This window comes from Idiotropiscis lumnitzeri, chromosome 11 (genome assembly GCF_059441095.1).
Source record: "Idiotropiscis lumnitzeri isolate Australia: NSW breed Sydney's pygmy pipehorse chromosome 11, RoL_Ilum_1.0, whole genome shotgun sequence".
Classification (NCBI taxonomy): Eukaryota; Metazoa; Chordata; class Actinopteri; order Syngnathiformes; family Syngnathidae; genus Idiotropiscis; species Idiotropiscis lumnitzeri.
The window spans coordinates 7385558-7529736 of NC_142401.1; the positions used below are offsets into that span (position 1 = coordinate 7385558).

The following is a 144179-nucleotide window of genomic DNA, read 5'->3' on the forward strand; positions in this document are numbered from 1 at the left end:
TCGTGGAATCTTTCGGACTCACCTCGTATTCAAGTGTGGAATGTTTGTTAGCGGGTGCAATTTTTCATTAAACATGGTGCTCATGAATTCATGTAGCATTTCATGCTAATTCAAACGACCCGATATTGTTTGTTATTAGCACTTAAACACGTTAGACACGGTGATGGTGTGCCCTAGTGTGAATGATTTGTGCTTCATCTTTTGGTCTATTTCTGAGGTGAACAAGGCCGAGCCATGCAGCGGCCGAGCGCACCAAGCAGGCAAATATGACAGTGTTGTTCCACATTCCTCACCTCTAACACTACAATAAAATCAGTCTCCAAATATGAATCAGCCGCGGCTACTATCGCAACAAGCATTATTTTAGTATTTACACGAGCTAAACTACATATGCAGTACATACGCATAATTAGGAAAGAGGTAGGGAATACACATTAAAACACATATATCTTAGTAGGCTAACATAAAGATTCTAGCTAGTAGCTAGCTTGTAAGAAGCTATAAAATCTAGTTTACTCTGGACATAACTAATGTTTTTCTCTTATTGTATAAAATTTGTTATTACCTTGACCTGGTGCTGGCAGATTGCTTTGAGGGCTTTAAACGTTAGGCTAGCATTTCAATGATAAGCTAAGTGGCTCCTAGCTAACCCATTGCTTAGGGAGGTCGAAGTAACATGAAGTAGCTAGCTTGTAAAAAGTTAGAACATGTTGTTTTCCATACACATAACTAATGTGTTTTCCCTTATTGTATAAAATTAGTTATTACCTCAACCTGGTACTGGCAAAATTCTTTTAGTGCTTTAAAAGTTATGCTAACATTTGAATTGATCAGCTAAGTGTCTCAGCGCTTACCCATTGCTTAGCCAGATAGCTTAGAAAGACAATGACGCATATTTATTAATCAGAACAAAAATGATTAAGCAAGAGGCTATGATAATATGTAGAAATTAATAATAAATTGCACATTCAGGTATGAATAGTTGAATAGGGCCGAGTTGGCAACAACAACGAAAGAAGAGCAACTAAGTATGTGGTTGGCTTCATCTTTTGAGTCTTTTCTTCCCTCTCTACATTTTGCAAGGATTAAAATTTGATTAATCATTATATTTGTATGATTGTATTCGAGGCCATAGGATTTATTTTAATGCAATGAATTTTTTTTCTCCGTGACGGAACCTCATACAACCGGTCTGTCTTGAAGTCTACATACGGTGACAGTTTAGACTTAAATTAGCATTTCTCAGTGAGTCAAACCTTGCTCTCAAGCACAGATGCATATTAAAGAGACGACGGTGTGCTCCCCCACTGTGCACAAGGGCACGTTGTCCTCACAAAGAGAGCCAAGCCATCCTCGGGTATATTTCAAGCAATTCTACCGTTCTCATAGGACGCGGACATGCGCGTCGTCTGGCTTGGGCCTCTGAGGCTTCTGCTGAGGCTTTCCAATGCGCTCAGAGCCAGCCGAGCAAGAGAGTGAGAAAAAGCAAGTTCATCTCGCCAGGAGGAGGACTGAGGAAAGCGCTGCTCCACTGCCCTACTCATTCACCAGCCCGGGGACTGATACGAGAAAGTTTGTTTGTGTGCGAACAAGTCAAACTGCAGCCGCATGCTCGCACACAGAACGTTTCTAAACTTTAGTCGTGAATTGTTCGAGTCGTTCAGCGCGGTCGGTTGGGAGAGAGGAGGAGAAGGAGAAGAAGGAGGAGGAAGAGGTTGAAAATGTGGTTCCAATCACTCACAAAGATGCTTTTGTTCTGCAGCTGTGGTCTTCTCGCTCTCCCTCGCTAAAATGGTCAATGTGTATTTGCATGAATCAGTTCTCTCCATTTCTTGACCTCTCGCATTTTTTTGCTACAAACTCTTGCATCAATGAAAAGCTTTTACAAGAACCAATAAAGTGTTTGTTCGAGTTGCTTTGATTACCTGACCTCCCTTCACATCTTTCATGAAATTGTTTTAATTTCTTTCCAGTAGTCGATTATCCCCTTTTCGTAGTGTTCAACTTTTTTTTTTTTAAATTTATTTATTTATTTTTTCATGTGTTGTCAAATCAATATAATCTACCCTGGGCCTTCAGAATCACAAGTGCTGGCCCTTGACACGAGCACATCTTTTGTCGATCGTGAACTGCTCGTAATGATCTGATCGTTTCGCTTTCTGTAATGTGACACATCATTAGATTCCATTTTTTTTTTTTAAATATATGATTTTGTAGAATTGCGTTGTAATAATGGTCGAATTAAAAGGTGGATTAGGTCACTTGAGTCCTCACTGAAGGCCCAGTTGCGAAATGCACCGCCCGAGTGTCTGGAACGTATCTCTTGCAATAAACGGCAGTTTTGTATATTTGATGTCTTCCAGGCTCTCTTTGATCGTATTCACAGCAAAACTAACGTCAATCAAAATAACACCTCGGAGAAAAGACAGTATTTTCATTGTCGCTATTTTATTTCTCTTAGCACAATATTATAAAATAGATTGTGAGGTGGAGAAGTCATTGATAACGTCTGAGCTTTGTGGATGTCATTCATGCAAGGCATTGTATGAGCACAGTGGATTGGAAATGATTGTGAATCCTCAAATGATGGGCACTGGCAGGAAAGAAACAGACCTTGCCACTGAATTCAACAAAGAAGAAAACAAGAAACGCGATTATTACGAAATCCTTTCTTTGCTTTAACCCGCTTCATTCTTTCTTTTTTTCTTTTTTTTTTAAAGCTGCTTTTGTTCTCCTTCCATTCTGTCGGCTCCCCTTGCAGAACAACCAAGTACTACAAAAAAAAAATACAAACAGCTTTATTCTTAAGATAAATCAACCTTCCAGAACTGGCTTAGAGACAAATCACTTGATGAATAAAACGTGATGAACAAAAAACTACAATAAATCTTGTGAGTTCAAGCTTTCCTGATGTTGCATACAAATACAAAATCATTTTCATATGAAACACGCATGGTTTGTATGTAAATTAGCATTTTGCTACACGTTATTGATTCATGTATTAATACAAGTACTAAAGTAAACTGATTATTTTTCAAAGAATACTACTTCGATTGTAATGTCAATTCAATTTAATAGAAACACAAAATGTAAAGAACTTCGCAACGTGCCAACGCAATAACGAACAGGAAAATGACATCACAGTTGCTCAGGGCTCAGCTAACGACCAATCATAGCTCAGCTTCACAAAAAAGGTGAGTCGCGATTACCTGAGCCCTGTGATGTCATTTTTAGTTGACTGAAAGTGACAAAATGGCCAAGTGCTAGGTTATCGGGGGGAAAATAGTGAACAGGTGAATGCCGACCCTGATGTACTGTAAAATGTAATTAACAAACTGTACATATTAAATTGAACGGAGAGTGAAGTGCCCGTCGATCAAGGAGACGTGCGAACGCTTGCAGTCGTAGTTCAACTCGGCACGTTGTGTTGTTTTTAGTGAGTCAACATGCTGTTTGGAGGACGGCCCACTGTGGCAGGCCACAGACATGGAGGTGGGGGGGGGGGGGGGGGGGGGATGACAGGGTGAGTAAAAGTGGGGCGAGAAAAAATGTCAGCATGGCTCTATGTACAGTACACTAAATGTATTTAGTGACTCATAGGGTCTGCCTGGACCTCAGTGCTCAGCATGCAAGCTGATATGCGAAGAAAATAGACTTAAAAGTTTCACAAGAAGGAATGGTGAAGTCTAAACTCAGCCATACCCTCACACCTAATATTTACTCAGTCCAGATGAGCATTCCTAAAGAAAGCCAAACACCAATGTGACACGCCAAAAACAACCAATTTATGTTGCCTTGCACCCTGGCTCACCTTGCGCAAGCATATATCCACATAGTGTACCGGATACACGCCGCTGTATGTTTGCACATGCGTTTCCAACAGACTTCTCCCAAAAGTAAAAGTCACCCGCATGTGTCAGTGCCAGGAGTGAGTGAATTTCCTCCCAGATGACTTAAAGAAGTTCCCTAAAAGCGAAAGATGAAAGTTTCAACTTTCCCCCCAAAATAAAGGAGTTTCAAAAAAAATGCCACCATTTCCCCTTCTCTCCCTGTGGCAACGTATGCAGAGTTGAGGTTCAAAGATAAAGCTGCAGGGCATGCGCCAAACCTGCAGCGAGAGAAAGCGCAAGGAAAGAAAAGGAAGCAGAGCGCAAGGTGACAAGAACTACAGTAGTTTGAAACGTAAATACCTCTCGCCTGCTCGTCACTGCGACTGCATCACAATGTGCTCAGGTAGGAATGTGTTCCGAACTCTCTGGCTCACCCTGTTGGCGGGATGATGTCAGTGACTGTTTGTCGTCGCGTGCTTGTTTGTGACATGCTGCTTGTGTTGTCCGGTTTGTTTACTCCTCCTGGTGGCTGCTTTTTGTATCACAACACAACATTGGTAAATTTGACTCAGGATTTGTTATCGTCTCATCTCAACATTTGTTTGGTTTTACCTTACGCGACTCAATTTGACGATGTGGTAAATCAGTGAATTATCTTTCAGGTAATTTACATTAAGGAAGAAAATGTTTTTTGTTTTTTTTAAACTGCTGTGTGAAAATCATGAATTGAAAAGAATGATTTTATTACATATCGACACCTAGATTAAGTAAATGCAGGTCGCGTTTAAAATATTCAATTAAATTACTGCGATATCTAACATATTTATATAATATAATTTATCTCTCTTTTGTCTTTTTCTTATATTGCAGTCAATCTAACTGCGCATGCTTGTTTAAAAAAAACAATTTAGATTTTTTGGAACCCAATTTTGTCCTGTTAGTGCTGAAGAGAAATAAAACCACACACCTCATTATACAGTTCAGTAAATTTCTGATTTATAATCTGATGTTCCAGTAAATACATTTTAATTCCCATACAATAATAATTATTACAATTATTAATCCCTAAAGTAACAAGGACTCAACATGGGACAGTGTAATAAGTATTTTTATTGCATTTTATAATGCCATTGTCAATAATTAGTACAGATTACATGCAACTAGACCTACTGTACAGTTTTTTATTGTCTGCATGGACAGACACAAGAAGATTCAGGTTACAAATACACAGATATATGCATGTTTGTGTGTATGTGTGTGTGTGTGCGTGTGTGCCTGTGTGTTTTATACAGCATGAAAGAAAGGGCAGTGACTGGCATCAACATGGCTACCCGGCATGGAGGCTCCACTCTGTGTCTAAAAGCCACCTGCACCCAGCCCCCCGCCTCTAAGTCTGGTGACACTTGCAAAGAACAAGAAATAGCGACAAAATAAGCAAAGCAATAAAGTGAAATGAAGTAACAACGCACTGAAGAGTCACTGCTGAAAATGTACACACATTCCTAAGGTTTAACCAGAGGAGAGCTGAAGTGGTCATTCGGACTCGTTAAATAGCGTCGATGCTCCACTTTTGACAGTCCCTTCCCCACCCCTTGTTTGAAAGACGCCTGAAGAAGCGTCCAATCACACGTGGCGCCGTCGCCACCGAGGCCGTCCATCACACGCATGTACAAGAGAGAACAGCTATCAGTGAAGGTGATCTGTGACGTCAATGGAGACTTTTGGAAGTAGCTCGCTTTCGGTTTGGTTAAGGTTTCAGTTTGGTTACAGTTCAGGAGTTTGGACTTTGGTAGTCAGACGGAGAGCTGCATCTTCGGAGCGCCAGTCCACATTTTGGTACCGTGACCACGATGAAAAAAAAAGAAAGTAAAAAAAAAAAAAAAAAAAAAAAGAAAGGATGCAATGCAAGCATTTCATCTGCCTTTGCGGGATTAAGAGAGGAACTGTGTGACTAGTCACACCCCAATCCCGCCCGTGGATGATTGACAGCTCTGCAGGCCAGAGGTCAGCTAAGGAATGACAAGGGTCAAAGGTCAGAGGACACAATGTTGGCTCCTGAAAGGACTAACAGTAAAGCAGGAGAGAGGCTAAATATTCTTACACTCGTTTTCTTTTCAAAGGTTTTGGTCCTGTCATTGAGAAAAAAAAAAGTCCTTCTGAGGTATCAATACATAATGAAGTCAATTTTTAGTTCATCCATTTGTGTTTTTTTTTTTTCCTTAAAAACGCATAAATGCAGTACAGAGACAAAAAAAGTATCAAAATAGACCTAGCTAAGATAAATATACAAACAGATCTTACCTAAAACCACTGATCTAACTTTTATTCTTTTAACCTTTTTTTTTTTCGTTGCGATAATACACTTTAAAAAAAAAAAAAATCATCGTCCCAGACGTTTTTATGAAGAACCGAAAACATGGAAACAAAAGAAAACTATCAAAACCAAGATACCTGCAGTACTTAACATGATAAATACATATAGTTCAGCATGAGCAGTATAGTATAGGAACCAGAGCTGCAAGCTTTACAATAGCGAAACAGGTGCAGGAAACCCCCCCCCCCCCAAAAAAAAAAAAAAACAAAGAAATAAAATAAAATAAAATAAGCGGAAATGAAAGGAAAGAATGCCCCGGAGAGATAAGTCAATCATTAATATACAAGAATACATCATGTTATGCCAAGAAATGTTACGCGGCGACCTGTGAACAATCTTTATAAAAGTGCCTTGTTTACAGGTGTACCTTAAAGCACAAGATCATCTACATATTCGACTGAATGCAGCAGTTCCTCTTGTTTGGACTGAAGGAGCCATGATGAGTGTGTGTGTGGGTGTGTGTGTGTGTCCTCTCAGGGAGTGGTTACTGCTTTTGGTGGGGGGGGGTGTCTTTGGATATTTGGTCAGAGCCTCTGTTTGCACGAACCCATGTCGCCCTGCTTCAATGCTTCTGTGCCACCGGTGTGCGTGTGTGTGTGTGCGTGTGTGTGTGTGCGTGTGTGTGTGTGTGTGTGTTAAATTCTGCCTATCATCACACCTGATAACAGTTTCCCTGCAACAGCGCATCGCCCCACTCGGGGGCTTCTCCATCATGTTACACTCGAGTGACGCGTTGGGCTGCAGAGAGCGCGACAGGTCGCAGCTAAGGCGAGGTAGTCTTTACAGTCCATCATGTTTGTTTTTGGGCTGAAGCACGCGTACGTGTCAGGGAGTCCACATATTGTTATTATTGAGGAAGAATGTAAGGGGGGGGGTATTGAAGAGAGTTCCAAAAGGAGGTAGTGTTCTTTTTGGTCTGTCTTTTTTCTTCTTTTTTTTTTTTTCCTGTAAGAAATAAGTTGCTGTTTGAACGCAAAGCTTTTTTTTTTTTCCAATTAAATAAGAAAACGGTGTCAAGTGCAAAAGGTTAAGAATGACAATGTGAACTTGTTTTGTACATGACGTCCCTTGGTTGTTGTCCTCTTACGTTGGTATCGTTTGAGTTTTATTATTTGTTCCCTCTTTATGGAACGATTCCTCGCTACACATATTTGGAATGACTTAGTCCTGGGATTGTGTTTGGAACACACATTAGCCTGAACATGGCAGAGTCACGCTTTCACTTTTAAGTGCTTTTTTTTTTTTCTTGCCAAAGAGGAACTGTGCACGTTAGTACTTATTTGTACCAAGGAGTATTAGGGCCACATTGAAAATAGAGAAAAAAACAAAATTGTACGAGAAGAAATCACAATGTTGTGAGGAGAAAAGTGACAATTGAGTTATTTTGGACAAATAATGACATCATCGTCATGTCAGTATAAAGTTGATCGGAATGATTGAAATATGAAGTCATGTGACATTCAATTCATCTTCATGGTCAGATTGTGGCAAGTTTTTAGTAAACAAAAACGGGATTTTTTTTGGTTTCCTCGTACCTTTGCTTTTTAAATTTTTTTTTTTTAGTGTAGCTTTAATACTCCTTTTTTTATACATATTTGGCCTCATATCTAATAGGAGCAGTTTGTAACCAAAACAAAGCTTTCACTTCAAATTTGTTTGATTCTCACACTTTGGTTTGCGGTCATGGTCAGCACTGAAAGTCCTGTTTAACTTTTAAACAATACGTTAAAAAATAAAATAAAAAGAGCTCAAACTCCTGTTTTGTTGTCTTTTGGCCTGTTCTTTAGGAACAAAAAGGAGACTGAAATAATAATAATAATAATAATGATTAAAAAAAGTAAACGGGAGGGTGAGGGTGAAACAAACTACAGGGTTTTTGGTTTTCTAAATATTTCTTTGGTTACCTGTAACAAAAATAAGACGGGAGTGAGAGGCAGATAATAGATTTGAAAAACAACAAATGTTCAATTTGGTATGGCACTGTTGAGAAAGCAATGTTTTGTTGCTCACGGAACAAAATATATAAAAAAAAAAAAATAAAAAAAAATCTCACGTGATATTCCTTTAACACATCCTCACACATTGAATCATCGATCGCGTCGACACGGTAACGAATCACGAGCACAGAGCTTTGAACGGAGCCACGTTTTGGTATCCCACGCAAAAAAAAGTCCCCCCTTTTGTTTCTTGATGAAATTGGAACCTTGTGTGGGATGAGGTATTCTCTGACTGCATTAATATATATTTTTATATTTCTCTCTCTTTTTTTTTTTAAAGCATTACTGATATCTCTCAACTAAATAAACAACCAAAATAAATGAACGAGACAAAATTCCGAAGAAAAAAAAAAATGCTGTTAAATAGTTTGTTTGGATAATGGTAAGTTTTAAGTGCTATTTCCAAATTTCTAGCCTGCTACACTTGGGAGTGAAAGGGAGCGGGGGACAATACTGCGCGTTTTCTCTCTCTCTTTTTTTTTTTCTCATACTCTTTCGGAATGGAGTGGAAAACAAATCTAACACAAAAGCAATACAAAAATAAACCAGCATTGGCAGAAAAGATACATCAGAAACAGAAACACCACCATGGGAATAATGCTCCTCAAAAATAAAGAATAATAATAACATCAAATAAAAAAAAAAAAGAAATGATAAAGCTACCACGTTTTTTTTCCCATGTCGTTGACAGGTTCCTTTCTTTTTTTTTTTTAAAGTCACAATATTTCTATAGACACTTCCCGGCTATTTTCTTCTATGAGTGTTCCAAACTCATCTCTCCATCCCAAACAAAGGAGAAGAGACAGCACCGGATTTTCCTTTTCTTGCAGTCTTTTTGGGTGGCTGGGACAATGTCTTTTTCTTCTTCTCTTTTTTTTTTTTTGAATATCTCACAAGCAAAGAGGGGCCACACCCCCTCCCGGTCTGGGATGCGGAGACGGGAGCTCTCCGGATGTGTTGGGGCGCAGTCCGAGGTATTCTTTGAAAAGCATTTTTTCCTCTCTTCCCATCCTGAAAACGCGAACGCAACTTTGGATCTGATGAAAGATTGACTCCAAAGTTTCGAAGATGGAGAGGTGTTCTACGGCACAGCTCCCCTGGCGAATGCTCCGTATCTATATACACATGGTCACACACGTGTGTATGTGTGTGATTTCCCGTGGAAACACACACTTGATGTGGGCCTAGACGGCTAGCCGGGCAGCCTGCGTGAGGAGGAAAAGAGGTCTTCGGGTCTCCACAGAGAGGCTGAAGGAGGCTTCGACTAGTGAAGGAGTGCGCCTGCGTGTGTGTGTGCGCGTGCGTGCGTGTGTGTAGGCGTGTGTTTGTGGTAAGAGACGTGAAGTTAAAGCAGTGCTCCACAGACTTAAAGTAACGGAGGTCTTCAAACCCTGTTTGGAGTTTCTCAATGTCGTCCTTGGTTGCTTGCTCATAACAACAAATAAAAATAAAAACATTCTCGTTTTTTTTTTTTCTTCCCCCCCCTCTCCTTTCTCTCGTTTTGCTCAAGTGTTGCGATCGTTTCTTCTGACTAAGCCCCGCCCCCTCCGATCCCGACTGACGGATCCGTCTTACTCCAGGTCGTCGGCGGGGAGGTCGTCCTCCAGGTCACGGTCGTCGCTCGGCAACGGCAGGTTGTGTGTGAGCCCGGCCAGGAGGGAGACGGGCCGACAGTCCTCCTCGATCTCGGTGGGCTCCTCCTTCACGTGCACCGCGTGGCTGCAGGAGGCGGGCACGCACGTTAGCGATTGACAGCCACAATCTCCTTAAGGCTAGTTCACTTCAAATTTAATTTCAGGCCGATTTCCAAATGTCCCCAACGTTGTTCAAAGTTGCTTCAATAACGACGTGGCAAGCACAAATCTCGTCACTTTTTTGTTGGTTCCATTTTGGTGGTGGCGTGATTTTACCATCAGAGTCATTTAGTTCATTAGTTTTTTTAAGAATGTTAATTTAGTTTGAGATCTGAGACTATTTATGTCATGAAATCCTCCTTGTTATGTTTGAATTTTTTTTTTATGGGGCCTGGGAAGCCTTTTGAGACTTTTTGATTTGACTTGCCTTTTAATTGACTGTGACTTGACTTAAGACTTTTGAAAGATTCATTTAAGACAAATAAGGCCTTGAATTTCGATTCATGGATAGAATGCCTTTTCATATATTTTCAGGATCAGCGGGAATCGTGTTACTTTTAAAATGTGGAAAATTGGCTCAAGCGGAATTGGATTTCCGTTGCCCTGCAAAAATGTGAAAGGCACTTCCGATCAAGCAACAACCTGCTTCTTTCGCAAACATTTTTCAAGCAATTAAAACATGTCTGTTGAGACGGACGTTCCAGTTCTACCTGATTGTTTTGATCGTTCTTATCATGTTTAACTGTGTTTGTGAATGAACAAGCATGAACGGAAAAAAAAAAAAAAAAAAGAAAACTTCTCCCCGAGTGATAAACGGATCGCGAGGACTCACAATTAAATAAAAATTCCGGTTGATACTTCAATTGACCCTGTGAGCAACGAAGGGTTATCTCATCCTATCCGATGGCGTAAAGAAGAAAAAATGTAAACTGCATTCTGTTCAGTAGTCATTGGTTGGTTGGAATTTGCTAGAACAGCCCATCATTTCTCAGGTAGGGACCATCCCCAAAGGCCTGATATGCAATTAGTGAAAAAGGAGATTGTAGCGCGTGTGTGTGTGTGTGTGTGTGTGTGTGTGTGTGTGTGTACCTGTACTGGTGAGGGCTGAGGGTGGGACTGCAGCTGCCGTTGCTGTTGACCTGCTCCACCGTGGAGCTGACATCATCATGGCCCACGTGCAGCATGTTGAGGCTGGCTGCAGATGGAGGGGTCACCAGGGGAGGGCTGTTGAGCAGGGACAGACTGCTCTCTGCCAGGGCCGCCTGCACCCACATAAAAAAAAAAAAAAGCTTACATGTAACCCACAGAGTCATTTTTTCCAAAAAGATACATTAACTTCGTAGGAAAGCATTAAAATGCCGTGTGCTAAGAGTCCAACGATTTTTTTTTTTTTTAGCAACCCGTGACAAATACTAAAATTAAAATTTTAGTAAAAAAATTAAAATTTTAGTTAAAAAAATTGCGTCGTTTGCCTGCATTGTACAACAAAAAAAAAATCCTAAACTTCTGACTTACTCATCTAGCTGGGGACACATGGAATAAAATGTATACAAAACCCCCCAAAATAATTTCCCCTACAAAGATGGATTGATTTCACGACATTAAATGAATTCAAGGTGAAGAATGTGGACTTTGCATACTTTGATTTACCATATTCGACCCTTAGAAGTCGAAATTTGTGCTAGATCATTCTCGAAATGATGCTTTCATGCTTTGGCGGCTACGACTTAGCGAACCACTAGGGGGCACTTATACACAAGACATTCCACATCACGAGTCTTGGAGGAGGCTGTCAAAAGTCTGCGCCTTCACCTCAGAGCCTCAACAGGCATGTTGAGAGAGATGGAGGCACAACCTCAACATAAACACACGCACAAACACGTGAAGCGTCAACTTCAGGGGGAGCAAACAAGTGCCCCCAACAGAGGGCAGCGTCTGTCAGCGCTCCAAACACACTGGCATCCAGCTGCTGGTGGAGGAGACAACTTGGACACTCGCATCCACCCTGCTGCCCTTTTACACATGCAAAAACAAAAAGGACAAAAGATGTGGGGAACCCTCATCGGCTCAGGGATGGTTTTATTTATTTATTTTTGGCTGCCACGGGCCATAATTTTATGCAGTAACCTTAATTGACTACTACTTGACGCCTTGTGCAAAATGACAGTGTGTGTGTGTGTGAGTGTGGAAGTGGGGGTGGCGCCTGTGTGAGAGAGGGAGGTGGGAGGTGAGGTTCATGAGGGAGACGAGGGAGTGGTGCGAACGTCGTTAGGGAATCTGCTAATTATAAAAGGGAATTGATATTAGTGTCCTTGATTGTGATTGGCCCGTGTGTGCCGGGGTGTGTGTGTGTGTGTGTGTGTGTGTGTGTGTGTGTTTCACAGCAAGAGAAAGATGGAGTAGGAGGGCATTCCTTACCTGGTAGCTGGCGTTTAGGGATCCGAAGCCCAAGCCTGAAATCATGTTTTTCACCAGAGTGGGACTCCTACACACACACACCCGCACACGCGCACCCCCGCACACGCACGGGGGAGAAAGAGACAGCGAGGATAGGAGTGACAAGGATGCCAGATTGGGCACATATGTGGAAATGTCACGTCATCCAAAACTTCGAAGCAATCTCACAAATATGTAAGTAGAAACATACACACAGTGAAAAAACACACACACAACAGCAGATCTGATCGCTGATGTGCAGGTGTGTGTGCGCGTTTAATTAACCTCAGTTTTGCTGGCAATTGGAGGGAACATCTGTTTGCATTCACTAACAAGGTTTGTTCCTCCCGTGCATCTCACACAGCTGCTTGCTAATGGTGTTGACTAACAAGGAATACACACACGCATGCACACGCACACACACACACCGCACATACAGTAAATGAAGTTCCATTGAGGTAATTATCATGCCAGCACCCGTAAGCTCAAGCTCACGTTAATGTCGAATGTGCCAAGGAAAACTACGCGTATGGGGGGGGGGGTGTGCGTGTGTGTGCGTGAACTTACCCGGTCATCTTTGGTGGTCTCCTCTTTTGGTATTCAACTTCGTCCACAGTCCACACGGCCCCCTTCACGTTCTCAACGCGAACAAAACATTTGTGCAGACTCAGGTTGTGGCGCACAGCATTCTGGGGAAGGAGAAAAGAGGAAACAGATTTCATTTCAAATTGTTTTCCTTCATAAGAAATCATACAACCATGATTGAAATTTAATGTTTGCAGGGGTTTTTTTTTTCTCCATTTTTTTCCAAGTAGCTTGGAAATTGAATAATTATTGTATATGAAAATAGAAAAAAATGAATCTCTACCAAAAACGACTATTGGAGTATTAGGCCCACCCATAAAACAAACAAAAAAAAATAAATTTTTACTATTCTCTCCCAAACATTAAGAGAATAGTTATTATTATTATTATTACAAGAATAAAGTCACATTACTACAATAAAAAAAAATGCAATATTATTAATAAACAAATGACAACAAAACAGTTCACGACATATTTTGCACGTAAAGATTAGAACTGGTATGATTCGTCAAACATTCGAATAAAAATGTCAATATTATATCCAAGTGACGTGGGGAACATGAGGTTTTTAAAATCTGCTTTTCTACACATGCTACATCTGTGCGTGCGCCGCAGCATTTTTCATTTTATCTCACAGTTTTGTTATCCGTCATCAAGCATACACACACTCACACACGCAGACTAAGACACTCACGCAGACACACCGCTATCTTGGTCCGCCCCCCCCCCAGGGACAGGCCTCCCTTTTCATCTGCCATTTGTAGTGTGTTCATGCCCAATTTCATTACCAATTTTAATTCGTCTATAATTAAATCCTGCATATTCTCCCTGACATGCTGTTCTAAGCCGAGAGGGAGGGACAGGCCAGGCATGCATCACTCGTTGCCGTAATTACACACACATTCACACAAACACACACAATTACACGAGCCATAATCAGCGCAGGAACCCGCTCTCCCCCGCATCCCTTCAACCCCTGAGCCGCGATGCTAAGTTTTGTAAATGAGTCTGACCCCAATCTCCGCCTGCCACCCTGACGACGCACTCTCGCTCAAACATACACACACACACACACACACACGCGCGCGGGGAGACACAGACGGATGCGCGCTCACACACTCGACAGCCCGGTGCTATAAAGGCGTTATTTGCATTTGTCTGCGTGATGAAAGCCTGATTCTCCCAGTTAAAATATTAGGAGTCATTTAGAGCGGGTCACAACACTCATGTCACTCATCCATCCAGCTCAGGAGGCCTAATTAAAAAAAAGAAAAAAAAAAACATTTGATCGTGTACAATACAAAAGCAGAATCTGGGTGTTTGCTTCTCATGTATATGGCCAATACTTGTGTTTGATTAATAGGACGTATAGGTGACGATATTTTTCTTTTCTTGCTTGAGCACAGTAAAAAGCTAAATGACAGCAACTACATTTTACATAAATTTAATAGGATTTGCGGCCCAAATGTTCCAATCATTGCATTTGTTTTTGGCCAGGTCATATTGCGGATTGACTCTTCACTCACTCAGTTGCTCTCTCTCTCTCTCGTGCTCTCTTTCTCAGGCACTAACTCACTCTTTCTCTTGCGCTCTCAGTTACTCACTTTCTCATTCACACACACTCTCTAACTCTCTCATTCGCTCTATTTCCCCCACCTTCTCTTTCTGTCGTGCTGCCTTCCTCGCTTTTTCTCACTCACTCACTCAGTCACTCACTCTCTCTCACTCTCACTCACCCACTCAGTCACTCTCTTACTCTCATCTCGTGCACTTTCTCAGGTGCTGCCTTATTCTCTCTTCCTCTCTCTTGCTCTCTCACTCACGCACGCACTCACTCACTCACTCAATGGTTCTCTCTCACTCTCGCCCACTCTCTCACTCTCTCTCCCATCTCACACACTTTCTCAGGTGCTGCCTTACTCTCTCTATTGCTCTCTCACTCACGCACGCACTCACTCACTCACTCAATCGTTCTCTCTCTTTCTCTCTGTCACACTCACCCACTCACTCTCTCTCTCTCTCCCATCTCACACATTTTCTCTGGTGCTGCCTTACTCTCTCTCTCCCAACTCACTCACTCACTCACTCACTCACACTCTTTCTGCCATCTTGTGCTCTCACTGGTACTCTCTCTCTCTCTCTCTCTCTGAGTCTCTGTCTCTCTCTCTCTCTCTGGTGCTGCCTTCGCCTGATCACTGACGTCCACTCACTTGACACCGCTGCTCCCCTCATGAAATTTAACGGCTTATTAAAGGACATACATCTTCACGGCCCTGTTTGACTCACTGTGCTGCTGTATAAATACATAAGGCCAGAGAAGAGTCATATTTTAAGGTCGATATATTTATAAAGGCTATGTTTAAAGATGATATTCCAGGCTGCGTCTATCGCTTTCCCCTCATCACTTGCTCCTTCTCGCTTCACTTTTGGGACGCAGAGAAAGAAGGTCATGGTCTCTAGGTGCCCATTTCCCTCCACGTTCGCACGCTCACTCTCTCTTGAGGAGCTGCCACTCAAATAAGCGAGTGGGTTCGGCAGAAATGGGTCAGCACCTGCAATGGTGGGATGGGGCCAGTTGCGCGAGCGAGCTCTGTAATGAGGCAGTGGATGTGCAGCGTGAGGCGGAGGAGTGAGAGGACAGCTTGGAGGAAAACGAGAGTGTAAAGTGTCTCGTCAAAGACGGAAAGAGCCAATAACTGTCCAATCAGTCATGTCTTTGAGGAGCTGAGCTAAGGCCGCGTGAAAGTCCGTGTTGTATAATTTCCGACCATGAATGTAATCGATATGCGCTTTAAAGTAGGGCTTGCTATTTTTCACTATACAGTAGAAGCTGCACTCACTTAAATATTGGATTTATTCACTGTAGTTCAACATTTTCCAACGTTTGACCCGTTTATTTATTGGAGCTGATTTAACATATTTCAACCATAGTCAATTGCTTGATTATGATTACAGTGGATGTCTGAAAAAAGAGTCGAAAAATCATGACGTTTAAGTCCATCCATCCATTGAGGAGCTTATCCTCACACGGGTCGCGGGCATGCTGGAGCCTAACCCAGCCGTTTTCGGGTAGTAGGCGGGAAACACCCCGAACTGGTTGCCAGCCAATGGCAGGGCACACTTACACAAACAACCATTCACACTCTCAATAAATGCTTGGAAAATACACAAGTTAAGTGGAGTACAAAGACATCTTTTTATAAATTAAAACACTGATTTTGTGTTTTTTTAAACAATCGAAAATTAAAATTGAGATTTTAAGGCACTGGTGTGAAATTCAAAGCCTGGGGCCCAGATCTGGCCTGCCACACGTGGCCCATGAAAGCAAATCCTGTGAATTGACTTGCTAAAATACCAAAATTACAAAATGTCTCGACTTTAAAAAATCCAAGACAATCCTCCTTTCAAATTTTTACTGGCCTCTGATTTCCAAACTAATTTTTCATCAATTTGTCGTGTATAAGTAATAAGAGCCGATGGTACACTGTGCTTATACATCTCCACCCCATTTACTTCGAGAGGGTGCGATGCGCACATTTGATGTGTCCTTACCTTCCACGTGGCTGTGTTTCTCCTAAAGTAGGCAAACTTTCGTGTAAACCAGTTATAGATCTCGTTCAGAGTCAACTGTCTGTCAGGGGACTCCAGAATGGCCTGCAGGCAGAGACAAACGGTAGAAAATGAAAAGGAGAAGACGGGACGGGAGGAAGAGGAGCCGTGAAGAGACTTACATGACGTATAAGAGAAGCGTAGGTAAAGGGAGGCCTGACATCAGCGTTCTTGTAGAACTCACAGTTCTGAGCCAGCTCTGAGTTGGAATTAACACCGCAAAAAAAAAAAAACATCAGAAATTGTCTCCATAAAGAAACGCAAACAACCAGGCAGGATGTCGGCCTACCTGAGGCGATGGGGGTGCAGTATTTGTCGGAGTTGCGCCTACGGATGGGCCCGACGCCGTGCGCGTGGGAGTGGGAGTGTGTGTGAAGGCTGGAGGAGCTGATGACCGACGGTCCCTGGCGCAGTGGAGTGATGGGGGTTGCGGCTGAGGTGGGGGGGTGAGGGAGACCCTCTGGGTAGACGTCGCTGTCCCGCTTTAACAGAGAGCCACTGGAAGCCAGGTTCAACTACGTGAAGAGAACAACGGAGGTTAGGTAAAACATAATAACTTGTTCCATGCTTATTTTATGCACTCTAAGTCAGAGCATCTGCATCTAGGTCGTCTAAAATCTTCGTTAGCGTTCCCGTGCATCAGTGCACCAAGCAAAGACTTTGTTGTGAATGAACCCTGACCTCAAACCCATCATTTAGACCAACTAGAAATATGTGGGCAAACCAACTCTTAAAACTTTACACATTCAAGTTGAGTACACTGTCCTCTATTCGTTTTAAAACCCTGGCCTCCTCCACACACACACACACACACACACACACAACGTCAAATATATTTTCACACAAAACGCTCCTGCAATTAACCCTGCTTGCAAAAACAAAACCACACAGCAGCATGTTTGTAAGGAACACAAACTCTCTCACTCTGTGGTGGCCAAGTCTTCACGGAAGAATACCGTCCAATTAGGGCCTTGGATGCACACACACACACCACAACCCACAGCCACTCTGGGACAGAGGTTAGGACGACTAGTTTAGGACTAATTAAAACCTCCGTGAGGACATGTCTGTGTTTGAATTTCCTCAGCTTTACTCCTTTTTCCTCTCGCCACCATTTAAGCCGACTCGAAGGGGCGGGCCTGTTTAACAGGTACTTCATTAACGCCCCAACCCTTCCAAATCACCACGGCAACAGTCGAACCCTGTTAATTGAGGCCAAGCTTTGTTTCCATTCCCGACGCCCCGCCCTTGCCCCTCCTCCTCCAATCCCTGACCCAGAGTCTCGGCATCAGCGGTGACAGAACACGCCTCTTCCTGATTTCCCATTAGATGATAATGGCGGCTGATCCCCCCCCTGCCAACCACACATCAGCCACACACACACACACACACCCTCCACACACGCGTGCGCCACTCAGCTGCACCATTTACATCAACTCAAATTATGACACTCTTCCTCTAATTGACAATTAATTCCAACATCTTCATATTTTAATAGGAGTCTTCGTAAATCTGAATAATGAAATATTCATTAGACAGATGACTAATAACAAGCACGCCAAGCAATATGGTCAAAACCGTGCACACACACACACACACACACTTTCACAACCATCTAATTTCGAGCCCTCATCAACCTGCTTTGGTATTTCCCTCTCCGAGCAGATGAGAAATTGTTCTCTTTAAATCTTGCATAAAAATAATGAAGAACCCCATTTGGGTTAAAAAAAGAGAATAAAATTGAGAAGTAGCTGACCAAACATTAACCCTCTCTTGTCAATAGAGGGCGCAGATGGCAAACGACATACAATGCACAGCGTTTGCTCTCCCAAGAAGCTCCGGAGATAAACCTCTTCCAATTTATTTCTAAATTTGTAGATGAATGAAAAGTGTTGAAGGAACATGTCACCATGAAAATATGAGAGTGAGTGCCAGTGTGAACTTACAGGTTGGTTAAAAGGCTTTGGCTCTGAGGGGCGCATGTGCAGGTGGGTCATCATGGCTTGGAGTCGCTCGCTCTCTTTTGCCAGCTGTGAGAAACACAATGCAGGTTATGCACTTTTCTCGTTCTCGCAGATCTAATACAGTGCTATATTGAGGCGGTATTACGGCAGAGAGAAGCATGAGAGCACCCGCAGCACTCTCACACGTTCGCACTAGCCTGCAGAAACACTTGTTCCCTTTTGACATTGTTGACTGCCTTTAAATGGGTACCATTATAGCCCGTGGCTCGCCTTTCTGTGTGTGCGGGCGAGATTCCGAGTATGGCTTCTCGATGTACTTTTCGCATCATTAACGCACACGCACACTGCAACGACGTACATATTAGAAATGTAAACATTGCCGCAAAGCATGCGCGTGTGCGTGCCGTGTGTGACTGTTGAGGGACGAGGTGACATGTCAGTGAGATAAAGATGGACATTCCGATGTGACGTGACGCCGCCTGCTCCTCTGTCACTTTGTATTCCCTGGTGGAGGTCTCAGCGTCTCAAAGAAAAGAATGTTTACCACAAGCGTGGGGAGTCACCCTTTTCTTTTTGGGTAATTTGAAGTCATGTCACGAGTGAAACGTTATAACTGTGTAATAATGCATCTGTGACATGTTTTGAATGCACATTTTTGCACCAATTCAAGGTAGGCCTGTTAAAATTTGGTTTTGCCATTTTGTTGAAGTGAATTAATGTACTGTCGTGAAATTTCACAGTATAGGAAATGAGTTTCAAATGACAGCAACTGTTAAAATGTTTCACATTTTGGACTTTTTGGACAATTTTGTGCTTCCAATAAGTTATTGAATCCTGTATTTGTTCCTTAAACGGTATGCTTGGATGACTTTGCTGAGGAAGAACCACATCGAACATTTTCATGCTGAACAGGAACAGAGATCCGGCATGCTCTTAAACCGTAAACGTCTTGCCAGTTTTGTGGAAGTTGAAATATTTTCACTTCACGAAGGCCATGTGTCCCAATATTTTTGTTCATACAGCACACATATGACCATTCTAGAAAATGAATATGAATATGAGGCGGCAAAAGGCCACGCAACACGGCCCCTCTTTGCTTTCTTGCTCATGTCTCTTTTTATTTTCCTTCTTTTCCTTCCTCTCCTTCACCGCCTCGCTCGCTCTCGCCGGTGTCCAGAGCAGCTTTATAATTGGAGCGGCGATGGCAGCTTCCCCGCCGACTGCTCCTTTTAAATTACAAGCTCCGCTGCTCTCCATAAACGACGAGTTCGCGTCATCCAGGGGCTTGAAAAGAGTCGGGTGGGGCTTTTGTTTGGGAAGTGGTGACAATTAAGAGTGTGCGTGTGTGCACGCGTGCGAGCGGCCCACCTGTATCTCCAGTTGCTGGACCACCTGCATCTGGACTCGGCACTGAGCAGTGCTGCGGTCATCGAGGGCGTGTTCGTTGTTCAAGTGCCTAAAGAAGATAGGACGGGGTTAAGTCATTTCTGGAACGGAAGCAAAAGCAACTCTTCATTGGTGATGACTTTGGAGCGCTATCACACTTGATTTCGCCGAGCGTTACGAAGTGTCTCAGAAATGTACTGGTTTATTTTGTCAGGTGAAGGACGCAGCAGCTGTGTTGTGTTGTGTGTGTGTGTGTGTGTATACTTCACTGGTGCTAAGTGAGCCATGTTCCAAGACAACCACCTGGATATGAGCTCATGTGTTATGGACCAAAACCTTATCTTAAGACGCGCTTCTTGCTAAACTTCACTCGGCTTCATATGAATGTGTGTTCGGATGTGACTGAGTGCCGGTGCTGTTTGTTTCCTCCACTGTGGGAGGACCTGGGACCTTCTGATCTTTCCCACTGCACCCCTCCCTGTCTGCCTTCCTCCATCTCCTTTCTCTCCTCTGTCATCACCAAGGTTATTCACAGGTTGCTGCCGCCCGCCCACTGTGTGTTTGTGCCAGCGCGTATCCGTAAAAGTGTGTGTGCCCGCGCTCCGGAGGGACTTTTTATGATATCATGTGGTGTTAATCCAAAGGAAGCATTCTTCTCACTGTTTTCGGGCGAATGTGAGTTGCACATGATGGTGCGCGTGCGCGAGTCTTCAACTCAGACCTCGGAAAGTTAGGCAATATCGGAGTGAGGCTTGAAATGAAACAAAAACAATGATGTCATGGCATGGCTAATCCATGGCTCAACACAAGTGCACGATAATAATAACAAAAACATGATCTCACTTCACCCCCCCCCCACCCCCACCCCAACCCCTTTTTTTACTCGCCTCACTCTTCCGTCCACTCTCCCCCTCCCACATCTCCCGAAATGCCAATGATTCACTCTCATTCCAAAAAAAAAACAAAAAAAAAAAAACTCCCTTCTGTCTGTCCATGGGACATAAACAGTAGCAGGTTTTCTTTTTGGATGTGGCCCACAATGAGGCTCTGTTTACTCCTCTGAGTGCTGGCAGACAAGACTTTAACCCACATCATACCCAGGCCCATCAACCACAGGCTGAATGTTATACCAGAGGACTTTGACAAGGGGTGAGGGAGGGGGGGAAGAAAGGCCGAAATAGTTGAGCGTCTTCCTCCTCTGCTCTTGCCGCTACCCTCATGGGGCGATGACAAAGGCAGGCTGGAAAGGGGGAGCGTTGTCGGACTTACGGGCATTAGCTGTCACCGCCTCTTTTTTTTCTCATCTTCAACTCTCTCCCTCTCGCTTGCACACTTTCACTCTGCCCCCCCACCCCCACCCCTCCCTCTCCTTCCATCTGCCTGAGGCTACGTGAAATGAGACACCAAACAACAGCTTTCCTCTCCAAACTTTCCCAGCCTGCCTGCGAGCTTTGATCTGCTTGTCCGATGCCATCACGATCACCGAGAGCACTTTCATGATAAGGCCGATTTCATCACCTTGGCTAATTAATATCCCTCCCGCCTTTTCAAATAGCTTAATTGTTCCGTAAAAAATGGAATAATGACGGTGAGTTTGTTTTGGGGGCTTTGTTAAGAGATGGTGAGGCCCTCGTGAGCTGCCGCGGTGCTACGGGAAGTCCGCTGCTTGTGCGAGTGTGACGGGGCGGGGGGGGGACTAACAGGGTGTCAAGGCCAGACTCAGAATCCTCAATTGACTTCAGACTGGCTAATAACAACCAGAAAAGTTGTGGACAGGAAGGACGGGAACACAACACTGACAAAGAATGAAACTTTGGTTGGAGCTGAAATGAAACGGATTGAGATCATTCTGTTGTGGGATAAGCATCGACTGCATTTATGCATCAAAAGTTTTGCTGAGGCAGTTAATGATCCATATTGGGAGTCTAAAATAGGCTGTACAGTGTCAGGATTTTGGAATCGATCACCGATCAACAAATTGAAAAAAAAAAAAAAAAAAATCTGCCGATCAGGTCCAGTCTGCGCAAAGATATTAACTTTTTTAAAGTATTCATACAAAGGCTGCTGTGTCTTTGAATATTGAATTTTATTGCGTGACGGATGAGAGACGAGCATTCAAATCTGTGCTATTGTGCATGCAAGTATTTGCTTTTTAAACAGTTTCAAAATCACACAATGATACACATTTTTGCACAGAGAGGTATTTGTTGCAATTTTGTTTGTGTATAAACTGTGCTTATAAGGACCTGGTGATCATGAGCAAATCCAAAATATCTCGGGAACTACATTGTGGTCACCAATCACCGCACGTTTTTCTTCCCACTGCTAGTAAAGTGTTAATGACGTCAACGTATACACATGTATAAATGTGTTACGACTAACATTGAATGTGATGCAACCAACGGCAACTGAAGACTTGGAGAGGTGCTAAAATACATCAGTGGCGTGTGTGACTGACGTTCTACATTACACTGGGGTTTTACTTCATCTTCCTACAAGTGATCTCAATCAGATAAGATGTCATGTTTCTTTTAATACACGAATGAAACTGGGTCCCTGAGCCTTTTAAATGACAGGCAATGTGTTACAATTCAAGATGGAATTGAAGACTGTTTTGATGTGGTTTGAAAACAAAGTCTGTGGTTAATGAGAAAAGAAGCGAGTGACTGCCAAATGGTAGGAAAATAACCAAAAACACTTGGAGGGAGACATCAGGCCCCGCAGCTTAAATCAACACCAATAGGCACTGCAAAATATGGGCGAACAAGAACAATGTGAACACTTACTTGATGAACTGTCCCATGTCCTCACAGAGCGCTTCACAGCCAGGCCACTTACACTCTCCATGGCCATAGAGAGGATGGGAGCCGGCGTGCTCCTCGTGACTGCGAGGAGAGCGATCGGTTAGGGCTTGCGAAACAATACGCAGTCAATAAAGGCGAGAATGGAGAGCAGCAAAGTGTCAATCGACCACACAATCGCACACATGAATAACTGTTTGCAGCAGTAGCAACAACACAGCCATCTGAGTGTGGTTAGCTCGTGCCGCTCTCCAAGCCAAGTGCAGCGAAAGGATGATAGAGCAGAGTGGGGTCAGTTACAGAAGCCAGGCAAATAACGGGATCGCTCCAGCAACTTCAGAAGCACATTTTCAAGTCCATGACCTGCCTTTTCTTGTCCTTGGCGTGCATGTGGCGCACGCGTGTGAGTGTGTGTGTGTGTTCATTTTGCTGTCGGCTCTTGCCTTTCAGGTCTTGACGCAGAGTCGGCGCGGCCCCAACTCTTTCCAAGACTGATTAGCAGCGGCCGCCATCAGACCATGGTTATTCTGGTAAGCGTGTGCTTACAGTAACTGGGCCAGCTTGGCTTGTGCTCTTGGCAAAACAAACACTCTATACTGTGTGAGTAGAATGTGTACGTATATGGCAAGTCCAGTAACAGATGCAGATCCAAACTTTCTCTGGCAACTGCTGTCTCCGCATATACGTACATATGTGTGCACGTGTGTGTGTGTGTGTGTGTGTGTGTGCGCGAAGACCGGAATGAGGATCCTCCCAAATCAACATCAGAAGGTCATCTAACAAAAAACATTTGTTTTGCAGATGGAAACACGTCTCACTCCTTCTCCCTTTTTTTCTTTTTCACCTCCTCCTGATCTAATGTGCATGCAAAAGTTGGGGCAGTGGATGTGTAGGCGTGCGCGCGTGTGTGTGTGCGTGTGTGTTGGCTGTGGTTGAGTCAACTCAGAAGCTGCTCAGACAGCAGCCGTGACAAACTGCTGGCAACCACATTTTCCTCCACATCAGCCATGCATTAGCTTAGCAGGCTAACTCACTAATGCCTGCCCGCCTCCTTCGGCGTCTACTGTTTGGATACAATGAGAGCATTTCCTTGAAGCCACTCATCTTGATCACTCTTGGACCACCCTCCAAAGTCAGGGCCAGCCGAGTGTGTGTGAGTGTGTGTGTGTGTGTGCGTGCTACTCACTGGCTGGTGGGGGGTTGGCTGCCTTTGGAGTATGGGGGGGCATGGTCATCGCCACTGTCTGCCTTGGTGAAGGAGGATATCCACTCAAACAGTCTGGCTCTTAAAAATGGAGACAAGCCCATGAGCAGCTCGTACAGCCACGGGACAAAATCACCTCGGAATAATTAATATATAGTGTATATAACGTGTAGAGTGCTTATACTCCTTCCATTCAACACATCGCCAGCAGAATGACATCCATCTCAATCTTTAAACCATCCCACCTCTTTCCTTCCTCCCGTTCATCCTCTCCTATATATCATATTAGCATGTGGCTGACAGCATACTGGCAGCACATACATAACTCAAGCCACACTCTCTATCAAATGACTTAACACACTGGCGCTGCGTGGTGTGTTGCGTGCGCCTGTTGCATGTGTCGCGAGGGAAGAACGGCTAAAAAGTGAAAAGGAAGGCAGGAAATTGAAATATAGGGAGCGTGTGAATTAGAAAGACGACAGGTCACACAGTGGAAGGGCACTAACCGCCAGCCACGATTTTCGGTACACCCTTCGAATCTAATTTTGGATGGCGTCATTATAACTGCAACCGCAATAATCACGTTGTTGTGAAATGAATGCCTTCTTTGACGCTGTCAATCCAAACTGAGATGTATTACCTCGGCCAATGCAGAGCACAATAAGATAAGATTTATGCCAAGGTTACTGGCGTTACGGGAAACTAACACATTTAAAAAAAAAAAGGGAAAATAAATTAAACGGATAAAAAGAAACTGACTGTATGCAGTAACGGTTGTTTCACAAAGCCGTATAAATAAAGTTGAGTTAATAAAATTTGCCTTGTGTTCATCTTTGCCAAATTGTCTTGGCAAGGACTCCCCATGAGAAGAGTTTTTGTAATTCAATTGGACCATTCGCAGTTAAATAAAGGTTAAAAAAAATCAAATAAAAATGCTGTACATCTGCAGATACAGAGAAAGGAAGGAGAGTTGTTTGAGAATTGCACTTTACTTTATTACACTATGTACTTTTTAAAATGGATTGACGTCTTTAGCCGTCAATGGCAGTAAATGACTTGTGACTTTTTTCTTCATATATCCATTTAAAAAAAATAAAACTAAAACTAATCAAAAGTGACAAAATGAAAACTATTATAACCTTGATCTGTAAATGCTTATTTGCTCATTTGTTACCAAACTGTACTTGGTTATGTTCCCCAAAATTTTGATGGGCATTTTTTTTCTATTCGGGGAACACTAAGTTCAACTAAAATGCCCTTGTTATTATTTTGTCCAATTTTTTTTTTTTTTTAAATCGCATTAGATTGTGCCGGTGTACCTAATGTTGTGTCTGGTTAGCGTTATCCATGCACTTTCCCTGTACCTGTCTCTCTTTGGGGTGTGGCTCTGTCCATTGGGCAGGCTGTGCAGTGGCATGTGGGCGCTGGCCGCTTTGGGGAAGGCTGAGGTAGAATTAGAGCTGTTGGTACTCAAGTCCAGGCCCTCGGCTTGTTTCAAGGCCTCGTCGCTGCTCGGCACCCCCGACACCTCCTTCCACAGCTGCTGGAGGTCCGACGGACACATGGCTGCAAAACAGGGACACTGTCAGTTCACCAAGAAGTTGGATGGAGGAAAGATGATCACAATGAGGATATTTAATGTAATGTATGCTTATGAGACCTAAATTGAGAAGGACTGGGATTAATACAATATTGATGAGAGAGAGAAAGAGAGAGAGAGAGAGAGAGAACGAGAGAGACAGCCTTTTCTAATTTCTACTAATTAAAACCATACAACTGCTAGGGCCCCTGAGATTTATTGCAAGAGGACAATAGCACCAGCTGAAGCTAACCAAAAGCTAATTTATACATGCATTCCAAACACGAATGGCAATTCCGTCAGTGGAGCAGCAGTGCGGCGGCTGTCGCTGGCACTGTTTTTCTCAAGCGGGTCAGGGTACACTTTGAGCGTAGCTTTGTTATTTCTGCTCCAATTTCAAAGCAGGAAAGATGCCTAAAACGCCGCAGTCCGCTCCAATGTATCTCATTGCGCACATACTTTTGCCAGCACGCAGCCGTACGTGTGCGCACATACACACCCGGCGACCTTGCAGCAATACAAATATTATGTCTGCTTTGACTGCATTCTCCAGCGGTCCCGCCAAAACAAAAGTTCTCACTGTTGAGGAATGAGGCCTCTTGTTGGTATAAAGTTCTCTGCGTGTGCACTTATTACCCGCGAAACCTGATCAATCTATGGATACACCCCGAGTGTAAAAATGCGGAGCGTTTCCTCATGTTTAACTTATCGGGCCGGTCCAAAACTTGAAACAACCGCTTAATGAAAACACAAAACACTCCAGTGAGCAACTGATGAGTGACGAGCAAGTCAACACATTTGCAGCTGAGCCTTAAACACATTTGTAGAAATGAATAATTATAAAAAATACACACAAAAGATCAGAATACAGCTGCCTTCCATTAGGGGCGGGCACGTCACAATTATAACCTTGCATTGTTGCCGTCCCAATGAAAGAACATGTCAAAAGTTTAGTTTTTAGTTGTGTTTTTTTTCCCCATCGCCTGCATATTAGGTGAGCTGTTTTTTTTTTTTTGTTTTTTTTTCTCCAGATATCAAATTTAGTTGCTTGGCATGTTTTTGCTGACAGGAACGATCTCAGAAGATATTATTTTTATTTGATGACATTTATTTGTTTGAATAGAATGAGCATGCTCACTTTGTTACTTTTGGTGTTGTGAAGATCATGGTTGATCTGCTATTATTATTATTATTATAATTATTATATGATATTTAAAATGTAAATACTTGGCTGGATGTAGTCAGTCGGTTCAATTATTTAGCTGTGTGGCCTCTCCGTCCTTTGTGCCGTGTGAAGTCAACTGAGACAAGCACGTTGCTGGAAACAAATATCGACTGACTTTGGACTAAATATGCTTAAATATATGGAAATATTTTCTAAGAAGCCCAGTTAAAGAACACCTTGCAATTTGCACTTTTCCGTTCCTGTAACTTTTCACTGATAGTGAAAGGAAAGTGCTTTAGATCAAGTTAGCGTCACAGTAATACATTCGACTACTTGGCTGCACCAAAATGTGTTCAGCGTATTTAGTGTTCATTTGCACTGATGAGCCATCTGAGTAGCTTCTCAATCTTATTACAGCTCTCGGCGGCGCACAATTGTCCCCCCCCCCCCACCACTTGCCAGCCGGACACAACAGCCTTTTGAAACAGTCCACTAGTGTGTTCATTTGTGTTCTGTTGTGTGTGAGTGTTTAATTATGCGCATTTGTGCGCAAGTGTTTGTGTGTGTGTGTGTGCGTGCGTGTGTGTGTGTGTGTGTTTGTGTGGCATGGCTGGTCCGAGGAATGCGCCGGTTCACGCCTGGCTGAGCCGTCACAATGGGCCGGCTCTTTCACACTGCAGGGAAATTCCACTTGGATACAGAGGGAGAGCACAACAGAGGGAGATACCAAAGTCCAAATTTCCCTCTTTAGCGCAAAGTGCCTTTTATAAAATATGAATATTTTCTATAAGTCCCGTAGAAGAACACCGAGTTTTTCTTTCCCCACTGAAGTTGTAACACTTTATTTCTAGTCTATGTGATTAACCGGTGAGCAGGAACTTGAAGGTAAGGTAACCAATTTTAATTTATGAGCAATGCATGAATAAATGAATGACTGTAGCACATTAACTTGGTCAGTTTGGGCGGTGCAGTCGAAACCCGGCAGACAAATTGAGGGGACTGTGGTCGAGTATAAAAATAGGATTCTGATGATATGCTTGAGTATTTAGCAATTTTAATAACGAGTGCACACACCTCCAACAGGGGAATTAGTGGCGTATATGAGCAATTATCCCAACGAGTACCTTCCACAACGCCGCCGCTTGGCTTTTCTTTCATCTTTTACAGCCTGAGTAACATAACAGACTTCACATGTGGCATTGAGCGCAGGAGGCCTGTGCGTCTTCTGTGCGTCCCGTGCATGCGGTAAGATTGCGTACGAGTGTGCGTACCTTGCTGCAGGGACTGCATGGCGGCGGTGGGCTGCAGGGGAACCAGGCCTTGTCTCTGGAGGTTGAGGATGTGCTGCTGCTGAAGTTGCTGCATTTGGATCAGCTGCTGCTGGAAGGCCAGCTGCTTGCTGCCGAGCTGCTGCACGCCAGGGGACGGAGGGAAAGCGAGAAGAAGAAAAAAAAACGGCTTGTCAGTCTGGTTTTACTGAGATTCTGTAGCAATTGGCAACTTTAACTTGTAGCTTTTTGGACTCAATTCAAGGAAAGGAATATTAAGCCAATGTCACATTTCTAAGAGCTTCTTGGGATAAACAGTGAGATTGTACTTTTTTTTTTTTTAATAATGCCTCTAAAATTGTACAAAACGTCCCCATAAAAGCTTTGTTTATAACCAATGAAATAATTAACTCGGTGTGAGTGGTTTCGCTTTTTAAAAGACATTAACCCCCAAAAAATGGCCATTCTCCGTGAGGGAAGTTAGCAGTCAGACATCATTGTTGTTTTCTTTTTTATTTTTTTGTTAGCGTTGATTTATTGCTTCTTCAACAGTGGGCCACTTACACTGGTCAGCAGCAAATTTTAATCACAGCTTAATGTCACCCTAAACATATTTTTTAAGCTAAATGAAGATTTTTTTTTTTTGTAGCGCATCAGGCGGTGAGATATTTTCAATTTTTTTGTTTTTGAAATTTGATGTGTAAAAATCTTGCAAAATATGGATTCTCACAATATGGATTCTACTATGCGTTGTAATTTAGCGGTATGACGTTTTAGGGGAAAAAAACAATTACATCTCTGGAAAAAAAAAACAAGGGCCAGCGCAAAAATAAAAATCAACCAGAAAACTTTACTTGCAGCTGTGAATAAAAAAAGGCGGTTAAATTGTATCACAGTTTAAAACAGTAAAAGAACGTTGAACTGTTACTTATAATGGTTTGATGATATTTTTGAGGCAAATAAACACATTAAAGTTTCTATTGTAGTAGATATCTGACAAACTTTTAGCTTGACACAAAATGTAGCTATTTTTACAGAAGAAAATTAAAGCAGTTGCATTTAAAATTCATCTTACATATTCTCTTAAACGAACAAATATGCAAAGATGTTAATCGGAATTTTATTATATTTGGCACAAAGAACTGGTACTGTATGTAGCGGTACAAGCTGCCGTCTTTCATGCAGAAGGCGCGGAGTCAATTATCGGCTGGTGTCCTGGATTAAATAAAGAAGGGATGTGTTGCATCAGGAAGGGCTTCCGGAGTAAAAACTGGGCCAAACAAATCTTGAGTGACTCGCCGTGTGGACCCCCGACTCTGATTGGACGAGCAAGGTTACAACAACAACTTATATTTGGCACCGTTCACGCAAAGCTCATTTTGCAATTTGCACTTTTTTTCCTGCATTTCAGTTTGGATAGAAATGTCTCACTTGCAATACATTGGCTGTCATTTATTTTCCACCGTTTATTACTCTAGTCACACCCAATAAATCAGAGTGCAAAGTCACACATTTCCACCGCGGAATCACAGTAAAAATGTGATTTTACTGTCATCAAATTGCTGTAACGATGAAGACACGGAAGCACTGAGACAAAGGTCACGTGTCATGTGTGTGTGTGTGTGTGTGTGTGTGTGTTCCGGTGATAAATGTCCTCTTTCCTGCTCTCCCAGGCTAGACTTGAGCGGGACTGTGCTGAGCTGTTTGAAGTCCCTGCAGGCTAACCCCAGAGAGATGAGCTTTATCTCTCGCAGATAACTTGTGGGGAGAAAAAAATAAATAAATACGACTTGAGGACCTGCTTATTGTGTGTGCGTGTTGGGGCGCGGGTGGGAGGTTTGAGGGAGAGTGAGTTGGCAGCATGGAACCCTTTGAACAGAGAGCAACTCACAGGAAGGGCAGCTAGGTCACTTCCTTTCAGACTGGAGCCCGGGGAGAGAATGTGTGGTGGCCGCATTGACTGGATGTGAAGGGCCGACCAAGGTAAGTGGAAGGGCAACAGGAAACGTACGACGCTGTGTGCTCGATGGCGTTCACTACTTGAGCATTTAGCCACTAAACATTTTCGGGATAGAGGACAAAAAGTTAAAAAAAAAAAAAAAAAAACTAAGTAAGGATGGAAGTGGGTTGTCCCTAACCTGGTCATGTACCGTGGGTCTAGAATTCAAATATTTAAACTCCGAGCGGATTGAAATCTTGTTGCGTGTACTCAGAGTTCAACAAATTTGTACACTGCGCTTTGAATCCTTTCGAGTCTCTTATGGCAATGTAATTGGGGAACCCCAACATACACACAGACACACGTGTACACCCCGTCCCTCGACCCGCTGGATGCAGCTTCAAAGAGGATGTATCAAACTTGGAAAAGTTCCAAAATGTCCTGACTAAACTTCCCATGGTCATTTTTGGAAGGTTTCCAGTAATTGGCTGAATTTTACGCACCTTCGCAATCTTAACTGTGCATGACAGAGTTAATCATCATCAAAAATTACATACGATAAAGGGAATCCCCTCACCCAAAGGCATTTTCTTTCGGTTTACCTTTGCATAATATTGTACACATTTATTGTTTTGTAATAAATTATTTAGTTCTTATGGCGGCTTTTATTTATTTCCATAGACAAACTTCTTGCGCTCATTTCTTTTCTGTCCAGCCCTACTGCCCCTCTTTTTCTTTCCCAATGTCTGTCCATTTTATTTGCTCCTCTGCCCCCCTCTGTCCCTCACGCTCTCCTGAGATACGTCCTTCTTTAAAGCGCACAATGCGTGTGTGCGTGTGTGTGTGTGTGTGTGTGTGTCTGTGTTCTGTTTACATTAGCTGTGGCTGAGTGGCCAAAGCTAGCGCTGTAACAGGCTGTCAGTGTGATTTATGAGCACATCACACACTGTCTGAGCCTGCCAGTCACACAGATGCGCGCACACACACCCCGACACACACACACACACGCACACACACGAAATGGACAGTCACCGACAAACACACACGTGCACACATCTCTTGCGATGCTCAGAGTCACTTCATTAAGCTGACTCCTGACCAGTCGCAAATGTGCACGCACACAAAAACACTGACACTTTCATAGTCTTGGAATGCACCACTTCCACGCACAAAAATGATAGCAGAAAAGAGGGGAAAGGTCAACGAGTCAAAGCCACTTGAGCGCAAAACTCTCTGCAGTGATTAAAGGTTTTACCCTCCTTCCGCTCGCACGTCTCTGCCTCCTACTGTCTTCTTGTTTGCCTTTAAAAAAATATTTCCCACATATATGCCATGATCTGAAAATTACTGCAAATATATAACATGAATTGCTTCATAGAAATGAATCTCAGCACCTATGGAAACACACCCTGGCTCGCTGTCTGCAAGGAGGATCTAAAGGCTCGTTGTAGCTTGCAACAACTACCACAATATAAAGTGCACGCAGCTCTTCTGGGGGCCGTATTCCAGCGAGTGTGTGCGCTTGTGCAGTGACCCGCCACACATCAACCGCCTATGTGTAGTTGTATGACCAGTGATTGCACTTGTCTAGTTGTTACAGGACAACAAAAAACCTGAAAAGTGGGACAGTGGCAGCAGGGAGGAGGGAGGGGGGGGGATGAAAGAGCAATTCAGAGACTTCTCAAACATGGCAGGCGACCACAACTGCTTTGCTTTGGTCACGCTCGATGTGGCGGGCTGCTGCTGGAGAGGTGAGGTGTATTGGTTCGGGCCCTCTGGGAGAAGCCACGGAATGGAGGATGTGTCAGGGAGACTCGGGTTCATTTGTGTTTTTTCCTAGCAGCTTGTTTGATTCAATTAAGTAATTCATTAAGTTCGGGTTCAAATCTTGTAGTTTGCAAGCATAAATTTCCTTCTGGCACTTTTTAGTCCAAAATCCGCAAGGTCAATATAGAATTCCCTCACTACTTCACAGTTCGGTAATTGCGGCTTCACTCTGTGGCGGGGTTTTCATTCGTGAGTTCATTATATTGAGGTTTTACATCCCTATTTTGCGGCTTTTCTGGCGATTTTTCTTCCTTCGAAGTCGGACCAGTCAAAAAATACATTTTTGTTGAGGGGATATTTGTTTTAGCGATAAAAACAAAACAAAACAAAACAAAAAACAAGGCATGACTTGACCTTTAGAGCATGCCCCCCCCCCCCCAAAAAAAAAACGCTGGTTCCCTCATCGTGCGTGTGTTCAGAAATACAGTCTGAGTGCAAGACCGTTTTGAAACTCCAAACGTTGTTCAAATGTGCCACGCGGTTATTCAGAGTGCCCCAGAAAAACGAAAGAACCAGAGCTCAGTTAATTAGGCAGTACAAGGAACAGTTGAAGCACGAACTGCTGATTATAGATATTAATTTGAGCGGTGCGCTCTGCCTCCTGCGATACACTGCGACTGCGACTTATTAAAGTTTTTCTTTTTAGTTTCAAATGCCTTACCGTACCAACCTCTCAAATCAAACGGAATCAATTCAAAGATGCTGTTAAACGTGTTGATTAAAGGTGATTTTTTTTTTTTTTTTTTTTTTCATAATCCTTAAACTCCAACTATTGTAAAACATTTTTGATATACCGGTGCAATTTTAATCTAAATGTAAAAATCCACCGCCGTAAATAGTAAAAGCGGGGACCAGTAAAATGTGTTCTCTCCTTCTCTGGGGAAGTGGAGAAAGGCTTGGAAGATGTCATGACGGATGTCATGTATTTTAAAAGACGTTAACCACAGCTAGAAATATTAAAAGCATAACTTCAATGAAATATGACAACACAGAAGGAAGATTAGAGCTGGGTTGGTGAATACTTTCCGATGTGCATTCTCTTACTCGTCTGGTATTATCATTATCGACTTATTGTCAACTTAGCTTTTGATACTTAGCAGCCAGAACAAACACGAACATACCACTTTGCCATTTTCGAATAAGCTACATCTTTGGTTCTATGATCCTGATTGCATTTTTCCTCCTCGGAGTCACTGCTCCCCTTCTGGTATGTGATGAATGGAATAGGAACACAAAAAGATGAGGCAGAAGCTCAGCTGCTGCATTTTGGCTGCATTTTCTCTCGTTTTTTTTTTTTTTATGCTCAGTATTAAACTTGCAAAAACAAACAGCACAGAAGAATCAGCCCAACACAGGTCACACTAATCTTGTCCCATGCAGACGAATCCTTTTTTTTTTTTTTTTGATTGGGCTGCGACTTGAAGTGATTTGCCGCAATTGTGAAAGCCGTGCGTTTGTATTTATCTAAGAGTGAGCGAAAGCAAGAGAGGCCTCCAGCGCTTGGCGGGGTTAATTGACAATTAAAAGAGAGGAAGACCCCTCCTACGTCGAGATTTCACCTCGGGCCCACAGTTGAAGGCATGTAAATGAGGGCTTTGGCAAGGTAGCGAACGGCTTGGCACTGCACTCCCACACTGCTTTGGCATGGCGGGCTCGTGGAGAAAATGACAGGGTGCGCTCACTAATGCTTGTCTCGAGATGAGCTGACCGCAAACCACAAAGGAAGAAGAAGACGAAGCAGAAGACGGCCAACATATGTAGCCTACCGCACATTCAATACATTGGACACTTGATGGATTTTTTTTTTTCCCTTCTGCAAGCTTTCCTGTCAACCTCTTGTTTTCTGCATTTAAGGGCACTTGTATATTCCAAAGTGTACTTGAACTAAATGAGTGTGCACTTTATGTTCACCTCTTTCGCTGCTTGCTTCCCGGCCTGTTGCTGCTGCTGCTGCTGCTGCTGCTGCTGCTGCTGTTGTTGCTGTTGCTGTTGTTGCTGAGTCAGGAGCTGCAGATGCAACTGCTCCTGCTGTTTCTTGTAGTACTCCTGTAGCTGCAGGGGGAGGGGGGGTGGGGGGTGACGAGGAAACACAAGCGAATCAAAACTCGGCATCAAACAAACAACGCAAGAATCATCGGCTCGCTGAGGTCGCGTTCCTTAATTACCGTGGCATTGTGTGGTTCATTGACAAACCGCGCAAAACAAGCCGTGGCAGCCTATCGAAGAATACGACGGAGCGGCTATGAAGTAATGTGTGTTGACTTGTTGCAAGGTAATTATGTGTGTCAAAGCCGAGGCAAGCAATTAAACGCTGCATCCAAGGAGCAGGCTGTGACTGAAAATGCGTCGGCACACATGCCACCGCGGGGGCAAAATGATATGGGGGTGGCAGATGTCTTTCATTTTTTTTACATACATCCAGAGGGTCTATAACATTGAGCAGGACCACATCCCTCCGAGGGAATTACACACAGATAGTCATTATCTACACCACTTATTCATGAGATCACCGCAGGGGGCTGTAGTCGATCCCAGCTGACACCGCCGAGAGCCACGAGTAGGACTGCAACACGTTTACTTAAGCACCGCACTTCAACTTTCTATACTTCCATTCTATGGTTGCGTAGTTATTGGAGGAATATGGTGTGTCACTTCAGCTATGGCGCAAAACTAATTAAATAGAAAGTGCATTCTTCGGATTGGGAAACGATTTGGACAATCATTTCATGTGTGCGTCATTCACAACATGCAATTTTTCATACTTGCTACTGGAGTGTGAAAAAAAACGATTCTAACAACAAGTCATCAGACTCAGCAAATGACTATTATTCAATATTAACGTTGATGCCATGCAACATTTTTCCATTTGTTTTAAATTGTTGGTATGTATATCGCCAAGCCAACCTTTCCTTCAGTACCAGTATTTTATCCTTCATTATTTAAAATTACACTCCATGAATCAAATGAATAAAGCATGCAAAGAGAATAAATTGTGAGAATATACAATTTGTGGCAAAACAAATAAAGCACCTGTTAATTAAATATATATGAATGGTACATTTTCCAGTGCATGAGAAATTCCTGCTTCAGCACTAACATAACCCAGACAATGTGAAAGGACTCCATCAAACCTAAATCCATACACTTACTTTACAGGAGCAAAACGGAGTGATCGAAAAGTCACTAAAACGGAAAATCGGTTTACTATCCCAGTCGGTTGTAAACAACCAGACGACTGAGTGGAAACTGAGCTCACGCCAGCTGCGCAAAAGTCATCTCCGCCAACCACTACACCACCACAGGCCCCTCCGCTGGGACCATTCTTTAATTTAAAAAATACACATTGCAAACACCCAAGCATTGTCTCCCCTCACTGACCGCAGCCAGTCTGTGCATTTGTGTTCGTAATCAGTCATTTAGGCAGGCCGCTCCATTAAGATTACAATCTCGCACGCGGACGAGAGCAACGCAGGCAGGGAAACTCTGACCGCAGTGTGCGCTTAAGTGTGCATGTGTGCAGGGGAGGTTATCCTCTTGAGATCAGCGCCTATGTGTGTGCGCCTCCGCAGTTTGTCTTTGTTTCATGGTGCATCAAATGTTCAAAGAGGCTTCTCCGAAGAGAATGACTTCACAGAGCAGCAGTTGCTGCAGTCTCTCATCCGTCTGACCCGCCATCGAGCCGACTAGACACCAGTGAACATCCTAACTGAGCGGCGTGAATGCTCCTTTTCCCTTTTGTGCAATACGCCATTTTTACATTCGCAGCTTCAATCTTATCCCGGCCATAGCTTGAATTTTGCATAATTTACTTTTGCATTTCAACAATGACGTACGTTCTTATCTTGAATTTGTTTTAATGGAAGACGCAGTACTTTTCTTTGCTTTCTTTCTTCCCCATCTGCCTTTCCACTCTTTTATTGTTCCTTAGGCGGGGTTAATATCTCTTTTCTGCCTCACTAGTCCTGATCCCCCTCCTCGTCACACATGCAAATGCATACGCAAGCGCGCACACACACTCGGCTGCAGAGTGGCGAGTTGAGGGAATAATTAAGTGATAATTAAGGTCTTTTAATGATTTGATTCAGTGGCTCTATGCATTAAAGAGTATGGAAGTGAGGCACTCACCTCTTCAGCCTATTACCATGACCTTGCCGTCGAACAATCCAGCAAGGAAAGGCAGAGCAGTCATAGCATCAGTAAAGGTTTGAGGAAATTTAAAGATTAACCAACACACAAATATTATGTGGTAGTGGACCGTAAAACCTTCCTTACCCTTTTTTTTTTTTTTTTTAACAATGCTGTATTGCCATGGGGTTATGAAATTTAACGCTCCGCTGAGTGATATGTCAGCTGATTGTCTCTTTCTGTGTGTCTGTGTCAGTTTGTGCAAAAGTGCTTCTGTTTGTGTGTGTGTGTGTGTGTGTGTTTGGTTCTATTCAGAAGTGCTGGCTTGCAGATATAGTCTTGAAGCAAGTCCATGCTGTGGTTAATTAATGGGGAGAATGATGTTAAACTCAGTGCTTTTATTAGTCTGAGTTCTCTGTCTTAGAGGAGGTGAGAAGGTTCTTAGCCACCTTTACGTTCACAAAGCATGTGATTCGTGTATTCATTGGCTGCAAACAATGCGAATAAAACACGTTACATGAGTGACCCGTTAAGGTTTTAAAATTAAAGGTAAAGACAAAAAAAAACAGTCGTCATAAATGATGTCAGCAAAATGCAGCGATCATGTTATGTATTTATTTACGTGCGCATTTTAGTGCTTTCATTGTGACGCCGCCATAGGAATGCACAAATGATCACAAAGGGGAAAAAAATGTGATGATAACCATAGAACTAGACATTGAATTTGTAAACATGTTTATTAAACTAATGTTTAATTAATCAAAGGCTTTGACTCTGCAACCGATTTAAAACGTTTCACTGGAGGTCCAACAGTGTTGCTGTCCTTTCGTACAAATATTACTTAAATCTTTTCTCCAGGTGTATTTTCACATGTTAGCAAGAGGTCACATCTTGTGTCTGAATTATTTGTCAGATCTTTTGCAGATGAGCCGTGTTTATTTGTTTGTTGCCTGTTGACATGGCAACACGGAATACCTGAAACCTTCCTAATAAACTGTCAATGGTAAGGGCATGTGTGCGCCTGCAGGTGGGGTCAAGCTTAGTTATAATAACAATCATGCAGCGTTGTAATAATGTTAGAGGAGGAACATTTGAAAAAAATAAACATAAAAAAATCGTGTCGATGAGTCAGAATGTTTGCCTTTGTTTACCTTCAATGATCTCACATCATTAAATGAGACACAGACACACCTCGCCTGTGTCATCGCACAATGAAACATCAGACACATCGAAACACGTTGGCGTGGGAGTGCGGCCAAGCAGACACTCCACCACAACACCGCCAGTGTGTGCATGTGTGTGTGCGCTTGCTTAGGCGCATGTGTTTCACCTGCTGAAGCATGAGCGCCTGCTGTTGCTGCAGCAGGGCCTGGAGCTGAGGAGGTGACAGGATCTGTTGCATCTGCTGGGGAGTGATCATCTGGGGGCTCATCATAGCCATTGATACAGGGACCTGGAGAAAGCATAGGAACACAGACACGTAAAAAAAAAAAAATACTCGCAAAAGTAGGAAAACAAAAAGCTTTGGGAAGAGAGTCAACCTCAATTCTTATTTATTTTCCCTCCTGGGATTAATAAAGTCATTCAGTCTGGCTATCTAGCTAGCTAGCTGGTTGGCTAAGATAGCTAGCCGGCTATACAGCATGCAATATAGCTAGCTAGATAGCTAGCTAGCTAGCCTCAAAATGTATTCAAAATTTTAACTGAGTTCCAAAGACTCATTTAACGCCAGTGTTATAAATAGCACAAAAAACAAAAGCCATTCATTAAAAAACTTTAAATCTGAAATACACTTTAGACTTGTTGTTAGGCCCCAACTGCCCCAAATGCCAATGAAAACACTGGCCCATGCGAGTCAGCCAAAAACAAGAAGTTTATTTATACACAGTAATCTGACAGGTGAATCAGCACTTCATGTTAAACCTAAAATAAATATTTAAAAATGAGGAAGAAAAAAAAAAAGGGGAGTTATAGATCAACATCACACAAAGACTAATAAAGACATCACTTCGCATATATTTTGTTGGCCCATTCCTCCACTGCACTGGCATTGTTGAAAATAATTGAGGCAATTTATAGGACAGCAGCAGATATACAAGCTCTGATAGGCAATCTTCATCTAAAAAAATAAAAAATAAATACATCTTATCTCCCTCCATAAACATATGATTACGGTTGCCTGCGATTTACTTCCCGCATATTCAAGCCTGGCTAAGGAGAGACATACAACAACATCTCAGCTGTCAGCGTGAGATGTCTATCTCATCAGAGCATGCGGCAAGCAAGCAAAGACACAGCAAAGAGAAAAAAAAAAACAGTGTGCAAACGTTGTACACACAGATAGGCAGAGTTGCTAATCTGATTACAAACAACACAACGGAAAGCATACTAATCGCACAATTCACACAGTGAGACATAAGGGCTGGGCATAGATGCTCAATTAATGTGTGCAAAAACAAAACTGATTTACATATTAAATTAATAGACAAATGAAAGAGGAAACAATTAAGGGAAATAAAGACAAAGCAGATAACAGATATTTAATGAGACGGGCAGTGAGAGTGTGACTGCCAGAGTGGATATAGTGCCTCTCCTAACAGGTTGACGGATGACTCGCGTTTCCTTCACTGCCTTCACGTCAATAAACTATACTGCCTTTGCAATACAAATAATCCTGCCTGTTAAGCAGCGATGGCACTTTCATAGAGAAATACAAGCATGACTTATCACCTCACAAACTGGCCATTTATCTATATCCACTCCGTGTGGAATAATTTGTCACCATCACGGTCAAACTGCTCATCACCCACAAAAAAGCTCGGCAAGTTACAAGGGGCAGAGATGCTTTGGTCTTTTTTAAAGAATATTCCTGCCTTTATGGGCTCCCACAAAGTGAGAAGTGGCAATAAAGTTCAGGGAGATATGTGTGTCTATTTTTTAGTTTTTTTGCTTTAATCCTTGCAATGGTTAATTAACATCTTTTTTCATTTGCGTGACAGCTCAGAATATTAGTCTGTTATCTGACCCTGTTGATATAAATTGTAAGATTTAAAAAAAAAATAAAAAAACGGTGGTGGCGGCTGGATGACTCAGCAATTTTGGTTACTTTGACCCAGGGGTCATAAGCGCCGACTTGTTTTATTGTTCCTCCATTGTGACACGTTGCACTCAACAAAACTTGGTGAAAGCATAAATCGGCTGTGTTACAAAATATGTGAGTGAGCTCAGGGACAGGCTGCATTAATGAGGGAGGGGGCGGGCTGTGGCAGTTTGTAAAGGAAAATGTGCAAGAAGGGATGCGAGGGAGGTCGAGGGGGGTGGGGGGGGGGGTGTTGAGCAAGGTGGGAGCGATGTTGGCCGCCACTTGGCATCGTGCCAGCGTGCCCCCTCCGCCGGGCCTTGTCATTTGAGGCTGCCAAATGAAAAGCTGTAATTAATTGCTCTTGTGCGTCCGATTCTTCCACGTTGACAACTCCTACGTTCTATTTTATACACACCGCCATTGACATTTTCAAGTCAGAGGCATAACAATTATTGGAGTTATAGCACCTTTCCACATGTCGGCTGATGCCCCGCATGGGCTCGAGAGCTGATATATGGAACTCGTGTGAGGATGTACAGGAGGCTGACTGCGTTTGTGTGTGTGAGAGACAACCAGAATGCTGAGTAGTTAAGGTTTGATGCCATTAATTGCCCCTATAATCTAATATCACAAAGCGTGGTGATTATGGGGGCAGGCAATGCCACCGCCACACGACACCGCCAGGCGGTAAGCGACGACACAAAACAAAAGCCCTGCCATTAACGATTTGACGGGCCGGGACAAAAGCGCCTCACAATGCAGAATTATATTTTCATTCGGCTTTGTCTCTCCCAGTGAATGATTTCTCCCCTTTCATTGGGGTGTTGAATAGGGGAGGCTGAAAAGCTGGGCGATTTGAAGTCAGCCATTTATTAAATGCATTTAATTTTTTTCCCCCTCTGTCACGCCCCCCCCCCCTTTTTTTTTCCCTTGTTGCATGTTAATTTAAAAGAGGGAGATGTGTGATTAGTGGCAGAAAGGTGGAGCTGGGTGGCAGAGGGAGAAAATGAGGACGGCAGTGTGGAAAACCCTAATAAAGCAAAACAAAAGTGTGGCCAACAGGTACTCAGCGAGCATTATTATATTTTAGACACAAGCTTTTTGTCCTAATGGCCAATCCCTATCGCGTGACGAAATTAAATGCATCAACATTGCGATAAAATAATATTACATCCTAACCCACTACATTGCTCCTTTCATTAACATGCAGGAATCAGTGGTCCACGTGTACAGGCGCACATTGCAGAGGGCCGACTGGTGGCTGACAGAGGTCAAGCCCTGAAACGGCGAGCGGGAGCTGCGGGGGGAGGGAGGGAGCGATGGAGACGAGATGCAAGAGACAGCCCTGTCGTTTACAGAGAGTGGAGGAGTAATTAGAGGGGTTGTTTGAAGAGGGAGTTTAACTGATTAACAAAGGAAGAGAGGGAGCGTCTGAAAGATGGGAAATAGAAGGAGGAGAAAGGCAGGGAGTCCCCAGAGGAGAGAGGAGAGAGGAGAAAGGGGGGATGCAAGTTGCATTTCAATGAGGGATCCATCCCTCTCTCCTCTTCTCCCTTAATGACTTTCCATTCAAACAAGAATAGGGGGGAAAACCCCACTCCACATCTCGGATGAAACCTCGGAAGATGGCGAGGAGGACCATCTGATATTAAACCAGTGCCTTGGAGAGGGACGAGGGTCCATGTTTTTATACAGACAAGCCGCTTGAATGACTGCATTATCTCCAATTGGAACGGCTGAACGTCGGTGATCGTCTTCATGTTTCATCTCATTGTGGTCGCTTGTATTAACAAACAGCCGAAGCACAAGTCTGTCAAATAGGTCCAGACCGGTAGAATCAAAATCGCCATTCATTAGATAAACAGATTCACTTTATAGGTATTGGTGTTGAGAAAAAAGCAAAAACTATTCACTCTCGCATTTGCGACATCATTGAGTGACAACTGAACCGCTGCTGCCTGCACCAAAGTGAGGCAAACGTAATGACAATTATTCAATCAGAAGTTCGGCTAAATATCTTATACATCCAAAAATTCTTTCAAATCAACTTATGATTCCAACTCCGCCGAAATGGGCATGTGCGGCGTTGTGGGAGTGAACACAACCAATTTGATTTCCGGCCAGTTCAAGCGACTCTTATCATTGCCTTTCAATTGAGCACAGTAAAGGCGCGTGGATGGCGCTACAAGGCAGAAAAAATAGCGGATTCACTGACTGGAGGCCATGCAGGAGATCGGCACGTACAATGTATATTTATAAGGAATTGCAAAATTGCTCCACCAAAGTTGGCCGTATTAAAGTGGGCAGTGGTGCTCTCCATGCCTTCGTTGTGCCAGAATGCTCAACATTGCCAAATTCTCCAACACGATAAACTAGATTAGCCTCGCCAAGGACATACACGAGTCTATGAAAAAAGTACCTGAAATGTGGAAAGGATAAGATAAAAAAAAAAAGATGAATATTTGATACACGGGCAAATTTTGAGTCGAGCCCAAACTGGCACGCATGTGCCTGTGTGCATGTGGCGCTGAGAGAAAAGACGAAGAGCTGCCATAATCACCATCTAAACGGGCGCTCAGTCTAAATGATGTGCACCTTGCCTCTGGGTCTACGGGGACACATAGGAGAGAGGGATAATTGAAAAAAATGACAAGGGAGGAGGAAGAGAGAGGCTGACACACACCTCCTCCTCCTTTCCCCTCTTGCTCCCCTGGTAGGAGCAACCCCCCCCCCCGAGCAGTGCTGTTTATCCCTGTCACTGAGCATTACCAGCTCTCCCCTCTGCCTGTCATACACAAACCTTGATGTGCCTGAAAACTTGACTTGTGCATACAACATGGAAACTTGTGTTTTTTTTTTTTTTTTGCATGCACGCACGAACGACCCTCCTCTGCCACAGGAGGAATATTTGAAAGGGGGCTCGGCTGCACTATAAAAAAAAGTTTCTTCTTGAACTTAGGACTTGTTTGTACAAAAGCGATCCTTCCCCAGGTAAACAACCGGTCTCTTCCTCTTGCCAAGTAATAAGAGGAGGGCGTGGAAGGGTGGCAGGCTTTTCGAGAGTAAGTGGGCTCTACGAGAGAGGACTGAAGTAGAAAGGCGATGAGGAATTTTTAAAAAAAGTAAGTGAAGTAAGTGAGTCCCTACTGTGTAAAGAGTGTTTGGGGCTCAGGGTCAGAGCACTACGAGAATGAAAAGGGCTTCCATTGTGTGTGGTGAGTACCCCTACTCACTAATCCACAGTGGGGCCAGGGGCCATATTAGCCCAGCAAAGTAAAGGTAAGCGGAGCTGCGGATGCTCTGATCATCTCGCCTCCTTGGTTACCAAATTCTCATTTCCCTCAGGACACCAACAACTCACACTAAATAAGTCGATCCCAGAGGAAGTTTCCGTTTAGTTAACATCGATAACTACACCAAATTCTGCCTACTATGTTGGGAATGTGAAGAGAAATAAACTTTTTAAAAGCTGTAACAATTAAATTCAATCTAAAGAATGCATCACTCTCTCTTGATTGGTCCGTTATGTCGCATGCTGTGATGGTGACATCAGGTTCTGTTTGGAAAAAAGAAAACATGAACCTAGTAGATGACCGACTGTGCGAGGAGGAGCGTAAATATATTCATCTATAAGCTCCAGCTTTGACAGATGACCAAATGGCAGGCAACTCCCGGGGGGACATTTCAGCAGCCGTAGACTTGGAATTGTTGGATTGCCAGTGAAGGTGGAATGTTTTGAGGGACAAATTCGTCCGTCTGAAGAAAAGAATTGGCGGGAAGAGTGAAGACGCCTGCATTGTATGATTTGATGTCATCGCTGTCTCTCCATAATTGGCATCGAGAGTCGGCGTTAAACTGCAGCACATTGCCAAAACAACGCGTGTGGATGTTCGAGAATGTGTCGACAATCGTTGCGCGACATTGACGCAGTGATATCAGACGCGGAAGTATCAAGAAGCCTTTCCGAGGCGCCTTTACTCCCAAGAAATTTGGTCGCTTTCTAAATTGTATGACCTTAGCGGTGTTTTGTGTTGTCGATGCAGCTGTACTTCTTCTGAATTGGCATATTGCTCATCGGTGGCAGGCATGTGTAACATGATGACATGTGAGTTATTACTTACTTTTCACACCGTCATAATAAAATATGCCGCATCTGTCTGTATGAAAAGACACACACGTGTGAAAGACTCTCCATAGGCGGGGCTCTGAGAGCACTCGAGAAGTTGGAAGGACGAAGGTGGACTACATGGATGAACACATGAACAGAGCTGTGGGAGAGACGAGGAGCAACACTGGACAACCGTTCGCTGGGAAATCTGACTCGGGGCTCCATCGGCCTATTCGTGATCTGGGAGGTGTACTGTTCTCATAAGCCGTACACATGTAGACACACACTCATGCCAAACATTCTCCTTGACAGGGCACAGACAAAATGAAAATAAAAGAAACTTCAGAGGATAGTGACAGACCTTCAAGTTCAAGTGGAAAATCTACTCACCCCCACGCCCCCCCCCCCCCCCCCCCTACCGTCCATCTAACGCCCCAGTGCCTCAGAATAAAAATGACAACACACTTCCAGAAACACACACACACAAACACACACTCGGGCCACTTCATTGGGAAGTGTGAGGAGTGGCTGTTATTGACCATATTTCATTATTGATTTCACTCATGTTTCAAATCACAAAATAAGAGTTTCACACTCCAGCGGTCACAAGCAGACCCTTCTCACCATGCCGGCCCGAGCCGAGCCTGATCCCAACCTCTTCCCATACACCCTTCACAAACTGTCAAGACCCCGCGCACCCCCAGCATTGTTCCGTCCCCGCCTGTTCGGCGCAGACGCACACACATACACACCCCTGCAATTCCCCCGCACATCAAATGAGAGAAACTGTCGACTAAACACTTTCAGTGAGTGGACAAAAGGAGTGCTTTGGGAAAAACACTTTAAAAGGAAATAATGGAGAAGGGATAGAAGGGCTGCTTGAGTCCCACTCAGAGGGGCAAAGCACTCATCTTTTCACATACTTTTGTTGCTTACTAAAAAAGACTTTTAAACAACGTAGGCTTGAGTTTCTCACACATGAGCCGCGGTTGAAAGCAGGAACAACACAGATGATCACAGAGAGCAAGACGCACCAGAAAAGGTTTCGCTCAAGTAAAACCTTGGCTTTGGGCTGAGATGACTCTCGCCGCAACCCGCTGTGCTGGTGCCAGGCCTCTTCAGAGCGCAACTAATTAACATTCCTCTAATGAGTCTTTTCTCCTAATTAAACACGCTCCTCAATAATACATGAAAACAAGACGCGTCACTATTCAATTACACACGTATGGGCCTCCGCCAAGCACGTGCGGTTATCTGCATGCGTGCATGCCAAGTGACGGCGTGTTAAGTGCGCCAGGCGAGCGGTGCCAAGTGGGTCTACGGTATACGTACCACACGCCATATGAGCGTGTGCCAAGCGTGGCCATTGTGCGCACGTGGCAGGTCGCGGAGGCGTGCATCATGCTGGCTAATCCGCCAGTTGCGACTGTGTCAGCCAATTGGGCTCCCGCCCACTCATGCCACCAGCAATTACGATAATCGTGACACTTAAGTGCAACATTTATTACGTGATCTGTTTCTGGGGGTAGCAAATATGTTCAGGTGTGTGTATCGTCACATAAATTTGGCATTTAAAACTTGCCATTTGAGCAAAACTAAACACAGTGCTTTAACGCACCAAAATGATTGGTCATAGTGATTTAGGAATTACGACTAATAGAGTATTAAGAAAGGTCCGCTTACCACTGACCAGCACAAAATCATACAATGCACTCAATAACTATAAGAATGCATTTTTTTCCATTATTAATTTAATTTTATCACCTTAAAACGCAAAATCACACTATTGTACTTGCGTCGCACTTCCACTAGACGCCATCAATTGTTCCCCGCAATTGCCTGTCGAGAGACGTAAGCTATTGTCAAGTTCCTCCTGGATGTGACACGAGACGGTGACACGCGCGCACGCACGCGCGCGCGCACACAGAGCGGACCGATAATATCTCACACAACACAGTCAAACACAAAGACCGTCTCAGAACAACCAATCATAGAGCCGATACAATCTTTGTGAGTTTCTTTCGCTTGCAGTCCGGATCCTCCCTTCCATTACAAATGAAGAAAAAGAAGAGAAATGTGATTGAGAATGTGTGGGTGGGGGGGGGGGGCGGTGGGGTGGCTCTAAGGGGCGTTCGTATAAGAGTTGTTGTCAGCATAAACCATGACTTCAGAGAAGTCAAGACACAAGAAGAAGTCTTCCCCCCCTGAGAGAGAGAGGGGGGGGGAATCTAATTATCAGGCTCCTAAAGATCTAATTATTGTCTGACACTCATTTGCATGTGAGAGAGCACCCCAGGAACAACCCGAGGACGGCCATTTTGTGCCTGGTGTGGCCCACTCTATCACTCGCCATTGACACCTTAAAATATGGCCCGATATAATTCACTTTACAGATTTTACACTAGAGTGAGACTGCCGTGGAGTAAATATATTTGCGAGGCAAACATGTATTTGTAAGTACGTTCGAACATACATGTATGTTTGAAAATGCTGCAACATAGCATTTTTTTTCCCAAAGTGTCAATAACTTTATTGGAAAAATGCGGAATGTAAATCATGCACTGCAGATATACGAGATTATATAAATTACAAGTAAACAATTTTCATAATTTTTTAACGTAATGGTATAATGTAGTCTGAATGCTAAAAGAATTGCTTTTATTTAATTAAATTATTTTTACTTGCGCATATGCAATACCCATGGCATTATGGGAAAAAATGTTTTGAGCATTTAGCCAGCAAATACATTTAACGATATTTGCAAATGCGTTCCAACGTGTTTGCCTGTCAAAAATTTGCACTCCATATTGGCAGTTTCCCGCTTCCATATGATTTGTATTATTTTCGCTTCATTTTTTTGGGACTCTAACAAATGCTGCAGTTCGTTTAGATTGCGTGTGCTATTGTTTATCTTCGCCTAAACAAGCATTTAAAAAAAGTATTTTACAAATTCGACTTTTCTTTAGCACTTGTGATGTCGTTACTTTAACTTCAAATCACATTGCACTGATGTCACATCATAGCATCTTTAAGAATTCCGACAGAATTACAGAGAGAATGGCCATTTCTAGATTTGAATCTTTTTCACTCTACCGACAGAGAACCAAGTCAAGTCAACTGGTTGTGCAAAAAAAATTTGAATAAGGATGCAAAAACTCCCTGTCTTTAAGAACTACAAGAGACATCGTTTAAATCACAAATTACAACCATGGAAGTGCAGAATCCCCCGAGCAGTTAGTAAATAGCACCATTTCATTTTTTCATGTACCTTGTTTTTGCTCACTCAGGACACGCACGCACACAAACACCCTGCCAACACACATCCTATAATACGTTGGCAGGATGTGTGTGACCATTTGAGCTGACAGCTGAGACAACAGAGATGTAGTTCGGGTGCCCTGGATATTGCATGGAGCCTCACAGGCCAGGCACCAACAAACAAGACAAACAAGACAGAGATGGAGAGAGGGGAGCAGGAGGGGCTTTTAGTGTGTGTGTGCGTGTGCGTGAGTGTGCGTGTGTGTGAGTGTGTGTTAGCGAGGGAAGGAAGTAGAAGGTAACACCCCACATCAGAATGTGCACATGAGGCAGGTCAAGTCATCGTGTGTTCCATCCATGTATTCGTTCAAAAACTGTCATTCCGGGTTCATGATATCACTTTTGTATGAACAACAAAAATAAATAATAACATTGTTGACATTTCTACAGACAGAAACTAAAGGAAGCAGCAGTTCAGATTGAAACCATGTGAAACTTCGGAAGGGCTGTGACTACACGTGAATGTATATCAGCGCTGCTTGCTTTGTGTTGATTTGCACTATTAAAGGGGAAGTCAACCCCCAAAGAATATTCAGAAGAATGTTTTATGCAGACCCACGAGTCAAAACTTGGCATTCTGATTAATATTGCGTGTGTGGAATATGACTTCAGCAGAAAAATCCACCTGTTTTTAGCCATGTCAAGGGGTGGCCATTTTGTCCCTTCGGTCAACTGAAAATGGCATCACAGTTGCTCAGTGGTGAGATAACGACCAATCATGGCTCAGCTTCACACAGCAGGTGAGCCATGATTGGTCGTTACTTCAGCCCTCAGCAACATTGATGTTAAGTGACAAAATGGCCGCCCTCTGAGATGGCTAAAAATGTATTCCACAAATATATTAATCAGAATGTCATGTTATGCCGTGTTAATCTAGAATTCTAATACAAAAGCATGTTGATGAATGATGTGTCTTTAAAGTCATATTATTTAATTTGGATCCGTCACTGTTGATCTAAAGTAAATGAGGACTTTATGATTGCTGTCCAGCTTTTGATTCAAGAGTATTACTTGTTTGATTTTTTTTTTTATTCTGGGTGTTAAATTGAGTGGCTTTTTGGCATTGAGCAAAATATTTTATGGAACACTTTAAGATGACGAGACTTTCATTTAACATGATTTAGACTTTTCCCTGGAGAAATAAAATGTACGATAGTTTATGTGGGTTATTTTGCAGGAGTACAATAGCAAAAAAAAAAGGAGGAAATACAAACATTTATAAGGGAATGTTTCATGATACTTTTTTTTTTTCAATTACTAATAATATTTTTTAAATGAGATTTGCCTAGTTTTACCTGCTGTCTCTTTACTTAACAGTCTGAAGACCCCAATGTGACCCATGGCTACAAATCAAACTGTCCCAATGTGACAAAGGTGATAAAAAGGAGGAAGCCCAAGCAATAAGGAAGGAAAGATATGTGCCTATATCACACTGTGCAGTTGACATGGACACAGACCTCTGCACATCTGTGCCTTAGCGAGTGTGTTGAAGTATGTTCTGACCTGCACGGGGCTCTGCTTGACCTCGGTGCTGCCGGGGGAGTTGAGTCCAGAGGCCTGCTGGAGGAGGAACTGTCTGGCTGCCTGAAGAGCCTGCAAGAGTTAGAGCGGACATGATGGGAACGTGTACACATGGAGACACTGGGTCAAATAGTGCTACACAGTGGCCCAACTAAGGTTGAATTTTCTAAAGGCAGAAAATTTGGAATTGAATCATAAATGTGACTATCAAATCAAACGGAATTAAATTTGGCTTTTGTACATTTTGAATAACTAAGCAGACGCACATTTAAAGTAGACACCATACATGTGACCAAAATGATGGTTGAGTGCAATATTGAGACGCTGCGAGCAGGGTTCGAACCTGCGCGGGAAGATCCCATTGGATTTCAAGTCCAACGCCTTAAACCACTCGGCCATCGCAGCAGTGGTCAAGTGACTTATTGTTTTAACATTTTAAAGTGATTTCTTTTTACAACATTGTTTCTATTCAAGTATACTTACATTAATATTTACTAATGCGATGGAAAATAACTTCCTTTGCACTTGTACGGCGGTTGATTTAAATATTGCCGACAGCTCACAAAGTTTTTATAATAGCGACAGGGATACGTTTTTTTCACCATTATTTTCTACGGCAAATAATGTTTTAGAAAACAATATGAATATTCTTTATAAAATATCTCACTAACAAAATTATCGTACCCGTTTTACATACTTTTCATGCAGTGTAATGTAGGCCACTCCCTTCTACGACATGCTTGACTCAAACTGTCTCTTCAAGTGACTTATCCCCTCCAAACTCATTGCAAATGTCCTATTTCCAATATTTGGGCCGTCCCTCTCTCTCTCTTGCACCCTTCACCTCCTCCTCCGCCTCTTCTTGCGTCTCGCTCCTTCCGCTGTTCGAAATGGGTTGTGCACATCCTCTGAGGCAGAAGTGTGTCAGGATATCGTCATGTGTGTCACTTGCACGGTGTTTATATGTGTCAGAGTGATGTAAGGTGACCCTGATGTACATTGAAGAGCCATGCAACTCCCCGCTAGTCCGCCTCCTCCCCTTCTCTGCCCTCCAGTGCTGTCCAGTCAAACGCCTAACACCAACTCCCATGGACTTCCCTCAACTTTCAGCTCCAATTTGTCCGCATTTAAGTATTCATTTTATAACAAATGTCGCCATTTGTAGTGTTAAAACTCCATAAAAAACGTGCTATTGTCAAGACAAATCCGTTCCAGAGGCAAAGGTCTTTTTGCAGGAATGTCTGAACTGTGCCGAAAACAAAACAAGAAAACACCCATTTCAAAACACGAGAGCTGCGCACACACACAAACGCAACCTCGTGATGGAGGGTTCGCGAGGGGAGACAGCAGGATGCACATTTGCTTCCTCCGACTCAAAGGGGAAAGGTTCCTTAGTAAATATTGATTTATGAAAGTCAGTGTGCATACGCGCGGACACCGCAAATTAACGGCCGCAACTCGGGATGTTCTTCAGCTTCGATCTTACGCAACCGCTCGTGAGTTTCCAATGCATCGTTTGACAGCGAGAGGGAGGAGAAGAATGTTGTTGTGAAAGAGTGCCGCGCAGAGTTGCTGTATAATGTCACATATTTAGTGAATTGTCAAATTAGACGCTCTAGCACATTAAGTAATATCTAATTGCAAAAACAGAACGGGAGATTAGAGGGAGGCTGAGAGAGACAGAAATGCTCTGTGCAGTCACCATGATGAAAACCATCTGGATGGAGCGCACTTGCGACTTTTGCTGAGACCGCAATTAAAACACACATACACAGATGTGGCTGTGGACGCGCCTGTATACATACACACACACACACACACACACACGAATTTTAACACTTGAACAAAAATCTCGGGAACCCCCTCCCATTTGCTGGTTTGACCTCAGCATTAAAACAAGCACAGACGCACAGACACATACACACAACCGCCCAGTTTGTTGGCATGTGGTGTGAATTAGGCCTTGAACACCATGTCTGCCCAAGAGCGAGGGTGCGCTTTTGTCTCTATGTGTGTGCGTGTGTGTGTGTTGGCAGGAGTTGGGAAGCCATGTCTGGCAACAATAAAGGACAATTCCACCCAAATTACCACCCTGATTACCACTATATTAAAGAACCATTTATGGCTTTCATAAACGCTAGAACAGAGCAGAGGTGATGCCTGTCTCCTCTCCTATTCATAGATGTGCTTTTGGAAAGCATGTGACAAATGCATGTGCGGAAAAGGTGGAGCTGCTTTACTGTATATACTCAAACAGCATTCAGGTACGCCACAACTGAAATGCAGTGCCATGAATTATGTTTAATTCATTCCATGACCAGGTAAGAAAAAAAAAGAATGAAAGAGACAATTAAATTTTGGTTGTATATCAAATAAATGTTCCCCATTTAAATGAATTGACATGCTTTTAATCAATTCCAGCCTCCCACAAAAAACAATTTTTGTTCCATATTTTTAAGAGAAAAAGTAGTCATTATGTAAAAACATAAAAAAAGGGAATGTAAACAAATATACTTGATTTTATTGTCATTACAGTAAGTGCTGCAGTAAACATATGTTGGATGAGTGCCGTTTAGGGGCGTGGCCTAGTGAATGATTAAGAGCAGAGGTTGGTTAGTTGGCACGTGAGCGAGTGTTCACAGTTTTTGTGTGATGGACTATTTGTCCCATTTCAATCAATGAAAATAAAAGTACAACTGAATATGTGGCTCTCTTTGCTCACACGGGAGGGCATTCGAGTACTTTAATTTCTTCATTTTTAGGAACCATTTTTCATGTTTGGTCATGAGTACATTTCTACTACACATTCTTATTAATTGCCAGAAAAAAAAAAGCATGGCCAGAAGTTATATTAAGATTTTGACATTTCATCATTTTCCAATCATTATTTGCCAGGTAAAATATTGCACGACTCACATGTTTCCACAAAAGTTGGCGAAATGTCAATGAGTATAAAATTGAGTGTGAAGAGGGAGGGTAATCTCCCAGATTCCACAGTTGTGGAGGTGAGAGAGTAAACACACATTGGTTGTATATATATATAGTGGATGTGTCTACACTTTTAGTGTTGGCAAACAGTACAATGACGCACTGCTTGGTGACTTATTAAGAAGTCTTGGACGGGCTGATTGCATACACACAAATTCACGGAGCCGACATGCAATGTCATTTGAACGTTTAGAACATTTTAGTGGAAGACACTTTTTATTTTAATTTTTTTGTAAAGAGTAAATTATGGTTTGATCTTAAAAATTCAACACTAAAGTTCGCACGACTTCAAAAATGACGGAAAGTTGAAGAAAATGCCTCTAGAGGTTAAAAATTACTTTTCAGCTTTTTTTCCTCCCGACTAAAGGGTAACGGTTAGTTAGTTAATAGTTAGGGGATTTTGATTGTAGTAAGCATTTATTTCATTTTGAGTTTTTTTTTTTAAGTTAGTTTTAACAGTTTTCACTTAACTTCTTATCGGGTACTTTTTATTTAAAAAAATGGATAATTTTAATTACATTTTTGTATTAGTTTTAGTTTTTTTAAACCATATTTATTGTGTACATAATACTGCTTCGAAAGTTAGATGCATCACAAAGGCAATGTCGTACATAAAGCTAGTATGGTCTCACTTTCCATCCCGTGTTTGCAAAGTTGCAGACTTCTAGTGGATTTGTGGCGTGAAATCCTGTTGAGAAGTTTAAACCCTGAGTAGTATTTTTTTTTTTATATATATTTTTTTTCATATATGAACCAAAAGCCACAAGCACAACTGTCGCCTCGGAGTGACGTCATCTGCTGTTAGCGTTTTTATTGGCTGACAGTTCAACATTGTGTCTGACCTTTAAATTCCCATTGTGGATGAAAATTTATACGGAGATGCATTTTAAATAGATTTGACGTGTGCTATATACAGTAAATTAGTATTACAGTGGGTGTTTTAGTCATAATCCAAAACACTTAAAAGTTAGTTGAATGGTGTTCGCAAGTGTCCTGAGCACACACACAGGGACGCAGTTATGCACGCGCACAGACTCATTTCAACGTAGTCAAGAAGCTCTCTTCATTGTTGGCCCTCCTCACTCATTCCTCATCTCTCATCTTCACCCTCTCTTTTTCTCTCTGTGACCTGGGTGAGCAGCAGCATTGGAGCGCACACGCACATTCTCATAGACACACACAACCAGCTCCTCCTAAACGCCCCCCCCCCCCCCCCCTCACCCCAAACCCAACTCTCTGTTCCCCCTGTGGCATTCCTGGGGGCGCACTGCACCTTTAAAGAAAATATGAGAGAGGGGCCTAAGAGGGAGGCCCAACAACAGAGTCTTTGTGCTGCCGAGGAGCATACACACACACACAGACACACACACAAACATACACACGCACGCGCACACACATCAATGGTGTCAGACAGGTTTTATGAGAGTGAGAGAGGTAGGAGGAGGAGGAGGAGGAAGGGGAAGGAGGGGTGACGAGGTCAGCGCTCAGCTTGGAGGCCTGAGAGCACACAGTGCGAGTGTGTGTGTGTGTGTGTGTGTGTTCTTCTGACTTGTCATCGCTCCCCTCTGTAAATCATCGCCTCTGACACAGCCTTTAATAACAGTGCATTTTTTAATCCAGCAGGGTCACCCACATGCACATGGCTATGGTGAGGACCAGTCTCCTGCCGTAACAAGGTCGGGAAAAGCGCCTGACAACTACGTTTGTTTTTAACAAGGGTACGGAGGAGGAGGGGGGCAGCAAAGACGATTCATTTGGAAAGCAGAGACATTTCATTTAGCGGCGCACGTGTGCGCGTGTCAAGTCAATGATTGGCTTTCAATGAGTGACTGTTATTTTTTCATCATAGTTTATTTTTTAGCTTATTATATTTTATTAGCTTATTAGTTTCATTTTATTTTCAATAATGCTGTGTTTTCATTTTGTTCTCATTAGTTTTAGTATTTGTTATTTTTTTTTTTATATATCTGGAATATTGGTCTAGTGAAAGAAAAAAAAAAGTTCACAAAGTATTGTGTAATAAAGTAAACAACAATTCTCAAACAACTGACCACTTCTGTAGCTATGGACGTAAAGTATTATCAAAATAAAAAAGTTAAAATGAACCCCAAAAGTTCAAGCACAATAATTCAACTTCATTTTAATTTGTTTTAAAAACAGATGACATAGTTTCAATTAATTTACATTTTTTTACAAGCGTGTTTTGATTTGATTGTATTTGTTATTTCATAGGTTTTCATTTACTGTAATAACTTTGGGGGCTACGTATGTAAATGCAGGATTATTTCTTCTGCTTGTCTGGGCACCGAATTTCACGTTGCATCTTTATATGGTGGACATTATTTTTTGTGTGAATATTTTGGCCGTCGCACATCAGATGAGCTCCTTTTGACTCCGTTACACTGTGCATGTGTGCGTGTGCGTGGTATACTTGTGTGTGTCTGGTTCAGGTTGCGAAAGCAAACAGTTCTGTGTGTGTGTGTGTGTGTGTGTGTGCGTGTGTGAGGGTGTGTGTAGGTGTGTGCAAGTGATGAATCTGGTCTCTAATCCATCCAGTGTGTTTGGGTGAGACAGGGAGAGAGAGAAGCAAAGTAATCTAAACAAAGTGAAGTCTAGAATAGGGAGGGAAAAGACAGGTGGGTACCATATGTTGGAGTAATCCATCAACACTGACTGAGGTCCATTGTTGATGGGCAAAACGAAACAAACGTGGCCCCCTCTCACCTCCCCAATACTCCTACCATCCACATTTCATCCCTCCCGCCCACTTTGGTAAACAGTCCCCAGGGCGAGCACAGGGTTGCTGTCCTTGGGGGAGAAGATGGAGGGCAGGGAGGAGGCAGGTGGTATCGCATTTCTTCACTTTGACCGAGAAGTATTTGGAGGGGTGGGGGGGACAAGGAGTGAGAGGCCCGTTTGTTTCATGAGTGAGCTAAACTGAGCAAGTGCACAAAAGGCATCGCACGTACAGTATGTCTGACGGTAATACACTTTTTTTCCATATAGAACTAAACCTCCCCCAGGGCCGTGCAGGCGAAAGGGGATGGATATAGTGGGTGAAGATGCAGAGAAAAGCCCGTCACACCCAGCTGCTTCTCAACAGGCCTGCATGCTTTCTGATTTTGGATCGGCAGGAGACATGGCTTCACAGGGGAGGGGCGGGGCTTATTTTCTTCACAATCTTTTCTTTAGTATCGTCACTTTTTCGGGGGGCTGTTATTGAAGCTGAAAGCCAAGCTAGAGCTGAGTCAAAGCTGGCCTTCCTCATGGGTCACCCCCGTGATCCCGACTATCCTTCGTCCAATGGGCATCGTCACTAGCGCACCTCCAAACCAAATCCACTTTTACGATAACTGACAGACTATGACTATCCTAGTCAAGACAAGGGGAGACTTGTTTTTTTTTTTTTGGGGGCTACTCTAAGGACCAAGACTTCATAATACAATACCAAGCATTTCGGCACATCCACCTGCAAAATCGAATGTGCTCCTGTACAAGAGCTGTATCTAAGCCAAGTGCAGGGAAGAACGCAGGTGAGGCAGATGTATTCAAAGAACAAAAATATATTTATACTCCACAAATAAAACAAAAAAAGCAAACACGTTGCGTGTAGTCATGAACACTAAATGAACACGAGCCCAAAAGGGAAGCTATAAAGTCACAAATCAATCCCAGCAATGAACTCAGCGATCCAGGTAACAAAACGTGATAAAGACAAATTGATCCCACGAAGACTGAATGAAAGCACTGGCAGTGATTACAAACAAAATGACGGCATCTGGATAGACATAAGTGTCTGAGGGAGCTGATTGAAAGACAAAAGGAGCGAGGTTGACGAGCACAAGTGCAAACAATAGACGAAACCATCGGGACAGGCCATGAACCACGAGAAAATAAGACGGAATATGAAACAAAACCCGATACAAATCTAAACAGACGCATCATCTAGCTCGGCCTTGGATATAAAGTGGCATGCAGAACAACTATAAATGCCCTTCCATATTGAGGCAGAAATCAAACCTGTTGCCATTCATGCACCAGAAAAAGTCACGGGCTTCCTGTGAGCATATGACCACTGTGTTCACTTAAACAAACCCACATTTCAACACTTTTTGGGACCTATTTCTAGTTTACCATGTTTGTAAATTGGCAGACAGCACACGTCCCGAGGGCACCTGATAATTGGGTGAGAGAAAGTAGACGAAACATTAGACCGGGAGAAACCAGGTCTAAGTTGTGGTTGCAAGATTGGAGAGTGCAAGGCGTCTCCAAGTGCCCACTTTACAGCAGTCAATATTATCATCCGCAAGTGGGGATCTTGCAGTTCCTTATAAATGGATTTTACGTGCACCATTCTCCCGCATGGACTCCAGTGGTTAAGTCCATTATGCTTCCACCATGTAGTACGAGCCTCCTTGGCAACAGCATTGGAAAAAAAAAAAAAAAAGATTGCTAACCAGCTGGCATCATCATTTAATATCATACTTGATTCATTATGCCGACTGTCGGAATGAATCTGTCAACACCCAACTAACTGAAACTTAATAGTTGAATTTCGTATTGTTATTGTTGCTATGGTGCAGACTCCTCGGAAAACGATGAGTGGATCAACATTTCCCGGAGGTAAACATACATGAGTAGGGTGCAGACGGAGTAAAATCCTGCTAAAGCCACCCAATTTTACAGTGAGTTACAAACAGATGAGGCTGTGCCAAGTCTTTGCCCCCGTTCGTCGGAGTTGTCCTTGCAAAGGGCTTCTCTCTCTCTGGAATTAATCATCTCCCTCACCAGCTTTGCAACCATTTGTTTCCACTCAGAGCGACTTCAAACCGGGTGCCTACCTCTAGAAGGAGAATGGCACCTCAATCTCTTGCTGAGCTGCAGCTATCTGGGACACCTACAGAAACATCAGCCGACCGCAACGCTCCGCAGCTACGGTATTTAATGTAATGTTTCCGCAATATAAAGGCTCAGTTAGAGAGCTGAGGTTTTAAAATGGCTGAAGCCGGCTCCTTTGGGCCCAGACTGACCATTAAAGAGAGGAAAGACCGTGCTCAAGAGCCAACCCAATAAAAACTCACCAACTCCAAAAGGAACATCAAAATATGCTGTAATGCGTGCCGATTTAGACTTTTTTTTTTCACATCCTATTTTTCACAAAAGCGACCTGTTTGAAAATCCAGCAAGGACGTTGTTTTCCAGATGGTTCTCTTCAGTGCAAAACTGTGCGGCGGAATGAGAAAACCTCCCCTTCCCGACACTCATCTAACGTTTCTATTGACTCGCAGGGGTATAGACCTGGTCATAAATGCAAGATGACTGAATACCCAGGACTGCTTTATATCATTACATAATTTACCATCACACTCGCATGTCAAATCGTAAGAAGAACTAACAACAAACGGCTTCTCAACATTCACAGAATCCAACGAGGTGAATAGGGCCAGAAATAGAGAGAAACTCCCTTCCTGACAATATAAAGGGGGCTTCCAACTGCACAGTCCAAGCGGCTAATTGACGGCAAATAGGCCTACACGCACACACGTCCTACATTATATGAACATATGCAGTTTCCCTGTGGTTTCCCAAACAGCTCGTTTGGCAAGAGAAGGAAGGACTCACTCCAGACAGACTCAGCCCACAGCGGAACACACACGGCACACATACCTTGAGCCTTCTATTAGTTCACCCTCATCATGCCTAAGCTCGGACAGTTTAGTAGCTTGGTCATGCTCCAGGGCAGAAAAGGCCACTTTGCTCTTATTTGGTTGACCTCCAGAGTTGAAAGCGCTCCTCCTCCCCAACACCAGTAACCCCTTAGAGGGGAGCCTGTGCGGGCCCGGACCATGATGAGCATAGTTCCAGCCTGGCAACCAGGCTGCACATATGGAAGCCGTTTAACTGTTATTATTAATAACCAAAAGGAGAGAGTAAAAAAAAAAAATTAAACTAATAACACATGCAAGAAACTGCCAAGACCTGGCTCAGGAGACAGAGTAAAAGCATACTTATACGTAAACAGAGACTGTCTGTCATGTGAATATGAACACATACACACACCCACGCGCACATACACACACACACTTACAGGAAGACAAATGTACACACAAAGGCTTATTGGTTAGAAAAAAAAATGTTCCTCGTCAGTGGCCTGTAAAAGCATTGCCTGCCTGCCTTGATAGAAATAAACTTCTTTCATGTTTTGGTTCAGAGGGTTTTTACACCTGGCTGTGGCTTGGGGGAAGGACACACCCTCACAGCCAGCCCTACACCACAGACACACGCGCACACACCCCCACACACACACACACACACGCTCACGCAAACAGCGGAAGTGGTCTAAAGATCGACATTGGTTGGCTGGTGCCCAAAAAGAGTTGATTCGCATAAGACCTTGAACTTTAGAATTTGGGGTGGGGGACCTTCCAAGAGCAAGTGGTTACATTTCAATAAAATAATTAGTCCCAAAAAAAATAAAAAATATATTTTTTTATATATATATATATATATATATATAAATATAATATATATATATATATATGATATATATATGATGCTTATCACCTCCCATCACTGAGAGTCCAAATAAAACCAAAAAATGGGAGAACAGTTTCATCCTTCTCGTCCCCGTTAACGCTAATCTCTCCTTGAAAACTCCCCACACGAAGAGCCGACACATACTAGCTAATTAGCAACACTTTAGACCCAGGCCAGCTATTGTGTGCATGTTGTGCTCATATAAGTGGGTGCATCTCTGGTTGTTTCCCGGGTAACGACTTTGCCGCTTTTTAATTGTTGCACTTTTGTCTTCAAGCAATCACTCTCCTCTCGATATTCACCACTTTGTGGGATGCTGAAGTGCCGTAATGAAGGACTTTGAGAAAGGAGAGTTGAGGTGTCATGTGACCTGTTTGATCCACTTGCATCTAAAGAACTTCTAAAAAAAAAAAAAAAAAAGTGCATCAAATGAATGCTACGTCAGCTGCTGCTTTTATACCCGAAAACAAAAACAAGTAGCTACTAACTACAGGACACCATAACCGAAAACAGCTTTGCTCGTTGACCCCAGAAGCCGTAACTATGGAGATGCCCGCTGCAGATTAACTGAACAGTCAACATTTTACTCCCCCCTCATCTAAAAAAAAAAAGACATTTCAGTAAGTCTGCCCCTACTTGTGTGTGCGTGTGCGTGTGTGTGTGTGTGTGTGTTATTTACCTGACAGCACAGGCAGGCCTGTGAGCTTAAGTGCTTCTAAACACTCCCATGGCAACCAAAGCCAACCTCAGCACTCCAGGTGCCCAGGCAAGTGTGTATAACTCAGTCTCCACAACAAAGACGGGGCACACACACACGCACACGCACCCCCCCACACGCACACACACACACATATCCTTTTTAGCTGGGCTGCTATCTGTCTTTTCTTGTCTCTGAGCCTCTTGGCTGACTGGGTCAACCAACCGTGACTGTGTCCATGCAGGCTTATCTAGCCTGCTGAACCATTTCTTCAGTCCGTCTACGATTTATCCACGTAGCCTTGTCATTGGATTGTAGACTCACAAAAGACAAGGAGCCGGTTCAAGTGTATTTTATACACTTTTGGTCAAGTCGCACTCTCTATGATGGCATTTTTGATCAGCTTTGAAATGGATAGAACCGCAATTGCACCTGAAAATGACCTCTTATGTATGAAGAAGCAAATGAAGGAAATGGGTCTCTTTCAGACTCACAACTCAATAAACTAACAGCAATAAAGTTTATCAAAACTACGTACTAGCTATGGACACTCACACATTTCTGAATTCAATTCTTGAATGGGTGTCTTTCAGCTAGAAATGTGATCAAGAACTGGTCCAGTGGGAAATTACAAATATTTTAACTTGTTGAAAGTTTGATTTATATTTTTGTGTAAACAATTTAATAAGTAATTAAAAATGATTTACATCAGCAATCTAACAATTCCAACATAATGTCAAAAACACAATCAACTGTCAATCTTTTTTAAAAACAAAGATAATAAAAGGACTTTTTAAAGACCTTTGTCACTTTTGCATGCTATTGACAGCTATTCAACTAATGAAAGCTGTTTTTAACAAACAAAAAATGTAGAAATATTTTTGTACTTTACACGTTTTTCATCATTGTAGCGCAGAGCCCAAAGAGGACCACACACTTCCTAACCAGATCTATCACAAAAATGCTGTTTAAAAAAAACCCCAAAAACTGTTCTTTCCCCATTTTCTGTTATTTCCAAACTTATTTACCTCCAGTATTTTGTGGAAATCATAATTTGAATGTTTGTTAGCCGTTTAAAAAAAACAAACAAAAAAAACAATTATTATTCTTATTATTATTATTTTTTTTTTTTTAGGTATCAGTGTGGTCGCGGCCTGCCAGTTACCCATCCCTGTGTTCCAATGTCTTCAGAGAAGCAAAAGTCAGAAAACAAAAAACAGTGTCACTGGTGCTTTGGAGACTCTTGGAGGAAGTTGGTGTTCTATAGTGCTCTTTGTACTGTGGCCCATTGAGCAGTGGGTGTTCTGTGATGCTTGGCAACCCAGCCTGGCCTCTGGTGACCTCTGACCTAGGCTGACCTCAATCATAAAGAGGACAGGCTGGCTGAGACCAATGCGACGCTTTTAGGAGGTGACAGCACTCAGAGAGAGGCCTGCCGCTGATTTAGTGGCCTGCGCATGACAGTGGGAAACTTGCACACACTAACGCTTACCCGCACACACATACACACACACACACTCTGTGAGGGGACTCTACTGCTCAAGCAGATGCACAAGCATAATGTGATTAAATGAAATCCCACTGCACTAAGAAATCAGAACGTGTTGTCAGGAAATGTTTCTCTCTTTTTAGCAGTCACCCCATCACCTCCACCTCCCGAGCACCCCTGACCTGAAAGTGAACTGTAGAGAAGATGAGCTGGAGGTCACACAGGACATAAGTGTCCCAGTGACCAGCATTCACCTCCCATCACTTTGCAAGTCTTCTCCGCACCCCACCTCCAGCCATAACCAGCCAATCACAGTCGTTTTGTCTCCATTTATCAAAATGTAACGCTCATGCCTTTGGCTGCAGAGCAGGGCAGTCCTCTGACTGCTCTGCACTGCTTTCACACATGCGCCTGTAACACTTATCATATTATCAGTGTTTGTGTAGATCTGAGATATGTATCAGCCTCCCCCCCATCTCCAGTCATCACTGCGGCTACTTAATTACACCCTTCATTAACTCACATCACCCATGTGCACGTGTGAGAGCGTGTGGTTGTGTGAGTGTACAGTATGTACTTGTCCAGCTGGCTACATGGGGACCAATTTGATTTGGAAGACACGTTTCCAACTTCATGGGGATGCTCGAGAATTAAGGCATGGTTTTAGAGGAGGATATTGTGAGTTCATCTTTGGGAAATTATTAGTTGGAGGTACATACCAGAGATGGTGAAAGACTGTAGAATGCATTATGAGCACAGAATAAGTGTTAGATTGTCAAGTGTAAGTATGCGTATGCTTGTCTCCCTCTAGTCCCAGATAGAACAATTTGAGTTTGTGGCCCTAGGAGAACACATTGCCACCCTGACAGACTGGCTGATGTGACTGAACTGTCACACAGCGAGCGGGAATCTGTACCTACTAGTCATGAGTGGCCGGCCGTCAGCCTCTAGGTTTGCTTGTATTCAAATGTGAAGTGCAGCAACATCGCGGGCAAAAATGGCAGCCAGTCGGTATGTGCATGAGGGTCGATCGGCAGGTGTGCATATTTGAGTCGGCAACTATAATTTGTTTGCGATTGTCCGGTTCACTCACGTTTAGCCACACCACTCAGTGAGCGACCAGGCCTCTGAGTGATCATTGTACATACTTCATAAGACAATTAAGGGCGATTGGATGTCTTCTGACACGAATGTTAGATTTCTGTTGGCGTTCTGGCTCATTAAGACATTTTTTGGGTGATGGTGAAGGCTATTCCATGCATAATGCCCCCATGAAGAATGTTCTATTTAGTGTGTGTGTGTGTGTGTGTGTGTATGTCGGTATTCTTGTCCATGTACCTTTATAGGGATCAATTTCAGTTTGGGAGCTTTAAGGTAATATTTTAGCACAGTAACACGCTGAGTGAGAACGAAGATGTGGTTTTAGAGATATGATTTACGTTGGTTAATTTTTGTTTCAGGGTTAGTTTAAGACCCTTAATGGAGATGTCTCAGAATTATTGAAGGTATCAGGGCATTCATTACAAGGGGTGTGTGAGTGTATTTGTGAAGGGCTAAAACAAGGATAGACAGCATAAAAAAATAGGACATGACAAATTGGAGTAAGGCTAGAAGGTCCGGACCAATTTGTAAAACTGCTTTTTTCCTCAACCAATGTGCCTTTGATAGCCTTGGGGAAGGCAGAGCAAGACTACAATGTGTCTCTCACTTTCTATTTGCCTGCAGGAGTAACTTAAGGCCAAGGCAGACGACGAACAAGGCAGAGAGAGAGTGCAAGCGAAAGGGGGAAAAGCCCAAACTGATGAGTGGCACTCCTAAAAGGAAACGGCACCTTTTTGTCGCCATTTCTCTCTCCTTCCTCTCCCCTCTTTTGCTGTCAACGCCAGCTGCTACTACTACTGTGGCGGCTGGAACACCAGAAGCCATTAATTGATGGTGAGGGAAAAAGAGGAGACAGCGACGTAGTAGTTTACTACAAAAAAGGGAGGGGGGGGGTGAGAGATGTAAGGAAAAGGAAAGCAGTGAAGACACCTGGTTCTCGTCAGAACACACATACCGTTTCGAGGTATGCGAGGATTTATCCTGCTTACATTTCTCGTTGGCTATGCATCATCGCATGTCTACACCCGTGCACCTCAACAAAGTGCAACACACTCCCACTTCTCCACCTCTCCTTACCCTGGCTCTGTAACGGCGCTCTTTGTTCTCGCGGCCTCCCTCCTCCCTCTCCCCTACATGATGGGGCAGAACTGGTTTTTCGCCCCCCTCTTCCCTTTCTCTCCACTGCTCTGTTCTTTCTGGGGAGGCAGACAGGCCACATTCCACAGGGGGGCCCAGGCGCCCTTTTTCTGACACGTCTCAGCGCTACACTCCTCCCTCATCCCTCTATTCCTTCTCTTCAGCCCCACCAGTGACCACCGCCTTCCCTCCCTGCGGCTGTTTCAGCAATCTCTTTGACCTCTCTCCGTGCCACCCTTAACACTCACCGGACGCAGCGTTGGGTACACCTGCACAAGCCAACTCTGACTGACATTTAAAAACAACTTTTGACAGTTTTTGTTGGATCTCATAATGTGCACGGACAGTAGACTCTACCTAATATTACGGCCTACATACAGATGGGCATGACATAACAGGCCATTAATGTAATTTCTTCCAGGTTGCCAAGGGAAAGATGAGAGTGTCTCCCAGGCAAGGTTATTGTAGTTAACTAGAAATAACTAAAATGAAATAACTACAATTAAATTTAGTTTAATGAAATAAATTATTAAAAATACAAAAGTTTAAAATAAAAAAAAATAAAAAATTAACTGAAACTATATTTTAGTTTTAAAACTACCTAGTATTAGAGTTAAAATGACCTTTGTATTCATCTTTGTCAGTTACCATTATACATGATATCAACACAGTTGTTTGAGAATTGTCGCTCACTTTAATTGATTTGTTCCATACGTTAACAAAACCTAAACTAATTCTAAAACTAATAAACTGAGATGAAGCATTTCAGAAAAAATAACTGATAAAAACTAACAAACTTGCTCTAAAAACAAATTAAAATGATGTAAAATAATAATTAAAAAAAACACAGACTAAAACTCAAAATTAAATAAGAAAAAGCTTCAATGAAAAATCCTCAAATTATTATAACCATGTGTAGTGCAGTCAGGAGTTCTATATCGCAAAGTAATTTGTGTGTCTGTAACCAAATAGACCAAAAGATTTGTACTGTTTTGTCGGGCATGGTTTTATATTTTGATGTTACGTTGTTGGATTGGCAAATTTATAAAGTCAATTGCTTCCTAGTTGTAATGAAAAAGTCATATCAAAATGCTATCGGTTGTAAAACTGCAACACTAATTAGTCACTAGGTTCAAACAACTATTTATGGTAACCTACTAATATGTGGCTCCGTCACTCTTTTTAGGTGGGGTTAAAATCTGGGGGAAAGGTTGCGTTTGTCTTTCACAGTTTACCGTGGACTGAAGCAAAAAAAAAAAAAAAAGTGAGTGAGAGGAAGAGAAAAAGATGGAAAGCGAGAAGGAGGCATGTTTGTGGTTGGTAACTCGCTCAAGAGAGGAAATACCAGCATACACACACACACAGGTGCAAAAACATCGAGAGCAAAGACCGGTCCGAGAGAAGAAAGACTCGCTTTGTGTGCGCTACAGGTTGGGTGTTTATGTACGTGCATTAGTGCAGAACTGTGTGTGTGTCGGTGTGTGTGTGTGTGTGTGTGTGTGTGTCCTTGGCTGAAGGTTGCTGAGGAAGCAGGGTGAGGATGCAGTCAGGGGAGGGGGCAAAAACGGAAGTGAAAGGCCCTGAGTGTTTGTAAAAAAAATAAATACAAAATAAAAAAAAAAACTGCATCAAAATAATTAGGGTGATTCCATACCACAGGATTGTGCATCACAAATTTAAAAAGCCAAAAATATACAAACAATTAAATCTATAATACTACCGTAGTCTTAAACTTTTGTGTAATCTCATGAAACAGAATAATCACCTCACCAAGCGGTGATTATTTAACCATTCTTCCCTTGGTCGTTTTTATGAAAATTACTCATCTTGACAACTTTCCTTCTACCTGAAGCCGCAAAGACTGTATGTGTATGGTCATGTGACTTCCTGATTGGCCATATGGAGGAACATTTCAGAAGGGATTCCATCGGATTGGTGAAACAAGAGTCATGTCAAGAGAGTCTCTCTTAGCAAAATATTGCAATAATAAAATTCTTCAAAATTGAAAAAGTGAGCGGAAAGTATGATGGAATTGGACAAGTTCAATGTAGCGTATTAAATATAATATTAAAATATGACTTAAGTAAATTTAATGGGGTAAATGTACCACCCACCTCTGCAGGGACTTTCAACCATTTAACTTGGTTTATGTGTGTACGTGTGTGTGTGTTGTATATAATGGGCGGGGGGGGGGGGTGCGATGAGTGGAGTCTGACGCACTGGAGGCAAAATAAACAACCTAACTGGAGACGCTTCATGCGGATGTGTCATACACACAAACACTGACAAACACTTCATGCATGAGGGACAAAATAAAACAAATGAACACAGAACGCTGACACACGCGACTATTGTGCGCGTGTGTGTTTGGATTGCACGGGGAGATTCTCAACGCTGGGGGGAAAAAAAAAAAATGGCTCCTTTTAACCAAATTTGGGCTCGGGAATATGTCTTCGGTGGAAAACGTTTGCGTAATGATCAATGAACGGCACGAGCTGATTAAAGGACAGACATGACAGTCTGTCAAAGTTGCCGAGTGTGTACTTTATGTAACAGCTTGGTGTGTACATGCTGTTCTACACAACATACTGTACATACGTCGCAAAAGTGGGACGTCCTTCAACTCGATAATAAGACAGATGCATAGGTTAATGCACACTTACGCGCGCACACACCTGTTGCTGCTGCAGGTGCAGTAGATCCACCGGGCTGATCTCTCCATTTGTGTCTCCGTTGGACCCGCCCTCTCTCCCTCCTCCTCCGTCTGATTGGCTGCTGAGGCTGCTGACTCCGTTCTGGCTGGACGGTGTCGTTCGAATGGTCTCAGAGGCTGATTCCACCATCATCACTGGCACCTGAGGGTGGGCAGACAGGACAGGATGGGATGGGGTGAGGGGTCGAGAGAGGACAACACGGGTTAAACAAAAAGTTTTTAAACAGAAATCCTACTCCTATCTGAGAGGGTAAACAAGTCTGGAAGCTAAAGCAAACATATGACGAGATAGACAAGAGAATTGTGTGCGCTCATGTGCGTGCGCGTGCATTTTGTGACGAAGGAAAAAAAAAAAGGGGGGGCAGGGGGGGCTTTGGGTCATGCACCACCCACGCACAAGTGGCCACAAAGCAACACCTGAAGCAGACTTTTTGTCTGCATGTAGATGTGTGCGTCTGGGAGCGTACGCACGGATTAGGATCAGACAGGCAGCAAATCTAAACTGACAAGGCTGCTAATACCCAGCGATATAGTTAAATAAAACACGCATTTCTCCAATAATCAGAGGTGGCATGTGTGCGCTGTGCGCAAGCCACGAGCAGGTTGGTCTTTGACAACGCTCGTTTGAAGCACCTTCATAGGGACTCTCTAATTAGAGCGCCCTCCTTCCACAAAACTCGACAAAACGCGCCGTTCCTGGATGTGTTGTTGTTTTTTTTTTGAGAAACAACGCCTTGCAAACACACAGGCACATTTGCCATCGTTAGGGAGCGCGAGCGTGGGCGTGCGGAGACGCACACGCGCGCGTACACACGCAAGAGCGCTCGTATAGCTCACAGAATGCGGCTAATACAAAACAAAACAAACCTTCATGCAAGCACGCAGGCTGTGAACTCCTAATGACAAGCTCAAGCTCGCCTTTCTGCCTTACGCACTTTTAGAAATTAACACACGGCAGTCGTGTCTGGGATGGAAACTTCTGATGCGCTCGTTTCTGCAACCAAGTGGGTACACAAAATGCCATAGAGACGTACTATCCATGAGCTCTGTGGGACTGTGCGTGTGCGTGCGCGTGTGTGCGGCTTTCAGAACAGCACAACTTGTGCCGTCTGCGGAAATAATAAAAAGACATTTCATCAGAGATTCCAACTTTTCTTTGCCTCCGAGGCAATGTGTGTGTGTGTGTGTGTTCACATTTTCAATGCGAAAGTGTGACAGCAGGTGAGGTTGGGATAGAACACTTGCGGCCGCATTAATGGGATGTTGCCAGATGCTTGCTGGGGGACGGAGGCCTCAACATGTTATTGTGCAGGTGGAAAAGATGCAAGTTAAAAGGGTCAAACCATTGTGAAGTTCACAGAAAACGTTTTTTCTGCGTTTGCTTCATTGCGGTTCTGGTGCATATTATTCACATCCTGAATACAGATTTGACTTACACGTCACATCTGAAAAAAAGGATTTGCTGATAGACGGCAGTACTGGGATGTCATTATATCAAACAAGGCAGCAACTCCAAACTCACCACCAGAATAAATGACAACTGTGTTTTTTTTTTTTTTGATAAATAGTTAAAACTCATTTTGAGCCTGGAAACAGCTCAGTAGAGCTTTGTGGTGATATTAATGCTGCTTAACAGCTACAACATCTGTTGAGGAAAAATCTCCAAATTGAAGGCTCGATTACAGACAGATTGTGCAACCACAAGATGAAGTCACCAGTCACGGTTTTATAGAAACTGATCAATGCCAGCTACGTGTGTCAAATGATATTGCAATTTCAATTTGCTGTCACTATTCCAGCTGTTCATCCACTCTGCTTCGACCATAACTAATAGTATAACTATTTTGGTTTACAGATGTTATCTGACCTTATTTATGCTGTTTTCACTCAGTACTGTGGATTTAAACCTTTTGAGAATAATGCAGCATTTCTTTTCTTTTTTGTATATTGAGAAAAAATATATATGACATTATAACTGATCATCGATTTTACAAAACACAGTATCTGCTCAATCAGATCAAGTAATTTCCACATCAGACAAATCTATAAAATAAAAAGAATACACTGGTCAACAGTTAATTGATGTCTTTATTTGTCCCTAACTGTATTTTTGATGTTTATTATATATATATATATATATATATATATATATATATATATATAATTAAAATAACAGTTACTGAAGTAAAAATGTTCAGAAATGCACTCCAGTAATGTCGCGGTTAAGAAATACAAGGTGCGAACAGTTCGGCGGTCAAGAATTCTTCCGTAATAAGCAGTCACTTGAAAAGCATAAATCAAGCCTGCAGTACGTCCCCCCCCCCCTCCCCCCCCTCACTCTTGGCACCCATCCGCCCGGGAGGTTAACACTAAGAAGTCGAGCGTTATTGTGACATTTAAAGCTAGTCACTTAATCTCCAACCTCACTCCTCTACACAACCATCTCTCCCTCCTCCACTCGGACCCCTGCGAGGTCAAACTACTCCCCGAGGTAATATTACGAAGCCGTGCATAGTGCTGAGTGATCAACAGATCCACTGACTTTGCAGCGCGCTGCAAACTCTTGGCGTCATCACACGTCTCACTGAGCATGAATCACCCGGCCGCCTATCGGGCCCACACTGTGCTGTAATGTACTGTACGCCCATCTGCGGCAAACGCTTCCTCATTGACCTTATTAGCAATATGCTGTGGAGATCGAGCTCGCAGGTGGACAGGGACCTAATGGGGAAGTGAGCACATAACCTGTCTTTCACACACACACACACACACACACACAGTCAATGTGCTCTGCCGCTCCGAAGGGTGTGTACTCTGTCATATCCTGTTAATGGGTGTATATAAGCTGGTGTAATGGAGGTCGGCGAAAAGGCAGGGGCATAAATCTGGCCTGAAGTCTTTGATTAGTCCTATGATGCGCGCACACACACACAGACACACACATAGCTCGAGGTTAAAGTGTTTCTGGCAGCGACTAGGAGCGGCTCGTGAAAAAGGCCTGCCTCGACGCGCCGAGCGCTCTCTGTCTGTGCGCCGTTTTCCTTCATCGCGCTACAAGAGCCGACCCCCTCGAGCTGAACCTCTGACCTGAGAGGGTGTGCGGAAGAGACATTCCCACCGCAGCCCGAGGGGACGCAGCGAGAGGGATGGAAGGATGAGGCAAGGCTGATCATAGAGATAGAGAAAAGGGGGGGGGGAGGAGAGAGCTGTCTAATTGGGATCGAGGAGGCAGAAAATGGGACTCAACATGTTCCTGACGACACTTACCTTTTGTACTGTAATAGATTTGCTCACAGCCACGTTGCTTATGTGTATATGTATGCCACGGCTATGATTGATGAGCACGGACCAGTCCTGTTTTGACATGTAGCTTGTTCAGATGTTCCCGAAAAGATTGCCCTCATAATCAGCCACACTCTTGACTGTTCCTTCCCACTGATTTATTTGAGGAGGGGAGGCGGGGGGAGTTCAAACAACTTCAATGCCCAACGAGCGGCTTCACTCAGTGGCTTTGTTAGCGGGATCGGTTCTGTCAGATTCCTCCTGGTCAGCGCTCATCACCACTCCTAAACCAAGTTCACTCCGAGTGTGCGTTTGTTGTGAGAGGCGGCGAGCAAGCGCGCAACTCCGAGAGTTGTGTACAAAGTGTGTATTTATGTGCGCATCTGTGTTTACAGCAGCTTAGTGAGATAATAAGTCTTTATCATGTTATGCCTCATGTGGGAATATTTCCAGCGGTCCCAGAACGCCTGTTCTGTTTCCTCCGCCTTGCATCAGCTCACAGGAACGCTGCTTATTAGGCAAAGAAGTGAGGGAATAAGTGTGGGAGGGAGAGAGGAGGAGGTAAAGGGGGGGGGGGGGATGTCTGTACCAGTATGTGCACTCCATCCAATCTACTTTCATCTGACTCTTGAATCATTTGTCTTTCCGTGCCTGCGGTTGCGCCCGGTAACTAGTGGCAGGTTCAACCCTGGAAAACATTAAAGTTCTCCCCCTGAAATAGAATCCATATAGGTTACGTCTGTGATCTGTCATTGTTCAACCCATATTTCTGAGCAAGTATGACAAGAAATGTGCAAAATTGGAGGAGTTTTGTTTTTTCTTCCGCAAACCTGACAGGTGCGTCTTTATTGTATCCTGCTCGCTGGCAGTGTCCACTACAGCTTCTTAAAAAAAAAAAAAAAAGACATTCAGGATCCCAACTCTGTGCTTTCCTGCGCTATGCAAGGTCATGAACTCCACATAGACGACTCATCGTTTAGAGACATTTTACACACCCATAGTCTCACACCAGCTCAGCTAAATAAACCATGACACCTGCCCCCCCCCCCTCCTCCAGGCATTTGCTCACACCTCAATCGCCAGAACAAACCAACCAATCAAGTCTGGTCTCTTAGTCCTCCACTGATATCACATGTGACATTCGCAACAAGAAAGAGAGAGCAAACATTGAACTTGTTGACTCAAAAGATTTCTGAGGACATTTGCATGATTGTAAAAGCAGCTTCACAGAAACAAAGCGGGTGTGTTTAATCCTAGTTTCAGGGCTCAAAACGGACCTCCGGTACTTTGTATCCTGCTATGTAAAGACATTTGACTATTTCAATAATGTCGATACAGTATACGACGTGGAAAACATACAATTACAGTTTAGTGCCTTACACTACTGCGATTTACTTTTTACACAAAACGAAGCACTTCAAGAGATGTCCAGCTTTTTTCACTTATAATGTAATTTTAAATCTAACTTAAGAAAGAACACAAACTATTGGGAACCAGGGGACAGGAAGAATATCTGGCATGACATTGCCGAGCAGATTATTAGTTTTAATATGAGCAGTGATGAAGGAAGCAATAACAGACTCTCTCAAGCGTACAAACTCCATATCATCGGTTTCCACCTCTGCAGCTGGTCCCGAACACAAATTCTGAACGCTTGAGGCAGGTAAACTTCAAACGCGCGCTAAAGCTAACAGGCTAACGGCGGTGCTCCGGGCCACTCTGGCTGCCTGCCAGCGCTAACAGGTTGGTTAACAGTGATCAGCTCGGGCTGGATGTCTGCGGTTGCCCTGGCCCTGCTCCAGTGCTAACAGGTGAGCGCTATTATCTCACACGTTGTCCCGTCACATGCGGGCCAATGTCTGCAAGCGACTGGCTGGCTACAAAGAGCATCGTCAGATACGGGAAAAGCTAACCTGGACTTTAGTCTGACCTCAGTTGTCGTCGTCGTGAAGATGCGAGAAAGTATCATAAGAAACGAATCAGACCCCGGTTTTTATCTGTGCTTTTGTGTGAACGATCGCATATGTGCGTACATGTCTGCGTGGTGTATTTTTGTGAAGACAAAGTCCCTGTTTACAGAGCCCATAAAGATTAGCCTCTCTCGGTCAGGTAGGTTCTGGAGCCATAGGTAAACATACAGAGCATTCCGCACCCATGAGATCGCTCGGCGTGTGTGTGTATGTTTGTGTGACCGGGGCAAACATACACTCTTGGGCCCTTCCTTCAGAGAGCAGTAAGTGATTTACCAGCTTGCCGGCCACTGTCGGTTGAAAACAGTGAATACAGACACAAAGGTACACACAAATATTTGTAGAAGGAGCGGACTTCATGCACACCTCAGTTATCCGAGTCTAAAAAAAAAAATCACGGGTTGTGCATTCCAAAAGAGGTAAAGTTCACGTGCAAGTGATCGTGAGGATGAAAATGGGAAAAACATAAAAGAAAGTTCCCCTTCATCTCGCCCCTCTGTCCAGAGAGGTAAATGGAGGTCAGGTTCATGCTCAGCGTGGCGGAAGAAAGGTGAGGCGGTGGAGGAATGAAGGGCTGAGAAAAAGACTGTGTGCCTTTATTTGGATGTGAAAGCAGCTGAGCAATTAGCAGCCGTGTCCTGAGAGAGCGCTTTATTAGGATGACCTTCAACTGTGACGGATGGGAAGCAAGGTGGGGGGGGGGGGGGGGGGGGGGGTCTGTTGGCTGAGGAAGAGAAATTCTGATGAAACTGTGTCGCTCAGGAATATAAATTGAAACGGTGGAATGAAATGATGAGCGAGCTGTTTGAGTCTCTGAACCGGGACGAGGCATGGCTAATATAATTGATTGATTAATCGGTAAAAATTTTGTCGATTGCGCTTTATACAAAATTGACATGACATCATGACTTGAAATAATTGCGACAACATGGATTGCACAATTTGGCTGCCGCCAGCATGTCGCCACTAGCTCAGAGATGAGCAACTGGCGGCCCTCTCTGAGTGGCCCCTTGATTAATACAAAAGATTTTTTTAAGGGTGGGCGGAATATTTTTGATTTTATGTAGTTATTCTTTCACAAACTGTCGATAATTATTTTTTATACTTTTTGCGTGAAAAATGTAATTTGCAGGTGTCAAACTGAACATGCAGAAGTCAACTCTAGTTTTAGTTGTAAAACCACTGATCACCAGTAGATGTCAGACATGTCTAAGTTACATGAGTTGGCCTAATAATTTTTTTGCAGATTTAGAAAGATTTGCAGGACAAACACAGTACCTCAATAAGATTAAAATTTGGAGTGGTTTTATTTTCGCTCCAAAAAAATGAGTTATTGCGCTTAATGTTAGTTTCTTGTTCAACAGTTTTGGTGCATCCTTGAATGGTAATATTCATTTTTTTATTTCATTTTTTTTAATTTCATTTTTACCATGCTTGCTTAGAAAGTTCTTGATCTAATGTCTTTTGTCTTTTAGTTTGCAAAACTTACAAAAATAATCCTACTTGCGCGATGAATCCAGCAGAACAAAGGCTCACTTAAATTAGGTATAAAAATGTATATTCCCCTCCGTGAAAGCACTAAATTGAGGAAGCGATAAAAAGAGGAACTTTATTTGCCAAAGTGCTACATTCCCTGCCTTTAGGTGTCACAATTTATGATCAGAATTTGCATTACAAGGACGATGAGTAGATTTAATATTACCTGGGAACGGGCGACGGCAGTCGTAAAGTGTTACAAAGGATTTAAAACAGTGCGGTGTATATAAATAAATAAATATCAAAGTGGACATAATATAATATTATACGCGGGCTTTCAAGTCGGGGCACTTTGCATTTCTGAGTTAATTAATAGATTGGATCAGAGCAAGTTTAATCAAATATAATTGAATAAGAGCACAGTAAAAACAGGCCAGACGTTAAAAGGAGACATGGGGAGGAAATGATAGCATGTCCACTTTTCAAATTAATTGAATTTCAGTACTTTTGAACTTGGTCCAAGCTGAGGTAATTAATTTACATGCTATCCAAAAGTACTAAAACAAGATGATATCCCACAGTGTGCACAAATAACACCTACAGACAAGCATGTAAAGTAAAAAAAAAAAAAAAAAAAATCAACACCAAGCAAAGACGACTCAATAGAACTGTTAGTTTTACGCCCCTCTTTCTCTTTTCATCACACTTTTATTTTGTCTCACATTGCACATATTATACTGCATTATATTATAACATGAATAATTTCTCAGCCGTTTCTCATTGCATTAAAAAATGACTTCTTTATAATTTATCACCGAACGAAAAAGAAAAATCTTTGTTATATAGTGACAAGCATCCTAATTAATAAAAGTAGAAGGGACATTGAGAGTCGTCGCACTAATTTGAAACATACTAATATTAATAGAATAATTTATGGCACAGTATAAATAAATTAATAGAGTAATTCGTTTGAAAAAGGGATGCCTTCCATTCAATTGAAGACAAAAAAATAAAGTCAGCGTCTCAGACAAGGACATTAATAAGTGCTCTATCACCAGAACAGAAGAGGAAGCGACAAACTAAACATGCACTGCTCACTTTTAAAACACATCAATATTTCAGCTCCTTTATGAAAATTTGATGAGCAACACTTGTACTTCCTGCCTTGTTATTTTCATGTGCTGTTTAAGGACTTTTGATTGGTACATTTGTGCAGAATCTGCAAACAATATTATATTATTTTTTTTTGAGGGGGGGGGACTTTTCAATGAGAGACTTCATACAAGAATAGATAGAGCCGTATAAGGGAAAGTAAAAAAAGATACTGATAGAGCGAGGCAGAAGTGGCCTGGGTCATTACCATCCTTATTACTCTTCATTAAAATACAGCACTCACAAAGACATCCTCCTGCCTATGTGTGTGTGCGTGTGTGTGTGTGTGGCCAAGTGACCAGGCATGTGCATGCTTTCGGTGTTCCTGATGTGCACATGTGCGTCAATATCCAAAAGTGACAAAAAGGAACAATATAATTGGAGAAATGTACGCCGTAATAATAGGTATTCAGAAAATGATAATTCATATTAAACAGGGTGCACAAAGTCAGCCTCATTTGCATGTTTTAGATTATATGCATTTCAAAAGTAATTTCCGCGGGGCATATGAATGACATTAATTCCCGGGCGGGTTCTGCTATAGACCTCAAACTATCAAACACTCAAACATTTAACAGATGAAAAAAAAAAAAAAAAAAAAGGCAGCTTGTGCCTGGGCGAGGGGACATTTCAAGGTTAAAGTAATTTATTATTATTTTTTTTTTTAAAACTTTATTTAAAGTTAGTCTAATTTGGCGAGTTTGAGTATTTGTTCAGTTGTACAGTGTGTATGAGTGTGCTTTCCGGTACCAGTCTGAGAAAGACATTTCTCTTCCTATTCAGCAGCATTTCCTCAGCAATAAGCCTGTGAATAGCGGTGACTCACACTGAGTCATGTGCCTGTGTCAGCTTCAGAGCCAGACGAGCAAAACCCAGCAAAGACAAGACTCAAGTCGACCACCAGAAGTGACCCGAACAGAGCGAGAGGAAAGGAAAAGTGATGAAAAAGGATGTGGCCAGCAAAAAAGGGGGAGGGGGGGTGATTGTGGACGAGCGGGATGAGCGGGAAGAGCGGGAGACAGAGGGTTCCCTCTCCTCGCCTGCCCGGGCCGAGAGGAAGACCCTGGGGCAGGAAACGGGCTGGATGAATGGATGATTCCAGTGGAAAACTCTGGATGCCACGGACAACATTCTTGTCTTATTAGGGAATCTGGTCCGGAGCCGCATTACAGCACTTGCTGGATACGTGTCCATCAAATTGATGCGGGGAGCACGTCAAGCCGAACGCGACATGAAAGTGGAGAGATGTGTATGTGTGCCTATTGTGCGTGGTTGGCTGCGAGTCGCTTAGCGTGTCATTATGCCATTAAGAATTGACGCTTTCCTGTACAAAAACTTCAAACAGGTTTGTTTGTCGGTGTGTGATGCTCGACACGCGATAACAACCGCAGAGCACATACATGCTCGAGCGCAGCTCAAACACATGCATGAAAATATAACGAAAGGGAAATGAAATAAGTATATATGTGTATGTATATATATATATATATATATATAAACATATATATATATATATATATATATATAAATGTGCCAACAACAGCATCTAAAAAGGTGCCGAATCACAAGTATGTGGAGGTCTTGACTGCAGTTATAAGTTGTAATACAACCAATGACCACTAGATGGCAGGTGTCTTAGTTGTCCTAACAGTGTTTTAAACTGCCCTATTCTATAACGTGAGGAGGCTTAATCATTTTTGACGGCTTTGGAATGATAGGCAGGACAAACATCGCACCTGAATATTATTTACATTTTGTGCGAGATATTATTTGTGGAAAAAAATGAGTTATTGCGCCGAATTTTGGCTCGCTGTCCGGCAGTTTTTTTGCTGTCCTTGAATGATTTGGGAAAAAAAAAATAGATACTTGAAACCCTTTGTTGTTGGGATGCTCTTTTATACATGAATTGAGAAATATTATTTTTAATTTAATTTATGAAACATTAACTATATTCAATGATTCGTTTAACACATATGCAAGTATTTTATCTATATTTTAAATGGTATTTTCGTCATCATCTGGTTATAAAGCGTGTGGTCCTATGCGCCAACCCCCCCAAATTGCACAGCTGAAAAATTTTGGCCGGCTCCAACATTTGTGCTTGGGTCATGTGGTCACTATGCACTCGCAGGCATTGGCAGGTTAATAGGTCTGGACTTCCCTGCAAGAAGCCAAGCGTGAAAAGACACATGCCGAAAGTATGTCACCCACGATGCTGCCACTAGGGGCATAATTTGGGCATTGGGAGCGCCCCAATGCTGTTCGGTACAGTATAAACCAGCATTATAGTCTTCAAATGGAATAGAATCTCTCATTACCACCATTCGAAGCTGTAGGTGATTTTATGGAATGTGACTTCAGAGAGCGCAAAATGGGAAGTTGGAGGCCAAGAGAGCAGATCTCAAGATCACTGAAGGAGGGATAATGTGAGCCTGGGAAACATGTTTGTTTCCTCACTTTTTCTCTTTCATATTGTTCCCAGCCAGTCAAAGCAGATCTGTTCATCTGACACGCAGGAGGAGGACGTAAAGAGGATTAGAGTGTGTAAGACACAAATCATTACACACACATAACTGTGTTCATATACAGCCAAATCTTCAACATACCTCGAGGCAGCCATGTGGCGTACGTATTGAATAAGACATGTCCGTCTTCGCCAAATGACCAAAGGCTCGGAAGCGCTCCACTCTACTTCATCGATACGCTGCTGCTCGGCCTATTCAGCGGCAAAGAGCTTTCCTGCAGCTTCAGCTCTCCGCACTCGATCGATGTTATGAGCAATGCGGACAAACTGCTGCTAAACAGACGGCCCTCGCCACCAAGGCCCGCTGCTGCACTGGCTCCCCTAGGGTTAGATCGTTCCACTAATGGAGGTCTCTGCTGGGGCCCCCAATGGCCCCTAACCACCAAACAGGCCCCTAGGACTCGCTTCCCTCTTCTCTTTTCAATCTCTTTCACAGTCATCCCTCCATTGTTTCTCCATCCACACAATTGTATTGACCTCAGCCTCTACGGGCCGCCGACGCTTCCTCATTTGCGTTTGTCAAAAACACTGAGGGCCTTCCACCACAGTGTTGGATGTTGAGCAACAATTTTTTTTTTGACAATTATGGTTAGAAAGTTGAATAAGAACATAGAAGAAAGCAGTTTTGCATCAAGCAACGAAACATATGAGCAGTCCGCAAAAATACTAAGGTTTGCTAAAAGTTAATTAATTAATCTTAGCTAAACGCTACTTAAAGAAGGAGAATGCAGTTTTCAAGTGAAACAAAAATGACTTTTGTTATTTTGTATTTCAAGTTAAATGAGTTGTTTCTAATTGCTTTGAATTTGATATATTGGAAACCGCCATGTCCAAGGAAACAACCACTCACAGAAAAGTCGAGTGACTTTTGTGTTGCTCGTTGTTGTAAAAACTCCCACAGCCTTCCGCGAAAATAAGATAAGCTAAGCTAACAAGGAAAAGCACCTTTTTACTAAGGAAGCCTTACTTTAACAATCATATTATCGGTTTGAGGTTCTAATTATTCCAGGCTACAGGGGTGTGCGATGATTGAACACCTTTTAAGTCACACCCTTTGCCTCTGGTTAGTTATTTTTCTTCGGACGCGGTGGTTTATTGAAGATCAAGTCCAAGGCGTAGACTGAGGTCAAAACAAATGATTTTTTTTTTTTAGATTTATGTGCCAGTGTCAAATTAGAATTTCTCTTCTAAAATACCACAAAGTTTTTTTTTCCATTTGTGCACTAAGTCTAAGTTTCTATTTGCATCCTTCAATTTTTATACCAATTTTATTTTTCAAAAATCATTTTCCCACACGTTTTAAGACGCGTGCATGGTGGTTGAAAATCTGGTTCAGGTATTTAAAGGGGTAAAGCTCCAGATGGGATCTTTAACCACAACACCCCTGATTAGTCACTCGCTTCGCCTTTGCATTTGTCTTATTTAATAACCGTGAAAGTAGCGAGAGCAGAAGAAAAAAAAAAAAAAAACGAGCAATGGAAAGAACCGACGCGTTTGTCATTTCCGATTGTTTACCTTCTTCACTGCAAATTGATTTTTACATCTCCTCTTACTGGAATCTCTCTGCGCTGGACCGCCAGAACTGTCTGGCTTTGGCCTCAGCTGCCAAGCCCGTCCTCCAGGCTTTATGAGCGAACTCTCGGGAGGACATTTCAGCCTTTCAACTCAAAAGTCATTGCAATGATACAATACGGCTTTTGTCCTCACCACCTTTCTTGTTTTCTTTCTACTCTCTTCCAACCAGCGCTTGCCTTCTTTTCTTCATGACTCTCGCTTTCATAAACTTGGCCTACTTGTCTGTCTGTAAGCAGACAAGGTGGACTTCTCAGATCAGAGGTGCCGTAGGACACACACATACAGAAAGACTATCTGACAGAGGAGCTTCAAGTACAGGCTAGGGTTACATTGTGGTGGTTGGGCGGCGCGCTGTGGTTCGGTTCTTGCTCCGTTCTGGTAGGACTGAGGTTTGCCTGCAGGGACCTCCAGTGAGTCAGGCAGCAGGCCTGAGCTAAACTAAGGCCGAGGCCAGGAATAGTCGGCAGTGCACAGGGCAGCCCTAATGGTGTGTTTGTAAGGGTGAAGCCAAACAAACAAGGTGACGTTTGAATTGAAGAAGGGACCAGATGTTGCTCACACACACGCACACACACAGGACAAAATAAACTTGCGGTGAGGGAAGTGCGCCATGTATATCTGGTACAAAATCGCAGCATCAGCTGCAGCCCTTGCACGCCGCTCTTTTGTGCGTGTGCGCGCATGTGTGCCTCTGTGTGTGTGTGTGTGTGTGTGTGTACACCCATGCCAGCTGAAGTTCCACAATTTCTCACCACGTTCACACTAATGAGAAAAAACAGCCAGAAAACCTCATCCGTAATTATTCCCCCAGGAGCAAGATTTCAACATGACCATCGCACATTAACAAATACACTTTTGTGCGCACACACACACACACTCACGGTACACGCATGCACAGTGGCCTGACAGCTGAAAAATGTGAAGGTTGAAACCTGTGTGTGTGTGTGTGTACAGGAGCATGTGAGTGAAATGGAGCCTAATTATGGTTATGATATTATTTTGTGTGTGTGTGTTTGTGTGTGGACACGTGGTAAACAATCACTTAGAGCATTTACCCCACAATTACAGCCTTCTCAACCTCGCCTACACAAAGCGCTTGAACTCACTCCAACCTCTTGTAGTGACAAATCCAAATGGAGCTTTGCCACACAAAATGTCTGCCTTGCTTCGTTAATGTTTGCGTGCATGTACAGCATATGCCAGCGCGCGTGTGTGTGTGTGTGTCGGATAAAGAGATAATTGAGCAGCCATGAGGGTCAATATTTTGGGCGAAATGGCTGTCTTTGTCACCCGCCGCCTCTCCTGCACTTAAAAGCGTATTTAATTTAACCAGCCTGCACACAAACTATTTGAAAAGCAAAGATGTGTGACAAAAATCAGGCAATCATTTTGTCGGCATAGAAGTGAATGGCTGGGCAAAAAGTCACACAACACACACACGCACACGCACGCATACACACTCCCTGCCCAGTGTTTGTGGTGGCGCGGCACATCTGGTAACATCTGGATGTATTTTAGAAGTGTTTACATTTCCAAAATGCAGAAAAAAAAAAAAAGTCGACCAAAAGACAGGACTTAGAAAAATACGGCAGGTACCAGAAGGAATATTGAAGAAAGCAACTCTTCCCAGATGGGGATTGTTTCCAACCGACCACAGTAGACATATACACAGTGTTGCAACTATTTGTTAAGATCTCAGGCCAACCATAACTGACATTTGTGGTGCACTAATTGGCAAACTACAGCCTCCTTTTTTGGGACTTTTGTCCCATCAAGCTTCCCTTACTTTAAAACAGACGCAAGCATTGCCGGTTGACAACCACTCTTACGCACTCAACAGTGCACACAACGCAGCCATTCCCGCCAACACAATCACTCATCCACACACACACACACACACACGAAAACAGCTGCATTTCCATTTTTCTTCCCCTAAATGACGAAAACACAAAAACAGTTGGACTTCATTCAGACTAATCAAAGCTGACGTGGAGTACAGCTCTGTGAGATGATGTCAGCAATGAGGGGAAACACACACACGCACGCACGCACGCACACACACTCACAGTCTATAGGATGTAATTTCAGTGACTGGGTGTAATTTACCAGTGTAAGTTGAAACCAGAAAGGAAAATGTGCGCGATTCCAGCAAAATATAAAGCATGCATACGGAGATACAAACACACACACACGCAAACAGCAGCTATGAAGGCAAAATATGAGATTGTGTGAAATGACAGGTATCTGAGCTGCCACAAAACACAACCGAATTCATGCGGAATGACTTTTTGATTGGAGTCCCACACAACGTGTCCTTGGGATTGTTCTAATCCTCTCAGGTATTCCACTTTCCCATGGCCCACCCTAACCTCTACTCACTCACACGCACACGCATGCACACAGGGGAGATTATTAAAGCAACCTCGTGGCACATGGAGGTTTTCTGATGGATTTAACATCAGGAATGATTGTTAACTTTTAGCACAAAAAAGACTTGGAGTGACTGCTGAGAGAGAGAGAGAGAGAGAGAGAGAAAAAAAAAAAGAAGAAATTGGCCATCGGGCCAGACGCTTGGATCACATGACAACTGTGCTGCAGCTGCAAGGACCCCTGGGAAAACGGCCCATTGCCATCCCTCAGATCACGGCGAGTCGGGAGCCAAGCGGTAATGACGCCATGCGTCTATATCGTGTGTCCGTACGAAGACACCATTTAGCCGCAAAGTGCAATCCGCGGGAAAAAAAAAAAAAAAAGGAAGGTATCACAGTCAAGTGGTAAAATAAAAATAAAAGTTAATCACCGTGAAATAGATTAAACCTATTAAGAGGAACGCATGCTCAAGGTGACAGAAGAAATTAATTTGGCTCAACTATTGAGAGCCTTACCTCCACCCCGCTATAGGATTTCTACCAAACTAATTATCACGCTCCACTTTCAGAAATAATAAGAAAAGTGCTTAATAGGTCCGGATTTACCCCTGCATTCATATGTCCATTTAACATCGCCGCTTTCATGCCCACACACTTCTGCCTTAATGCAATTTCACATTCATGATTTAAAATAGGCAAAGGAATTATATTTCAAGTGGTGTCAGGATTAGAATATACAAGCAGCAATATTAAAACACTGTTAGGTTTGCAGCCGGCACGCCGAGCCTGAGTGGCTGAAGCGAAGGTAAAGATGTTAAATAATGTTTTTGTCACACTTGAGGACAAAGGAGAAAATTACAATGAAAGCGCAGCTATCTGATTAATCTTCACTCGCTGTATATTAATTTTCTCCTCTCTCTGATTTATGCTGGTTGGGATTTTAATTTTTAACCAGAGCACAGATATGAGAAAGATCTACCAAGCCAGCAACTCAAGTCTGTTTATTTAGTCAGCCATTTGCCCCAATTAGAACAACATCCAATGCAACTATTGTTTCATCTCAAGCATTATTTAAAGTCTTTTTTTTTTTATGTTCTCCACTCACTTATGCGCCACTCATTTGCATCGTATGGCCCGGGGCGGATAACGCAAATCTGAAGTGAAAAATGCAGGTTAGACCACTTTTGTTCATTATCAGAGCAATAAAAGTTAAGCATAGAATAAATAAATAAGGAGCCATAACAAGCCCTGAAGATGGAGTTTATGTTTTATTATGGTTTTCATCACTTATTTATGCAATTCAATTAATCATGTTGGAGCGCGCTCGATGAACAACATCCCTTATGTTTTTTCCGCACATTTCTTTTAAAAACGTACTTTGTTATTTCTCTCTGTTATAATGTGCAATTATTGCCGCGTTGCAGCCCTCGTCTTGGACAATCTCAAGGAATTAAGCACAATGACCAAAGGGATCATTGTTAGACATCAGCTGCTGAGCTACTGTCAAAATGAATGTTGTCATAACTTACACAGTTAAGTCATCGCACGCAACAACTCAAGTCATGACTGCTCGGGGTTATTTTTTATTTATTTGTACAATGTTAATCTTCGTCTTGCCTTGTATTCACAACAAAACATATCCTGGGATCAATGAAGTATTCAAAGATCAATGACGGTAATTTTTCACGTCACTAAGTTAGGGGACAAAAAAAAAGAAAATTCCGGCCTATTGGGGAAAAAAGTAAAGGAAAAAAAATTCAAGGCAATAAACTTGGAAACATTCAGAAATTGGTGCAATTCAACAAAGTATTGAGTTTTTTTGTCACGTGAAAATTGGCTTTCCCGCGTTTGAACTATTTCTCGCTTGTCACCAAATTGGCTTCACGCGTTTTTGTGCTCACTGACATTGTTGGCATAAATGTCAATAATTTAGACTTTATAGTTGTTCCAACTGTTTTAGCCCCCCCCCCCCAAATTTCTTTTTTAAATTTTATTTTATGTTTTTGCAGTGCCGAGAATTTCTATTAATTAGGTACAAAAATACTTCACAAATCTCAACTGTGACACCATTGAACTTCCTTTAAAGAAAACTCCTAAAACACACTTAACCTCAAACACACGAATCATCATGTATGAAATAAAATGTGATGACTAAATGAGCACATGGATGAGTTTCTCTCCTTTACTGGTCAGTTGTTCCACTGTTAAACAGATGAGGCATACTTTCACACTTTTTCCAAAACTTCTTTTTTTTTTTTTTTAACGGTGGCTTCTTGGCCTCTGCAGTCATGTCAGCATAGCGTCTATTAAAACCGCATGTGGGCCCGGCCCGCCGACACACACATGCACGCACACCCTTTGCTTTTCAACTCTGAACTTCTAACCTCTTCCTACGCCGCAACATCTGGGCCTCGGCGGTAAAATGTCCCTATAATGTTCCCGCATAGACGTCGTCTAAGTTGATAAAAATACACGCGGAGGCTGGCATCAGTGATTCGGTGATTGCTTTATAGCGAACAATGTCATCGGCTAATAAGGCGGAGATAAACTCCAAGCGTCCATGTGGCCAAAAGGTGAGAACCAAAATCCCTTTGTGATAATTTGAGCCTAATTCATCTGCTTTTCAATATGCACATGGCAGAATGTTTCAATTAGAATACACACATAACTCTAGCGGCGGCTTTAAATAAGCAGAGATAGCCATCAGGCAGATCTGTCACCCGCACAAACACATGTAAAATAAGACACAGTGGCACATTATTTAAAAAAAAAAAAAAAAACACCCCCCCTGTCACACGCTGATGCGTATCTGGACAAGTCAGCCTGAGATAAAGTCACTCGACAACTACAGCAATCGATGGAAGTAATTTATTTACCTCGCAGGGCAATATCTTCTCTGTCTTCAGACAGCAGAGAAACGGGAGATTTGGCAAGCGAGTGTGAGCGGTGTGTAAATTAATCGAGCAGCGGCCACATCCAGAGCCATGCATAAGTCCATAAAACAAGCAGAGGTTAAAGCAGCTCACATTCGACACACGCACATCAGGCAAAGGTCCGACACCAAAACCACTTTTACTAAAAACACAAGAGACATGAACCGTCATCTCGCTTCCATTACTGTGATGTGCCATCCCAAAAAAAAAAAAAAAAAAAGTGAAGAGTTCTTTATTTCTCTTTCCATTCAAAAGTAACACGGTGGAGTGAGGCCCGTCCACGGCTCTTAACTTTAACTCAATGAAATAAAAGGCACTTAACTAAGCCTCAATGGTGTGCAGCACACACATGCACACACGCGCGCACTTATCCCCCACCTCCTCAGATGCTCATGCATATGCATTTTCATTGTGATTTATGCACCCCGGCAGGGGCGGGGGCGGCGGGGGGGGGCCTATCCGAGCGCAGGGCCAACATACAGGTCAGCTCATTTGTAAATCAGTTGCCTATTTCGAAATGTGTTTGGAGTGTTTGTATGTAATGTAGCTGCATGTTTGCGGCTATAAATTTGCGCTTTATTGGCGGAGGTCAGCGTTCCGAACGAGAGTCTTAATTACGACGGCGACGTTGTCCTGGATATTTATTGAAGTCTGAGCTTCTCAGCGCTGCAGGTTCTATACGTGCGCTTGTGTTTTGCTGAGCCTTGACTACTTGTGCCAACCGGCGGTCTGACCCAGCACTTTGAAGCAGGAAGTTGTCTCACTTTCTGACCTCTCTTATTATTCCTAGGGAAAAAAAAGCCTTGACAAAAACTCCTTCCTATCAGGAATAGACTCAATCCCCTGCAATGGATTATGGGAAAAAGTGTGACAAAAAGTACACTCAAAGACGTGTTAGGGTTGAAATGCCCATTACTGCGTGCTCCCCTTTTGTGAACATTCAGTGCTTGTTGCTCCACCTCCTCCCACCTCCTCTGAACAACAGATTTTGGGCTAATAGGGCAGCTGCTGGCCCCCCCACACAAACCCCCTCCCCTAAAATCCTGCTATTTTGTTGCCTGCAATCCTTCCACCCCAACTCCCTTCCAAAAAAAATAAAAAATAAAGCCCAGGAGGACGCATGTTGTTTTCAAATTGTTAGTGATGCGTCTGTGAATGGAAAAGTTGAAACTGTTGCTGATGAAAACGTTTATCTATCCAGTGTTTTCCCTGAGCTACCAGACTAAACTCCCAACTTTGCCAAGATTATCCAAACATTTTGGAAGGTTATACAAGTATGCAATTCCCTATAATGCCAGAATCAGCACACATACGGTATTGTGCAAATGTCTCGGGCCACCTTTAGATTGTAATTGCTGTAATTTCTTATATTGCGTAACTAAAAGATTGTTGAAATGTAATTGGTTATTCCTTCATGCAACATTTCTATTAAAAAACAACAACTTGTGGACACTGGTTTTGTATTAAGTTCACTTACTGTTTCCTATTAGTTAATGTTTCGCAAGTCATAGTGACTGCTGCGAAAAGGGTAATTATAAAAAAAATAAAGCCAGTGGTGTCTGTGCCTTTCACTTTATATTCACTAATGCAAATTCTTTAGCCGGGTTTACATAGAGACATTTCTTTGGGCATTTTGACTGAAATCATTCCGAATGAAGAAATCTGGTCACCTGTGAGGTGATCTTTTGCGATCTGCCGGCTTACATGCTCCCCCCGTTAATCAGATCGGCCATGTTACAGCCGTGTGACACGCGGATCGATGTAAACATTCCGTGGTTGATCGAGATGGAGTTCGCTATTCCAACTGAACTGTGTCCATGACGCTTGTTTGGATTGGCAAAAAGGAAGATAGCACTTATATGAATCTGAATAAAATTCCATTTGGATTTGGCCTTTTCATTCCAATTGGTGATTCGGGTCTTTTTTCATCAGATACATGACTCCATGTAAACCCGTCTATTGAGGCAGGGTTTTTACCAAATTAGACATTTGGTTTTTCCTCACCATCCAGACTTGCTAAAATATATATTATAATATTGTTATTAACTCTACATAAACAAAATAAGACACAGAAGACAACAACTAATGTTAATCAAAAATCCCTGAGCGAGGAAATTGTGTGACTGGCTAAAAAATCCTCAGACAGCATTTTCCTCCGACCCAATGAGGCTCAACCTCTGAATATGGGCTCTAATGAAGACATTGCTAGCTGTTGCATAACACAACATCATCCAGATAAACACACGCCTCAATCTGTGGATGCATGTGCAAGCGAGCTCATCCAGATCACACATTCATTTGATGGGCAGTTTTTGTTTATGCTCGGTTGTGTGTGTTTACAGAGCTCGTGAGTGGAACCCAAGCCAAAGTGTGGTAGCCACCCCACCACCACACACTCACACGTGCACGCAAACGCCTCATAAAGACGCTTGCTTACTCACAGGCTTTCCTGTAAAAAAAAAAAAAAAAAAAAAAAGGGGGCCTCCACTTCATTAGGAAAGTAAACACAAGTGCTGTCTGAAGTGGCTAATTAGAGACTAATTACTCCCCGCTCGTTACTAATGCAAATTAGATTACGCTGCTTAACTTCCTCATGTCCACAACGCTGCTGTTAATTGAGGCCTTTTGAAATTAAATTACCCGCTAATTAGCATATCAAAACCATTAATTCTGCGCAACAAGGAGCAGCACAAGGAGAGGGAGGGGAAAGAAAAGAAAAAAAAACAACAACAAATGCCAAGTTTTCGTAATGAGTTTTGCTAATTGAATATGCATGCTCAATCCAGGGGCTTGTGCCAGGAATACTGACTTGTTTGACGCGTACGCGTGTGTGCGCGCGTGTTTATAAGTGTGTGTGTGCGTGTGGCGGCAAATGGAAACAGCATGTATCATATGAGCAGCATATAATTAAAGCAACCAAACACTTTGTCAGTGAGTGGGAGACGCCACTGAAGCAAGGATGAGATGGATGCTCATCTCATGAGAGGGGAAAGAGAGGGACCTCACGTGTGTGTGTGTGTGTGTGTGTGCGTGCAGGGCGAGTGTTTGTCCAGGTTATAAGGCGTCTTTGAAGTAAAGAACTTGCAGCTCTTGTAAAGTCCCCCGACCCCCTGCCAGCACTTTCTCTGCATCTAACAGGCCCCTCTTCACCTCATTTATAATACCTTAGCAACTACACGCCCCCACGCACACGCACACACACCCACAGTCACATTTTATGGCCACTAGCAGGTGAACAGCGCAATCTTTCATTCAAGTTGGATCAGATTTTCCTCTCACTGAATACGCGATTTAAACTTTCCGGATTAGAAATGGTGAGTACGTTTGCCTGCTTCTGAATAAGCGAGGGCACACGCTCACAAACCACACACACACACTCATAGTGAAACCAGCGGCTATTAGCAGCGTTAATCTAAAGATCCATCTCAGCCTTGTAATGTAAAACCAGCAGAAAGAAAGTCATTCTGCCCAAGTCCCTTTCCTAACTGCCTCTGCAATCAAGGTGCATGAAAGGCCCCATTCACGTGTCCCTATGAAAGTTTCATCTTGCTCATTTCTTATCTCCTTATCCTGTTAAGATTTATGGGGGGTGGGGGGGAGGAACAGTCAAATTGAGAGGTAGGCACATACAAAAATAGAAATGCGATAATTAGATGTGAAGATATTATGATTCCTTTAACAGAACGCATAAATGCTGCGCAACACTATTTGCCCTAATTGCTTCAATTATCATATTAACCAGTTCGAGTTTGAGTATGTTGATTAGAAAAATTGATTATTCGTCTGTTTCTTTTCAGAGTTTCTTCTTAATCAAAATCTAACATCCTTGAAAAATTAATTTGAAGCCGTTTCTTATCAGTTAATTAAATCGGGTCGGAAGTCTTTTTTTTTCCCCCCCTTCTTCTTTTCGGTGCTGCATGATTAGAACGGTTCTGTTCTCCTCTGTTCAGACACCATGACGTTAGAGGGGGAACTTTTCACTGTCTCATCAAACATTCACCAGCACAAGAATAGGAGTTCTTTGAAGGACCCGTCGCCGACGTCTTTTATTTTTTTTTCCCTCCCCTCTTCCGAACCTCCGTTGTACTGATAAATTGTGCTACGCCCAATAGATCTTTCTTTCTCGTTAACACATTCTCATTAACGGACAGAGAAAGCAAAAGGAGAGAGGAGGAGGGGAAGAAAAAAAAGGGGGCAGCAGGGAGAGTCAGAGGAGGGAACGAAGGGCGGAGAAAACGGAGGGGGGAAAAAATGGGAGCCAATGACAGCAATAGTCACATTTTAGCATGGGCACAATTGAAAGATCAAGTCCTTATGATTCAGATGATCAGGTGTATTGAAGGAGGGAAACATCTAAAACATGCAGAAGAGTGGCCTTCAAGAACTGGAGTTGTCCGGTCAAGGAAATTTCGTCCAAATGCCCATCCCTACTTCCTGGTTTGCAATAAACGAATACACTGACCTATTATGGAAATCGAGTCAGATTTACGATCGGATGGGTGGGCTGATATATTTGTTTGGGCAAAAGTGAACGAGAGAAGTGATCAAAAAATAGAGTTCCTTGACATAGATTTCACTTCATTCCATATCCTGCTAGATTTACTCATCAGAGGGTGACTTCACCTAAGAAAACTAGTTTTCTATTTCGGGAGGAATACTAATTATAAAATCTCTGCCCCTGGCAAAGGAAAGCCCCTCTCAGAGGGAGGGAGGGGGAGAGAAAGAGAGCGAGAGAGTCCATTCAGTGCCATCAGACGAAGATAAGTTCTCTCTCTACTTCAGCGATCAGCAGAGCAGAACGGAACAGATACAGCGCACTCGGCTCATCTGTCCATCCCGGCCTCCTCAGGGAGGCGAGGAAAGATTGGGAGGAGGAGGAGGAGGAAGAAGTGGGGGGCACATGAGGAGGGGAATAAGAGGGAAGAATCAGGAGTATGGAATATTTCTGTGATTGGATCATCAATGGGATGAATATTAGAATCCAGCGAGATTTCAAGATCAACCAATCAACGCGTTCCCTCATCAGCCAGTCAGCCCCTCCATTAAAGCTCCAGGGTGGAGTTGGTCGTAGTTCCATCTGTCCAGATTTTGCCCCCCTCCCGCGCCCATATTTTCCTCTCTTTACTCCAGCTGCCCTCATCTTTCTCCCTGGGAGATGGGAGAATTCTTAAAGCCACAATTACCGCACACAACTATCAATTTCCCCTTCAATTAACCCTGTGGGAGGAGGTGTGGGGGCAGGGGATGAGACATTCAAATTCAGGGGATTGAGAGCCGGGCCCACTCCTCCCCTTCTCATCATTCCCCGCCTCCAGGGTGGAGTCGCGTTTAGGAGGTGTATGACACCTCAACGGGACCATCTTGACCTTTTTATTGGAGGTCAAACAGTGCACTGATCCGCCCTATGAGAAGAGCAGAAAATCCCGCTAGAGCACACCACGTGAACGGAAAAAGAGTGGGTATCAGTCATGTGATGTTTCTGCCGTCTGCACCCCAAAGTTTACCTCACTTTCATCCCTCCTTCCCTTCTGTCGGCCCACTCTTCGGGCAATCAAAAATCAAAACGCCTGTCTATCGCTCAGCGTCCTGTCCCATCTGTCCTCGTCTTCCCACTGTAAGTCTCCTCCCTGCTGTTGACAACGCACAACGCGGGCCTGATAAACTGTTACGAAGTGACCTTTAGACAATGCAAAACTGCAACAGCACATGTTGCGCATTAAGCCTACCGATTGCATTCGGCAGCGACGACCTTCGCTAGCCAACAGGCGCCTTTCAACGCGGCTTTTCCTCTTTTACTTACTGACAAAAAAACTTAATAGGAGGAGTAAAGCGGATTTTGTACTCCATAGTCAGTGCGCCATCTAATTTATTTCAGGGACAAGGAGGTGTAGCGACAAAATGTTCATTCAGCCAGCAGTTTATTCAGACCACCAAACACAATTTGTGACCTTTTATACGATGAAACCATACACACATCTATGAGATTACACGGCAGCCAAATGAGAAATGTGTATTAATCCCTGACGGCCCAGCAGGAAAATATTTAGTTAACAAATGGGATGGGAATGCGTATGAAACGTCTTCATTTTCAATAATTCAGCTGTATTGTGTTGAATGCGCTGGAGGGTCTGATTGATTGATCTTGCGCCACATTCCTGTCAAATCGCTGCTACAGAATTAAATGATGGCTATTGAACAAGTGCGAGGAGAGGTAGCAAATGTTGGAAGTAAACTGTGATGACAGCCGGGATGTAATGAAGAGGCTGAGAGGGAACGCAGAGCCGCCATAATTAGAGACAACAGGCTTGACAGCGAGAGTCAGGGACGGAAAAAAGAGGCGAGGAGAAGAGGAAGAAGAAGCGAAAGGAGAATAAAGAGAGTCGGAAGTTCAACGTGGAGGTGGCTTATTGGAGCTTGGGGAGTGGAATGAAAACTGGGAAACAAATCCCATTTACAGAGGCTTGTTATAAATGGGGGGGGGAATGCAGATTATTTGATTAGCACAAATAAGGACAAATAAATTAACTTGAAAAAAAATCCTTTCATTTTTGAATTGGTGTGATTCTGTTGCAAAAGAGCAACACTTCATAAATAAAAGTGGTTATTTTAATGTCTAAACGCCGAATGCCCACATAATTTCCTTGATAGGATCACATGCAATTTTGTCAACACAAAAATACAAATCTCCCACTTCATTCGCTCCTACTTTTTAATTGCCCTTTTTCTTTTCTTACAGAGCCCTCCCACCGCATCCCCTCTCAATCCCGCAAGTCTTCAAAGCCTAACAACACAAACACACAGACACAGACACACACACACACAGACACACACACGGCCTTCCCTCCTTAGGAACATGAGAGCTGTCTCTAATTCACAGGCTGGCAAAGCCGCGCTGGACAGCAATCTTGATCTAGCGGGATTAGGATACTTTTTATTTCCCCGAGAGCCAAAGGGGAGGAAGAGGGAAGGGGAGGAAGGGCAAAGTCGGAGGCAGGTGTGTACGTGTGTTTGAATCCCTGTACAAATGTCAGAAAATATCCGGTGACAACAGCAACATATATCGATATGCTTGCGAGACAAAACATTAGGTACACCTGCACAATGTTATAAAATACAATAGGAAATTGTTTCATGTCCAATCCCTCTGGTGTTGCTAATCTGAATTGGATTAAGTATTTAAAAAATAAAAAAATTCTAGCATTGACAGTTGCAATGAAGTGGCCGGTGCATTTACACATTCACGCATTCATAATCAAGTGGCTCAAAAAGGAGGCTCATCCCTCCCCACCGCGGAGGAAGAGGAGACAAGGGGGCAAGGAAGGTGGAGGAAGGGCGTTAGGGAGGAGGGGATTACACAATTATTCAGATAACAGCTGGGAATAATCTAGTGGCAGATGTCTCTCGGCCAACAATGCCCACCGCACACAGACGCGCATGTGGAAGCACATGCGCACCAATACCAGCTTCAATGCCCGGTCAAGGAGCACAAAGTGGAAAGAAAAAAAAAAAAAAAAAAAAAAACAATCTCAAAGATCTCAATCCTCCCTTTTTTGACTGAAGCCTTTAAACCTCATCTGTAGCGCTGATTAAATCATCTTAAAAAAAATAATATAAGACAATCTCCTCACAGTGACGAATTGCCCTAAAGAATACATACAAGTTGGGAAAACTGATGACCTGTTTGCTTTTTCTTCTCCGCCTCAGCCGCTTGAAAAACAGAACCTAAAACCAGAGGAATTCAGTCCGGGGAGGAGAGAGAGGTGCAGGGTCACGCGGTGATTGACAGTTAATTGAATGTGCACGCACACACACACACACACACACACAAAGTGTATCCACAGGGCAACAGCATCCCCTCTACTCCTGATAGTGGCTCGAGCAGCCCCCTACTGAGTAAAGCCTGCCCAGTGTCTTTACCTTGAGGAGCAAAGCCATGCACAAAGCAGGAGTTAAAAAAAAAAAAAAAAGTCTTATTGTTTTTTTTCCTCCGGAGAAGATAAGCAAACTATTTAGAAAGACTCAAAGTTCCCAAGCACTGGCCTCTTCTAATCTCCCATGTGAGGTTACAAGCTGCAGCAGAGGAAGGAAAAGGGCGGTCCAGACGGGTGTCAAAAGCTCCGTCAATCCGTCAAGCCGGGCCGCCTATTGTGATTTAGTCCAACACTGGCTAACAGCTCGTCCTGTCAGGGGATGGATCCTCCCGCACGCCGCCTCACATGCTAATAGCTTAAGTCGGCATCCCGTGTCCCCCCGGAACTAATACCACAAATACTAATACCATAAAAGAGCCCCGGCAACGTTTTTGCCTGCGTTTGCCAACATCCCGATACTTGACGGATTAGAAGGTATAATGAGATGCGTTTAAATGGTTATTACCTCACCGGTCCACCGTGACGTGGAACAGGGGCACAGACTAAAAGTGCGCGTATGCTCACGCCAAATATTCTGATGCATGCCTAAGTGACTACATACGCAGCAAATCAGATTCACGGTCAAATCAAATGAGGAAAGACAAAATAATGGCGTATTTAAAAGTGTCAATTAGGCTAACTGAAATAAATCGGAGTAAGTGAACGAGTCTGCACTCGAGAGGCCGGTAGCACGTCGCTCCAGTCAGACGATTTATGAAACGCGCCTCGGCGTCGCCATAATGCCACGAGACGCGCACTTCGCGGCTGTCACCTAGCCTTCACGACCATCCTTTTCGATACGCTCTAAAGCGGCGCCGCGCAAAGTTGAGTCACATTGTTGTTCCCGAGCGAAGCTTTCCACTGATCTGCTCCCCTCGCTCCTCCGCTCGATTGACGGCCGCCCTGTCAGTCTGTCGTGGCGCCTTAGAAAACACCAACGGCTCTCTGATGAAGCGCTTACAAAAAGGTCAGCGGGTCGGAGGCGAGGGGAGCTGACTATGGGGATAGGAACGGGAGGAAAGGGAGTCGGGACGGCGTGAAGGAAAATCCATAACACAAATAAAGCTGTCAGCGGAGTTAGCACGCGACTCGACGACCAATGAGTGAATGTTCGTCAAGATGCTCCATTTCAATGAGTGTGTTAGTTCCTCATAGCTCATTGTGTTTTCTTCAAACGGGCTTTTAGGTCAGTGAAAATGTAGAAAAGCTGAATCTTATTCCTCTTTTAGTTCGATGTTTTATCACATGTAGTCCTTTCTCCCTGATATGCTGTTATTGTCCCTTTTTTTCCGATTGGCTACGATTGATTGTTTTACTGGTTCTCGTTTTACTTGGCCTAAAAATGTTTAAAAATAGTCAAGTATTTTGGTTTGTGCAATATTGCGTCTTTACCATCTGTAGAGTAACTGTAATATTTAAAGTGACAGTCACTTGTCAATCAAAAGAAGTCACTCTGCTTGACCGTCCAGTTTTGCGTGAATGTTGCCGCTGAGTTTATTTTGTGACGCAATATTATTGCATTCCCACCGATAGCATTTTTTACTCGACAAAAAAAAAAAAAAAATCTAAGCATTTGATTGGTTTTAGCTAGCTAAGGACTAACACCATTCAGATGAGCAAGACCTCATGCTCCTTCGCGACTCCTTCTGTCGGCCAAACTTGAAAAGCCCCGACCGCCGCCGCCGCCGCCGCCTTACTTTCCGATTCGCTCTCATTCCTCCAGACTTCACATTGACAGCACCCCCACCACCAAGAAACACACACGCACACAACCAAGCGTGCCCCACCCCTTCAGTTCCAGCTCTTTGCTCCAACCATGGCCTCAGGTGCCAAACGCACCCTGGAGAGGCTGATCTAATGCTTCCTCAGCTGTAATGACCCACGCCTCAAGAACTCTCGGACGCTCCTACCAGCCTTTTCACTCTTATGTTCTATCTTCCTCTCTGTCCCTCACTTCCCTTTTCACCCCCCCCCCCCCCCCGACAACCACCACAACCTCCCACCCGCCACCGCCACCCGCTCATAGGAAACAGTCCCTTCCGCTTCGAACTGTTGGGTCACTCCTTCCCACATCCATCAGCTGTTAATGGGCTGGCGTTCCGTGGAACGACTCAAAATAACTCAAAATGAGCCTTGCCCATATAAAATTAGGATAAGTCTCATGTCAGACACGTGAATCGAAAATCAACGAGTCGTCTAACCAAAGAGTTTCAAACAAACGAAGGTTTGAGGCCGTGACAGCTCTTTTAAAAGACGCAAGGCAACAAAAGCGAACACACACCTCGCTCACGGGCGGCCAACATCGATTTAAGATGTGTCTCCGGGCATCTTTCATTCTTTTTCTCCCTGCCTTCTTCTCCTCCTGTTCTTCCTCGCCTTGCACTCCTGCAACTTTACTGTACGACGTTTGCCTCCTGACCCGTCAGGAAAACACATCTCATCTTTGAAAAATGTGCAGGGATTTATTAAATGTGCACGCTCACACAAACACACACACACACACACACAAACATTGAGCCCCGTACTTCTCCTAAATAACAAGCTCAATTTGAACCACATGTATAATCAGGACTCAGTCTAAAGCAATGTGGCGGCAGTTTCACCATGCCGTCAATCACTTGAATACGCAACCTGAACATTCTCCCACTTGCTGTACTTCAACAAATTTGTCAGTTACATTACGTTCAGAACTGCCATGATCCGGCATATTCTATCGCTATAAAAGGATCAGATCACGAGCATTGAAATAAAATGCCGTTTTTCAACATATGTTAACTCAATTGTTACATCCTTCACAATGGTGTAATGCAAAGCATTAACGTTCATTTCAACACCACCACTTAAAATAATTATTTTTTTTTTCCACTGCCTGCACGGAATTTTTTTTTTTTTTTTTTACTTGCTCTCCACCCTCAATGAAAATGTTACCATTTCAGTTATTATTGCAGGTAAGTGGCACCATAGAAAGAAAATCTGCCAGGAGCTCAGCATCCATGTTTACCATAGCAATGTCATATATGGGCACTCTTCAACATCACTTTGCATGCAAAAGCCCACTCAGACTCGTGGGCTGGGGTTCGCAGCATATTACGGACACTGCCGACGCGCAGGGCATTTAAAACTTCAAATCGTGTCCATTTTCACTGGAGCAGCACAGGTGAATTTAAAAAAAAAAAAAGAAAAAAAAAAAAAAAGTACTTTTGTACATACTCCTCATTGTACACATACACTTCTGATGAAGGTGAGAGGACCCTCTGAGTGAGTTTATGACTAAAACAATCATGTCAGCACGGCTTTTAATCCGACTTTTTTTTTTTTTTAAGCAGATGAGATTGATTGCAAATTTTACCAACCTCTAGACAATCACACACCGTCACACACACACAATGTCTGAATGTCAAAAAGACACACATACGCACTTAACCGCCTGTTCTGTCGGAAAGGCTCGGTCTGATAGAAGTCCGGCCCAGCAGCGCACGACAAACAAAACGTGACATGGAAAAGACACAGCTGTCGGGATGGATGAGACAAGAAAAGAGAAAAGAAGCAAAAGTGTGGAGGCAAAAAAATTAAAATTTCAAAAAAGGGTGACGGTCAGGCAACTGCACAATCGTGGACAAGAGCAAGGGAAAGTAAGCCTCACACACACAAAGTTGTTTCCTTCGCAACAATCACGTTTAACAGCCTTTTGTTTTGATATGGCTTAAAAAATTCCATCAAAAGTTTCTAATGTCAGCACGGGGAATGAATTAGACAAAAAAATCTGAACGTCTTAACCTTCACAAGGTTGATAAATGGCATTTGATTAGATCCCCTCAAATATAAGTGCAAAATCAAAAATGCAAATATTGTTACATGTCTTTGTTTTGTGCTGTAAAATGACTGATGGTCCTCGAAAATGCAGCATTCCGAATCCAACTTGTAAATCAAATATTCATTTTGGTTAAAACACTCAAGAAGAGCCTAAAAATGCTGTTGACATACGCTGAGGATTCCTGACATTTCTTTTCAAATGGCTGCATTTTAGCACATGCATTTCTTTTCTGCCAGACTCGGTTCATTGAAAGTAATGGGAATACACAAAAATATATACTTCACATAGTTCTTATCTCACTTTTGAGACTTTTAAAGGAGGCCTGAGTGTATTTGACAGCAAGCGTATGCTTTTTCCCCCCCCTCCTTTCAATCGACATGAAATTCCAATTTGATGGTAGGCAGTCGCCACCAAGTATCTGTCTGACACCACAAATGTGACAAGGTCATAAAGCGTGATTGAGAGCTTTTGCATCTTTTGTTAAAGAGCAATTAGGAGAGCGTCTCAGTGGAGGAACAAGCCAGCGAGGAAGATGGAAAGGAAACAAAAGACAAGGGGGGAAAAAATGAGAGCTGGATGACATAGTAAAGAAAATAATTTTTTGACAAATGTCTTGACGACCATCCATCAAGTGGCAAGGATGCTGGCCACCGCATTGACACACAACAAGCTGCTGCAATTAATTGAAGTTTTTACGTTTACAACATTTTTAGCCACTTGATATTTCACATCCATAATAACTCAATTTAAGTATTTATGTGTAACATGTAGGCCTACCTTTCGGATCTCAGACTGAGTTTGCAACAATGTTGTTAAAAATACATAATTAATTGCACACTTATAAGTATATATATATATATATATATATATATATTTACATTTTGTGATCAAATAAAAAATGCTAAATAATTTTTTTCAAATTACAAAATGCATTTTAATTGTTATTTTTGCATTCCAGAAAGTGTTTTCAATATAAAAGAAAGCACACAGATGCACTTCAACTTTACGATACAGAGGCAACTTTCCTCCGTGCTGTTCCAATTTTATTGTAACGTCGTGTAAAAATTAGCAAAATCCCCACTTATAAGAAAATCAGCCAGGTCACACACGACGGTTAAAATTTCAAAAAGTCAAAACGGGTTTGAAAAGAAGGTATTGTTCCCTGACCTTTTGACAAGAGAGCTTTTTTTTTTCCCTTCTCTCTTTCTTTTTAACACAATGAGTTTATTATCATGAGTGAGGGGGGCATTTAAATCATAATAAAAAACACTGTGATACAAAGTTTAAAATAAATTATAATAACACTTAAAAAAAACAGCTGGACTTGAAAGCTCATGTGTTGTAAAATTACCACCACATAACTTCACGTCGGCGTTTATGGTCAAAAGACGTGTGGGGATTCATTAAGAGGGACGTTATAATTTGCTTGTAAATAAAAGACGGACTCAAAGTTACTCGAGCGCTGAGAATCTTAACAATGGCATCCTCGGCAAAGAAATACTTATCCAGAAATAAGTTTTATATATATATAAAAAAAAAATTACATATATTTTATAAAATGTCTCGAGAAGCAGTTGGAGTACCTTTTGGATTTTCTATTGTAGTGCAATGAGAAAAGTCCCATTTTAGAGTTTTTTTTTTTTTTTAATGTTTAGAGGCAAAAAGGAGACTGAAAAAGCACACACACGCGTACAACACACGATAGTGCGTTAAAGTAGTCACGGTGGAACTAATAAGAGACACCTTTCCACGTGGTTTGAGCGACTTAAAAGTTGACAAACGAGACGAAAAGTGGGAGAAAAGTCGCGTGTTCGCGCAGCGTGGACAAGACAATGCGATAGATAGTGTGAGTGGGCTTGCGCGCGTGTGCGTGTGCTGTGCATGAACCTGTTCTCTTGTGTTGGGAAGAAGTCAACTTTCACGCCAGCGGTTGGACCATGTGGGCAGCCCGGCTCCGGCTCCTCTCGGCCCCCCGTGCGTCCACTCGCTCTCTCGGTGACAAAAAGGCCACACGCGCCGGTGGGAGAGAGAGAGAGAGAGATACACGCACACGCAAACAAAAATAAAAGGAACTTCAAAAACAAAAAATAAAAATAAAAACGATGGGGGGCAAAAATAAAAGCGAAGAGAAGAGAAGCGAAGACGACAAAAGCGTGCTCGCGAGTTAGTCCTCTTCTTGTTGTTCGCTTCTTTTGTGCGCCTCTGGAGTCAAGTCACAACAATTGTGCCGCTCAAAGTGTGCCACCGAGCGCAACTTCTGCTCCGCTCGCCTCTCCCGCTATCTCGCCAAAAAAAAAGCCTCTCTCGTTTCGTCTTTCTGCTTCTTTTTTTTTTCCAGCGCCACAAACTTCGTCCGCCGCCGCTCCGCTCTTTTTTGCCATCCACTCTGACGCTCCCTCGCTGGAAATCAGCCTTGAATTACCAGGGCAGCGTGTGTGCGTGCGTGCGCGTGTGTGTGCGCGCGTACTGCACGGGGACAGTTTGTGCGCTATACCGTAATGCCTCTAAAAGCAGGTGCGCCTTTTCAAAAAAAAATCCACTACAATAGGAAACAGCGCCTCTCTCTCCTTTTTTCCCCTTATGCGGGAGGATTTGATTTCTCTTCGGGGATACTTGCGTCTTCTCCAGCTCAACAATCACTTGTGCTTCGTGTCTTGAGTGATTCTTATTGCATTCTTCATCCCTAATGTAAAAAAAAAACGACAGATGGTCTATTCATCGGCTCGTTTTTGTGAAAGTGTTTTGTAAAGTGTTTGTTAAAGGTCAAAAGCCTCTCTGCTTAAACAATGGTGTACAAAGCACATGAAATCACAAGGTAGGAAAATGAGCAACTGGCTTAAGAAAGAAATGCTTCAAAAAAAAAAAAAGTTGCTTATAAGGTAGCATACCACTTTGGGTTTGGTTAACACGTCTGTCTTATGGTTCTGAGGTTGCAAGTTCAAATCTCAGCAATGGACATCCTACATCAACGCTTCTTCCTATGCTTGGGTCTCTCTGGCTTCCTCCCACATTCCAAAAACATACATTTGGTTAATTAAAGACTTCAAATTGAAGGATGTGGGAGTGTGAATGGTTGTTTGTGTATATGTGCCATGTGATTGTGTGTAATTGCTAATGGGGAGCAAACATTTTTAAATGCCAAATTACCTTTGAACATATTTGCAATTACATTTGAACATATTTGCAAATATGTTTGAACGTTCTTGTAGGCTAAATACTAAAAACGTTTTTTTTTTCCCATAATGCCTGGGGTATTGACTCTCACATGCGCAAGTTAAAAAAAAAAAATACAGAAAAGTTTGAGGAAGTAACAACATACAACGTTCTTCATCTGCCTCAAGAGTCCTTTTTTTTTGTTTTGTTTTTTAGCATTTGGCCAACAAAATTTTAGAAAATTAAGGAAATAATAGATTATAAATATTCAGAATAAACATTATGTGTGCAGTGCATGATTTCTGTAAATAATGATAATAATAATGCCAAGGGTACAAGTTAATACTGCATGGCATTATGAAGAAAAAAAATGCAGATCGGAAAGCATGCATTGCATTACATTATAATATTGAAATTAAATACAAATCGGGAAAAAAAGTAAGTGTTTAGCTTTGACAGACACGGAATCAAGTGGCGACGGCAAAGTGTTTTCAGAGCATTTCTGTTGTTTCGTGGTGCTTTATAGTTATTGCTGGAATTTTGTTTGATGTTGCTTAGCATACAATAAGCCTATTTAAATCAGCACCTGCCGGGTTAATTCATTCGTATACACGTATAATCATGAATTGTATTGCTCATATTACACTAGGCAGTCAGACCTTTCCCAATGTCAAGGTCAGTTCAATTTCTGGTTCTATGGTTATCATCACTTTTCCTCACTCCGGTCAACTTTGGCCGGCAGTCGCGGCGTCACAAAGACGCATCAGATCAAAGAAAAAGCAAATACATACTTTAGTCACATTTAATGACGGTATGATCTCCAATTTTTATTTGATCTAAATTGCGCAACGTTCGGGGCATTCGACTCGTGTACATTTGGACAACAAATTATGTTTTCATTTTTTTCTGGGATACACTGAAATGCAACAGTTGCGTTGTCACTTTGCGCCTGCGCTCCTCTTTCGGCAATAGATCATTTGCTGCAATTTTATGTGACCGGCTCATCACATATATTCAGAGGAGCAGAATTTAGAAACATTTTAATTGTGTCAAAAAAAAACAAGCTATGAAGCTTAGTTGTTGTGATCCATGCATGCTTCAAACTTTAAGCGTCATTTTATTTTGGACTCTTTGGGTAACCAAGAACAAAAGCAATAAAGTATAATCGGAGTGAAAAACACATTCAATATTTTTAGTCTAAACACATTATCAACCAAGGCCAACGCAACTGCCTGAAAAGTCAGGCTAAACAACAAAAAAAGGAATTAAAAACATCTTTTAATGAAGAGGAATTGGGTTACAACAAGCTTGCAATTTTAAATTTAAAAATGGTTGAAAGAAATTCAAATGTACAAGGATTTCTTTTTTTTTTTTTTTTTTTTTTTAGGGCAAGCCACTGACCTTTTGACATCCTTGCATCCCCGGCTGAGTGTTGCCATTATGTAGTCAGGGAACAACAGATGGTTTGCCTGCGCGGAAGCTCAGAAAAACAACCCACACCCACGCACACACACAAAAAAGATTCAAAGAGAACATTTCACTTTCATGAACTTTTTTTTTTTTTCTTACCTTTTCTGCACTGACACATCTGCCGTGTTTTTAAATCCAAACTGGCGCATAATTGCCTCAGCAATTGGCAATCCAAGCAGTCGCGAACACGAGGAAGCTAAAAATGTAGATAACTTAAATTCTCTCCCACGGCATATTGATTTAGGTGTAAAGGACTGATGTCACTCTTTAAATAAAACTTTATTCCACAAATAACAAAAAAAAAAAAGCGTTTAATTGAGTTCACTGCCGGTGTATGCTTTCCTTGCAAGTAGACAGTTATATTGTGATTGGACAGTTTTTACTGTCTGCATAGCTCACGACGTCCTTGATGTATTTTGGAATCCTGACAACTCCTTTTGCAGAGTTATTACCACCTTTTTCTCCCTCACCGCCTCATTCATTTACTAATTGACAGCATAATCAGTGTTGAGATTACTGTCTCTCAAGAAATTTAGGAATTACATCATGCCTGTCGTGGCAGAAAAAAAGAAAAAAAAATGCTTGAGGAGGAAGAAAAAAAAAAAGTGTGTTATAACTCAAAAGGGAATCTTGGAATAATTTGTCGTGGGCTATTAAAAGGGATTCAGCCTCCTAGTTTTTCTTTATCGAAGCTTTTACCGTGGGGAAACGACGGCAGTCTATCAGAGCGGCAATTCACAAAAGGGCCACAGCTGCAGTAAATCACCATACATTCATTAGTAGGATCAATAATGCTAAAAATATGTATACTGTATGTCGGCGTGAGCGCGTGTCCAACTGGATCCTTTTCTCATTTGCGTCCGTCACTTTTTGTTTGAATTTGATCATGTTTATATCTGCAAAACACGTCTTTAACGGCTCAGGATCACAATAAAGTGTCTTTGGCATGCCCATCAGAATCATTCAGTCAACATGAAAATTTGGCAACGTGAGGAAATTCAAGGTTGTCAAACATTGCAGTCCAATGAGAGATCACTTCAAATTTACTTTATTTTAATTGAATGTCGTAGTAGTTAAATGGTACAATTTTTACATGGTTTAACTGTCCACAAGTCATTTAAAAAAAAAAACTATTAATTTTGATCACGTATTTCTACTTTCAGATTCACATTATACAATTTGTTTGTGTCCATGAAATGTATGCCCACCCCGTCATGATGAGACATTTTTAGTCGTATGAAGACCTGCATTTTTTTTTTAATTTCTTCAATGGAGGCTGAAATCAATCAAATCAATCATTTTCATTATATCATGTTTGTATGTGGTTGTTGTTGAGCTTAGCATGTCCGTTCTTTTATAGTGAAAACAGTACATTCTAAAAAAAAAAAAAAACACAATTTATTTTGTATTTTTTGAGGAGCTAAAACAGGCAATTAATAAGTAATTAAAGTTGAAAAACTTTAAAATATAAATCACTGGCTTTTTTTTGGCAACAATATTTGTTCGCAGAACAAAGGCAAGCGAGTTGTTTATTCAATAAAAGGAACAACTCCCCTTTACTAGTTTACAACTTTAAACATTTACTTGAATGAACTTAAAAAGGTTATTGCAGTTTGTTGTTTTTGAGTTCACCCGACATTTTTTTTTTTTTACTGTGAAGCCTAAATCAGCTTTCTAACTTCTCTAATTTCAATGCAAAATGGCAGCTTTTTTTTGGGGGGGGGGGGTTGAAATGGTGTTATTCACTCTGATGCAACAAACAACATGTTTTGTGAGACTGCTGGCTTGAGGAGATCAAGCTGCAAAAATGTGTCATCCTTTGAAGAGACACAAGTGGCACCTACAGGTGAAATCAAGAAGTAGCTGCAAGTGTTAGGCAAAAGTAGCGTTATACGGGGCTAATTAGCCTGCTGTGTATCTGTGATGTGTGGCTTCGGTGTAGCTAAGCACAATTTAATGTCAACTAGCTTGTAGCTTAGCTTACTAGCTTTTTCCAAGTAGTGCAGAAGCGACCGCTCGTAAAATTTGCTGAGGTCTGACAACTTTATGCCTGGCAGTGGTTCTGTGAGACGTTTGAGCCATAATTCTTCCACAACAATTGTGGACTAATTCCAAATTATACAACATCACAGGCAATTAAATTTACAATTGAAACCATTGTAAATGTTTTGCACTAGGTTCTAGTCTTTGATGAATATCATGAATGCCTTTTTGAGTTTTGTTTGATCCAAATTGCTTGTGGTATTCTAGTTGCCGCCAGTTTTCTCTACAAAACTGTCAGAAGTTGTGCGCTCAAAACACGTTAGTGGCATGCAGCTGACATTTTGGAGGTTACCGGCCCACCCTATTTGTTGATTTTAAGGAGGACGGGGATGGCACAGTTGTTTTTGAACGCGTTAGTCCAAACTGGCTCTGAAAAAAGAATCACGTAATAGCAAGCACTGAGTTAGAAAAAAAAGTTTCATCAACAAAAATATATTTTGTTCGGAGTGTTGGGAAAAATCAATTAAAAACAAATTGTTAGCAACTCTATGAGCAAATCTCAGGTAGATGTTTTGTGAAGTCTCGCATGTGTGTGCTTCTTCATCATACGGCTGTGTGACTCAAGAAGCACAGTTTGGGCCATGATGATGTAAGGGCGACAAAACTGGGCAGAGCCTCGACAGGAGCCGGCTGCATAAAAGAATGGATCTGGTTCTCATCTCCCCCATTCGGATTTCAGAACCCTTCTGCCCCATGTTAATCAGGGTGAACAATTATCAAAGTGGACAGGTAATTAAATTAAAACACAAGTGGCTTCATGAGCTCGGTTGGCTGTCCGACAAGATTTTTTTTTTTTCCCTGGGCTTAATTAAAGAAAAATATGGCAGTGTTCACCCAAAGTGTCACAGAGCCGCTGATCCCACCAGTATAGTCGCGCTGATTGTGGCGTGTGTGCAGAAGCAAAATTCTTCCATGCTTCTCTTTTCTTGTTGAATCAGTTTCCCTTGTTGCGTTGTTTATTTGCGTATGAGAGAAACGGCGTTTGGAAAGCGAGAGGCAGGGAGGGAGTGTGGCATGTACGGTATTAACAAACTGTGAGCTTTAGCAGCCTTCTGGGAATAAACTAAAGCGGCACTACAATAAAACTTGCCGCGGTCGATGTTTACAAACAAGCCCCAGTTAAGTCCCACAATGCCTTGAGAGCTGAGGAGAAGCCCGAAATAAATACAAATAAGCGACAAGCCGTAGCGTGTACAACAAATTACACAAAAAAAGAGAGCAAATGGAGTGCCCAGGCGTGTGCGTGTTTTCCAAATAACAACAACTCAAGCTGCACATGCACTCTTGTGCTGTTTGCATAATCACACAAAGATGGTCCTTAAAATAATAAATGAGAAAGTACAAATCAAAAGTAATCACAGTGGCCTCACAGCAATGGCATTGGGAAAACTAGGACCAAACACGGAACATGAAAGGTCATCGCAGCTTTCATATGTTCACGCAAAAGCACGGCCGCAGTCAACACTTGAGCATCGTCGCACAACTGAACACACATCGCACGGCCTTAAAATGAAATAATTTGGAGTCCCAGTCCGATGAAGTCAAAGATGTGCTAACAAGATGTTTGTGCACACACTTGCATGCAGGTTGGGAAGGACAGGGAGCCAAAGAAAAATGAGGGAGGGTCTCATTCAATTCCTCAAGGACTCCCTTCATTTTTTGGCACTTGTGACCAAAGTCTGGGAAGGAGTGTTCAGTCTGCAAGTGTGTGTGTGTGTGTATGTGTGTGTGTCAGTGACAAGCACACACTCACACCAACCCAAACACAACAGTTGAAGCTGTGCGTGACGACTTGCAGAGGCGCGAGACAGAAATTTGACACACACTTTGATTGTCACACGTATAAACCGTTTCTTTCTTTCATTAAGCTCTCCCAGAAAAGTCAATGTTTGAATTTGTTTATTAACAACCAGTTTTGCGTTTCATTGGTGTAATTCTCAATCCCTTCACCAGATGTGCATGTTTTCATGTACCATTCAGCTCACATACACCGTGAGGTTTTCCTCTTTGATGTTTGGCTGGAAACTGATCTGGGGTAAATGGGACGGAAAACATTCAAACATGATGGAGGGGCCAGATGAGTATATATGAAGAATGCTTGCGCTTGGCCTGTTTTTTGGGGCGACTAATTTATCATAGAAAATTTTTTTAATTAACTTATTCAATCCATAAGACGTGTATATATATACGTTTTCGAATTTGTAGTCCCTACCTCCCGAAGACGTATTTATGCCTTTTTTTTTTGCGTCATTGTTCCATGTTTTTATATCTTTAGAATACAATATTCTGTAGGCCTTGCAAAATCAATCAAAATCCAGAAAAAAACGCTGTGATTGAGGTGTTCCCTCTCGTCAAAACGGCTGCGATCAAATGAGTTAATATTGGTCACACAAATCACAAGGCCTCAACCTGTCTCGCTTCCTCATAGTGCCAGGAAGAGAAATTGCGATGAGGAATTAGAAACAAAAAAAATCACTGTCCTGGCTGCTCATGACAATATGGCAGACCAATTAGGGTATCTGTAGCTCGTCGGTTCTCGGCGATGATACGCACAAACAGCCCTTCAGGTTTACATAATGATTATTCAACGGAGATTGTGCTGCTCCTTCTGATGTGCGCAACCTAGCCACCAGGGGGCAGGATAATCGTACATAGTTTCTGTAGGTTCGAGGATGAACCAGAAGTTTGTTGCAACTAATCTGATTTTGTTTTTTGATTTATTTAATATTTTCCAGTTGTACAGTATGCCGTTTGGACCACACGTGCATTTTCCGTCATTCCTAATTGTTCACTGATTGCTCCACACGACAAATTACGGACATATGAAAAAGGGACACAATTTTTTTTCTACTTCTTCACAATATTTATCGTCACATCACCCAACTCTAGTTGCTATTATATATTTTATTTTAAACACATGTTGGATAAACAGTAACTATCTTTACGGCAACTCTAGTTTTGTTCGCCCGTCTATGGCGTTTTGGGATTCTTTGTTAGCATTAAAGCTAGTGGATTTTTGAAAGACACAGTTCCATGGTTTGGTTTAGTATACAACATGTAATGCGCTTTGTTTTATGTTTAGTTTTACAGTAAACTACCACTGGGAGATGCAATAAACAGCAGGAAGGACTTGGCCTCTTTTTTGAAGAGATGTTAACGTGCTGCCAAGCTGAAGCTTCATGTGAAGTTTGCTGCCACTATTTCACACTGTGCCTCACGTCCAGTCACGTGTGCCACAAAAAAAAAACAGTGACCTCAGATTTTGTCTTATTTCCACCTAAATTTGGGTGAGTTTAAATGTTGCTTGTATAGTGAAATGTAGAAATCTGCAACGATGCACACATTCACGCACAGTCCGTCCCCCTGTGCGATCTTGTATCAAAGCAAACAAATGACATGCTGTCTTCTCCTGTCGTTCTCCCCCACACTGTCACTTTTGATGCGCGCTTGTGTAAAATGACACGCCATATCTCTCAAGCTGACATTATCACTCGCCAATGCGCTCACATCTTCCGGCCGCACGCCTTTCCCACAGGAATCCCTACAGCAGGGCCCTTTGTCTCCGAAAGCTTCACACACACACACACACACACAGATAGAGAAACACCACTGTGATTTTGCCCCTTCATTGTGTGCTTTAAGTCACTGGTTCAAGGCGTGAATGATGCTGCAAAGTTTTGGGAGAAGGAGAATGAGACTAAGACTTTTTGGAACGTGTGCATGTGTTTGCTAAGCTTTCACAAGCTGAATTGTGAACAGGCTGATGTTTTTTTCTTTTTAATTGAACTGAAATAGATGGAACCCAGAGAGCTGTGTCACATTAGTGTGGCCATCAGTGTTAAGCTGACATGTATAACGGGCCAGATACAATAACCAGCTCAAGACTCTATCAGCATGTCGCGATGAGTTGATGGATAACAGGAAGGACTGTTTTATTGAATAAGAATACAACGGAAAATAAATTCAGTTTTAAAAAATGTATTATTTCAACATTACAAAGTTTAACGTCATTTCTAAAGGTGTTGGGATGATTTGTTATCAACACCATTTGAGGTCCAAATATATCCTTAAATGTGAAAAATTACTTTTGAAGTGCCTATGACTATGCAAGAATTGTTTCCAATGAACAAATGTTACACTGATTCCAGTGGTGCCTTAAAATATGGGTAACCCTTTATTTATTTATTTTTTTTCTTGCAGGCAAAAGAATGAAACAAGTGCTGTATGGTGGCGGCGGACTCAATTGAGATCACGACAAGCACCAGTTTGGCAGTAAACACTGTAATATGCCAGTCTCAGTCTCTTTAGTGTCAAACGAAACAAAAGGAAAGAGACTCACGCATTGTGTATTTAAAAAAAAAAAAAAACACAATTGGAAACGGCATTGATACGCTCACAAATGGCACATTTGCGGCAGTTTTATAATGTTATAACGAGAAAATTCAACACAAACAGTGCAGCAACACATGTAGAAAAAATTATATAAAAATATTCATGGTCTAATAGTCCTCCATTCAATCGAAACTAACGTTATTGCAGATTAGCGATTCACTCATAGTGGTTGTGAAACTGGGAAGGACCCAAAATGAAGTGTTTAATTCTGAAACTTCTATTTGATTATCTTATTACTATACATTTATTTTTTTTTAATAAAGCACATTAATGTAGTGCTATTTTGCTTATTAAAAACATTTTTGCCAGGAGATTTTGGTAGGATGCAAAACATTAAAGGTATTTCTATTCATGTAAATCGGGAGAGAGGAGCGTGGTCACGAACAAATGACACTCCTATCTCAAGACAGTTATATATGCACTACGGTTGTAGAAAAAAAAAAAACGCACATATACTCCTCTTAGCATTAAAAAAAAATAAATAAAAACTGCTTAGTATTTTGACATTGAAAGTAAAACACTTTTCTTTGTGGAGATTTCATTTATTGCCACTCTTATTGCAGATGCGTGTTTTGTAACCGCACGTTAAACTGCAGCTCCCTTTCGAACGAAAAGAATGAAAGAAACATTCGTGTCCAGTAGGTCACACAGCCTTGGTGGTTTAAGATCATCAAAAGCGAAACATTTTTCATCAAAGTTGCAATGTGGAATTGACTATCAATGTATTGGCATTTAGGGAATGTGCATAATACACGGCTTGAAAGGCTCGACGACTGCATCTATTCATTACAAACTATTCATCTCCTTGCTTTGGACTAACAAAGATAATTGCAACTCCCTTTTTTTTTTTGGTGTTCAAGAATGTCCATTTGACGTTCCATTTAACGCGCCAAGCATTTAAACACGCGCGCTCACGTTGATTCAGACTCTCTCCCAACATTGAGTTAAAGAATTCCATTTAATCTTCATGAACATGTTTGTTCCATCTTGTACACAGAATGCAAAAGCAGCAGGATGCTAACACTTGGAGTTATGTGCAATATCATTCGCCCTGTGTGTGTGTTTGTGTTCATTGGATTGTGAAAGGCGTCAGAGGTCATCACAGTGCTCCCCCCCCCCCCTCCGCCCTATCAAAACATTCATGGAAGGTATTGTTGAGTGAATTTCAATAATCACCCTGAAGGACTTTTTTTCTTGGGCCACATTCTGCTAAATGTATCGCTCTCCTAATTCCCCTTCACAATGTCTGGCTGCGGCTACCCATCATGTCATTTCTTCCCTTTTCTATTCCCTTGTGTTTGATTCTGACAAATACATGGATTATCGACCAGGGGGGATTTTTTTTTTTTAAATATATAGCTAATGTGAGCTTTCATGCCTGTGCTTTAATCTTCTGAGTATTTAAAACCAATCTTAAGGAAGGAGACAAAAAAAAAAAACCGCAGAGGTCAGGCTTTTTTTTTCCAGCGGGAGATTGGGCGACATCACCGAGGCAGGAGTAGGAAGCGAGGAGAAGACAATGATTTAGCTTCTATTTAAATTCTAACTAGGATTAACGGCCGAATCGCAGGTATCAAACCTCAGAAGTCTGTCAAAGAAAGAAGTTCTCGTTTGCGCAGAAGATTCTCCAAGATTTTTGCATGTGCGTCCCGTCCCGACTCACCTTTCCTGGTTACAATTGCTCCTGAAATATGAAAACAGATCTCTCCCAGTCTGTTGAAAGGAGCGAGGACGCAATACAGTGAGGGATGAAAGCCCGACACTCGCCCTGAGTGACGCCTCATTGCTTTAAAATTCACACTTCCTCCAATAACTGTCTTGAGTTCCTTCGCTTCTCTTTTCATCTGTCGTCTTGTCTTGTTTCTCCTCCTCTCGCATCTCTTTTCCTGTACTCGCCTCTCCTTTTGTCATTTTCCGGGTCCATCTGAAAGCCAGACAGGCCCCTCTGGCGGGCGCGTGTGTGAGGCCAAAGAGCACCGTGTGATTTGCAACATTACTCCCCTATCCAACTTTTTTTTCTTTTTTTTTTAAGTGCATCGAGCTACTTCCAGACCAGACTTTATTTTATTGCTGCAATATGAGGTACTTAACATATCGCTGCCATAAAGCGCAACAGATGCATAGTTGAGAAGCTTTTACGCACACACACACACAAATGTGTTTGTTACTGAAGAGAGAAGTTAGAGACAGATGTACGTGGAAGTGGAGTGAAGTTTACACGGACTGCCGCGTTTGCGCGTCTCACCCGGGCTAGTTAAGTAGGGCACGGCTGATATCATCTGATACACTTGTTTGCTCGCCATCCACACAATCACAGTCTGTCCGGGCTGCTGAGGAAGCATTCAAACAGCTATTTGAACATCAATGCAGCATGCAAATAAAATTCACCACCCCCTTTTTTTTTTTTTGCGCATCAGATAAGATAACCACCAAGGCCTCATCTGGCAGCTCTGAGATGTGTTTTGCATCCCGAGGCTACGCTGCAGCTACAAAAACATCATATATGAGCCCTCTCAGCAAGTTTACTCCAAAGAGGCGAGAAGTTGGCGCGTGTGCGCGCACGCACAAAGGCTAAACAGTAACAGAGAAGGTGGGGGGGGGCGCTGGAGAGGGGATTAGCGAGCTGAGTACAGTAGAGGAGATGAGGTGGCTCTTTAATTTGGAAAGTTTGATGTGAATGACGCATATAATGGCTCCCCAAGATGATGGATTCAGCTCCGCATGCAATATGGAAAAGTGATCCGCTCGCCTCGTTCTCTCTCTCAGCGTCTCTATCTTTCTCCATCCCCAATTTCTTACCTCAATCTTCCATATCATCTTCACAAAGTGACTTTTTTTTTGACGATTCCTCACACAGGCATTCTGTCTCATAGTTTGAGCCCCTCAATAAGTCTCCATTTGTCATCCGCAGAGCCACAGCTTTCCGGCGCGCTCAGTCGTTGTGTTGAGTCGGCTTTGCAGGATGTAGATTATCAGTAATATTTGCAAAATATACTGTGATATTCGAGTTGTTGGGAAAAAAAAAAGTTCTTTCACGTTGATACCGTGAAATCCAATGAATAACACACACTAGTGTATTAATACGACCGTGCCTAAAGTCAGCCTTAAAAAGCATTTCTTTCTCCAGATTTCTGGCATTGTTTATTATCAGAGTGAATAATATGAATGAATAAGGATTGAAAGCATCCAAATAAAGTGTAAATGCTTTCAAATCCCAGCATCAAACTATACTCATTTCTCATGTTTTTGAAAATCTCCTATTTCTTTACTTTTCTGTAAATCTCTTTAACTCTGTAATTGCTTTGAAATGCTGTACTTTTAATAACAGCACGTAAAGCATATTGGATTACGTTGCGTATGAAACGCGCTCCAAATTAATTATTTTATTTTTTTAATTTTTTACAACTCCGAGGGACGCTCCAAAAATGTAACAACAGGTGTTACCACGGATCCATGATTAACTTATTCATGACCAGCCGTGTAAAAAAATAAATAAATAAATAAATAAAATGGATCTTTGACGTCTTTAGCCGTCAATGGCAGTAAATAACCAGAATAACCAGAGCCCTAGGAAAGAGCATTTTTCATTTGCCACATTGAAGTGATAGGGCGCGAAACGATGCATTCACAGGGCGGTGCCTGGTGGAACGCTGGCCGTGAGGATTATCACCTTACCTTATTTTGTTCGGTCCGTCCTCCGTCCACGACCTGCGCACCCTTCCGTCATCGTCACTCTGTCCTTTGTCTTAAAACAATCATCCTTCGTCGTCGTTCATCTTTGTCCTTTTAAAGCTCCTCCATCCTTGCTTTTCACAATTCATCTCAACAGTTCTTTATCATCTTGGTTGTTGTAAATTCTGCCTGAGAACACAATTTTGGGAGGATTGAGCTGGCGTGTGGATGAGATGTCATCCTATCAAGACAATAAAACAATGAACATTTTGTCCATTATGGGATATTGTGGCCCAAACGGTAGAGGTCCTATATCTATGCATTGGAGTTAATCTAACAATTGTTGTCCTTAATGTCGTTGTCCAATGCGTTACAAACAACATGTCCACACACATACACACAAATATAAAAAACACCAGCGTCCAGATGATTATGGAGCTATATGATGCCCTCTGACTCCATCAATACAAAGGTGCCGCTGACGCTTCACAGAATACTCACAGGCCTTTTCTTCTCTTGCACTCAAACATAATTCTCTCCATTTGGCATTTTGACATCATATCTTCAGTCACCCCTTCTACTGGATTTTTTTTTCTCCCTACCTGACAAAAAGCATGACCACAAAGACTTATTTTATTTTTCCCTCCTCGCTCCAGTGCACAGCATTCAACCCTTACTACTCTATTCTTTAATGTCTTTTTTTTTTTTGTCCTCATCTGCTTGTCCTCTACACTGGCTTCCAAGGTCAGACAGGACAAACAATGCCACTGGTGTCTGCTTGAACGTTCCTCACTTACCATCATTGCTGCCGCAGTTGCCTTGGCAACACACTAACCATTAATTTTCAATTAAAGCAGACAAAGAGATGACAGCCCAGGGTCCATGGAAGATGTCAAGAAGCAGTATTAATATACGACAAGTGAGCATAATTGTGTGTCCATTTTCTTCAGCTCTCATCTATGCTATCAGTGAGTTGTGAAAGCGGCAGATAATTTGAGGGTGTGGAAGACGCCGCTCTCTGTTTTGCTTTAACCAAGACATCGTCTGATGTATCTCTCGCGGAAATATGGCATTCATCATTACCTTTATGAATATTTTGCCGGGGATGTTATTATTTTCATTATCACTCCATCGAAGAAGATGCGATTTCAATGGCAATTCAAACACAGACGTGCGAGCGCACACACATCCACACACCTGTAAGCTGTGTGCAGGACACATGAGAGACTATTATAGGGCTGTATTTGATTTCCTTTTTTTGCCCCACAAGCAATCATCCAACTTGTACGGAAGTAGCTCCTCTCTCGTTGATAATGAAGATTACTGCTCACATTTGTCCAATCAGTTAACACATGCGGTCATGCATGCATTCACTTATAGTAGACCCAATCGAACAATCTCGAACAATCTGAATCAGCAGAAGGCATTTTGCCCAAGGGACAGAACGGCATTTTTGGGGATGAAGGACGAGACATTTTGGCCCTATATCAGTGAGCAAGAGCGAAAAAAAAAAAAAAAAAAAAAAACGCGGAAGCGATACACGCAGCTGTGTGAAGAAGCAATTGAGAGCCAAAAGAAACATCATAAGTTGTGTTTAATTTGAGCAAAGGGATGAAGTGCAATTAATACAGCCATTTCTACCTTGCAACTCTGAGCTCATCAGTGAATTTGCCTCGCATGGCAATAATAGTCTGAGACAGGTTTCGGTACGCTTTGCAAAGCTTTGCTATTGGCTTTTAATCAGGTGTCTTTTGCCGTCCGGAAATTACGATAAGTATACGTGAATAGGTAATTAGCCAGCTAAAGAGCTTTAAATAATATTTATGAAATATGAAATCGCTTGCCTCCCGTAACGCATGCATGCTTTATTAAAGCTTTTCCACAGCTTTAAAATATATGGGGTAAAAACGTTTGAGAATTTTACGACTAAATTCTTAGGAGATTATGTTGACTCTGAGAGGGACAATTATTGCTGTGTGCTTTGCGTAGTAAGAAACGTTTCCGCTGTGACAAAGTGGTGGTAAAAGAAATATCTTGACAGATTTCCATGTTTTCTCTCCCACAATCCTCCAATCTCTCCATCACTAACCATCCCCTATCCCGTTATCCTGCCATAACAAACCACTTTTATTCCTTTCCTCAACCGCTGCTGTGCCCACCCCCACACGCTGTTGAGAGTGCCCCTTAAATCACAGAGTCCCTAAACTGCTCCATAAAAGATGGCAGGTTCTCTCCTGTCCACACCCCTCGTCCCCCCCCCCTCCCTTTTTTTCCCTTTCCCCACTCTTCGCTCCTTTCTGCCTCCACACATTACTGCTTTAATTAAGGTAATTACTTTCAGAGTAGTACTAATCGGATCCCCTTCCCTCCTGGCACATATTGACGCTCATGCACCCACATGTGCACCCTTTCATCGTAGTGTATAACTTCTGTCACCGCAAAAGTAAACTGAACCCTGGACTGGTTAGTCTGGAACGACGAGGCTTGGCTCAACACCTGTAAATCGAGGCGAACAGGCACAGGAGTTGAACAACTTGAGCAGAATCAATCACAAACTGATTGCGATCTGGATTACAAGCTTGCTATCACGCATACCGTGAAGTGTGTCATGAAAATGTTGGACTTTTGTTGATCTGAAAACAAGTATTTGACACCTCCATAAATACGACAAAAAAAATTAAAAATCTTTCGTAAGAAAATGAATTCAGTGATTTGATCAAAATGGTGGAGATCTTTGTTCATTGCTTTGCCTTCGTAACCACATCATGTCGCTCAAAGCTCAAGAAAATGGGACATCTTTATTGATTCACTCCATTTTCTCTATGCCGTTTATGTACAAGTCTACAAGCACTCCAAAACTATTCCATAAACCCCCTCCCCTTTTTTCAGTTCACGGTGCAGCATCAAAACGGAAGATGCCCAACTTTTACGTCGTCACGTGACACAACACGGCGTTCCGGCATTGTGCCATAGCCGCACATTTGTAATTAATAATAATAATAATAATATTCCCTTTATTAGTCCCACAATGGGGAAATTCGAGATTCGAACCCAGGCCTCCTGGGGAGACTGGGTCCTGAACGCGGCGCCTTAGACCACTCGGCCATCCTGGCAGTGGATGGATTTGGATTTGTCAACTCTGCTCAGGGCAGTGTGAAAAGCACTCAAGGCTGATGTTAAAGACGTCAGATTGAGTGGAAAGTGAACCAGGACCAAACATGTGACGCAAAATCACTATGTATGATTTTGTGCTTTGGTCCGGATGAGATAACCAAGGGCCTAAGAAAATTTTTTTGGGGTGTGTGCTTGTAAATTGGGAACATCTGTGACGCAAAGCAGCTGTGTCTTAGCTTGGCTGTCTGACCTGCAGCAGCTCGAGGCAATGCGACTCAGATTAGGGGAGTCCTGTGTGCTCTCCCAACAAAAAGAGTCTCACAAACTGCACCTGCAGTATTTGTCTGTCACGACCTTAATACTCATCATGAAACAAGCATTTGTTGGAGGAATTTCCACGTAATGACAGGTGTGAAGGAAGTGACTCACAGGTGATCACATTCACGTTGGCATATATTCTTCAGACAGAAACCAAGTGCTAAGTTGAATTCACTATGATCTGTCAATGTACAACTGGCCTGTCACAGAAGATTCTGAAGTCCTTTCCGTCACCATCCCCCCTCGCGGGTGCTCCCAAAGGCACCTTGGATGATAATGAGAACGGGAATCCAGGTATGGCTGAGACTCAGGGGGGTTTCAATTAACGCCCTGCAGATTAATAAAGAGTAATAAGGTGCGCTGCGCTTGTGTGTATACGTGCGAGTGCTTGCTTTTCGTGCATGCACGAGTGTGTCCGTGTGCAGTGAAAAAGACCCCTGTGGCTAAGCGGGATGGGCACAATGGAAAAGGGGAGAGAACTGTGAAAAAAAACAGTGGCATACTGTGGAGAGGAAGACCCTTACAGCGCTGATTGGGTATTTGCCAAAGGATTTTTAATTGGTCATCTGCTTCAAGCCACCAGAGAGCAACAGCAGGAGTTCCTGGGGTCTGACTAACTAGCCATGTGGTCCAATAGGATTTGACTCATCAACGATTCTTAAAAAGCAAACCTGGCATTACAATCATGGCATATTAGAGGTTTTGTGTTTTACGTACCACTCATATGTAAAATGTATTTTCTGGAATAGTGACCATCAACAGTGGAGGGTAGCATGCTTTTGTTAGCATAATTATGCTACATGCTTGTTAGTAATGTTAGTTTATGATTGAAGCCAAAGTTGCTGTTGTCCACTGGTTGGTTGAGAGAAAATTGTCACACGTGTCGCGATGAGAATGGAATGTGCTCCTAAGTCACTGACCAAGTTTGTGTTCCTTGTTCATGTCAATAATGCAGAGCAGCATCTTGACGCACCAGCCTGACCAGCTCTCCTGTTTCCTGGGTTTGGTCATGTGACATCTACGAGTTGAGCCTTTCCGTGATGCCATTTTCAGTCGACAGCAAGTGGCAGTACAAGGCAAAAAGGCGATGGATTTATTATTTTTTTTTTTTGCATAATTCGTTTTTCCACAAACACAATAGTAATCAATACAGTTTGTTAAGAGCAGAGGAGGCACATAGAACATATTTTAAATAAAATTTTGGACTTGATTTCCGCTTGAAGGTTTTGTGCTAACACTGCCGACCTACGGTTCTAAATTCCCTCCACGTTGACTAAGATAATGATGCTGCCAGCACAATGTTGATATCACCACGCAATTCGTTCGGTAACATCAATCTGTGGGTAGTTGGCGTACTAGAATAAAGGCCTACAGTGTCCTATAGTTATACAACTTAACAGCAGAAATTCTTATGGGAATACTTACAACAAGAATTTGGAGTATGACCATGATTACAATTTCTGCTTATTCCAAAAGTGTTTGTTGAGGTTGGGCAGTCAAGGCCATCACTAACAAAACAGTCTAACCGCATTTTGCATCGGAGAAAAGTAAAAAAATAACTAAATATGTAGTTGTGAGCGTTTAGGGCGAAACCCAACTTTGCATTTCCTCCCTCATGAAAAGCAAAAACATCAAAAAGGTTCCCCACAGCCTCCTACCTGTCACTAAACAATGTTTATTTTCCAAAGGTGATTTATCTGAAGTGCACCAGTTTCACACTGACCCCAGCCTCTCCTTAACTTGCGCTCTTTCTCTCGCAGTTTTTTATCACCTCACCCCCGCTCCGCCCTCTCTACAGTGCAAAGGAATGCACCGACAGCTATCTGACAAACAAAAAAAAGTTAAGGCACTTTTTGGAACATTTCAATCCTGAGTTGTGTACATGGCGCTTGGAAAATATTTGTTTCAGTCACAGACTGACTCTCAAACCAAGAGGCTATTGTCTTCACCACGTTCAATGCCCTACTTATCTTGACCGTGGCACGATAAATATTTACATACGCAAGGGCTGGATTTGATGTGTGTTGTTGCTAGCAGATGAGAAGGTATTTGTTGTATTTACTGTATGCGACTGGGTGTGAACATTTTTTGCACTGCGCACGCATGTGTGTGTGTGTGCAGCTGGCAGCGAAAACTCCACGCTGTGTACAGGAGATTTGAAAAACAGATAACAACTGACATGTGTGGTGTATGCGTGAGAAGGGCTTGTCTGCATATGACTTTGGCATGTTCTAACCTTGATTTATAGTTTCTTGTGTTATTTGCTGTGCTCGGCGTCTGTGAGTGAGTGTTTCGGGGTGAAAAGGACACTTTCAGGTACCCTGCGGCATGCATGTATATGAAAACACAATATGATCTCCTGGGACAAGCAGCTGCAGGAATGATTGAGTGACGAATGGTCACAACTTGATATATTTTCACGCCAGCATATCCAGTAATTAAAAGGGGGGGGGGGGGAATCACAAAGGATGACTGAAAATAAAAAATAAATAATTAAATAAAAACAAATACAAAAAGTAATATCTGATTGATTGATTCATAGCGAATAAAATGATTAAGACGCTAAAGGCAAAAAGTAAGTAGTGACTGATTCAGATACTATTTAATGTAGCGTTTATGCTCTAACAAGTCAAAGCAACTTCAAGACAGTTGAAACGTCATCAAAATGTATAAATGAAAAGGGTACCGATAAGGATTTTGGGTTGACCTTTAAATAAATCCCCCCGGCTTTAAATTAATCTCAAACAAAAAGGAATGACAGATTTTGACTACGAGAGCGTCAAAATTCAATTAAGCATCCACCTGAACTTAAACACGATCGTATAAAACAGTTGGGTTGGCATCGCCTTAAAAACAGATCAGGTCCTTCTACAAAATTTCACGTTTTAAGAAAATGTGAATAAATTTGCCAGCTCACAGAGTACTAATAAAGAAAGCCGAAAAGGGTGAAGGTACTGCGTTAACATTTGACATCACCTCCTTTGCTGTCCCGTGTCGTGTATCTTTCAAAATAATTCTGCTATGACGCAAAGCAGGCATTGCTCTTTCCTTCCAACTGGTGAAAGCGTCGTGAGTCACTTCACAGTTCCTGTCATTCAGCAAACTGTTTCAAGATTAGGATTTTGCTTTCAAGTAGACATAGTTGTGTGTGGAAACACTTCATATTGTCTCTCCAGCCATCCTGATAAATCATTCCAAATGAATGGAGTCATCTGCGTGGATATCGACAAATAATTCCCAAAAGCTAGATAAGCAGCTGTTATAGTGACACAGGACGGAGCTGATGAAATGCTACGCGGTCAAGTCAAAAGACAGACCTGCTGTCTGCAGAGACCTTCTATCCGACTGACTTCCCTAATGTCCAGATCAACCCACTCGCACAAACAGCCAACGATCTAAAGAGGGAAAACAGAGCCACCACGTGAAGGTAAAAGCAATTCCGAGATGAGACGTGGAGGACAAAGCATGATAGGCCAGAGTGTGGAGGAGCAAGAATCAATCAGTCTTCAAGGGTCTGTTGATTAGACATTCTACAGCCTCCTCCATCTTTGTTAGGCTTTAATTAATTCATAATACCGAAACAAATTACCTTTGCATGGATGAAAATTACACCTAAATGTGGCGTGGCAGTTTGGCATTTGGTGATTAAATTATCTCCGGAGATTGTGGGAGTTTGATAGAGCAGCGTTTTCTTAATGGAGTCGTGTAACATTATTAAGTTTGAAATAACAATCCTCTCATTTCCTACGTGCGGCCATTTGTAACGGAGAGGAAGACAGGATCGACTGAGGAGAGCAGTGAGTCCTCGGGTCTGTCCCCGCGCTCATTATTTATCTCATGAGTCCTCCAAAAGTCTTTATATAAGGAAGAAATGTCTACAATGTTACATTTGAAAGTCTTCCTTACATTTTTTCCCCTTATTCTCCTGTCTGCAACATTCCCAGTGCAAAGTAGTTTATCACATATCCACTTGGTATTGAAGTCCCATCAAGGGCAGATAGCGGCCCATTAAAGTGTCTTTATCAATCCCACCCTCATTGGCTTTGTGCACGAGACCACCAGCCTAAGAATGTCTCCCAGGACAATAAAATGTGATGATTTAAAAAAAAAAAATTACAATAAGAACACATCCTGCTTGCAATACAATAAAACAGCCTTGAAGCAGGGAAGAAAGCAAGAGACAGCTCAGTTTTGAAAAATGATAACAGGTTTAAGGAATAGAATGGCCACCAGTCTTTTCTCCTCTTTTTTTAAAGTAGAGATTATAGTAAGCAGATAGCGCCTTAGCTTTATCTTTACCGATAGCCAACTTTGTTGCGACTCCAGTTTGAGGGTTAAAGAAGAAATGCAAAAGCCTCCTCCTGCATGGTGTCATTCTGGCTTTGTCTCAGCAAGTAGGAAGATGATAAATAAATATGACGGAAGTTATAACACAAAGATAAAGGGAGCAAAAGAGTCAAAGTCCAAGTGGGAAAATGCTTCTGGCCAAAACATTAGGTACGCGTTCACACTTGTGAGATTGAGGAGGTTTTGCAAACATTTTACCCTGTGAACCAAATGCAAACCGTTTTAAATCAACATTGTCACAAAGAATTCATTTGGCGTTTTTGTTTTGTTATCATTGTTAAAGCAAACTGCAATCACATCAATGTTATTTTTTATTGAGTTAGTTTTTGACATTAAAACCTCTCGTTGACAGGGTTAATCAAACTTGAGTGTTAATACTTCCACCAGGGGTATTGTGTTTTCAGTGCATAATCAGGAAGACACGATATGGCAAAAAAGGCAGAATTTCAAAAACGGCACTCCTTTTGAATTTCATTAGATTTCGCCGGTATGCTTTATTATTTTCACTGTCCAGTGAGTGAGGGCATGGACAAATAAACACCTACATTGCTCAACATAACTCAGTAAGCTGGGTGAGCACCGGGGTAAATGTTTGGACAATTTATAGATCTTCTCAGGCATCCATGGCAATCACAGCCATCCCATTCTCCTGCATTGTCTAATGACCATCCCATCCCACCTTGCAACAACCCTGCTGCAAACAAAGGTGAACAGGTAATCTATACAATGGAGTCACAGTTTGAACGCACGCCAGGAAAGGCGAACTGTTCGTTCCTGCATGGTAGAATGACTGGCCAAGTAAATAATACCAACGGGAGGCGGGCATCTATGAAGGTATACTTGATGCAGTGACAAATTTAAGATTGTTTAGCTCAAATGGAGGTCGGCACACACACTAGTTTGCAATGTACTTCCAATATGGATAACAGGAATCCGTTTCATTTTGAGGGCGCGCTGCACAGACGAGCAAATGAGAGCACGCAAGTTTTTGAACACATGCGCACATCACAAATGCACTGTACATGTGTTTGTGAGCGTCTGTGTGCACATTTGTGCACAAAGTCTTGTTTGCTCTTGCACTAAAGGCCTTGGAGAGGGGGAAAGAAAAAAAAAAACCTCCTCCACAGGCAATCGGAGCATCCGTGTCAATTATCTTGCCCTGAACCTGCGATCTCTTCCCTTATTTTCCCCTCGCTCCTCCCTGCCTCCCATCATCCTCGGCTGCTCTAATAGGCCCTCTCTCACGATGATGAGAGGACACGCTCACGTCTGATGGCGGCGGAGCGCAGCTCGCAATGCTCCGTGTCAGTACGAGATTAGGACGGGGCAGAGGAAAAGCATTCCAATCTGACGCGCGGGAAGCTGCGCGTCGTTACTGACAGGTATTAGTCTATCAGCTATTGTTGCCTCCTCAAAGGGAATATGGCAAACACGGGGGTGACATACTAATAAACACAGACATGAATGCAGGTTAGTACAAAGTGAAAAGACCCATACAGGAAGGATGAGCAGGGGAAACAAGGGAATACAGACGAAGACGAGGAGACTTTATGCAGAGGAAGAGATGTACGGTATAAACTGTCAACATTGTTATGGAAAATGGCCTTCAAATTAAGCCAAGCATGCGGTTCTACAAGGGACTCTGGAAATTGCCTTTTATCACTTCCCAAACAATAGGCTGCCTGACAGTGTTGCGCACGATAACACACACACACACGTCTAACGGTGCTATGCCCGATAAGTCCGCCAAACGCTATTTACTTTATTCCGCCATCTTCCCCTCACCCCCTCCGTCTTCAGCCACTTTTACTGTCCTCGTACGCTTTCATGTGGTTAATATCATGCAAAATAACAGCTTTTTTATTTTCTCGCCGTTCCCCGCCACCCGCCGCTCAGCACCCCCGTCTTTAATGGGGGCTAAGCGCTGTAAGCCGGCGGAGTGTGAGGGCCTCTTATACACACACTGCTGTGGTTATCTCCGCTCTCTGTTTATCATTGTTATTATTATTAATGCTCTCTGCTGTAACCGCAGAGCCCAACACAAGAGGAGAGAAGGGAGCGCAAGAGGGATGAAGGAGCGGAAGAAACACGGCGACAGCAGAGGGTGAAAGTGCTCCTATGATGTGATGCTTGTTAAATAAACTGCTATTTACCACTGCGACTGGGAGATTATTTACAAACGCATCATTACGCTACCATCATGTTACGTTTGCCATCTGTTTCCACATCATCTGTTTGATTTTCTGTGAGGGCCTCGCTGGTCGGAGGATTATGAACCGCTGGCAGTGTAATGAAATGCTACTCTGTTGTGGTTTATGCGGATAATACAGGCCAACAACATGTTATCCTTTTGGATTAGTAATGCATTGAAGAGAGGAATAATCTGTAATTCCATACAAGCATCATACCGAGGAAGTTGCTTTGCTTACGTCCATCTTGAATCCGCAATAAGTGTGAATCAAATTGCGTGCATTGCCAGCATACGTCAAGCCTATCAAAGCCGAACACTCGTTTCATTTCTACAACAAACAACGTGATGAAGAGAGTCAAGTTTAGTGACTTTAGTTTGTGATGGTTAGCTTTCCAATTGCAAGTAGAGCCGCAGGAATTTCATAATTTGAATTACTTCTTTTTTTAGTTCCAATCTACTTCCTCTCTGGTTAATAAGTATACAGTGAAACCCCGCTACTTCGCGGTTCACCTTTCGCGGGTTCAGTGCTTCGCGGGTCTAAAAAATATTCGGGGGCATTGTAGTTTCGCCGAGCGGCACGAGGGGGCGCTGGAGCGGTTAGACGGCCGGCGTGCGCCGAAGAGGAGAGTGGACGAAGAAGAGCACGTTCCCCCGGACACGATTGGTGGCGACGTTTCGCGCGGTTCGGACCGTACCAGAGCTCCGGCCGGCGTGCATGGCAGTTAAGCCGTAGAGGAGCACCTTCCCCGGGCACGGGCGGTGCCAAGCGGCCCCTAAGTTTAACCGAATGGAAGCTCCGGAGGAGGAGGGCGGGCGTGCGTCACAGTTAAGCCGAATTGGAGCACCTCTTCCGCCCGGGCACGAGCGGAGCGGGAGGCTGTCAGTTATGAATGAATAAATGAATAAATAAAGAATGCCACCTTTCATTTCACAGGGCACACCGGATGGCGTACCAGCAGGTAAAAGTCGGAGTAATTAAATAAATACAAAAAGAATGGCTGGGGAATAAAAAAATAATACGTTTTAATCATAATTTGTTTTTTTTTGTTATAACATGAATTTCACTCTCTCTCTCTCTCTACCCGTATATATATATATATTTATTATATATATATATTTATTATATATATATATTTATTATATATATATATATATATATATATATATATATATATATATATATATATATATATATTTATTATATATATTTATATATATATTTATTATATATATATATATATATATATATATTTATTATATATATATATATATATATTTATTATATATATATATATATATATATATATATATATATATATATATATATATTTATTATATATATTGTATATTTTTTTTAAGCATTTTTGAAGGTGCGCCGCTACTTCGCAGATTTTCAGTTTTCGCGGGTGGTCTCGGTCCCCATTAACCGCGATAACCGGGGGTTTACTGTATATAGTGTTGTGATGTTGCATCTATTTTTTTTTCTTTATATTTCAATTAAAGATTCTTGTTCTGGATCATTGTCGGTATACGTAATTCCATATTGTTCAGGTATCATTAGAGTTGCAATGGTTCACTCAATTAAAGGGGAAGGAAACCCCATAAATTCTTGGCAATAAAATGTTCTGTGTGCCTTCACTAGTCTAAACATGACATTCTGATAAATATTGCATTTGTGGAATGTGAGGGTAGCAAAATCCACCTTTTTTAGCTATCTCAGGGGGCAGCCATTTTAACAGTTCTGTCAACTCAAAATGACATCGCAGTTTCTCAGGGCAAAGGTAACGACCAATCATGGCTCACATGAAGAAATGGTGAAAAGTCAATGGTGAGATACGGTGAATGACTGAAAAAATATATATTCCTGACTCGAATATGTCCAGCACAAGCGGGACACTTGTGAGACTAAAAACAAATAAAATATCTAACATAGCAACAATGCTACATTCTGACCATTTTAAAATATAAAAACTTTCAGTCAATCTGGTTCCGAATTTATATTTGATGTCATTAATGTCAGAAAAACCTGACTTATAAATATAAGTCAATCAGACTTATTATTTTGAATGGTCCCACAGCCATAGCTCTTTAACGATCCTTCCATTGCTGGAGATGTTATGTGCTTTCAGGAGGCTCAAGCTGTTTGAGTCCCGGCCGGCATAAACCGCTGTGGATTGTGATGAAATGCTATTCCAAGGTGAATCTCTTACAGACTACTCGACTCGCGCCACAGAACATGTCTCTACTGTCAGTGTTAGTAACTCTTGATCCATTCAAGAAGTCGCAATGGTGCTGTGAGTCTGCAAGTACAGACTTATAACAGCACTGGAAATTATTCCACAGGGACCCAACAAATGTATTAATGTACGGCAGAGATATGAGACTTCCTGTGGACCAGATTATAAAGACGGACTAAAACATTACCAGTCTGGGTCTGACATGAGAGAAGAGTCCAAGAAAGATGATCAGATAGCAGCTGATACAGTTTAAAAAAAATATGTCCAGAATAAGAGAGTGTGAGATGAGAGTCAGTGTTCTAATCCGGAATTTTGGCCTGATTAACACGAGCAATAGGACAAATTCAACTGCCTGTCCCATGTGATCCTAGACCAGCGACCCAATCTTCCTGTTTATTGTGTAAAACCGATGAGGGAACGGCATGCCGTCTATTCGTTACTTACTGAAAGTGCCCGCTCCACCTGAGCAGAATAAAGTATTCACTGACCAGGGCAGCAAGGAAAAGTCACAGCAAGATATAAGAATCAAACCCCCTCAATGAAGGGGACTGGACTTTAGAGTCTTAAGATGAGGGTGAATCTTACTTGCCCCAAATGCCACTTAATGAAAGTCAAGAGACTGAATAAAGAGACTTCATCATCTCACAAGACAAGTTCAGTGTTGCTGGCTCAGCTCAAGAGGAATACATAGTGGTTAAACTTCCAGAAGCTAAAAGGTCAAGTGAGACATTGTTCAGTTTCACGCCGAGACTCGGTGGAGGACACGGCGCTAGAAGGAGAAGCTTCTTAACTGGGCACCTCAGCTATGAGTTTTGACCCATCTTGTGATCTCCGTGCCAGACGAGAAACCCGTCTTTGGCCTCAGATATGACAAACCTGGAGAGCCTACAGACACTTTTCCCCTTTGCCTTACTCCATCTCAGATGAGTTCAGCCCCAGTGAAGCCGGCCGGTGCTTTTTGGTGTTGTTGATACTTTTAGATAGCTTTCACTTTACATGGCAGAATTTTAACTTGCAACTTGTTGCAAATACGAATGAACTGACAACACCTCCAAAACCTTCCAAGTTTGTCGCGTGTGCTCACTGCTCACACATTAGATATGCTGTGCAACGCTTGGAAAAGAGAATAGCCCAAAGTATGTGCATGTGCAAATGCGTGTGTAAATGTATCCAGTGTTGTTTGCAGGGCTATTCATGTGGCCAGTGGCTTGTAACACACACCTTGTGTGTTACCTGACACCTCAAGTGCACACGAGTCTGACACACACACACGGACACGCACACACGCAGTGCCACAATAGCTCATTATCTGCTGCGTGTGTCACCTAGCCCCATAGAGCTTTTATTCAGAGTATTTAGAGAATAGCCTGAAGCCGACGATTGTGCTCTACTTTAAACTATTTTTTTTTTATCCCCCTCCCTTCTACTTCCTTCTCCCGCTTAGCCCATTAAAGACCTACAAGTTTATCAGACCTTATGTAGCTTTAGCATAAGCAGCCTTTGCCTGTGCCGCACATTTTCTGCCTATCTGTACCACTCACTGTGCAGAAACCTCGCTCATACTATCTCCGCCATTCACAGTGAATGGTCCCCGCTAACAATGCCAATTAGCAAGTGCACACAATGCACGCTTCATCTCCCCTCCCACCTGTCAGAAGTACATGCAGCGCAGCCTCAAAAACCTGAGAAAATAACTTCCCTCTTTTCCCTCCTCCTCCGCTCCACCCTCCATCTTTCACGTTCGCCCCGTTTTATGTTTGTTTGGTTTTTGCTGTGAAAACTCCAGGAGAAAGTTTCATTCCTCTGCCTGTGTGTGTGTGATGGTGGAGGTGAGGGGGAAGGGGTGCGGGTTGGGTTACCAAACAAAACAGGATCATGGGCAACACATGGAAGAGGTGAAACACAAAATAATAAAAGGCACCATCTGTTTACAGCTGTACCCTCCGTACTTTTCGTTTGGCCGAGAATGGAAGAATTTAAAAGTGGATTGAAAGGAGAATGACTTTGCTACCTCGAGCGATCCATAACTCCCTCCTGCCTATCATTTTCAGTCCGTCATCACCTTGAGGCCATTCCTTAGTTCATCACGCTGATGAAAAAGCGCATATAGTCTTTCTGATGCTAAATGGCGACGCGTTCAGCTCCCTAGAGGACGCAGAATCCTGTTTCAACAATTCAGTTCGCTGCCCACACACAAAAGTGCTTGTTGAGTACGTGTGCGGGGGCTATTTTGTCTGTTTGCGTGTGTGCATCTGTGTGTGTGTGTGTTACTTGAGTGTTGTGTTTTTGGTTCTAATAATGCGGTGAAAAATGCAGCTCTCAAAACCGGTGCTCATATCCAGAAGACTCTTCATCGTTTTAGTGGCATTTGCTAACAAGACATACATACTGATCCATTACAAAATAGCACATATGCGTGCATGCACAGACAACACAAAAGCACGCGTTGCGCTAACAAATGCCAGAGATCGATTATACCAACCAATGAGTTTGTCTACTATATGCAAAATGATATTACAAGCAAGTCACAGCCTGCATTGCTAATGAGTGACGCATCAACTTCACCCTTCAAGTAAGGGCTAGAAAGCAACTTTCACACATGGACACAAATGATCTGGGTGGAAAGCGAGCTCCAAGTGCTCAATTCACACATCTATGATCTTCCTGGCAAAACTAAATATCATCCATCCGTGGCAGCCTGCTTACAGTTCTCTATAAACGTACTGTCCCGCGACCTGTTGCAGGTTTTGAGCAAACAGTTTCTTCTCCCACCATGTTAAGGACTAACGAGGGGAACGCCACATTTAAAAGGAATAAGAAGAGCGTCTTTGACTGATGGCTTTTGAAGATGGCTTTGTTCATGCCCACAACGGCGCAAATGGCCCTTTTTTTTTTAAATCCATTATGCTTGCGGCCACTTGCATGCATCGATGAAAATACCAAAACGAGGTCTACACCATTATCTCAGTGTTCCTCGCAAAGGTTAGTCTAGAAACTTTCTTTCAAGTTAAGAAAATATCCCAATGTTGTTTCTGTGCTTTCTTTAAAAAAAAATGGTGTCATGTTCTGATAAAACTGCTGATCTAGTTTCCTCAAGCGTATTCCGTCATCTTCACAAAATTACAGGCTTTTGGTAAAGCAATACTGACAGGACTAAAACAATGAATTATCATGTGCATTATTCATTTTAGAAATTCCTGTAATATCTGTGAATACTTCGATAAGGTTGTTGGTTCATATTTTCAAATATGAAGCAGGAGTTCATTCCTAATTTTCAACTTTTCAAATCCTTTCATTTCTTTCATCTCAAGGTCAAGAACTTTGGACCCAAACAAATGGCTGCAATTCCACAGTGCTCGTAAAGTAGTTCCCTGGAAAGATTCTTTCTTTTTTTTTTACTTCATTAGTGCTATGTGTGTGTGTGTGTGTGTTACTTTGGTCTTTGTGTTCCTCTATCCCCATTGATTTCTCCTTACGACAGACAGAGCGCTCTTAAAGGGGACAAAGATGATGTGATGAATGACTGAAGGATGCTTGTTTTCTCCTCTCCCTTTGATCAGGTCACAGACAAGACGAAAGGTTGAAGGTCGTGAAACCATAAAGATTGACGTCCAAAAATTACAAAAAAAAAAAAAAATCACTTCACTCGGTTCAGTAGGCCTCCACTTACAATTACGGATAAATTGTCAGCAGCCACCACATGAAATCCCATTTGCTCACACACATCGTCAACTGCAGTGTACAAAGAGCACACATGCACACACTAAAAAAGCTTGTATGGTGGTCTGCCTTACTGTACGTGCGCCTATATATAATGTAGAGTATATGTGTTGGGGTCAGACAACCAAATTCCAGCTGAACAAAGTGCGGTCTGTGTAGTCTACCATGAAAGACTTGCACGAAAACGCTACACTCACACGTGGGTATTTTCATGTATTTTCCTATTTTTCAGTTTGCCATTTTTCTCCACGCTCACAATATTCTTGCCTTTAAAATTCCAGCTTTTACAAAAATCTCTCTTCTGTTTGTGTTGTGATGCAAAAAAATAATAATTTCTACTTGCGTGAGTTGAAACATGGGACATTTTTATATACTGTAACTTTATTAAAGAATAAAACACGCCTGGTGACGTGATCTCATTATGTGTGCTGATTTCAATTGGGGCAATAATCAAATAAAAAATGATTAAACATTTGTGAATGTTCTACGCCATCTCCACACAAAAGAAAAAGTGTGACCGAGTCTGCTTTTTCGGGCTTCGTGGTGGCCAAAGTGCATTCAAGAGGAGTAAAATGTCTCTTTTTTTTTTTTTTCTTAAAAATGCTTTTGAGTTGTTGTTCTTTACAAAATATGTGTTGCCTTTGAGATACAACCTATATATCAACCTTTCAACTTTTTCAGTTCCTTACATGGTGGCAGTGAGGTTGGGTGTGTGTGCACATGCGTGTGTGTGTGAGTGTGTGGTCTTAACATGGTGCGGACTGTGGAACGCAAAGGTCAAGAGGAGGCTGACCTCCCGATCATCTATAACCTGGTGAGATGGGGGAGGGGAAGGTTGTTCGGCCCACAACACACACAAACACCAACCTAAACGTCACCAAAACATTTGAAGTTGATTATTACTTCAGCATTCAGCATCTAAGACGAGTTTGGTATGGAAGAACATGACAGCTCTGAGTTCAACCTTATCAAGCACCTTTGAGTTGAATTACAACAGAGATTGCGAACTCACAAATGTTCTTTTGGGTGAATGGGCAAAAATTCCTACACACTGCGAAGGAGCCGACCACCTCCATAATTTGACTTCCTGTACTGTGTGTATAAGGGCCAGGTGTCCAAATACTTTCAACAATTCATTCACACCTGACCGCCCACACTTCCCTTTTTACTTTCCCCTCAATCTTAGCCCCTCCCTGCCTTCACACTTTTGTCTTTCAGACTAAACAAATGAAACATGGCTGGGAAACATTTCTGGATCCAGATGCTGCTCCTCTCTCGCTCCCTCATCCCTCAGTGCACATCCCGCACTATTCTACGCCCACCGCAACGCCACTCCTCCAGTGCCACTGACCTTCGACCCCACCATTGAGCTGTTCTGAGTGCAGCGGCAACTCTCACATTGTGACAGTTGGGAGTCTTTTCTCGATGACAAGCCGGTGTTTAGGAGAATTCTGTGATGTTATAGTACTCAGGTTTTCGATGACTTTATGATAAGGAACTGAAAAAAAATTATAAATTAAATAGTCAATATGAAAAGATAATTTATATGAGGCACACTAGAAGCGGGTGTTATAGCCTCAAAATTGTATGTCAGAAAATATCCTACTATTTGTTGTGATGTTTAAATGACACTGCAGTGATTTTTTTTGCAGACAGGAGTTTTTTTTGATAGTTTTTAAAATTATTAATTTTAATTCAAATATATTTAGGTGTGCATACTGTGTCACAACATGTAGCACAACAACGCAATGTATATAAGGCAAAAAAACGCAAGAATGTGGAAATGAACAGAAGAAGGAAAATGGCACAGCAGTTTGCTCAGACACAACAAATTCATGTTTTGTTGTTGTTTTCTGAATATAATCAGTATTTTAAGAACACTAAAGGATGCATATATTTTAAGTAAGTTTTAAGTTTATGTACAGTTGTCCATCCATTTTCTATACTGGTTATTCAGCTTAGATCACCTCTGCCAGCTTCGAGCGAAAGGTGGAATACACCATTGACTGGAGTCTCATTTGGGATGTTTAGACGGCTAATGAGCATTATATTGAACTGTTAAACAATCTGCCAATAAGGCCCGTCTAGGCAGTGTATTATCGCCTTTGTACTCACGACGTGCTAGCATGACGGATGTTCGTAAACTTGGACGCTGGACTATAGAGAAGTTAGCTAGCTGGACCAACAGAACATAATGAATTATTATTTATTTATTTATTGATGTATTCGTTGCTGCTGGCCAGTGTGTGGGGATGTATTCTCAAGGGTTAAGTTAGTTAAAAAAATTAAAGGAAAACATTTCCGTAGGTATGTACACTCCAAAATATATAAAGAAATAAATAAAGCAAATCGTTTGACAACATATCAGTGTAGATAAAGCACTAAAAAAAAGTGTACTCAACTTACCATTGTGCTGTCTTCACCACACGTGACTGCGCAGCTTGACAGTCAGCGAACTATTGAAGAAAACTCCGTAGACGATGCGTATTTTGCATGCTTTTATGAAATTCTCTAGTCCTTACAGACCACAAATTGTAAAGGCATATTTATATGGGAGCTGCAAAAAAAAGAAGAAACAAATATACTGTAGGTTAATAAAGTGCAGGTCTATATATGAGCAGTTAGCTTGAAGAAACAACACATTTCTATGCACCTGTGTTCGAAATAAAGCATACTGTTGACCTCGAATAATTGTTTATGGAGTAACAAATACTCACAAAGACTTAAGTTTTCCAAGGCTCAAGTGTTTTGGAGTACATTCACCACATTTATGAGCTATTCACGTCCAACTACGTTAATACTTTCCTCGACAAAGATCCGCTATTAAAGGACGATGCACTAACGTCAGCAGAAGCGAAAACGATCCACAAAAAAACGAAGTCGACGTCTCGCACTTTTATCGCAAAAATTCAACAGCTTGCACTATGAAATAGTCGAGATAACAAACTTATTTATGATCAAATATGAACTGATTCGCAACCTTTTAACTAACACAAACGTGTGAAATATAAATGTCTTTTCAAGACACGACAACCATCATGATAAAATTAGACTTTGGACGTTTGCAATTTTTTGGGGACAATTATGGCGTGTTTTTCGGCAAAAGTACAACTATTCAAATTGATTCCTGATTCAGTAGTTAAATGGTCAATGAATATGTAAACGTAGATTCAACATTCGGGTCCAGGCTCTAATACATACATACATGCAATATTTACCAACGGGCACAGGATTAGTGACGACAGGGCCCACCACGATGGTGGATGTGACTGAGTAGTATGGCGTTCCAAACAGAAGTGGGGGCCACCACAGAGAGACACACACGGACAAGCATTTTAAGCCCTGTGGTTATATTTCCCACGAGTCTATCCAGCTTTACAACTCCATTAATTTAGTGGGTGCAGATTTTAGCCCACTTCGGACCACATTTGTTCGGAAATAAATCAGAAAATGAGGAAAGTAAAGTCCAAAATGTGGCTCCCTGAGCACCCTCGATATAATTCCTTGCACTGGAGCAAGGGGAGTGAGCTAAATATTAGTACAAGTACATCCTTCACAGCCCAGGCTGGCCCACCCTGAGAAGTAGCGCTTGCCCGACTGACCCTCATCATTTAAGACCTCCTTCCTCTTCACCCATTCCTTCGATTTCACCTCATGTGTATGTTTTCTGTGCGTTCTGCACGTGTGTGTGCGTGCGTGTGTTGGGTTGTGTGTGCGTGTGTGTGTTTAGGGGGTCTCTAGTGATTCCCCCCAGCCGCACAGCCAGCCTCATTTGAGCGCTTTTCTAAACATCACCACCTTCCGAATAAAAGACAAAATGGAAAGAAAAACAGGACAGCAGCAGAAAAAGGAGGAAATGTTATTTAAAAGGTACCAGACCGCAGCATTTTCCACTGATATTATATACTCCCTGCCCAATCCAATATATATACAGGCCACAGGCCAAGAATGTAAAAATAAAACACATAGCCCCAACATCTGGAGCAAACTGAACAAAACCTTCATTTAATCTGCCCTGAATACAGCATTCTACCATTCGAACTCTGCCCTGTCTCATATACTGACTCACACTCGCAGAATTCCTTTGCATTCATCTACATTCTTTGCTAACCTACTATAATATGGCCTGATTTAACGTTTACAAAGCAAAAATGGAAGGAAACTTTATTTCGCACGCAATGAGATATGGAAGCTGATTTGTGTCTGCCAAATGTGGTAAATTGCAGCGCAGTATTTTGGGTTAAAATATAAATTTAGCAAGTGCATTGTGAAGAGGAGGTGTCTTTAATTAGCGTGTCTGAAAGGCAAGTGCAAATTAGACACAAATTGGTGCTGGCATTGTTGATTAAAGTCAAAAACAAACATTGTGACATATCGTCTATTTAACAATATAATTTTGGATCCTGTGAATTATCGGCAGGATGAATTGGAGCAAGTCACAAGAAGGAGTCATGCCATGTCAACAATGACAAAAGTCACAGAATGTCCCAAGGCTTAAATGCGGTTTCAGTTCTCCAACATTTTAAGCAAGATAGATTTTTTTTTTTTTGCTTTCCCACTTACACTTCCAATTCCACCACTTCAAAATTCATTGGTGCTTTCCCCTAATGTCCCAAAGCGATCACAACCCTCTTTTAAAAATGGGATAGGCGTTATTTCTTGTGCAAAACCATCACCATGGAGACAACAAACAGGGATGGTGTCATCCTCCATCAAACAGGTCCAGAGATTCTTGGAAAAGTGCTTTTTGTTTCTTGTTTGTGTGTATGACTCTACTTCATCATGTTTTCCACATTCTTGCGATTCGACAGATCTGCGTGTGTGTGGGTGTGTGTGTGTGTTTCAGTTTCGTCGCTATCCTCCCCTCCTCCAGAATCAGTTAATACACGAACAGCATCATGATTGAATATTAATAATTCACATCAGCTCTCCCTGATGACTCATTACAACCCTTCAAATGGGGAAGGAGGGAGAGGAACATACACACCGATGAGAATATGCAAACGCACACACACACATTTTATTGGATTATTTGCACATTTTAAAAGCAGAACACATCCATATGCCTTCTGCGACTGCATACTTGAACTAATCAATTACTGATACGTCCCAGTTAAAATGACCATCAAATATCAACAACTCCATACACGCACCCACACACCCACACACACCCACGCGCACGCACGCACTCACGATCATATAAAAGTGCATTTCATGTAAATTATAAGCAGATCACGAATACCAACACACTGTAATTAATTAAATTTTTGGGCATACTGCACTGTACATCTTAGGCCTCGGCAGATGACTACTCAATGCAACAGAAGACAAATAAAGAGAGAGGTAAAGTCATTCATGGTTGATATTTCGATTGATTGAGATCTTAGACTCGGAATACAGATCTTCAACCAGGGAACGTTAACGATGATGATGCAATATGTTTGAGGGAGCAATAATATTCCCCATCCATGAACTAATTTGAGAGAACTGTTTGATGCTGTCGGCTCCAAGAATGAAGCTTAAAAACATCACCTTCTGCTTTCAAAAAGACCTTATAATAAAATGAGATAAAATACAAGGGGTATTTGTCAATAATTATTTGTAGATGTTTACAAGATAAAAAATATTTTAAAAAAATATATAGAAAATCTGTTTTGTAATCAGCACTGCCTAAATGTAAAAAAAAAAAAAAATTATATATAGAACGATTTATGCTCGTTCTTTGTCCCGAGACAATTTGTTTAAGTTTTCTTTTTTTCCCATAAAGACGCTTTCTTAAGATTTCTTCGAATTTAGCGCAAGATTTGTTGCCATGAGAAAGCAAACGTGTCTCAAGCGTGATAGTCAGCTATGCATTAATATATTGCTTGAATGAAATGAGTAGCTTTTGTAAATCTTCCTTTACTGAAAAAAAAAAAAGTATTTTGTGCAAATGTCTGTATTGTATTATTTTTGGCTACGGCAGATCAATGAGGAAATCATTGATGACACTATTTATGTATTTCCCAGTCACACACGCACACAGGGACACACGTTGTCACTGTTGTGCATTCCGACCCATTAGTAGAAAGCAAAGTTGAACACCTTGCCGACTGCGAGGTGCGTGTCAATCGATGGAGGTTAAACCGAGGGTTCAAATATAAACAGCTGGGTAAGTCTCAATCGATAGCTGCTCTCCCTCAGCAACTGGTCAATACTTCCACACCCCGACACAATCACAGCAGTGGGAGGGAGGCGCGGGCCGGATGAAGTTTTTTTTCTTGGTGATAAGGATGTTAATGAATAAATACAATCACACACACACAAACATCCCCCCGAGTAGATAACGCATTAGTGACGGTAACTCAATCGACAGTTGCTCTAAAGAACAAAATGCTTCCTATTGATTTTTCTGACATGCCACAATAGCTTCCAGCTCTCATGTACTTTATCAAAGCCGCTATCTCACTTATACTACAAACACGGATGAAACAAGCACATGCACATAAGCATTACAAATTCAACTGGCACTTTTTCTTTGGTATTTCATGTTTTTCTGAGTTATCAGTTGCTCAAATGTTACCTAAGTACATGCTAGCCCTAACGTTAGCATTAGCGTCATCACACGCACTTATATAAAATATTGAATAAAATGTTCAACTCTTTTGATTTTTGAGTGAGAAAAGTGTTTTTTTTTTATATATATAAGCTCTCTCGACGTAGATTTTTCCGCAATGACGAATCTACAATGAATTATGCACAATATATCAAATATCTACAGTGTTTCCATTATTTCCTATGGAGCCAATGATTTCATAACACCAAAGAAAATTCAATTTGATCACAATACCTTTCAGAAAACCTGAAACGCCAGCTCTGCTGTCACAGTAGCACGGTCAACGTGGAAAGATTCTTTTTTGTGAGTGCACGTGTTGATGCTGTGTGTGTTTTAGTCTCTACAGTAAGCCATAGAGGAGATGGACTCCATATGTAGTGTGTTTTCACAGCCCTGAAGGAAATCATGACCATAGCAGAAAACCCACCAACTATTCCACTAAGGTCTCATTTGTCTGTGTCTTTGTGTGTGCACCTAGCGAGCGAAGGTGTGTGCGTGTATAGGCATGTTATTTGTATAAGCCCGTGTGTGCACATAATAAAAATATACTTTGCTTCACGTTTGCATGCCAATCCAAGGATGTGTGTGCTCGCATGTGTGCATGTACTTCCCAATGGTGATGAGTGGGCGTTGGTGGCGTGACACCAGTGCATAAACGCTCAAATGAAGTGCTCTCCACCCTTGGCGAGGAAGCCATTAAAAGGTGAAAAAGTGCCCAAACACAAATGCTGACACCGGGAATGGACACACACGCAATAGACTTTTATTTTGACCATCAGAGATTTGGTCGCTGGGTCTCTCACCCTCTCTGTGTGCTAGCTATCAAACACAGACATCGTGGGATCGCATCGTCATCCTGTTCTCAGTTCTTGTCTGGATGAAAAGAATATGTGGCAGCCATTCCCACCTAGACACAAAACTGAAGGAGATTGTCTGATTGTTTCTAATGCAGGCTCTAGCGGAGCTTTATCACACTGATAAAGTTGGGAGCTGAGAGCTATCAGTGGTGGCAGTCCAGCTAACGCAGCTAAGCCAGAGTGAAGCAAATCATTTACAGCAGTAGTTTAGAATGCAGAATCTAGCAGGCCAGTAGCCGAATACGAAACGTTTTTCTGACCACCTGACCAGGACAGAATGGTTATAAGAGGATTTTTTTTTTTTAATTATTATTATTTTCTTAAAAGCACTGACAATACACGTTTCAAATCTTTTTTTAAATTGTTATTATTTTTCCTTAATTTTTTTTAAATTATTTTTATTTTTCCTATACACATATATATATATATGTATTTTTCCTATACATATATATATATATATATATATATATATATATATATATATATATATATATATATATATACACACATTGTTGTTTATATGATTTCCTAAAAGAAAATAAAACAGACTTTTTTTAAATGATTATATCAGTTATTTTGTGTTGAAAGCGGCTCGCATGTCTTTTAAATGATGCAGATTTGGACTGAAATGCAACAACTGAGGTTTACGGTTTCATAATAAAATACATATTTATGTCTCACACAGAAACACGCAGTGATGTCTCTACCGCTTTGTCAACACGTTCAATATTAGTAATTCTCTTGGACAGCATTTTATGAAACATTAAATGACACTGGCGGGGATCTGTGAACTTACTGGGAAGCTAGCATAGACAAAAAGGTGACCGTTTTTTGGGAGAAATAAGTAAATGGGAAAAGCGAGGTAACCTATGAAGTGGTCAGATGGCCATAAAAAGAGAACAACAAGCATCAGTGATTACCTAAAGAGGCGTACACCCAAGAGACAGAGGCTCTTTATGATAGGATCAATAACCATTCATGGCTGGCTGCTCCCGAACCAGAAATTTTTCCTCTAACGCACACAGATCAATTGAGGTGATCACCGGAATTAACCCTTCACATTGTGAATCTCATCTTTTGAGCGAGGACACTAAGAGCCTTATTTACCAAAGGGTTCCACTTGCAAAATCGGGTGCAAACTTGATTGGCCATGTAAACGGATGTGGAAGCTGACCTAATAATTGGGCGCAATTGCGTTTGCCAAGTTGGAAATATTGCCTCACGATTCGTTTTGCATGGTCTGGCAGGAATAAATGCAAATATTATTAGTTTAGCATGCTAATCGTGATTTGTGCCCCAAGACAGACTGCTTACATTTGTAAAAACCTTTGAAATGCCAGACTCAAGAATTATTGGGGATATATTGTCCATACAACAATTCTGGAGCTTCTGAATTATTTAAGGCTTGACCTGGAGTCAGTCACAAGAAGGAGTCATGCCAGTCATCGCAAACTAAATTCCTTTCAACTCGGAAAATTTCCTTTTGACAATTAGTTCTGTCCTCTCCCTGTGACAGTTTTTAGATGTTCTGTCACAAGTTTAAAAAAAATCAGTTGTATGTCCAATTTACACACATTCGGGACTGGTTAAATCAAATAAAAACATGGCTTTTATGAGAGGGCTGGCCTTCCCAAAATTAGTGAAGTGATTGATTTCATACTTTTTTGTAACCGAAGTCCTTCCACTAACACTTCCAACTCCATCACTTTGAACTTCATTCAAAATCCTCAGAGATATACGACTTTTAATCTTATTGCCAACAGTGTGTGCAATTTATTAGAGATCATGGACACAATATTATTTGGGGAATCTTAGTAAAAGATAGTTAATTAATGAGACATTCTTCTTTGCAAGTTTCACCGTGTTATTGTGTTTTTTTGTTCTATGATGACTCCATGTCTAAGGTCAAGGCTTCTCTCTCATTAGTTGCGACCCTCCGCAACCTCTTCTCATCACAGGTGACAAGCGGGTCAAAGAAGATTACACTAATTATGAGAAATTCTAGGTGGAGAGTCCGTGTTTCGAAGTGAAACGTCGGAAAGCAAAAGTCAGAATGTTGTGGTAAATATGAGGTTGTGACGCCATGTTATGATTTGTTGTTTCACTTCTGGTCTTTACATAATTATTATTAGCAAACAGTGACGGGCATTTGGTGCTTGGCACAACTGGAACAAACTCGAATCACATGAACACAAGAGCGTAGGCTAAAATTCCACAGTGGAAGTAGCCTGAACGTTCATTAGCTTGTAATCATGTTCGTGTTGCAGTCTTCTAACATTAACATTTAAAAAGTGTGAGGCGGAGAAGCAAATGAATGAATGAATTTATTCCATGGTGTTGCTACACAGACATTCATCCATATGACAATTTTCAAAAGACACCCAAATTTAGTTAAACACGGTGATTTGGGCATGGCTCTCTTGTGATTACTGTTATTAGCAACGCTCAAGTTAGAGGTGTTACAGTGATCAGTTTTTTTCCCCACATACTAGTTCCTTCCATGTGGCGCAATATCGGCGGTTTTCATATGTGACACCCATTTGAAGAACATATATTGTAAATTCATGTTAGCTCAATAACCATGGCGACAGATGCTAATTTAACCGGTTATCAAGCAAAATAAAATATCCCAAATTACAACTATATTAAAAAGTGGATCTTCCAACTAATTCAGAAATCCCTTCCTGACCCTGAATTATGGCCATAGAGGAAGAGATTTTTCCAGAACAGTAAAATTGTCAATTAATCGTTCAGACGGGATACATCTCACTCGATTGTTGTCAAATAGTTACAATCAACTTTTTTAACAGGCAATATTAATTCAAAGTGTTTGTAGGGTCAAATCCCTTAATTGAATAGTTTGCAATAGCAAAATTTGAATGTAGCCTCACATCACAAACCACCACTTTGGGTGTTTGACCAAAGCCACGCCTCAAAGTTATGTGTATGAACGCAATTTTCAAACTTGGCAATTCGTCATGGCATCCAATCAAGAATGTCTGTACTGGTGACCATTAGTCAAAACGAACATATGTCCAACTTCAAAAAAATGTGCAATTCTGAAGAAACATTAGCACTGTTAACTAGCTGCCGTTAGCCAAGGCTGCTTGCTGCATTGATAGCGTGACTTATTGGTAACGGAGTGTTATACCAAGACTAAGTCACTGGTTTCAACTGATATATTTTGGAATGTACAATGAAATAAAAAGCAAAAGAGATGATAAACTTAACTGTTGGGCAGAAATTTGATAATTCTACCGCGTTTCTGAAATCCTTGCCTCGTCGTATTTCAAGTTGTTGGCAAATGAGGGAAGGTCTTTATTTTTTTCCAGAGGCGCATATTCTGCAATACTTGAAGCAAGGTTCAAAAGTGCAAGTGCCCACACCTGACAACTTGTCAGTCACGCTTTCTGTCACTGATTTGTTGTTTTTCTTCGGGTGCTGTGGTTAAATCAATCAGGTACAAAATGGGGCTTGAGACGGCTGATTTTTTTTTTTATTTTTTTTACACGGGTCATATTTATCATTTATTACTGACATGTCATAAAGATAGTTTCCACAAATATGACAAAAAGTGTTTGTTTTTTTTAACCTGCAAACGGATCATTTATTTCCAATGTAATGACCTTCGATCTAGGGCTTCCTGATATATTTCCATAACTATCACAAGACGTGCGGATGTACAAACAGACATCTTATATCTTAACGCCTCAGGTCTCGACTGCTCTGGGCACGGGGTGGGGGGGCATTAGAGGTGTTTTATAATTCAAAGTCACTCTCCAGCAATGTATATTCTGAAACTGCAGGGTGCCAGAGGAGCATGGTTGGCATCAGAAAGCGAGACGTAGAGGGGCTAAGATAACGAACCATTAAACTTGGCACCGCTGTCCAAAGTCCTGAGGAGAGAGCGATAGAGCATCTTTAAACACTGTCATTTGACTTTGAACAAAGTGACTTTTTAAGTGAAAGCAGCCATTTCCCCTTTCCCCCCCCCCTGTTCTTTTTTTTTTTTTCTTCTCTCCCGTCCACATTTTAATGCTCCCTGCTCTATCATGTAAATCCCCATTCAAATTAGTTGGGCATTAGAGCCCTCAGCAGTAATGTCAGAGAGACTGAATGAGATGGGGGACTTAAGCACCTAACGAACAATGAAATTCCCAAGCCTTGGGACAGGACAATTAAGAAGCAGGCTTAGCCAATGATGAAAATTTATTGCTATCTAATACATATTTCTATTTTCTGAACACTAACCAATTTGAATGTGATTAAGGGGGGTGGGGCGCTTCATTAAAGAGATGCGGGCTCTCAGAGGTCGCTTGGAGAGGAGCCTTTTGATGTTAAATTACAAATATGGAGGAGAAAGGCATCGCCATTGTCTTTCAGGGTTTCCGAGTATTGTTTTCTGTGGTTCCCCTTAAATGGGTTAGTTAACCCCTCGCTGGCCAGAAGAGATGCTAATACGAGGAGCCTCGGGGAGCGAGAGCGGGGGTAGCGGGAATGGAGAAGGCTTTTTAGTGGGATTACGGACAAAATAAATGCCTTTGCGTTTATTCCTTTCATCTGAATTAAAAAAAACATTGGCCGCTCCTTTTTCCTCGCGCATCCAACTATCTACCGGCCATGTGCTCAGCGGGCGTCTTTAGCTCCGTTGGAGCCCCCGACCGCACAGGAAGCTTTTCCAAGGGGAAAAGCACAGGAGGAGTTAAACTAACAAGACAATTGACTGCAGCTTAATGCTGACAGTTTTCTTTTTAACTTGGCAAAATATGTTTTATTCAATAACTCCAGATGAAGGTTCAGTGACGGAGAGGATTTTATTTTTGAACGGGCTTACCTTATGAAGTGTAAATGACATACTGGGTCACTTAACTTGTTTCTATGTCGTTAAGTTTTATCGCATTGGCAGTGTAAACTATGTGACCGTCACTGGACGTTTGTGCACGCTGCAACGCGAACAGAACAATTTATCGAATCCGTGTTAATAAACATACGGTCGTTCAAAAAAAAAATAAAATACACGTATACGTATCTCCACCAACATTGCCCGCGTAGAAAATGGAAGCTGTATCACGTAAGTTTAAGTGGAAAAGTTTCGTCATCAGTCGATTAAAATGTTTATTTTTCCTCATACCGAATTAAAACGGACCGAAACATATTTTGACTGGTAGAAGCTTGCGCTGCCAATTTTCAGGCAAACAAGAGCACACGCTCCTCAATTCTCGGTATCGCAGAACGTTTTCTCACAGCGAAGCGGCACGATTTCCCGGAATGCTTAAATTTGAGTAAAGCAACATGTAATTTGTTATCCAACCGTCCCGCTTTAACAGAGATCCGATAATTTCCGTCCTGGATGAGTGCAGCAAACTGCGCATATATCTTTCCCCCTGAAACATGCACCAGGGCCAGATTAATTTGTGTTAATAGATGCGTTCTCAGGCCTAGTTTGGAGGGGATAAAGGACATTTTCATTAACTTTCTTTATATTTAATGTTCAATTAGTTGCGGGTATAACCGGACCATAATCAGATGGAAATATGGGCAAGAATTAATGCCCTGACAGGAAGAAAGAAAGACCAAGGGATTGGTTTCTACCCAAAGCAAGATGTGTGCATTTATGAGTGTGTGTGTGTGTGTGTGTGTGCGTCAGTAAAACTCCTACACTCACTATGCTAAATTTGACAGCACAAAGGTATTAAGTCTCATAAATATATTTATAGAGATTAGTTAAGCTATTTACATGAGCACACAACTATGCGTGCTGTTGTGTCAGGAGTGACGCCTGCGGGAGGGAAGTGGGAGGTTTATCACGGCGTCAAGCGAAAATGCATGACACGGAAAATAGAAAAATCAAACACTTTATTGTGTGGGTGAGGAGCGCTTTTATCATCCCGATAGGCAGTGTTTAGTGTTGTGTGCATGCGCCCGTGTTTCTCTGTGACTGATGCGGCGTGTTGTGTTGCATGTCACGCTGAATGATAGGATTACTCATTTTCCCCTTAGCGGAACACAAATCACTCTTTTATCCGCCATCATTGAATCTTTCCAGGGTTAAGTGTTCATGCTCGCAGCTTCTCACTGCGCTCCGTGTGTGTGTGTGTGTGTGCGTAATTGTCTGTTTTACAGAATGTGTTTGTGATGTGTGGCAGAATATTCCATCACATGTATGGAGGCAAAGTGACAGCAAAAAAAAAAAAAGATTGCTAGAAGACGTGTTGTCTCGACTTGTCACAAAAACACACACGCCAAACATGAAGCGGCTTCATTTGAGTGACGTGTTGAATCAAACGGAATACTTTGACTGGTAAATCTCCAGGAAAGGAAGAGAGAATTGTGGGTGTGTGTGTGGTGCATATGGGGCTTGATATGAGGTCACTGTCTGGGGATTCCTGGCCTGTCGTCAAGCAAGAACACCAGAAGGGTTCATGGAAACAATTTAGGTTATTTTATGAAACCTGCTGGTGGCTGTGTGGGTCAAACTTGAACTTCAGACTTCATGTCCGTCATGACCAATAAATTGTTAAAAATTCAGCTTTCTGGAAAGGGATTGGCAGGAGTCATGGAGAGGTGTTGATGATTCAGCCCGAGCTCGTTTTGTGGTTGAAAAAGAACAACATGACATCAACGAGGGCTGGGTGGTGCATCGTTATGGTATCGTCATCGAGATATAAACATTTAAGATGTTAATATTGAAAGGGAGGGACACGCGCAACCGCTGCTGGGCAGCAAGTTTAATAAGCAATATTTAACTCGATTTTTAATTTTCCTTAGAAATGGTTGACCAATGGATAATTTATTGTACACATTTTTTATCAAAATAAAAATAAACATAAATGGCGGTGTTAATTCAACTCGACAACATGCAAAATGAATTCACATTGAATGCAAGCAGAAGTTGCAAACCGAAAAAAAATGAGCTGGATCTTCTTTTTTTGACCTTTTGACCTGGGAGCACAATAGAAGGCTTAATGACGCTTCACCATTTCCCATTCTTTTTATACTGTTGTTCGTTGCAAGCGTGAGAATTTGTGGTTGTATACAAGATGAGGAGGGGAAAAAAAGAAAGAAAGAAAGAAAGAAAACATCCTCCTGGGCGAAGGAGGAAACCCTGTTTATGTTCTCTTTTAATAAAAATGAGCATGTGGAAGTTCACTTTAAGGCTTTGTAGTATGTCAACAAGAATATTATTGTAAGAAACTATAATCAACTCACAAATCAACTAAATACAGTCACACTCGTTGGGCGCATGTAAACAAAGTCGCTCTGATTCGTCTCTAAAGCCTGTGCCACAATAAGCCATAGTTAAAAATAATTTCTGGTCATAGTCTGTGAAATTTCTCGACATACTCGATGATCATAGATTTAAAAAAAATCCAAGGCCGCCTTTTGCGTGTATTTTGTTTCTATTTTTTTTTTTTTTTTTTTTGGTGCACTCCATCCAAACGAATTACTCTCCGAGTTTCAAACAATTTCATGCTCCAATTCTAAAGCCTGCTTGGTTAAAAGATAACAGGGAAACATGGACGCAATTCCGATCATTTGACTAAGATCCCCTCTGACTTCATTAGCCGCCTGTATTAATTAAAAACAAACAGGATCAAATTGACCACAAATGGAATTTTGGGTGAAACCCCTGTCAGCAATCCAATAATGTTGTGTGAAAAAATATCATTTCAATTACAGTCTAAGCTGTCTAAAGCAGAGGGCGGGGGGGGGGGGGGTCCGATCTGGCCTTCTCCAATGAACTTGGACGGGGGTCTTTGCAGGCTGTATCTTGGTGAGGGCTCCCTGGGACTTGAACACAGACGATTACTGAGGTAATTTGGCTGAAAGCCCACTTGAATTGGCCCGGACCCTCGATACTATCAGCTTCACAATTAACCAACAAAAACAGATAACCTCCCAATCTCGGCAAGGCGTCACAGCTATAATAGCTCACCCAACGCACACACACACACACACACACAGTTACATAAACAGATACAGTAGCGATGCACACGCAAACCTAAATACACTGCAGGGATTTCTCTCCAATTAACATGCATGCAAAGCAATTTAGAACCCAACAAGATGTTTTTGTCTGACTGCTCCAGGGTAATTTAGCACTTCTGTTTCCACACAAGCCCGCCATGGCGAAGAGGAGTAGAAGGAGGCGGAGGAAGCAAAGAGGGGTTAGCAAAGTGGAATGGATTTCTTGATTAAAACTGCCCCTCTCACCCCTCCTTTCTCTCCGCATACAACGGCATGAGACTGCGGCTACGCACACGCAGCAAACATGCAGCGAATCCATATGCCCTAATACAGAGGCAGCATCATTGTTAATTTCCTTTGTTAGCCGTCTGCTCCCCTGGCCGATTTAATTTGTGGTGGCGTTTTAGAGAGCGGTGGATCGGAATTGAATTAACAGACATTCGTCCACTCGCACATCCTCGCATTGTGTGTCCGTTTTGCGTAGCGTTCAATAATTGGACTTGGATTACTGTTGATGCGAATGCATGATCACACTGATGCCTGCCGGACTGGCTGCCTGCGTGCAACAGATGTCCACAGATGGTTCAAGGTGTCTGATGTGGTTTTCTGAGCAGATTTAGCATTAATGCTCAAATTATCTCCGCGCCGCACGCAGTCAAAGAGTCGAACAAGGAAGGTTTGGGAGAACAAGCAGCACTTTTGTCGCAGCTTTTATCTTTTATTTGGCATCTTTCTGACTCAATCCCCCCGTGTCTGGCTGTGCATCTTTCGCCCACGCACTCACGCGCCAGTGATCCTGACAAAGTTGCCTTTTTCACTGCCAGGCAATTATTTGTCGACAAAAGGGGAGTAAACAGATGGATGCGTACAAAACAAGAACTATTAAAGCCTGGAATCAAAAAGAAAAAAAAAAAAACCGAATAATACAAAAGAACACAAATATATCTGAGCCGCCCACCTTCACAACTTCCTCCTCCTCACCCTTTCACGTAATTAAACCTATAGTCACTTTCAATTAGGCAGCCTTTCTCCCCATGCACGCCTTTATGTAAAAATTAATTAGTCAATTAGCCAATTAACATGTGAGCGGGCCTTTGTGTTAACGAGGCTTTTACAAGCTGCAGCAACCTTGAAGTAATGGCCAACAGGCAACAGACGCCATGGGACTAGTTTACACCACACCGCGTCGACGCAACCAGGCTGTAGGCATACACACACACACGTGCACGCAAACAAACACACACACACAAACGTCACCTTTAGGAATGAAACGCAAAATTAAAACTGCGACAATACATCCCTAACCCAACAGTTTGCGATTTGCATTTTCATTTCACAAAAAAAATAATGCAATAATGAAGTCCAAATCTAGAGCTGCACCTAAAAATGCTACTTTTATAAAAGGTGTTGAAATAAAATAAAAATTAAATAATAAATAAAATAAATTGATAGTGTCCAGAAATAATTGATTAAATGGCTTGATTTTGCCACAGACAATTTTAACATTAACAATAAATAAATTGTTAAATTAAGCCAGTTATTATTAACCAATAGTTTTCATTTGGAAGGTTAAAAAAAAAATTGTTACTAAATAAGAAAAATCGTTAAACAAGTAGAATTAGTAAGGGCGGCCGTGGCTCAGAGGTAACAGTAGGTCGTCCAATAACCAAAGGCTCACCTCCGTCAGAGTCGTGTGTTGTCGTGTCCTTGAGCAAGACACTTCACCCACTACGGCAAGGAGGGAATATTCGGTGGTGGTCTGAAACGTGCTAACACCCTCGCTTCGGTTAGCCTGCCCCAGGAAAGCTGTGGCTACAATACATAGCTTGCCGCCGCCAGAGTGCATGAATAATGCGTTTGAGTGTCCCGTTATCCGGAAAAGCGTTATACAAGTCAAATATTCCCTTTATTAGTCCCACAATGGGGAAATTCGAGATTCGAACCCAGGCCTCCTGTGGAGACTGGGTCCTGAACGCGGCGCCTTAGACCACTCGGCCATCCTGCATTTTTATTTGATTTAAAAACACAAAAACAGCATTATAACATGCTCCTATAACAAAATGTTACTCCCCACCCTCTTTGGTGCAACGCGACAGTTCCGCAAGTTTAAGAGGTGCGCATATTTGACCCGTCCAGGACCCTGACAACCCACGCTATATCCCGAACCCAGCTGCACTTGCTTGCTTATTTTCAACCAGGTGCTTGATTAGACATATTTCATTCGTTCAATTAGGAATGTAGTAACTGGCCTGCTGTGGAGGCCCAAATGTTATCCCGCTGATGAAAACTTCTCAAAGCAGGCCTTTCCTCCTTTAGGCCAACACAAATCACCTCAGTTTATCTTTACTGTACACTGAACACATACGATAACACCCCCCCCCCTCCGCAAGCCACTTCTTTCTTGAACTTTCTGACACACCGAGACAGAACCATGCGCAGAGTCCTGTTGTGTCAGCGTGTGTCTGCTCTGTGTCTGTGTATAAATACAAGCCCAGAGACAGCAGTAATGGCTCCCGCTTCAAATAAACAAAGCGCAGAGAAGCCTCCCTATGACCTAAATCACAATTGGACGACACCCCACTTCCTCAAAGTTGGACGTTCTCAAGGAGACGGGTGCTGACCTGTGGGTGAGAAAGTGTGTGCGTGTGTATGTGTGAAGAAGTGAGAGGGCGAGCGAGCGAGAGGCAGTGCTGGGGTTTGATGTATACCACATGTTGCTAGCAACCCAGACACAACAACTCCTCTGCATAAGGAGGGGTGTTATGAAAAAAAAAAAAAAAAAAGGACAGGAGATGGGGAGAAGTTTCTGCTGGTGTGCATGGACTTATTGACGGTATGAGCTGGTGATTAGGAACAGGTTGTGGCAGTGGCGTCCATTTTTTTTTAAGACAGTTTCCCTAACATTTTAAGCAGAAAATAAAAATGAGTAATTTAGCTTCTGGGGCCCAAACTTAAAAAACTACCCGCAGCAATTAAATTGATCTGATATCGACTGTAATGCATTATGCCTTCATTTGAGGAACCCCCATTTGAAGGAATCAAAAAAACAAAGTTGGTGAACCACTGAAGGTTTTTACGCTCAGGTTAGAGGTAGAGAAAACCACCGACGCAAGGTCATGAAAGGTTTATGCAAAAAGAGTCCCAAAACGACAACCTGTCATTTTGGGCTCAACACACACAAAAACACACGCGCACACACATTTTAATGCCGGTAGTGGACATCCCTCTTTTAGTCGGGTGTACCGGCCTCCTCAAGAACGTTTATTTTTGCGTTCCGTCAATCTAAACAATCCCTTAAAAGGGATTGCAGATGTTTATAGGGCTTCGCAGAACAAATGCTGCCTTTCTGACCTGCAGATGCACACACACGCACACACACCCCCACGATCACGCACACTCCCCCCAGCGGATGAAATGGTGGCAGCTGCTTGTAAGTCAAGTCATTTCAATCACATGTACACATTTTTTGTTGAAGCTTGCCTAAACCTTTAACCTTGACCTCAGCACCAAAACTGTAAGTTAGTTTTACTCTGGAAATGAACGAAATGGAAAGAGGACTGCTGTGTGTGCTTTTTTTGTTTATTGTTCCTTCTTTTTTTAGCAAAAAAAAAAAAAAAAAAGCCTTGTTAAAAAGGCTACCCACTCTGCCTGAGCACTAAAGCCTCTCAGACAAGCAGTGTTTTAGTGTAAACACACTGCTTTTCCCCTTACATGGCCATGTGCTGCCAGACGGTGTGTGTGTGTGTGTGTGTTGAGGATGGTTGATTATGGTCATTATTAAGCCGCTCCAAATGTGTGTGGAGGGAGCTCGTGCTCGAGAAAAATGTTGTTTAAACAGTGCCAGGTGTTTTGTCATTGACACTGCGCCATTTCACGGAGCATGCCTCTCACCCTCACACACAAACACACAAACACGCACACACACACACAGCTGTACGCTCCTGCTGTGTGCCGAGACGGTTTAGTGGCGCAAAAAAAAAAAAGTCAATTTGATAAAAGAAGAAAGTCAAAGAAGTTGAAAGCTGTGGAGATGCTGTCGCCTTTGTTTAACTCACTCTGCGCCAGTGGTCATATAATTTGCAAATTGTGGACATGGGGGGGAAAAAAAAAAAAAAAAAAAACTTGATCCGACACTTTCCTGTCACTTCATTACTTCTATCTGTGGCCATATATGGCAAATAAATTAAGTTGGAGTGTTTTTATAGCCTTAAGAAAGTGCAGTCCCCTATCAGAGGATAATGTGCCTTTATGATAGTGACTATTATAAATTTCGGAAGTCAGTAAGGGACGGGGGGGGGGGGTGAGAGGGGGGTGCGAGAGAGGCGTCAGTGGATCCCCTAAGTCTCGGTAATGAAGCTCAATCCATCTCTCCTCCTTCACGCACACATATGCACATGCTCAAATTGGCTCTAAGGGCACCCAACACTGAGATTATGACCGCCTGACCATGAAAAATTAACAGGTTTATCCCCCCCCCCCCCCTCTCTCTCGCTTTATGGTTGTTACACCCCCCAGCCCCCACTCCAACTGTCCATTCCTCTCGTCTCCAACTCCGGCCGTGTGATACTTTTCCAATTTTCCTTCAGTGTCTTCCAGAAGCCCAGGGGAGGACCGGGGGAGAATGTAGCTGTGATTAAGTTGATACATTCGAGATAATAAAAATCAAAATGGCTATCGTTCTCG

At 42.3% G+C, this 144179-nt stretch overlaps 1 protein-coding gene and 1 non-coding gene across 9 annotated transcripts; both read right to left on the minus strand.

Annotated features, from left to right (window-relative positions):
* Positions 1–4922: 4922 nt before the first annotated feature.
* Positions 4923–95815, minus strand: foxp4 (forkhead box P4). 8 transcript variants are annotated; one of them, XM_088309001.1, is made up of 18 exons: positions 95307–95815; positions 64377–64556; positions 47735–47824; positions 37054–37176; positions 33510–33650; positions 27836–27971; positions 25185–25386; positions 23803–23901; positions 22602–22700; positions 19798–19885; positions 18412–18495; positions 16755–16980; positions 16588–16664; positions 16409–16510; positions 12839–12960; positions 12254–12320; positions 10925–11106; positions 4923–9920 (listed from the first exon to the last, which is right to left on the minus strand). In XM_088309001.1, exons 2-18 carry the CDS (start codon positions 64545–64547, stop codon positions 9773–9775), a joined length of 2157 nt encoding a protein of 718 aa, XP_088165127.1. In that variant the 5' UTR covers positions 64548–64556; positions 95307–95815; the 3' UTR covers positions 4923–9772. The 8 variants fall into 8 exon arrangements, with proteins under 8 accessions (XP_088165127.1, XP_088165128.1, XP_088165126.1 ...); XM_088309002.1 differs by having other exon boundaries at positions 10925–11097; positions 27836–27974; XM_088309000.1 differs by having other exon boundaries at positions 10925–11097; positions 27836–27974; positions 64365–64556.
* On the minus strand, positions 48075–48157 carry trnas-uga (transfer RNA serine (anticodon UGA)). Its single transcript has one exon. It is a non-coding gene; the product is annotated as a tRNA-Ser (tRNA).
* Positions 95816–144179: the final 48364 nt, after the last annotated feature.

Bases quoted from the DNA above. Each gene is read 5' to 3' on its own strand.
- foxp4 (XM_088308996.1), bottom strand. From the start codon at position 64,547: ATGATGGTGGAATCAGCCTCTGAGACCATTCGAACGACACCGTCCAGC. The intron at 27,975-33,509 runs GTGAACATAAAG...CCTGGCGTGCAG, and splicing joins GGAAGCAAGCAGCGAAAGAG to CAGCTCGGCAGCAAGCAGCT. The intron at 19,886-22,601 runs GTAAGTGTTCAC...TATCTTCTTTAG, and splicing joins GACATGGGACAGTTCATCAA to GCACTTGAACAACGAACACG.